Source organism: Porites lutea, chromosome 7, assembly GCF_958299795.1.
Source record: "Porites lutea chromosome 7, jaPorLute2.1, whole genome shotgun sequence".
Classification (NCBI taxonomy): Eukaryota; Metazoa; Cnidaria; class Anthozoa; order Scleractinia; family Poritidae; genus Porites; species Porites lutea.
In genome coordinates this window covers 21,981,507-22,116,817 of record NC_133207.1, presented here as the reverse complement: position 1 = coordinate 22,116,817, position 135,311 = coordinate 21,981,507, and the positions used below count along the sequence as shown (strand labels likewise).

The window sequence follows — 135,311 nt, the reverse complement described above, 5'->3', positions numbered from 1 at the left end:
ATCTGCAGAGACGAATGAAATTGATTGATCTGTGTAAAAAACTGCTACTTACTGCTATTAGATCCTGTCTAACGATTTTCATCATAAGTTTACCAGCTATGTTTGGGACAGGGTGGGGGATGGCAAAAGAGAAAAGATATTCTTGTGACGGAAATCTTTCTTTTGGTACATCAGCTTGGAAAAATGACAACAACTGATCTGTCTTATCTTTCTCAATAACTACTGAAGATAAGTTGTCTAAAAGGGACTAGGTCACGGTATTTTAAAGATCTGTAAATGCTCATATTCTTAAATTTTAAATCCATCAAAGAAACTCCCAACTGTTGTACCTTGATCTCACCCTGTCTTGGCCGCGCGAGAGCTGGGTTTGAGATTAAAAAATTCGCCTTTCTGGATAAAATCATCAACAGTTACCACTTTAAATTAATAGACCACTCCTTCAGCGTTTAAGTCGCTATAAAGATGATAGGTATTATAGTTTGCACATTCGCAACCGCTTCTTTCGTTTTGATCACCAACTTTTAACTTTACTGAATTTCTTTGTGTTGCACAATATTTTAGTACAATTATCGTAAATAATATGAACTATCGTAAAAACCGTACCGTATCGCTTGAAGGTATAGTAAGGAGTTGGCGAGAATAATGAGAGGGCCGCAGCCGTACTTTCAAAATGGAGATTGAGACAAAAGCTTTGTATTGGAGGAGTATTAAGGGGTATTCTTTTTCTTTCAATATTACTCGATCCACATACGCTTTGGTTTTCTTACGTTTTGATCATTCCTATTTATCAATACTTTATCTCTATGCTGCATGTTCTACAATTTCATGATTTTATTTTAGTATTATATCCTTTAGGAATCCTAGCTTGGTACGTCAAATAATTAAAACTCAAACAGATGGTTTTAGAAAAAGAACAACTAACAAATTAAACTGAAGAAAACAATTACAACGTACCAAAAAATGGCCATTAAACAACACAAAACAACAACAGCAAAAAAAAAATAAACAAACAAACAAAATAAAACAAAAAAACAAAACAAATATTAAAAAAAAGACAAAAAAAAAGAAACAAACAGAAAAAAAACACACACACAAAAAAACAAAAATATAAAGAAATAAAAAAAAAAAATAGAAAAAAAAAGGTTTAACTAGCTGTGGTTTTGACTTGTTGTATTGGCCAATATCAGTTAGGATGATATTCTCAAGTTGTAAAAACTCGCTTGGAAGATAAAGATGGACAAACACCCCATTCATCACTGAGTGTGTGCAGTGTCTACATGCTTCCTAATGAATAATTTAGTTCTATTAGACAATACAAAACGTTTGTCTCAATCACCGTTCTGAGTCCAGCTACGACCCCCGACAGTAACTCCTTTACGAAGTACATTACGGTTTTGTTTTCTTCCGTTTAAGTCATCCTTTTTTAGCTTTAATTACTGTATGTATGTCGCTGAAATAGTCAAAACTCTAGATTGACCTGTTGCTCAAATACTAAAGGCGCACGTAAATTTTCAACAAAAACAACTACAACGAGCAATAAAAAATCAATAAAAAAGAGCTATACGGTAAAAAAAACAAAACAAAACAAAACAAAACAAAAAAAACAAAAGCAAAAAGAAAATAAAGAAAAACAACGACACACATAAAAAATATAATAAAATGTGAACTGAAAACCAAAAAAAAACCAAAAGCAAAACAAAAAAAAAGAAAAAAAATCGTTGTAGAACAAATTCAAATACAGCAAACTTGTTTTTACTGTTTGTTTAGACTAAGGCCTTATCTCCACACATATTCGGATATTTTTCAAAGCGGAGATTTTTCCTCTCAGTTTTCCGAAAAACGGTACGCGTCCACACTTAGAAATGCGATCGAAAAACTTATTACAGGGCATGCACTGTACGATGACTGTATGAGATCATCGACAAAAACGATAAGCCTGCGTTTTCAAAAATCTCCGCTTTAGAGAGTGGCTTTGAAAAGATTCCTTTTTTTTGGTGACCGTGTACACCAGATACGTGCATGTGGACGGCAGAAAAGAAATCTCTGTTTTCGAAGAAAATCGGATATGTGTGACGAGGCTAATACTAGTTCGGACGATATTATCATGTTGTAAAAATTTGCCCATAGTATCGCAAGGAGTTTCGTTAGATTAAAAAGATGTTATGGAGTTTGAATTTGTGTTGTGTGTTTCTAGCTTTAAACAAACATTGCTTGGAGCGGGTGAGATGATAAGAGCTTCATTTCACTTTTGAAGTAGCAAAGTGTCTCAAATTGTCTCAACTGCTTTTGTCCCCGATTGAAACTCAAAAAAATGTCATCATTATCTGCGGCTGTTGTGATTGGTTTGCAGTCAGATGATAAGGCAACCATGTTGGTGGTCAATACAATAAACAATGTTTTGAAGAATTTACATGAAAACGGCTTTTAGTTCCCAGAGGAGATATTAAACAATTCTGTTCGTGATCACCAACATGACCGCTGTGACGTTACGTGTAAACCAGCAATGCAAGTCATTTGAATATGAGCAATGCCATATTCCTAATTGTTTTCAGTGGCCAAAACTTAACAACTCCCAACATTGTCGGTAGAATAATGTTGGGATTCGTTGTGTCCGTTTGCACGTGGCTAAAAGTTTGACCACTTTCAAAGCTAACAAGAAGACCGGTCATTTCTTAAGCTGAGAAAACACCAAACCAATTTGTCTTAAGACAGGACTGTTACCGAGCCAAAAAAATTGGTTAAGGCAGGTAAAAAACTCTAACTCAGACAACCTCATCTATATATACAGGGTGTTTCAAAAGTTCGTTCCGATTTTTTCTTCGCTCAAATTTCACTGATTTTTTAAAATACCTTTTGTAAAACTTTTGTTATTCAGTATTCATATAACATTGTATAACCGAAATATCGCTAACCAGAACGTCTTTCTTTGTGTTTTCTGACATGGTGAGGTATAGAATGTACGAGCTCTTAAAGTGTGTCTAAAGAAACACTTTTCCAAGTGAAGCATAGTCGCTGCCTTAGCTCGTCCAGTTATTTGGGGGGCTGGTTCTTTGTATGTTTTCTCGTCAACGATAATCCAGATGGTCTCCAGAGGGTTCACATCACGTGAGTTTCCTAGCCGGTCGCGCTTTGCAATAAAGTTTCCAAATCCTTCTGACACCATGTCTGCATGTGCGCCGCCTTTTTGTCTTCAAGGCTTTCCAATCTTTGCTCGAAACTTTGATATTGGGAAGTTAAAGTTTTTTTACCTTTCTGTCTTGTAGATTTATTACGCATATACTTACAGCTTTTTCGATAATATTTCTCACACATTTAAAAAAAGACGGCCATACACTCCTTGGTTTGTCTTCTAAAGTCTTTACTTTCGACCACTTGTTCACTTATATCATTCAGACTTTAGTCAACAGTTTAACAATTTCGTTGACTGAATGATCAGAGAACCCAAAAAATGCATGCCTCAGCTTTAGCGCAAACAGTGTAGGCCTTCATTTTCGTGACAGAGTGGTGAAAATTAAAGAAAACGGAAAAAAGACGAAAATTGAAAACCTACAAAATGGGCACGTGCACATTTGGGGCAAACTTTAAAAATATTATCATTTCTTCAAATTTTAGTTTGAAATTGCTTTGAACGGTTACTTAGATAAATTTCTTACCTGAATCAGTTTACATTTGCCTAAAGAAGCATTAAATGCTTTGTGCAAAATGCAATTTACAATCGGAACGAACTTTTGAAACACCCTGTACTTACCCGACAATGGTTTCTCTTGTTATTCCAAGCGTAGCGACTATAATCTTGTCGCGCGCGAAACGCGCACGCAGTCTGCTAACCGCGCAAGGTCTTAGCCAGCGGCGAAATTCGAGGCTTCATAAATAAATCTTTTCTTCTCTGAATATATGCTTGGTGTCCGCCAATGACGTCATGGAGCATTTTGCGTTTCCAGGCAACATAGACTTTTCCGCCGATGACCAAGGTGCATTTTGATGTGTTTATTCATCGTCTGTGATGACACACAAATGACACACAAGCACAACAAGTGGCTCCAAGTCCTCGCCCTGGAAGATTTTCCACCTAAACTCCTCTGGAGCGAGAACGCCGACTTCAAATTCAGCGTGAACAACGAAGGAGAAGACGTCAACAAGAAACCGCGGGGCGGAAGGAACATCGCTTAGCACAGCGAAGGCAACGCCGACAACAAGAGACAGAGGAACAGCAGATTGGAATCAGAGGCATTATGATCGTTCACTGTCGAAAACCCATCCCCGCCGATATATGTAGATCAATTAAGGCTGCAAAGTTTCAGCTCTGTATTACGGCCCGAAGAAAAATAATTTTCAGGCGAACTGCACCGGGCCATATTTGTTCTTTGTTTTTGTCTTTTTCTAAATCCGGACGCCGAAATAATGCTAGATCTGCTTTTCAATACACTGTTAACAATAACACCACATAATACGCAAAAAAGAAGAAGAAAAAAAGAAAGAACAACGCATGGACCTTTAAGACGATATTCGCGGTTGGTCACCCATCCAGTTCTTAGTATCATATTAATAGCATATTCTAGTATCTATATATTAATGAGTGGAGCAGGCCCGAGTTTTGTTCCTGCCCAGTAAATTATATTTGCTAAATGAGTCACCAACAATTCTTACCAGTTTGCACTTCGCCATAAAAATCATCAATGCTTATCGCCTCGTGTCGCGTTGCAGTTAGATTTAGTGAAACTCTCCTCGAGCAAAATAGCCCCGATACATGTTTGCATCAGACGAGTAAAGTTCACCACCAATTCTCATTTTCAGAATATAAAGTTGCGAAGTTTGAATTCGAACGGCAGTACAGAAGAATACCCACGCATAAAGAGTGCAAATGCGAAGAATTTTGCTTACACACGATGCATGCTTGGTGGTGAAATTTGCTCGTCCGACGTAATCAAACATGAGGGCTATTTCTCTCAGTTGGATAGCCCTACTAACTTTGTAACTTTAACTTTGTAACTTTATTTGATTTACCACAAAATACAAATAACGATAAAACAAGACAGTTACACAAAAGCAAATGAAAGTGGCGAGGAAGCCCAAAAAGAAACCATGAGGCTTATAGACATTGGGCTCCCTCAGAGTAAAAATAAAGTTAACAGTAACGGTAACCGTACTGCGATGGAAGGTAGACGCTTCTATTGAGTTGCACAATGTATTTGTACAACTATATCTACATTAAAAGGTATAATTTAGCAAAACCTACATAAATTTTTGAAGCTGTTCAAAACACTTATAGCACGTGTTTTTTTTTTAACTCTCGCGCTTCTCATTTACGCCGGCATGAATACTGCCACTAGCGATATACTTGGGCTGTATAGGTATGTGCCGCTATGAAGGATATGGTTTTCAAACAGTTTACTCCGGGATAAGGTATACAAATCAGGGAGTTTGGGTCTGGAATACACCGAATGCAAATATGGCGGACCTCTCGGCCGGCCCCGGTCTAGTTGCGCGAAAGCGAGGCTAGTGAGGCTTCAAGAGTTTTGTTTCGACTGCGCGCCTTAGCGATTGAGTGGATCGATATGGTTTGCTTCGAGTTGTTGCATGCCTGAGGGCCACGAAAAAGAAGATTTTACTCTAGCTGGAATAGCCTTTACTTTCCCTAGATTTTTTGACAAAGAAAGTTAAGGATTCATGTGATTCGGCGCGGCGATGGGAAGCACTTTACAGCGAAAGTGTGCTCGCTTCATTTGATTTAGATGAGAGGACTCACGAAAGTATTTGAATGAAATAATTTTCACAAGAGGTGGTGCTGTTCCAAGATGTTCGCATGGTCTGTTATTTATCCAACAAAAGGTAAACATTCTCGAGAACGGGAGCATCCGCTGTGGACTGTAAGATCTTTTAGATTTCACGCTGAAAACAGCTGCATTAAAATATTACAACAACAATAACAATCGCCTGTTAATCCTACAAGCGTGGCCTGTGAAACTATGTAAGACCCAGAAGAAAGCGACATATTTCAAAAACAGTCCTTGACCAAAGTGCACTGATTAGTCTAGTATAGGGTAGCAAGATTCAGCTGAACTAGCTCTGGTATAGGCTAAGGGTCCCAGGGGCACATCCCCGACCAAAAATTTCCTAACGTACCCCCCTCCAAGGCCACAAAGAGGCCCGAGAGACTACAGTTGTCGTAATGAAAAGTTCACTTTTAATCAACAATATCCCGCCAAATCAGTCAAATCCCAAACACCCATTACCCACGACCTCTACCCACGACCCACGACCCACGACATTTAGCTACACTCTAGTCATGCTGTTCAAAAAAGAAAACATAAAATAAAACAAAAAACTCGAGCTTAAGGTTTCATTCGTAGATTCAGCGCCTTGTTTTGAATGCGAACCACCTTAGATTTCGCAAGGGATTGCTGCAAATGGATGCTGCGAGTAGAAAGCTTTGCCAAACGGCTCAAAATTTTCAACTGCAGCAGAGCTTATCATAAGCATCATCTCATCTTCAAACAACCTTTAAATACAAGTAAAATTGACGAGTTCTGGGTATGAATACCCTCAACCGCTTTCACGCGCCTTTTTTGCCATCTTGTTGACCAGTCTTTTTCGTTTCGATCAAGGCGCGGCTACAAGGTTAATAGGCCATTTGCACTAAGAGGTCATGTGACATCGTTTTTATGAAAATGAAAGTTATCTGATTTTGCCTTCGAAAAATGATAAGTGGGTCATATCTTAAACAAAATAATAGTGATTTGGTTTTTCAAACCCGCATCGTTTTCTTAAAATGAGTAAGTTCGTAGCTGGTCACGTGACCAAAATATGATTTTTAAATTTTGAATTACCTCTTTCTGAACACAAATTCTGCACTTAAACTTCACGGAAAATCTTGAAAAGATGATGTGGTACCGTTTACAGCACACCTGGCGTAACTATCAAACGTTTGACGAGATATAAGCAAAAAGTAGGTTTGGCCGCCATGTTAGAGGGCAAGAGTATGCCCTCCAACATGGCGGCCAATACAAATGATACTAGTAACTTTGTTGAAAACTCAAAGTGGCATAAACTATCTTTCTTAAATGCGTTTCCTCTCAAGTTTCGGGTGTATGATAATTTTTATGTGCTCTGTCAATTTTTGGCATCAGCCAGATTCCAACTTATTGTTTAAGGGAGCACTGGTCACGTGACCTCTTAGTGCAAGTGGCCTATTCACAGACCTATCAGTCTATTATATTGTGCATTCTCCCTTGAGCAGGCTGAGAAAGCATTTTAGATATTCACAAAATTCATCTAAATTCAAGCATGCTAACGGTTACACTGTTATGACCTGATATTTTGGTAGCCTGCACGTAAAATGACGGTTGCGCGCGCAAATTTGTCACCATTTGAAATTTAAATGTGTTACGCGCGCTTGTGTATTTCTAACTGTATTCCAACTAAAAACACACACAAAAAGGATTAACTGGTTTATTTCTGACTATTGTATTGGTTGTGATGCTTGGAAGAGCTTTAGTTTGCTAGCACAGTTATTATTTTAGAGGATGTACCTTTTAAACTTCAAAGCCAGCACGACGCTGTTGTCAAGTAAGGTAACTAGAGCTATTTTTTTTGGTTGTCTGGGATTTAAAATTTTTCTCTATAACACTTTATATGGCGGCCTTTAAACTCCTGCTCAAGACTTTTTAAAGCGGTCTTTAAACTCTTACATGAGACTTTTTAAGGCACTCTTCAATCTCTAACTTAATGATAATCGTCAGCTCATGCATTTACCAGCATTTTATTTTCTCTAAAGGTGTAGAAATGAATCCATTCTGGGGATCGTTGCCTTTAATAGAACTGAAGGTAAGCCTGTGTCACTGACTGACAAAACAAAGTTCTCATAGACAGGGTGTGCCAAGACTTGTGGTTCGTTTTTTCAGGGCTTTCCCTTATCTATTTCTAAATTGATAAACGAGTTTACGTAGGAAATAGTCATAATTGGTACTTAGTAAATGGCGAGGGCATTATAAAATTTATCATTTTTTGATTTGTTTTGTTCTGGATTTTTATTTTACTTTCATGATTATGGCACACACCATCCAAGACTGTAACAACATTTAATTTTCACAAAAGAAGTTATAAGCGGGAAATGTTTGGAAAAAATCGAACGTGTTGATAGTAAACAGAGCATACCAGAACTAAGCCTGGATTTGCGACAATCGTGATATGTAAAACATTACAGGTAAAGATTGTGACCATAAAGCGGCTGCGAGCGCTAATTTTTCACAATGTTAATTACAGGGCCTGCGCAGGGGGAGGGGCTGGGGGTCGACCCTGCCCCTCCCCCACACTTTTTGAAAAAAAAAATATATATATAATACATTTTCAAATAAAAGCAATCTTTGATGGAATACGAATATTCGACTGGCGGATTCCACCGAAGCATCCAAATTGATCCGTTTCGATCAAGACAGAATGATCTAAGTCCTAGCTCATTCCCTCTTAGTTTCGATCCTATATCATAAGGTGAGGTACCTCCTTCTCTCTTGGTTGGTAAGCCTCAAAACGACTATCTTTACAAAACTGCGCTTAGTCGTAGAATTCTGCGTTTTCACCAGCCAGGTGATGTAGTATAATACGCACAAACAAGGGAGTCTTTTAAATCAAGGTTCTTAAATCTCCACGGAGCTACGATTTCTTAAAACAAATTGAACTCGATGACATGGTAGACAACATGAGGAAGTTTTAGGAATTTCCTCAGCAGAGTATGATATTGATAAGTGAAATTTTTTCCTGATCTGCAAGCTTCTGATGGTAAATCCTGCAACCATCGTCGCAGGAAAAGGCCCTTTTCGGCAGGTTAAAAACAAGCCTCCGTTCAACAATGACTAAAGAAAGGTTCTAAACAAAGCCGAAAGGAGAGAACGGGAAAACTTATGAAGTACGCGAAAATCATGATGCTGCTGTGCATGGTTACATTTTTTTTTTTACTAACTCCTTTCTCGTTTGTGAAACTATTTTACAAAAAAGATTGATGAGTTGCAACTGTGTTAAAAAATATTGAGTCGATACCAGGTCAACCATTTTTAAAGTCCACAACCCCACAACCTCCCTCCCCCCAAACACACTTCCAAAGAGGTGGATCGGTCTCCGCACTTTGAAAACTGCTCCGCTGGCCCTGTAATTCAATCGTGTCACGCACCCATGTTTATTACCAGATGTACTAAGAAATTATCGAGAAATACAATCGCATAAAACACAAAACTCATGAACCTGTTTCTTATAAATGTTACATTAGTTCTTAAAGTCCGATAGAAAATTTTTGTGATTATTTGAAACAGCACATAACAAGTTTAAAGCGCGCGCATTTTTGGAATAAGCCATATAAGGCTAGTCTTTTATAACGTCAAATAATTTACAATTGTGAATTTAATTAGAGTAGTAATTCGACTGAGTTTTTTGGAACGACTAAGTTGTGTTTACTTCGGAGCTATGATTTTTTGATTTTCCGTGAAGATATTCGTTCAAGCACGAACATGGCTGCTATCCGCGGGGAAGGTACTTAACTTCTTCTAAGTTACCGATTTTCTAGGCTTCATAATTTTTGGTAATACAAGTAAACGTCTTAAGTTGTTCAGCGACCGGGGTGCCATCTATATGGCCGGATGGTTATAATGCGGGGTCTGCGGGCATATTCCCCATGAAAAACCTGAAATTTATGTCTCCTGCGTATCAAACTTTTCCTATTGATTAGGTTGCATATTTGGTAGACAATAGTGCTTTTGTTTATCACATTCTTTTGTGTTTCGATTAGCGGGGTTCGACCTTTAATCGGGTATGATCGGTAAATTTTCGGTGTGACATTTTTTTACTTAGTAGTGGTCTAGTGGGGCAAAAATTTTAAGCGGGGCACAAAAACGATAAAACAGCCACGGCTTTTTGACCCCAAATAATATAATAATATAAAAGAAGGCTACTTACACCTTTATAGTGTCGAATAATTTGTGAACTTAGAGTAGTAATTCGACTGATTTTTTTGAACGTCTAAGTAGTGTTTACATTTGGAGCTGTGATTTTAAATTTTTTTATTTTTTTGTGGAGATATTCGTTAAGGCACGTACATGGCTGTTATCAGGGAAGATACTTTTAAGTACTTTTAAGTATCTTCCTTGAGAGTAGTCATTTTCGTGTCTTAAATTAAAACACCATGCAACACAGCAACCGATCGCTACAATACGCCATTTGCACATCTCCCACAATACACCACGACACAACAGAGAGCGTGGTCGCTCGCGTAACGAAGTAATTTGGATTTCATTTTCCGTGATTTTTTTTCTTGAAAGATGAGTTGGAGCTGCCGAGGGGTCAGCGCGTAGGAACTCGCAATCTGACGGTCCCGGGTTCAAGTTTCCCGCTGGCCACTTGCAACACTTGCTGGATTTGTTTTCGTTTGTTGGGAGTTCAAATCCTCTCAGCCACTCCCTGTAAAGCGCCTACAGGTTGCGCGCGCAAATTTGTCAACGCACATTTGAAATTTAACTGTGACATACGCGCGCATCTGTACTCCTAACTGTGTTCACCAAACTCTGTGAAAGAAACTTAAAATAGCCTGAAGTAATCCTTTCCATTTGTTAAATTGGTTTTAACCCTCGGTGACATTCATAAACGTTTTTGCCTTATAACAAGGAAAAGAAGACGAGAGAGCGCGCGCGCATTTTTGGAGTATGCCATACATGGTAATTCGAAGCCTTTATGACGTCGAGTAATTCGTGAGTGTAGTAACTCGACTGAGCCTTTTTGTACGACTGAGTTGTGTTTATATTCGGAGTCGTAATTTGCGATTTTTGAGGATATAAGTTTTACCCAAGACCGGAACAATGGCTTCTATAAGTGAAGGTATAAGTAGCTATAATATTTTATCCGTTGTTCTCGAATTATACAATTTTGATCGATAAACTCTTTCAAAATCTTTTCTTGTAAGTCTTGCTAGCAATAATGATTTTTTTCATTTACTAACATTTGTTTTTCTTTCCACAGCTTTTCATGTTCAACCTGAAGAGGTTAATTCATACTGGGAGCCACCTCCTTTACCAAAAGGTACGCTTTTTTGTTGGCTAAAAAATATATTTCTCTCAGCGAATTCCAAGTTTTTGTGCGAATTTGCTGGTCTAAAACTTTAGCTATCCTTAGGGGAACAATAAACATTTCTTACAAGAAAATTATGAATAGAGGAAATAAATAGTAAGAGCCTTAAATATAGTAACATATTTGGTGGTTGTTCTTTCGTCTTTTAAAATTGTTTTCACTCCTTGGATTTGAGGAGAAGTCTATCGCGCGGCGAAAAATAAATTCCTGATTTCCCGTAACAGCCTCGAGGTTGCGCGCGCAACGTTTTAATTAAATTCTTTTTCATTTGCCTTCTTGGCGTAATACCATCTTTCAAAGGCAAACTTTTCCAAAGATAAAGAACGGTTTCGCCAAGAGAGTCTGGAAAAATTGAATTTTTATGGCACTCTTTGTTCGTGAAATGCTGAGCTGAATTTATTCTGCCAGTATATTTATTAATAAGTGTAAATTTTTCCCCACATTTTTACATGTAGCTGATCAGGACGGTTGACGGTAAAGACTTAGGCTCCACTCATTATAACTTATTAACTATGTTAATTTTTTTGCCACAGCTCTTCAGAAAAAGATTGATGAAAAGAATCTCGCTAAGAAGCCGGATCATAAAGAAGGTAGTTTGAAGCAAGTTTTTATTTCTTAGTTTTTTCCTATGGATTCTCCATCTAGCGATTAATCTTGATAATTTGTATATCATCTATTAATCTGATTGCACTTTCCCCGCAAAGCTGTTCTGCGAGTTAGGCTTGGCAAAATCTGAAATTAAAAAGTTCTTTTTCAAAGTATTTTCTTTTTTGTGGGGAGGGGAGTGTTGTTGTTACTCTTGACTTAACTTTGTTTGCCCCCTTAAAGAATTCTGAGAATCCTTGCGATCGAACAAATCAACCATAAAATATATTTCCTACTAATCATGCCGGCTTGTTTCTCAATATCTTCCGTAGATTCTGAACTTAACATTTATGCTCAAATAACTCGACAACGGACCGACCTTATTAGACCAAAAGGTACTTACTGTCGACTTCCTTTTAATCCTTTGCTGCGTATAGATTTTTTGAATATATATTTTCTTCGAGTTTTGTTCAAGTAGTTATAGTTTTTATTGGTCTTAAAATTCAGCATTTGACCATAAAATATACTATAAACTCTTGCTGAAGCTTATGAGAGTAACCAAACACATTACAAATGAATCGGTAACCGTAACGTTATCAGTCCATACCAATCACATTATTAACAAGTATGAGTTGTGATCGCCAAGCTGTTTTATCTGCAACTTTTCGATTGTTTTTTATCAGTTACAATTTTATCTAAAATATTTTCCAATGATCCTTTAGATCTAGTACAGTATTTGATCACCACTGCATGTTCTCACTCTTGGTTAATTGATATTTGTATAACGGCATATATATTTTTTCTACAGCTATAAGGCTTAAACCCGGCGACAAAAATCCGTTGCTATGGGAAACGAACGGCGTTAAACCGCCAGGTAACGTGTCCTGAGTTTCTTCTGCAGCTGTTTTTTACTTTTCCTCTTTCAATTGTTTTCTTTGTGAAAAAAATAATTCCCACCGGAAAAAATTATTCACCTTAAGGCGTTTTGGTTTTATCTTCAGTTGATCACATTGAAAATGGTGGAAGAGATCCTTACTGGAACCCGCAAAGAGAAATCCCATTGCGTTACTATGGCGTTCAGGTAATTGATTATTTGTAAGGCGAAAACCCGGTCCGTTAACAATGAACTCTGTTCCAGGGTTCTCTCCTCTCCCTTATCACAGTGTGACCGAGCTTGGTTCGTAGAAAGTAAGTTGGGATAGCCTTTTAAATTTTGTTCCTTGCTCTGAGCTGAGGAAAGCCATTTCTTGGATCTTGAATCTTTTATTATTCTCTCAGTTAGTAGATACAGTCAAAGTGGTCTTTTTGTAAGCAAAATCGAGAAAATTACACTGAAATTTGACTGCAAACTTAGTTAAAAGGCAAAAGACCTTTCACTCCCTGCAAAATTATCAAACTTATTATTTTAAGAAGACATAAACTGAGACTATTACATGGCTGACAGTAGGGTATTATAAAAGTTAAATATTTTTTTTCCAGCCCGTTCCCGTTCAGTACCAACAGTTCCCGTATAATCCTGCAGTTCAGCAAGGTTGGGCTGGCGGAATTCAACTGCAGCCAGGTCATGCCCCATTTATGTAAGTTTTTACTTTTTACGCACCTATCCATAAGCCTTTTATGCAAAAATGACTTCCACGTTCTTCTGTTGTCAGGTAAACATTCATAGTAAATCTATGGCCCAGAAAGAAACAAATTGTTCACATAAGTAATGCTATCATCAGCTTTCACGTTAGCTCCAATTATTTTGTCCCACAGTCAGCCATACTGGACTACGACTGCAGCACAACAACAATATGCAGCTCAACAGCAATTTGCCACAATGCACGCTCAGCAATATGCAACACAGCATCAGCAAGTTGCGACACATCAGCAGCAAGTTGCGACACAGCATCAGCAAGTTGCGGCACAACAGCAGAACGATGCAACCCAGCAGTGGAAAGTTGCCACAAAACATCAGGAAAGTGCGAAAAAACAACAAGATGAAGAAAAGAAACAAGAAGAAAAGACCGGCACCACCAGGACTATTGAAAAACGTCTCGAGTAGGTTTTAGTTTGTAGCTTTTAATCATTTGTGCAATACTTGATAAGCATACATTTGATTGTAGGCTCCATTTCTGGCTATTTAAGAGGGCTTCATTTGATATCCGATCAAAGCAATTTCTTCTTTAGCATGCGTGGGATGGAACCGAACGCGTGCTCAAAAACGGTAACAATCTCGTCACCAATGCTCTCAGATCTTACGGCTACCTAGCATGTACACAGACACTCTATTTTCTCTTCAAAGTCCGTCGCGCGCGGGTTTTAAAATATAAACCGCAAGGGAATTTATTGACCGCCAGCGCAAGGGGTAGTGGTGTTTCTTTCTCCCGCTCTGCGCTCGTTTTCGCGCTTGCTCACCGAAATTTTGAGAAGAACGAAAAGAAAAAGAAAACAACGTCTGTGTACAGGCTAACGGCTGCCAGTGAGGTTAAGATTGTTCATGAGGCGGTAGATAGAGGGTCCCCAACAGAGTGTTTTCACTCACGTGGCCAGCATCTTTGCAAATTTATTGAAACAAAAGAAAACGTTTGCATAAGAAAGGAATTTAACTCCCACAGGCCGACTCGTTTGGGACACTAACATGGCCGCCGTTTCTTTGTTTTGGGACACCAATATGGCCGCCGTGACGTCATCATTGTGAAAACACTCTAAAGGTTTTTCGGGATCCGATAGTTCCCTTATTTGAAGCTCGGGATTCGAGATTTTGAAGTACAATCGGACATGATTCGGGATTTTAAGTATGCACGTGAGTTAGAATGCCCAAATGACCCGCGGGATTACGGGATTAAAGAACCCTACTGGGGATTTTCGTATATAATTAAGGCTAAAGTATTTGCTCTGCTTTTTACACAGAGAAATGAAACAAATTCTGGATAAAGAAAGAGAAGAATTCTCCCTGAAATTGAAACGACAATCAAGAAGAGTCAGTGATCTTGAAATCAAAGACAAACAACAACAAAATGAGGTAAGATAGGAGTCCAGGTCAGTTGCGATAAACCGAGAGAACCAACCAAAGTCTTGTGACAGGGCACCCTGAAAGAAGTAGATGATATTGCTGTTTTATGTCAATTATGTGATAAACTAAGGGATTTTTAACCATATTCATATAAAGCTCCTGTGTAGTTATGAAGAAGATATCAAACAAACAAACAAAAAAACTTCTGTTTGGAGGTTGAACTATATTTTCTTCTTTTACTGTAACTAATATAGACTTGAAAAAGAAGCCAAAATTAATAGGTAATCAGGTTCTCCTCAATGGGAAAACCTTGAGTAAGCAGCAGGCAGAAAGCAGTGCTCGGAAATACTTGTTTGCCGTTTGTTATGACTTTTCATGTACAAGGATAATAATTAGTTCAGTAATAACTAGATATATTTCGTATACAATTTACGCAGATCAAGGAACAGACAAAAGCAAGAGAGATTGCGGAGGACATGTAAGAACATTTTTAATGACGTACTACTATTTCGATTCAGTGGCCGGGGGCGGACCAAGGATACAGGAATTTTTAATTGGGAAATGGGTCGGGGGGGAGGGGGGAGTTTGGTTCAGAAAGGCCTGTTGCACTTTTTTGTGGCAAATTACTTCTCACAGAGACGACCACGTGTTTCTCAACCTGTGAACGCCGGTCGACATTGGCGCGGCAAGTACTGCTTTGCGAGCAGAAGCGAACAGATCATAGGAGGGTACACAAAAACAATTACATTTTTACATCCCTGTGGTTATGGTGCGTTCATAAAAAAACGGTGATATACGATTCTGTCGATGAAGAATTGCAGCTCTAAAAAAGCGTCAGGTCTGATGGGGGGGAGGGAGCGGTTTTGACCCCCAAAGCCCTCCCCCTGGATCCGCCACTGGTGGTGGAAAATATTTAATGTATGATCATGTCCAAGAATCTGCATGCTGACATCAGGGATATTTTTATTTTCGTTGTAAATTCAAGGTGGAAGAAAATTGAGGAGGAGAAGAATGCCTTGGATGCCATGAAGCAATCATTGGAGAAGGAAGGCGGCAAGATAAACCGGGTTCTCTTGGTATGACTTTTTTCTTATTCCTTAAAACGTTAACAAATTTGTAGTCTCCCTTGCAGCCGTTTTTACTGTCGTGACGCATGACGCTCCTCCCCCACAAACGACTACCAGCTATGAGGCTTCGATTGATTATACGAAAGTTTCAAGCTAATTTAAAGTTTATTCATTTCTTAGAAAACAGAACGTGACCTTTCGAAAGCACAGGAGAGGATCCTTAATTTGGAAGCTGATAATGAAGAGCAAAGAAGAAAGCTCGAGAAATTCACAGATGAATTATCTCAGGAATTTTCCGCACTTCGCGCCACTTATAACGAGGTAAGTGGAATTTAATATATAAACTATGTAAAATTATTTGTAGGAACTCCCTCCTTCATAAAAAGACGTTACCCATCCCCACTTCCCTATACTACATGGTATGCATAAATAAAAGCATGAGTTAAGATTTAACTTTAACCCGGGGACACCTCTCCAGAACACACGCCTAAAAGGCACCAAAAGTTTGTAAAGGACAGCTGTTGTATTTATTGGCTTGCACTGTATACATGTATTTCTGATTTTCTGTCTTTTGTTTTCTCTCTGCGATGCAAAGTTGCAAGAAAGGCTGCGAGTTGAAGAACTGTAAGTGCTTTATCTCTTTTGCTTTTAGAAATTGTAACAACTGAACAAATCTGAACAAATTGAACAAATTTTCAGAATTTCCTTCATTTTCTGTTGTGAAGCTGCAATGAAGGCTTTTATGAAACGACATAGAAAGAGGCCAATAAAAGTATTTAAAGAAAAAAAGGGAAAAATAGCAAAATTGATTCCACGAAAAACTAAAAATGTGTTGCATTCTACAGGGATCTAAAAATAAGTGACAACAAGGACCCGGGGAACATCTTTGATCTTGAGTAAATTACAACTCACATCCCATGTAGTTTATTGGCTTTTACAGTAAATAGATAACTACTCCCAGTAGGTACCTAAGCTTTAGAAAAGGCACCACAGTAAGTGATTATTTCTTTAAATTGTTCTATTTTAGCACCTCTTCACAGACCATACATGGACTGAAAGATGAGGTACTTAGTCTGTAGCTTGAACAAACTGAATATTGCTTCTTTTTTAACAAAAAATTGACGTGTTTTATAGGACAAGCCAAAATCAACAGATGCAGTTTTTTCTTCTTTGAACTGGTTTCTGTATTTTATGCAGAAGTTATTTTTGTAGTACTTGTCAACAAATTACTGTAGGGTACTCCACAATGAAAAGAACGAGTTTTGAAAGCATACATTAGCATAGTCAAAGCAGAAGAATTTGGAACCGCGGCAGGATTAGCTCAGCCGGTAAAGCGCTTGTTTGGAGAGCGAGATGTTGCCGGTCCCGGACCAATACTCAGGGTCGTACATTAACTAAGAAATGAAGGCTGGAACTTCGCATGGTCTGGATAACCACGGCGGCGGCGGTTCCGTCTCCAGTAGTAGACTTAAATAGTTGTCCCAGTTAGTAGTTTCGTGCTAAATACCTTTACACTCATGTAACGCGCATTTTTATTGTTATTCTTTTCGTCTTTAGTATGAAATGCTAACGAAAGTTTTTCAAACTTGCAGGTCGCTTATTTTAAATCGTCTTACCAGAAAACCACCGAAGAGTAAGTAAGACATTCTTAGGTAGAATAAATCCTCAAAGTTTTGTTTTCGGCATAACGCGGGCCATTGGCGCAAGAAATGTGCCTGCATGCGGAAAGTATTTCGATCTTGAAGTTGAGTTCAAATTTCTCGACAATGCAAGTTTGTAATAACAAAGATCCGTTTTTTTTCGATACTACACTGAATCTTCTCAGAATCATATGTTGCTTCGTCCGTTAAGCTTTGATTTATGTGGAGTCAGGAGTTTTTGGCATTGTCGTTTTAATCTCGTTGGCCGCTAAGCTGACCAAAAAAACAATAATATAAACAATAATGATATGATAATAGTATATCTATAGCAGGCTTTACCAGGTTAATTCGAGGTTCATATTATGTACATGGTACTCTATTTTACTGTCATTTGACGATCGCGTACTTATTGTATTTTTTGGTAACATTTTGTGACGATTCTTTTGTAACGGTTTTCATCCAGGATGAAGAAGACCCACTGTTGTATACGGTCGAAAAAAAGTTGTCCTGAAGATTATCGTTAGCATTTGTCAGTATATCATACGTCGTGCACGTTCTGTCTTTCTAAATAGTATTTAAATAATAATATGTTTTTTGTATGTTATTTCAGTTTAGGCATTGCTAATCAAGAGCAACGTTCCTTGGCCCAGCGGTGTGAGTTGTGGAAGAAAAGCTCTCAGGAAAAAGATTTGGTTTGTGAACGTGCAGAGAAAGACAAAGCTGTTCTGTCTGAGAAGATTCAGGTGAGAAGAATAATAATTACTTGATTTTTTTTTAAAGTGAAAAAGTATAGCTTACATTTATGACTGTAAGTACATCCCTCTTAACTACCTATGAAAGACTGGAAGCTAGTCAGCTTAGTTTGCTCAACTCAGTCGGAAGGCCTCGGTTCTAAGGCCTTTAAGAATTTTGAAGAGTTGACCGCACATAGATATACCATTTGAAATCTACGTTAACGAAGTTCTGGCAATCTTTGATGCGACAGCTTTTCTTTGAATTGTCAGAGATGAAGGATAAAAAGTACCCGGACAAAGTATGAATAGACTCAATCAGTTAACGTGACAATATTTGGTTAGAAGGACAAAGGTCAAAAGAGAATACTATTTTATTATTGTAAATGGATAATTGACCAATCAGAGCGAGCTTTACCTTATATTGAAATTAACTGACACTTATTAACAATTTTTCACACTTATTTAGTGAATACAAAAAAAAAAAGACAACAACAACAATGTTGTACGTTTTCCTTTTCTTTTTTTGATGGTATTGTGAATGTTTGTATGTTATTTGTGTTCTTTTTGTGGTTGTAATAAAAATATAGTGTACATGGCCGTCGAAATTGTTTGGATGTTTTGTGTTTTGTAGTGTTTTAAAATTTATTTGTTACGTTTTTATTTGTATTCACTATTTAAGTATGAAAAATTAATAAAAGCTGTTAAATTAATTGAAAATTACTTCTTCTTCGCATAGAGGGTACCAGCGATGTACAAACGGAGGATGACCTCTCCGTGAAATAAAGAACATTTAAAAAAGTTGATTTTTGACACGAACCTCGATTGTGATCCTAACTTAATCCCTTCTCTTTCGTTTTATACTTTAGTCTGAGAAGGCAGCAAAGATTGAATTGCAAGAGTAAGTAACTCCCTTGTTATCCTTGGCAGCCATTAAATACGGTCTACAACAACTTAAAAAAAATTTTTAATTTAGACCTTTACTCTGAGCTAAGTGTGCATGTTTTAAAAGAAAGTTATTGTCCTCTACTCCAAGTTACATCCAGGATGAAATAGGCCCCTTCTGGCTTTTTCTTAAACTTTTTGTGCAGCCTGTAGGTAATCGTTTTACGACGAAAATTTCAAAAGTGGCAGAACAACTTACTTGTTATTAAGCCAAAAAATAAAAATGACGATTCTAGTATTTCAGTCTAGCACTCGATAAAAAGGCTGAACCTTACCAGGGAAGGCCTGTGGGCGTCGTAATAACAAGGGCAGAGGTTTATGATGTTTAGTGAAACCAGCGTTTCGATCAACTTACAAGGCTGTCGATCACAATATAGTTGAAGTGAGTTTGTCGGATTGGTAATCAAAGGCGGAAGAGCTAAATCAATCACAATATATGGCAACAAAATTAATGGTAACCAATATTTTGCATGTATTGACTGATTTATTCTTCCGCTAGCTGAAAAATGCTCACATATACGGACGGACAAGGCAGAAGTTTTGATTTTTATAAAGAAATTGGCTTATATTTTCGCGAACATAACAGTCCGAAATTCCGAAATAGTTACATGTATTTTATTCGTACTTAAAATTAAAGGCCTTCGCTACCCAGATCTTACAGGTCTGTAAGTTTGACCGTTAGGGATGTGGGTGCAAGATGTTTCAAGACGAGTCCAAGTCTAAGGGTAACATGTAGGTAGGCATATTATTTATTTATTTATTCATTTATTTTTTTTTACTGTTTAACCTCTGTCGTTTTCAGAAATAACGAGACCCTCAGGGTAGAATTAGCTGCATTTAAGAAGCAAAACGTTCTGCTTATGCAAGAAGTTGAACTTCTCAAAGAACAGGTAGGTAAATAAAAAATTGGAATTTGTCTTTAATTGTTTTTTCGAAAGATTTTTTCCGGAGAATTTCCCCAGTTTAACATTATCTTATGATGTACGGGTTGAGTTGAGCAACCCCCCCCGCCCCCCCCAAAAAATAGGTTTTACAGACATAGTACGATACATTTAAAAATTATTTATTAAAGTTGTTCTCTCCTTTTCAGAATTACAATCTGCGATATTATGGTGGAGTCATTGGAAAATTCCGAAGGATGAAACGCTTCATCGTAAACACTTTTCGACGATTTTCATCATAACATGCTATATTTTGGATAGGGTGTAGGGGGGAGGGGGGAACTTACAAGCTATATTTTGGATAGGGTGTGGGGGGAGGGGGGAGTTACAGGCTATATTTTAGATAGGGTGTGGGGGTAGGGGGAAGGGAAAAAAAAAATTTTGTGACTGAAGCCTTAGTTAAATCTGCTTAGAAAAATGGAGATGACTGATTTGTTTAAAAAACTCGCATTTAGCAGTAACTTGTTTAAAAACTGCGCAACAACTGCTATCTTAAACTTACAACCTATATTTTAGATATGGTGGGGTGGGTTTTTTTTTTGGGGGGGGGGGAGCAAGAGGGTAACGATATTCTTGTGACTGAAAACGTACCCCAGATAAATCTGCAGAGATGAATGAAATTGATTGATCTGTGTAAAAAAACTGCTTTTTACTGCTATTAGATCCTGTCTAACGATTTTCATCATAAGTTTACCAGCTATGTTTGGGACAGGGTGGGGGATGGCAAAAGAGAAAAGGTATTCTTGAGACGGAAATCTTTCTTTTGATACATCTGCTGGGAAAAATGACAATAACTGATCTGTATTATCTTTCTCAATAACTACTGAAGATAAGTTGTCTAAAAGGGACTAGGTCACGGTATTTTAGAGATCTGTAAATGCTCATATTCTTAAATTTCAAATCCATCAAAGAAACTCCCAACTGTTGTACCTTGATCTCACCCTGTCTTGGCCGCGCGAGAGCTGGGTTTGAGATTAAGAAATTCGCCTTGCTGGATAAAATCATCATCAGATACCACTTGAAATAAATAGACCACTCCTTCAGCGTTTAAGTCGCTATAAAGATGATAGGTATTATCCGATGCACATTCGCAACAGTTTCTTTCGTTTTGATCACCAACTTTTAGCTTTACTGAATTTCTTCGTGTTGCACGATATTTTAGTACAATTATCGTAGATAATATGAACTATCGTAAAAACCGTACTTGCTTGAAGGTATAGTAGGTAGTTGGCGAGAATAATGACAGGGCCGTAGCTGTACTTTCAAAATGGAGATTGAGGCAAAAGCTTTGTATTGGAGAAGTATTAAGGGGTATTCTTTTTCTTTCAATATTACTCGATCCACATCCGCTTTGGTTTTTTTACGTTTTGTTCATTCCTGTTTATCAATACTTTATCTCTATGCTGCATGTTCTACAATTTCATGATTTTATTTTAGTATTATATCCTTTAGGAATCCTAGCTTGGTACTTCAAATAATTAGAACTCAAACAGATGGTTTTAGAAAAAGAACAACTAACAAATTAAACTGAAGAAAACAATTTCAACGTACCAAAAAATGGCCATTAAGCAACACAAAACAACAACAGCAAAAAAAAACAAACAAACAAACAAAATAAAACAAAAAAACAAATCAAATATTACAAAAAGACTACAACAAAAAAGAAACAAGCAGAAAAAAAAACACACACACACAAAACAAAAATATAAATAAAAAATAAACAAAATAGAAACAAAACAAGGTTTAACTAGCTGTGGTTTTGACTTGTTGTATTGGCCAATATCAGTTAGGGTGATATTCTCAAGTTGTAAAAACTCGCTTGGAAGATAAAGATGGACAAACACCCCATTCATCACTGAGTGTGTGCAGTGTCTACATGCTTCCTAATGAATAATTTAGTTCTATTAGACAATAAAAAACTTTTTTCTCAATCACCGTTCTGAGTCCAGCTACGACCCCTGACAGTAACTCCTTTACGAAGTACATTACGATTTTGTTTTCTTCCGTTTAAGTCATCCTTTTTTAGCTTTAATTACTGCATGTATTTCGCTGAAATAGTCAAAACTCTAGATTGACCTGTTCCTCAAATACTAAAGGCGCACGTAAATTTTCAACAAAAACAACTACAACGAACAATAAAAATCAATAAAAAAGAGCTATATGGTAAAAAAAAAAAAACAAAACAAAACAAAACACAAAAAACCAAAAAAAAAACAAAAACAAAACAAAAAACAAAAGCAAAAAGAAAATAAAGAAAAATAACGACACACATAAAATTAAAAAATATAATAAAATATGAACTGAAAACCAAAAAAAAAACTAAAAGCAAAACAAAAAACAAAAAAAAAATAAAAAAAAAGAAGACAAAAATCGTTGTAGAACAAAATCAAATACAGCAAACTTGTTTTTACTGTTTGTTTAGACTAAGGCCTTATCTCCACACATATCCGGATATTTTTCAAAGCGGAGATTTTTCCTCTCAGTTTTCCAAAAACAGTATGCGTCCACACTTAGAAATGCGATCAAAAAAACTTACAGGGCATGAACTATTATGACTGTATGAGATCATCGACAAAAAAGATGAGCCCTCGTTTTCAAAAATCTCCACTTTAGAGAGTGGTTTTGAAAAGATGCGTTTTTTCGGTGACCGTGTACACCAGATACGTGCATGTGGACGGCAGGCCAAACGGGAGAAAAGAAAGCTCTGTTTTCGAAGAAAATCGGATATGTGAGACGAGGCTAATACTAGTTCGGACGATATTATCACGTTGTAAAAATTTGCCCATAGTATCGCAAGGAGTTGTGTTAGATTAAAAAAATGTTATGGAGTTTGAATTGGTGTTGTGTTTTCTAGCTTTAAACAAACATTGCTTGGAGCGGGTGAGATGGTAAGAGCTTCATTTCCCTTTTAAAGTTTAAAGCAAAGTGTCTCAAGTTGTCTCAACTGTTTTTGTCCCCGCGGATTGAAACTCTCAAAAAAAAATGTCATCATTATCTGCGGCCGTTATGCTTGGTTTGCAGTCACATGACAAGGCAGCCATGTTGGTGGTCAATACAATAAACAATGTTTTGAAGAATTTATATGAAAACGGCTTTTAGTTCCCAGAGCAGATATTAAACAATTCTGTTCGTGATCACCAACATAGCCGCTGTGACGTTACGTGTAAACCAGCAATGCAAGTCATTTGAATATGAGCAATGCCATATTCCTAATTGTTTTCAGTGGCCAAAACTTAACAACTCCCAACTTTGTGGGTAGAATAATGTTGGGATTCGTTGCGTCCGTTTGCACGTGGCTAAAAGTTTGACCACTTTCAAAGCTAACAAGAAGACCGGTCATTTCTTAAGCTGAGAAAACACCAAACCAATTTGTCTTAAGACAGGACTGTTACGAAGCCAAAAAAATTGGTTAAGGCAGGTAAAAAACTCTAGCTCAGACCACCTCATCTATATATACAGGGTGTTTCAAAAGTTCGTTCCGATTTCTTCTTCGCTCAAATTTCACTGATTTTTTAAAATACCTATTGTAAAACTTAGTATGTTATTCATTATTCATATAACATTGTATAACCGAAATATCGCTAACCAGAACGTCTTTCTTTGTGTTTTCTGACATGGTGAGGTATAGAATGTACGAGCACTTAAAGTGTGTCTAAAGAAACACTTTTCCAAGCGAAGCATAGTCGCTGCCTTAGCTCGTCCAGTTATTTGGGGGCTGGTTCTTTGTTTTTTTTTTCTTCGTCAACGATAATCCAGATAGCCTCCAGAGGGTTCACATCATGTGAGTTTGCTAGCCGGTCGCGCTTTGCAATAAAGTTTCCAAATCCTTCTGACACCATGTCTGCATGTGCGCCGCCTTTTTGTCTTCAAGGCTTTCCAATCTTTGCCCGAAACTTTGATATTGGGAAGTTAAAGTTTTTTTACCTTTCTGTCTTGTAGATTTATTACGCATATACTTACAGCTTTTTCGATAACATTTCTCACACATTTAAAAAAAGACGGCCATACAATCCTTGGTTTGTCTTCTAAAGTCTTTACTTTCGACCACTTGTTCACTTATATCATTCAGACTTTAGTCAACAGTTTAACAATTTCTTTGACTGAATGGTCAGAGAACCAAAAATATAGATGCCTCAGCTTTAGGGCAAACAGTGTAGGCCTTCATTTTTGCGTCAGAGAGGTGAAAATTAAAGAAAACGGAAAAAAAGTCGAAAATAGAAAACCTACAAAATGGGCAGGAAAAATATGGCGCGAAAAAAGTCGCGTACGTGCACATTTGGAGCATACTTCAAAAATATTATTATTTCTTCAAATTTTAGTTTGAAATTGCTTTGAACGGTTACTTAGATAAATTTCTTACCTGATTCAGTTTACATTTGCCTAAAGAAGCATTAAATGCTTTACGCAAAATGCAATTTACAATCGGAACGAACTTTTGAAACACCCTGTACTTACCAGACAATGGTTTCTCTTGTTATTCCGAGCGTAGCGACTTTATAATCTTGTCGCGCGCGAAACGCGCACGCAGTCTGCTAATCACGCGTGGTCTAGCCAGCTGCGAAATTCGAGGCTTCATAAATAAATCTTTCTTTCTCTGAATATATGCTTGGTGTCCGCCAATGACATCATGCAGTATTTTGCGTTTCCAGGCAACATAGACTTCGCCGCCGATGACCAAGGTGCATTTTGATGTGTTTATTCATCGTCTGTGAATGAAAGTTTACCATGGGTGAATCACGAACAATTTCCCATGCAAATGACACACAAGCACAACAAAGTGGCTCCAAGTCCTCGCCCAGGAAGATTTTCCACCTAAAATCCTCTGGAGCGAGAACGCCGACTTCAAATTCAGCGTGAACAACGAAGGAGAAGACGTCAACAAGAAACCGCGGGGCAGAAGGAACATCGCTTAGCACAGCGAAGGCAACGCCGACAACAAGAGACAGAGGAACAGGAGATTGGAATCAGAGGCATTATGATCGTTCACTGTCGAAAACCCATCCCCGCCGATATATGTAGATCAAAGGCTGCAAAGTTTCAGCTCTGTATTACGGCCCGAAGAATAATTATTTTCAGGCGAACTGCACCGGGCCATATTTGTTCTTTTTTTTTTGTCTTTTTCTAAAACCGGACGCCGAAATAATGCTTAATCTGCTTTTCAATACACTGTTAACAATAACACCACATAATACGCAAAAAAGAAGAAGAAGAAAGGAAAGAAAAACGCATGGACCTTTAAGACAATATTCGCGGTTGGTCACCCATCCAGTTCTTAGTATCATATTAGTAGCATATTCTAGTATCTATATATTAATGAGTGGAGCAGGCCCGAGTTTTGTTCCTGCCCAGTAAATTATATTTGCTAAATGAGTCACCAACAATTCTTACCAGTTTGCACTTCGCCATAAAAATCATCAATGCTTATCGCGTCGTGTCGCGTTGCAGTAAGATTTAGTGAAACTCTCCTCGAGCAAAATAGCCCCGATACATGTTTGCATCAGACGAGTAAAGTTCACCACCAAGTCTCATTTTCAGAATATAAAGTTGCGAAGTTTTGAATTCCAACGGCAGTACAGAAGAATACCCACGCATAAAGAGTGCAAATGCGAAGAATTTTGCTTACACACGATGCATGCTTGGTGGTGAAATTTGCTCGTCCGACGCAATCAAACATGAGGGCTATTTCTCTCAGTTGGATAGCCGTACTGCGATGGAAGGTAGACGCTTATATTGAGTTGCACAATGTATTTGTACAACTATATCTGCATTAAAGGTATAATTTAGCAAAACCTACAGAAATTTTTAATTTTTAATTTTTAATTCTCGCGCTTCTCATTTACGCCGGCATGAATACTGCCACAAGCGATATACTTGGCCTGTATAGGTATGTGCCACTATGAAGGATATGGTTTTCAAACAGTTTACTCCGGGATAAGGTATACAAATCAGGGAGTTTGGGTCTGGAATAGGGTATAATTTTCCAAGAAACTGATCAATTGGTTGACAATTTTAGTCTAGACTTGTCTAGACTAGGAAAACCAGGAATTGCAAATAAAAATACAAAAGAATCAAATCAGCAAGTTTAAATTTACGCAACTCAGCCTAAAAGTTACTGTACGATTGGGGGAATTTGGGGTGTTTAGTCTAGTATAGGGTAGCAAAATTCAGCTGAACTAGCTCTGGTATAGGCTAAGGGTCCTACGGGCACATCCCTACCCAAAAATTTCCTAACGTACCCCCCTCCAAGCCACAAAGAGGTCCGAGAGACTACAGTTGTCGTAATGAGAAGTTCACGTTTAATCAAAAATATCCCGCCAAATCAGTCAAATCCTAAACACTCATTACCCACGACCTCTACCCACGACCCACGACCCACGACATTTAGCTACACTCTAGTCATGCTGCTCAAAAAGAAAACATAAAATAAAACAAAAAACTCGAGCTTAAGGTTTTATTCGTAGATTCGGCGCCTTGTTTTGAATGCGAACCACCTTAGATTTCGCGAGGGATTGCTGCAAATGGATGCTGCGAGTAGAAAGCTTTGCCAAACGGCAGCAGAGCTTATCATAAGCATCATCTCATCTTCAAACAACCTTTAAAAAAGAAGTAAAATTGACGAGTTCTGGGTATGAATACTCTCAACCGCTTTCACGCGCCTTTTTGGCCGTCTTTGGTGACCAGTCTTTTTCGTTTCGAACAAGGCGCGGCTACAAGGTTAATAGGCCATTTGCACTAAGAGGTCATGTGACATCGTTTTTATGAAAATGAAAGTTATCTGATTTTGCCTTCGAAAAATGGTAAGTGGATCATATCTTAAACAAAATAATAGTGATTTGGTTTTTCAAACCCGCATCATTTTCTTAAAATGAGTAAGTTCGTAGCTGGTCACGTGACCAAAATGTGATTTTTAAAATTTTGAATTACCTCTTTCTGAACACAAATTTTGCACTTAAACTTCACGGAAAATGTTGAAAAGATGATGTGGTACCGTTTACAGCACATCACGCGTAACTATCAAACGTTTGACAAGATATAAGCAAAAAGTAGGTTTGGCCGCCATGTTGGAGGGCAAGAGTATGCCCTCCAACATGGCGGCCAATACAAATGATACTAGTAACTTTGTTGAAAACTCAAAGTGGCATAAACTATCTTTCTTAAATGCGTTTCCTCTCAAGTTTCGGGTGTATGATAATTTTTATGTGCTCTGTCAATTTTTGGCATCAGCCAGATTCCAACTTATTGTTTAAGGGAGCATTGGTCACGTGACCTCTTAGTGCAAGTGGCCTATTCACAGACCTATCAGTCTATTATATCGTGCATTCTTTCTTGAGCAGGCTGAGAAAGCCTTTTAGATATTCACAAATTTCATCTAAATTCAAGCATGCCAACGGTTACACTGTTATGACCTGATATTTCGGTAACCTGCACGTAAAATGACGGTTGCGCGCCCAAATTGGTCACCATTTGAAATTTAAATGTGTCACGCGCGCTTGTGTATTTCTAACCGTATTCCAACCAAAAACACACACAAAAAGGATTAACTGGTTTATTTCCGACTATTGTACTGGTTGGAATGCATGGAAGAACTTTAGTTTGCTAGCACAGTTATTATTTTAGAGGATGTACCTTTTAAACCTCAAAGCCAGCACGACGCTGTTGTCAAGTAAGGTAACTAGAACTAATTTTTTTTGGTTGTCTGGGATTTAAAATTTTTCTCTATAACACTTTATATGGTGGCCTTCAAACTCCTGCTCAAGACTTTTTAAAGCGGTCTTTAAACTCTTACATGAGACGTTTTTAAGGCGCTCTTCAATCTCTAACTTAATGATAATCGTGAGTTCATGCGTTTACCAGCATTTTATTCTCTCTAAAGGTGTAGAAATGAGTCCATTCTGGGGATCGTTGCCTTTAATAGAACTGAAGGTAAGCCTGTGTCACTGACTGACAAAATATAAGTTCTCATAGACAGGGTGTCCCAAGACTTGTAGTTCGATTTTCAGGGCTTTCTTTCATCTATTTCTAAAGTGATAACCGAGTTTACGTAAGAAATAGTCATAATTGGTACTTAGTAAATGGCGAGGGCCTTAAAAAATTTATCATTTTTTGATTTGTTTTGTTTTGGATTTTTATTTTACTTTCATGATTATGGCACACACCATCCAAGACTGTGACAACATTTAATTTTTCACAAAAGAAGTTATAAGCGGGAAATGTCTGGAAAAAATCGAATGTGTTGATAGTAAACAGAGCATACCAGAACTAAGCCTGGATTTGCGACAATCGTGATACGTAAAACATTACAGGCAAAGATTGTGACCGTAAAGCGGCTGCGAGCGCTAATTTTTCACAATGTTAATTACAGGGCCTGCGCAGGGGGAGGGGCTGGTGGGGGGACCCTGCCCCCCCCACACTTTTTGAAAAAAAAAAACATTTTCAAATAAAAGCAATCTTTGATGGAATACGAATATTCGACTGGCGGACTCCACCGAAGCATCCAATCTGATCCGTTTCGATCAAGAGAGAATGATCTAAGTCCTTGCTCATTCTCTCTTAGCTTCGATCCTATATCATAAGGTGAGGTACCCCATTCTCTCTTGGTTGGTAAGCCTCAAAACGACTATCTTTACAAAACTGCGCTTAGTCGTAGACTTCTGCGTTTTCACCAGCCAGGTGATGTAGTATAATACGCACAAACAATGGAGTCTTTTTAATCAAGGTTCTTAAATCTCCACGGAGCTACGATTTCTTAAAACAAATTGAACTCGATGACATGGTAGACAACATGAGGAAGTTTTAAGAATTACCTCAGCAGAGTATGATATTGATAAATGAAATTTTTTCCTGATCTGCAAGCTTCTGATGGTAAATCGTGCAACCATCGCAGCAGGAAAATGCCCTTTTCGGCAGGTTAAAAACAAGGCTCCGTTCAACAATGACTAAAGAAAGGTTCTAAACAAAGCCGAAAGGAGAGAACGGGAAAACTTATGCAGTACGCGAAAATCATGATGCTGCTGTGCATGGTTACATTTTTTTTTTACTAACTCCTTTCTCGTTTGTGAAACTATTTTACAAAAAAGATTGATGAGTTGCAACTGTGTTAAAAATATTGAGTCGATACCAGGTCAACCATTTTTAAAGTCCACAACCCCACAACCTCCCTCCCCCCAAACACACTTCCAAAGAGGTGGATCGGTCTCCGCACTTTGAAAACTGCTCCGCTGGCCCTGTAATTCAATCGTGTCACGCACCCATGTTTATTACCAGATGTACTAAGAAATTATCGAGAAATACAATCGCATAAAACACAAAACTCATGAACCTGTTTCTTATAAATGTTACATTAGTTCTTAAAGTCCGATAGAAAATTTTTGTGATTATTTGAAACAGCACATAACAAGTTTAAAGCGCGCGCATTTTTGGAATAAGCCATATAAGGCTAGTCTTTTATAACGTCAAATAATTTACAATTGTGAATTTAATTAGAGTAGTAATTCGACTGAGTTTTTTGGAACGACTAAGTTGTGTTTACTTCGGAGCTATGATTTTTTGATTTTCCGTGGAGATATTCGTTCAAGCACGAACATGGCTGCTATCCGCGGGGAAGGTACTTAACTTCTTCTAAGTTACCGATTTTCAAGGCTTCATAATTTTTGGTAATACAAGTAAACGTCTTAAGTTGTTCAGCGACCGGGGTGCCATCTATATGGCCGGATGGTTATAATGCGGGGTCTGCGGGCATATTCCCCATGAAAAACCTGAAATTTATGTCTCCTGCGTATCAAACTTTTCCTATTGATTAGGTTGGATATTTGGTAGACAATAGTGCTTTTGTTTATCACATTCTTTTGTGTTTCGATTAGCGGGGTTCGACCTTTAATCGGGTATGATCGGTAAATTTTCGGTGTGACATTTTTTTACTTAGTAGTGGTCTAGTGGGGCAAAAATTTTAAGCGGGGCACAAAAACGATAAAACAGCCACGGCTTTTTGACCCCAAATAATATAATAATATAAAATAAGGCTACTTACACCTTTATAGTGTCGAATAATTTGTGAACTTAGAGTAGTAATTCGACTGATTTTTTTGAACGTCTAAGTAGTGTTTACATTTGGAGCTGTGATTTTTAATTTTTTTATTTTTTTGTGGAGATATTCGTTAAGGCATGTACATAGCTGTTATCAGGGAAGATACTTTTAAGTATCTTCCTTGAGAGTAGTCATTTTCGTGTCTTAAATTAAAACACCATGCAACACAGCAACCGATCGCTACAATACGCCATTTGCACATCTCCCACAATACACCACGACACAACAGAGAGCGTGGTCGCTCGCGTAACGAAGTAATTTGGATTTCATTTTCCGTGATTTTTTTTCTTGAAAGATGAGTTGGAGCTGCCGAGGGGTCAGCGCGTAGGAACTCGCAATCTGACGGTCCCGGGTTCAAGTTTCCCGCTGGCCACTTGCAACACTTGCTGGATTTGTTTTCGTTTGTTGGGAGTTCAAATCCTCTCAGCCACTCCCTGTAAAGCGCCTACAGGTTGCGCGCGCAAATTTGTCAACGTACATTTGAAATTTAACTGTGACATACGCGCGCATCTGTACTCCTAACTGTGTTCACCAAACTATGTGAAATACACTTAAAATAGCCTGAAGTAATCCTTTCCATTTGTTAAATTGGTTGTAACTCTCGGTGACATTCATAAACGTTTTTGCCTTATAACAAGGAAAAGAAGACGAGAGAGCGCGCGCGCATTTTTGGAGTATGCCATACATGGTAATTCGAAGCCTTTATGACGTCGAGTAATTCGTGAGTGTAGTAACTCGACTGAGCCTTTTTGTACGACTAAGTTGTGTTTATATTCGGAGTCGTAATTTGCGATTTTTGAGGATATAAGTTTTACCCAAAACCGGAACAATGGCTTCTATAAGTGAAGGTATAAGTAGCTATAATATTTTATCCGTTGTTCTCGAATTATACAATTTTGATCGATAAACTCTTTCAAAATCTTTTCTTGTAAGTCTTGCTAGCAATAATGATTTTTTTCATTTACTAACATTTGTTTTTCTTTCCACAGCTTTTCATGTTCAACCTGGAGAGGTTAATCCATACTGGGAGCCACCTCCTTTACCAAAAGGTACGCTTTTTTGTTGGCTAAAAAAATATCTTTCTCTCAGCGAATTCCAAGTTTTTGTGCGAATTTGCTGGTCTAAAACTTTAGCTATCCTTAGGGGAACAATAAACATTTCTTACAAGAAAATTATGAATAGAGGAAATAAATAGTAAGAGCCTTAAATATAGTAACATATTTGGTGGTTGTTCTTTCGTCTTTTAAAATTGTTTTCACTCCTTGGATTTGAGGAGAAGTCTATCGCGCGGCGAAAAATAAATTCCTGATTTCCCGTAACAGCCTCGAGGTTGCGCGCGCAACGTTTTAATTAAATTCTTTTTCATTTGCCTTCTTGGCGTAATACCATCTTTCAAAGGCAAACTTTTCCAAAGATAAAGAACGGTTTCGCCAAGAGAGTCTGGAAAAATTGAATTTTTATGGCACTCTTTGTTCGTAAAATGCTGAGCTGAATTTATTCTGCCAGTATATTTATTAATAAGTGTAAATCTTTCCCCACATTTTTACATGTAGCTGATCAGGACGGTTGACGGTAAAGACTTAGGCTCCACTCATTATAACTTATTAACTATGTTAATTTTTTTGCCACAGCTCTTCAGAAAAAGATTGATGAAAAGAATCTCGCTAAGAAGCCGGATCATAAAGAAGGTAGTTTGAAGCAAGTTTTTATTTCTTAGTTTTTTCCTATGGATTCTCCATCTAGCGATTAATCTTGATAATTTGTATATCATCTACTAATCTGATTGCACTTTCCCCGCAAAGCTGTTCTGCGAGTTAGGCTTGGCAAAATCTGAAATTAAAAAGTTCTTTTTCAAAGTATTTTCTTTTTTGTGAGGAGGGGAGCGTTGTTGTTACTCTTGACTTAACTTTGTTTGCCCCCTTAAAGAATTCTGAGAATCCTTGCGATCGAACAAATCAACCATAAAATATATTTCCTACTAATCATGCCGGCTTGTTTCTCAATATCTTCCGTATATTCTGAGCTTAACATTTATGCTCAAATAACTCGACAACGGACCGACCTTATTAGACCAAAAGGTACTTACTGTCGACTTCCTTTTAATCCTTTGCTGCGTATAGATTTTTTGAATATATATTTTCTTCGAGTTTTGTTCAAGTAGTTATAGTTTTTATTGGTCTTAAAATTCAGCATTTGACCATAAAATATACTATAAACTCTTGCTGAAGCTTATGAGAGTAACCAAACACATTACAAATGAATCGGTAACCGTAACGTTATCAGTCCATACCAATCACATTATTAACAAGTATGAGTTGTGATCGCCAAGCTGTTTTATCTGCAACTTTTCGATTGTTTTTTATCAGTTACAATTTTATCTAAAATATTTTCCAATGATCCTTTAGATCTAGTATAGTATTTGATCACCACTGCATGTTCTCACTCTTGGTTAATTGATATTTGTATAACGGCATATATATTTTTTCTACAGCTATAAGACTTAAACCCGGCGACAAAAATCCGTTGCTATGGGAAACGAACGGCGTTAAACCGCCAGGTAACGTGTCCTGAGTTTCTTCTGCAGCTGTTTTTTACTTTTCCTCTTTCAACTGTTTTCTTTGTAAAAAAAATATTTCCCACTGGAAAAAATTATTCACCTTAAGGTGTTTTGGTTTTATCTTCAGTTGATCACATTGAAAATGGTGGAAGAGATCCTTACTGGAACCCGCAAGGAGAAATCCCATTGCGTTACTATGGCGTTCAGGTAATTGATTAGTGACCTTACGAACCCACGACGACGGCGGCAACGGGAAGGTAAAAAACAATAGGTTTAATGAGCAAAATAACAACTCTGCACGTGCATCACGCTTTTTCGTGCAGTTCTTGCCTTCACTGCACAACTACCAAGTAAAATGACCAAATTTTAAGTTTACTTTGGAACGGCAAGGCGATAAATTCTACCATCTCTGTCCGAACTTGAGCGCGTTTCCCTCTCTTCAGCCAAAATGCCCTTCTTTTAAGTAACAGGGCGAATTGAGATAATCGCGAAAAAATTTAAAACAGTGATGCGAAGTCTGTTTTTTAGCGACGTTTTCATGGACTTCGCCGTTGTCGGATCGTATTAAGGTCCTTGTTATTTGTAAAGCGAAAACCCGGTCCGTTAACAATGAAATCTGTTTCCAGGGTTCTCTCCTCTCCCTTAGAACAGTGGGACCGAGCTTGGTTCGTAGAAAGTAAGTTGGGATAGCCTTTTAAATTTTGTTCCTTGCTCTGAGCTGAGGAAAGCCATTTCTTGGATCTTGAATCTTTTATTATTCTCTCAGTTAGTAGATAGAGTCAAAGTGGTCTTTTTGTAAGCAAAATCAAGAAAATTATACTGAAATTTGACTGTAAACTTAGTTCAAAGGCAAAAGACCTTTCACTCGCTGCAAAATTATCAAACTTATTATTTTAAGAAGACATAAACTGAGACTATTACATGGCTGACAGTAGGGTATTATAAAAGTTAAAATTTTTTTTTTTCCAGCCCGTTCCCGTTCAGTACCAACAGTTCCCGTATAATCCTGCAGTTCAGCAAGGTTGGGCTGGCGGAATTCAACTGCAGCCAGGTCATGCCCCATTTATGTAAGTTTTTACTTTTTACGCACCTATCCATAAGCCTTTTATGCAAAAATGACTTCCACGTTCTGCTGTTGTCAGGTAAACATTCATGGTAAATCTATGCAATTGGCTCAGACAGAAACAAATTGTTCACATAAATAATGCTATCATTACTTTTCGCGTTAGCTCCGTTTTATTTTGTCCCACAGTCAACCATACTGGACTACGACTGCAGCACAACAACAATATGCAGCTCAACAGCAATTTGCCGCAATGCACCCGCAGCAATATGCAACACAGCATCAGCAAGTTGCGACACAGCATCAGCAAGTTGCGACACCGCAGCAGCAAGTTGCGACACAACAGCAGAACGATGCAACACAGCAGTGGAAAGTTGCCACAAAACATCAGGAAAGTGTGAAACAACAACAAGATGAGGAAAAGAAACAAGAAGAAAAGACCGGCACCACCAAGACTATTCAAAAACGTCTCGAGTAGGTTTTAGTTTGTAGTTGACAGATCGTGCTAGCCAATTTATTTGTCTTATCGTTAGCGGCGTTTGAAGTGTCAATGGAGTTACATGTACATATTCTACCTCAGTTAACGTGGCAAAGATAACCGGCACCGCATTTTTATCAAACAAACCTCTCAGTTCTTTTAATCATTTGTGCAATACTTGATAAGCACACGTTTGATTGTAGGCTCCATTTCTGGCTATTTAAGAGGGCTTCATTTGATATCCGATCAAAGCAATTTCTACTTTATCATGCTTGGGATGAAACCAAACGCGTGCCCAAAAACGGTACCAATCTCGTCACCAATGCTCTCGGATCTTGCGGCTCCCTAGCCTGTACACAGACCCTCTATTTTCTCTTTAAAGTCCGTCGAGCGCGGGAAATGAAATATAAACCGAAGGAGATTTATTGACCGCCAGCGCAAGGGGGTAGTCGTGTCTTTTTCTCGCGCTCCGCGCTCGTTCTCGCGCGCTCGCTCGCCGATGTTTTCTGAGAAGAACAAAAAAAAAATAAAACAACGTCTGTGTGCAGGCTAACAGCTGCTAATGAGGTTAAGATTGATGATGAGGTGGTAGATAGAGGGTTCCCAATAAAGTGTTTTCATTCACGTGGCCAGCATCTATGCAAATGTATTGAAACAAAAGAAAGCGTTTGCATAAGAAAGGAATTTAACTCCCACAGGCCGACTCGTTTGGGACACCAACATGGCCGCCGTTTCATTGTTTTGGGACACCAATATGGCCGCCGTGACGTCATGATTGTGAAAACACTCTATAGGTTTTTCGGGATCCGATAGTTCCCTTATTTGAAGCTCGGGATTCGAGATTTTGAAGCACAATCGGACAAGATTCGGGATTTTATGTATGCACGTGAGTTAGAATGCCCAAATGGCCCGCGGGATTACGGGATTAAAGAACCCTACTGGGGACTTTCGTATATAATCAAGGCTAAAGTATTTGCTCTGTTTTTTACACAGAGAAATGAAACAAACTCTGGATAAAGAAAGAGAAGAATTCTCCCTGAAATTGAAACGACAATCAAGAAGAGTCAGTGATCTTGAAATCAAAGACAAACAACAACAAAATGAGGTAAGATAGGAGACAAGGGCAATTGTGATAAATAGAGAACCCAACAAAGTCTGACAGGGCGCCTTGAGAGAAGTAGATGATACTGCTGCTTTTATGTCAATTATGTGATAAACTAGGGGATTTTTAACCATATTCATATTCTCCTGTGGAGTTTTGAAGAAGATATAAAAAAAACAAACAAAAAAGTTCTGTTTGAAGGTTGAACTATTTTTTCTTCTATTACTGTAACGAATATAGACTTGAAAAAGAAGCCAAAATTAATGGGTAATCAGTTTCGCCTCAATGGGAAAACATTGAGTGAGCAACAGGCAGAAAACAGTGCTTGGAAATAATTGTTTGCTGTTTGTTTTGAATTTTCATGCACAACGATAATTAGTTAATAACCAGATATATTTCGTATACAATTTACGCAGATCAAGGAACAAACAAAAGCAAGAGAGATTGCCGAAGACATGTAAGAATATTTTTAATGCCTTACTACTATTTCGATTCAGTGGCCAGGGGCGGACCGTGGATCCAGGAATTTTTAATTGGGAAAGGGGGGAGGGGGGGGGGGGAGTTTGGTTCAGAAAGGCCTGTTGAACTTTTTGGTGACAAATTACTTCTCACAAAGACGACCACGTGTTTCTCAACCTGTGAACGCCGGTCGGCATTGGCGAGGCAAGTATTACTTTGCGAGCGAAGCAAACAGTTCATTAATCGGAGGTTACCCAAAACAATTACATTTTTAAATCCCTGTGGTTATGGCGCGTTCATAAAGAAAAACAGTGATATACGATTCTGTCGATGAAGAATTGCTGCTTCAAACAAGCGTCAGGTCTGATGGGAGGGGGGGGGGGTGGGGTGTTTCCGACCCCCCAGGTCCTCCCCCTGGATCCGCCACTGTTAGTGGAAGAATTTTCAATTAAGATCATGTCCAAGAATCGTCCATTCTGACATCAGGGATATTTTTATTTTCGTTGTAAATTCAAGGTGGAAGAAAATTGAGGAGGAGAAGAATGCCTTGGATGCCATGAAGCAATCATTGGAGAAGGAAGGCGGCAAGATAAACCGGGTTCTCTTGGTATGACTTTTTTCTTATTCCTTAAAACGTTAACAAATTTGTAGTCTCCCTTGCAGCCGTTTTTACTGTCGTGACGCATGACGCTCCTCCTGCACAAACGACTACCAGCTATGAGGCATCGATTGATTATGAGAAAGTTTCAAGCTAATTTAAGGTTTATTCATTTCTTAGAAAACAGAACGTGACCTTTCGATAGCACAGGAGAGGATCCTTAATTTGGAAGCTGATAATGAAGCACAAAGAAGGAAGCTCGAGGAATTCACAGATGAATTATCTCAGGAATTTTCCGCACTTCGCGCCACTTATAACGAGGTAAGTGGAATTTAATATATAAACTATGTAAAATTATTTGTAGGAACTCTCCCCTTAAAAAAAGAGACGTTACCTATCCCCACTTCCCTATACTACATGGTATGTATAAATAAAAGCATGAGTTAAGATTTAACTTTAACCCGGGGACACCTTTCCAGAACACACGCCTAAAAGGCACCAAAAGTTTGTAAAGGACAGCTCTTGTATTTATTGGCTTGCACTGTATACATGTATTTCTGATTTTGTGTCTTTTGTTTTCTCTCTGCGATGCAAAGTTGCAAGAAAGGCTGCGAGTTGAAGAACTGTAAGTGCTCTATCTCTTTTGCTTTTAGAAATTGTAACAACTGAACAAATCTGAACAAATTGAACAAATTTTCTGAATTACCTTCATTTTCTGTTGTGAAGCTGCAATGAAGGCTTTAATGAAACGACATAGAAAGAGGCCAATAAAAGTATTTAAAGAAAAAGGGGAAAAAATAGGAAAATTGATTCCAGGAAAAACTAAAAATGTGTTGCATTCTACAGGGATCTAAAAATAAGTGACAAGGACCCGGGGAACTTCTTTGATCTTGAGTAAATTACAACTCACATCCCATGTAGTTTATTGGCTTTTACAGTAGATAGATAACTACTCCCAGTCGGTACCTAAGCTTTAGCAAAGGCACCACAGTAAGTGATTATTTCTTTAAATTGTTTTATTTTAGCACCTCTTCACAGACCATACATGGACTGAAAGATGAGGTACTTTGTCTGTAGCTTGAACAAACTGAATATTGCTTCTTTTTTAACAAAAAATTGACGTGTTTTATAGGACAAGCCAAAATCAACAGATACAGTTTTTCTTCTTTGAACTGGTTTGTGTATTTTTTGCAGAAGTTATTTTTGTAGTACTTGTCAACAAATTACTGTAGGGTACTCCACAATGAAAAGAACGAGTTTCGAAAGCATACATTAGCATAGTCAAAGCAGAAGAATTTGGAACCGCGGCGGGATTAGCTCAGCCGGTAAAGCGCTTGTTTGCAGAGCAAGATGTTGCCGGTCCCGGACCAATACTCAGGGTCGTACATTAACTAAGAAATGAAGGCTGGAACTTCGCATGGTTTGGACAACCACGGCGGCGGCGGTTCCGTCTCCAGTAGTAGACTTCAATAGTTGTCCCAGTTAGTAGTTTCGTGCTAAATACATTTACACTCATGTAACGCGCATTTTTATTGATATTCTTTTCGTCTTTAGTATGAAATGCTAACGAAAGTTTTTTTTAAACTTGCAGGTCGCTTATATTAAATCGTCTTACCAGAAAACCACCGAAGAGTAAGTAAGACATTCTTAGGTAGAATAAATCCTCAAAGTTTTGTTTTCGGCATAACGCCGGCCATTGGCGAAAGAAATGTGCCTGCATGCGGAAAGTATTTCGATCTTGAAGATGAGTTCAAATTTCTCGACAATGCAAGTTTGTAATAACAAAGATCCGTTTATATAGTTTTGACGGTTGTTTTCGATACTACACTGAATCTTCTCAGAATCATATGTTGCTTCGTCCGTTAAGCTTTGATTTATGTGGAGTCAGGAGTTTTTGGCATTGCCGTTTTAATCTCGTTGGCCGCTAAGCTGACCAAAAAAACAATAATATAAACAATAATGATATGATAATAGTATATCTAGCAGGCTTTACCAGGTTAATTTGAGGTTCATATTATGTACATGGTACTCTATTTTACTGACATTTGACGATCGCGCACTTATTGTATTTTTGGTAACATTTTGTGACGATTCTTTTGTAACGGTTTTCATCCAGGATGAAGAAGACCCACTGTTGTATACGGTAGAAAAAAAGTTGTTCTGAAGATTATCGTTAGCATTTGTCAGTATATCATACGTCGTGCACGTTCTGTCTTTCTAAATAGTATTTAAATAATAATATGTTTTTTGTATGTTATTTCAGTTTAGGCATTGCTAATCAAGAGCAACGTTCCTTGGCCCAGCGGTGTGAGTTGTGGAAGAAAAGCTCTCAGGAAAAAGATTTGGTTTGTGAACGCGCAGAGAAAGACAAAGCTGTTCTGTCTGAGAAGATTGAGGTGAGAAGAATAATAATTACTTGATTTTTTTTTAAGTGAAAAAGTATAGCTTTCATTTATGGCTGTAAGTACATCCCTCTTAACTGGCTATGAAAGACTGGAAGCTAGTCAGATTAGTTTGCTCAACTCAGTCGGTTCTAAGGCCTTTAAAAATTTTGAAGAGTTGACCGCACATGGATATACCATTTGAAATCTACGATAACGAAGTTCTGGCAATCTTTGATGCGACAGCTTTTCTTTGAATTGTCAGAGATGAAGGATAAAAAGTACCCGGACAAAGTATGAATAGACTCAATCAGTTAACGTGACAATATTTGGTTAGAAGGACAAAGGTCAAAAGAGAATACTATTTTATTATTGTAAATGGATAATTGACCAATCAGAGCGCGCTTTACCTTATATTGAAATTAACTGACACTTACAATTTTTCACACTTATTTAGTGAATACCAAAAAAAAAAAAACAACAACAACAACAACAATGTTGTTCGTTTTCCTTTTCTTTTTTTGATGGCATTGTGAATGTTTGTATGTTATTTGTGTTCTTTTTGTGGTTGTAATAAAAATATAGTGTACATGGCCGTCGAAATTGTTTGGATGTTTTGTGTTTTGTAGTGTTTTAAAATTTATTTGTTACGTTTTTATTTGTATTCACTATTTAAGTATGAAAAATTAATAAAAGCTGTTAAATTAATTGAAAACTACTTCTTCTTCGCATAGAGGGTACCAGCGATGTACAAACGGAGGATGACCTCTCCGTGAAATAAAGAACATTTAAAAAAGTTGATTTTTGACACGAACCTCGATTGTGATCCTAACTTAATCCCTTCTCTTTTGTTTTATACTTTAGTCTGAGAAGGCAGCAAAGATTGAATTGCAAGAGTAAGTAACTCCCTTGTTATCCTTGGCAGCGATTAAATACGGTCTACAACAACTTAAAAAAAATTTTTAATTTAGACCTTTACTCTGAGCTAAGTGTGCATGTTTTAAAAGAAAGTTTTTGTCCTTTACTCCAAGTTACATCCAGGATGAAATAGGCCACACATGCACTTCTGGCTTTTTCTTAAACTTTTTATGCAGTAAGACAACCGTTTCACGATGAAAATTTCAAAAGCGGCAGAACAAGCTACTTGTTGTTAAGCTAAAAAATAAAAATGACGATTCTAGTATTTCTAGCACTCGATAAAAAGGCTGAACCTTACCAGCGAAGGCCTGTAGGAGTCGTAATTACAAGGCCAGAGGTTTATGGTGTTTAGTGAAACCAGCGTTTCGATCAACTTACAACGCTGTCGATCACAAAACAGTTGAAGTGAGTTTGTCGGATTGGTAATCAAAGGCGGAAGAGCTAAGTCAATCACAATACATGGCAACAAAATTAATGGTAACCAATATTTTGCATGTATTGACTGATTTATTCTTCCGCTAGCTGAGAAATGCTCACATATACGGACGGACAAGGTAGAAGTTTTGATTTTTATAAAGAAATTGGCTTATATTTTCGCGAACATAACAGTCCGAAATTCCGAAATAGTTACATGTATTTTATTCGTACTTAAAATCCAGATCTTACAGGTCTGTAAGTTTGACCGTTAGGGATCTGGGTGCGAGATGTTTCAAGACGAGTCCAAGTCTAAGGGTAACATGTAGGTAGGCATATTATTTATTTATTTATTCATTCATTTAGGTTTTTTTACTGTTTAACCTCTGTCGTTTTCAGAAATAACGAGACCCTCAGGGTAGAATTAGCTGCATTCAAGAAGCAAAACGTTCTGCTTATGCAAGAAGTTGAACTTCTCAAAGAACAGGTGGGTAAATAAAAAATTGGAATTGGTCTTTAATTGTTTTTTCGAAAGATTTTTTCCGGAGAATTTCCCCAGTTTAACATTATCTTATGATGTACGGGTTGAGTTGAGCAAACCAAAAAAAAAAAAAAGGTTTTACAGACATAGTACGATACATTTAAAAATTATTGATTAAAGTTGTTCTCTCCTTTTCAGAATTACAATCTGCGATATTATGGTGGAGTCATTGGAAAATTCCGAAGGATGAAACGCTTCATCGTAAATACTTTTCGACGATTTTCATCATAACATGCTACATTTTGCATAGGGTGTAGGGGGGAGGGGGGAACTTACAAGCTATATTTTGGATAGGGTGTGGGGGGAGGGGGGAGTTACAAGCTATATTTTACATAGGGTGTGGGGGGAGGGGGAAGGGAAAAAAATATTTTTGTGACTGAAACCTTAGTTAAATCTGCTTAGAAAAATGGGGATGACTGATTTGTTTAAAAAAACTCGCATTTAGCAGTAACTGGTTTAAAAACCGTGCAACAACTGCTATCGTAAACTTACAACCTATATTTTAGATATTGTGGGGTGGGGGGTGGGTTTTTTTTGATGGGGGGGGGGGGGGTGGGAGCAAGAGTGTAACGACATTCTTGTGACTGAAAACGTTCCACAGATAAATCTGCAGAGACGAATGAAATTGATTGATCTGTGTAAAAAACTGCTATTTACTGCTATTAGATCCTGTCTAACGATTTTCATCATAAGTTTACCAGCTATGTTTGGGACAGGGTGGGGGATGGCAAAAGAGAAAAGATATTCTTGTGACGGAAATCTTTCTTTTGATACATCTGCTGGGAAAAATGACAATAACTGATCTGTATTATCTTTCTCAATAACTACTGAAGATAAGTTGTCTAAAAGGGACTAGGTCACGGTATTTTAGAGATCTGTAAATGCTCATAATCTTAAATTTCAAATCCATCAAAGAAACTCCCAACTGTTGTACCTTGATCTCACCCTGTCTTGGCCGCGCGAGAGCAGGGTTTGAGATTAAGAAATTCGCCTTTCTGGATAAAATCATCATCAGATACCACTTGAAATAAATAGACCACTCCTTCAGCGTTTAAGTCGCTATAAAGATGATAGGTATTATCCGATGCACATTCGCAACAGTTTCTTTCGTTTTTGTCACCAACTTTTAGCTTTACTGAATTTCTTTGTGTTGCACAATATTTTGGTACAATTATCGTAAATAATATGAAATATCGTAAAAACCGTATTTGCTTGAAGGTGTAGTAAGGAGTTGGCGAGAATAACGACAGGGCCGTAGCTGTACTTTCAAAGTGGAGATTGAGGCAAAAGCTTTGTATTGGAGAAGTATTAAGGGGTATTCTTTTTCTTTCAATATTACTCGATCCACATCCGCTTTGGTTTTCTTACATTTGGATCATTCCTATTTATGTATACTTTATCTCTATGCTGCATGTTCTACAATTTCATGATTTTATTTTAGTATTATATCCTTTAGGAATCCTAGCTTGGTACGTCAAATAATTAAAACTCAAACAGATGGTTTTAGAAAAAGAACAACTAACAAATTAAACTGAAGAAAACAATTACAACGTACCAAAAAATGGCCATTAAACAACACAAAACAACAACAGCAAAAAAAACAAACAAACAAACAAACAAAATAAAACAACAACAAAAAAAATATTAAAAAAAGACAACAACAAAAAAAGAAACAAACAGAAAAAACACACACAAAAAAAAACAAAAATATAAAAAAAAATAAAAAATAATAGAAAAAAATAAGGTTTAACTAGCTGTGGTTTTGACTTGTTGTATTGGCCAATAACAGTTAGGGTGATATTCTCAAGTTGTAAAAACTCTCGTGGAAGATAAAGATGGACAAACACCCCATTCATCACTGAGTGTGTGCAGTGTCTACATGCTTCCTAATGAATAATTTAGTTCTATTAGACAATAAAAAAACGTTTGTCTCAATCACCGTTCTGAGTCCAGCTACGACCCCTGACAGTAACTCCTTTACGAAGTACATTACGATTTTGTTTTCTTCCGTTTTAATCATCCTTTCTTAGCTTTAATTACTGCATATATTTCGCTGCTGTATTTTCGCGCACGTAAATTTTCAACAAAAACAACTACAACGAACAATAAAAAGTCAATAAAAAAGAGCTATATGGTAAAAAAAAAAAACAAAATAAAACAAAACAAAACAAAAAACAAAAGCATAAAATAAAGAAAATAAAGAAAAATAACGACACACATAAAAAATATAATAAAATGTGAACTGAAAACCCCCCAAAAAAAAACTAAAAGCAAAACAAAAAACAAAGAAAAAATAAAAAAAAGAAGAAAAAAATCGTTGTAGAACAAAATCAAATACAGCAAACTTGTTTTTACTGTTTGTTTAGACTAATGCCTTATCTCCACACATATCCGCATATTTTTCAAAGCAGAGATTTTTTCCTCTCAGTTTTCCAAAAACAGTACGCGTCCACATGCGATCAAAAAACTTACAGGGCATGAACTGTACAATGACTGTATGAGATCATCGACAAAAACGATAAGCCCTCGTTTTCAAAAATCTCCACTTTAGAGAGTGGTTTTGAAAAGAAGCGTTTTTTCGGTGACCGTGTACACCAGATACGTGCATGTGGACGGCAGGCCAAACGGGAGAAAAGTAATCTCTGTTTTCGAAGAAAATCGGGTATGTGAGACGAGGCTAATACTAGTTCGGACGATATTATCACGTTGTAAAAATTTGCCCATGGTATCGCAAAGAGTTGTGTTAGATTAAAAAGATGTAATGGAGTTTGAATTGGTGTTGTGTTTTCTAGCTGTAAACAAACATTGCTTGGAGCGGGCGAGATGGTAAGATCTTCATTTCCCTTTTGAAGTTTAAAGTGTCTCAACTTGTCTTAACTGCTTTTGTCCCCTCGGATTGAAACTCCAAAAAAATGTCATCATTATGTGCGGCTGTTGTGCTTGATTTGCAGTCACATGACAAGGCGGCCGTATTGGTGGTCAATACAATAAACAATGTTTGAAAAATTTACATGAATATGGTTTTTAGTTCCCAGTGGAGACAAACAATTTTGTTCGTGATCACGAACATGGCCGTTGTGACGTCACGTGCAAACCAAGAATGCAATAGGTCACTTCAGAGTTCCAAGAACCCTCACTTTCAAGGAACTTTCGCAGGAACTTTGCAGAGCACGAAAGAGGCATAAGAGTTGCTCGGGGCGCAGCTGAGAGCGACTCTAGCCTTTTAGTGCTCTCCAAACTTACCAAGTGCTCAATATCTCGACATACGCACTGCTGAGGCATGACCTAATTGTTTTATATTATTATGAAAGCGATGAACGCAGCAGTTTACTTAAAATTTTATTACCGTAGGGCGCGCTCAAGGCAGTACGCTTCAATGTTTACGCTACGTAACTATATTTTATTTCCCTCACAGTTAAGCTTATCTTTTTATCCTGAAACGGAGAGAACGTGTAATCTAAAAAGATTGTCAAATCCACATTGAGGTACCTGAAAACTATTAATTCAACGAAAAATTATTTTTGAGACAAAAAACTTTACAAAGAATGATTTCACGCCATAGCCCGCACAGCTCGCGGGGATGACAACAACAACGTAACAACAACACTCACCTCTTTTTCCAGCTATCGGTTAACAAAGTCAAAAGTTTTCTCTTAAATTTCCCTATAAAACACATGGTAAACGCTTCATCATGTACTGCTGAGTTATGGATGCACTCAGGAGACGTCTTGGCAGGATTGCTAAGCTCACAACAACTAGAGGAATAGTTTATTGACGTCATCAGTGTGCTCAATGGGAATATGTAGCAGGTTCGCGCTATTGAATTTGATGAGGCGAATTTTGTAGCTATGTTTTAAAGAAAGCTTTTACATAAGAAAAGACTTCAACTCCCACAGGATTTTCTTGGTACACCATTATGGCCGCCGTTTCATTGTTTTGGAACACCAATATGGCGGATATTGTTGCCCCAACAACGTTGGGCGTTGTTGCGTCCGTTTGCACAAAGCTAAAAGTTTGACCATTTTCAAACCTAATCCGAAGACCGGTCATTTTTTAAACTGAGAAAACACGAAACCAATTCATCTGAAGTACAGGCGACCCAAGCTTGGTGCATAAATTACCGCGAGCTTCTATATTGCTTACGTACTTACTTGGGCCTGCTGTCGCTTTAAACTTTTTGTGTGTAACCTGGGCTCAATTCAGGACCATGCGGCTTGTTGTTTGTTCGGTGCTGTTTTCCTTCATAAGGAAGGAAGACAGGTGACTGTGTGCAGTCTTAACTTACAAATCTCTCCTGCGTCAAAGAACCGCGCACCAATTCACTATGTCTTTTTATCTTTTCTCATCGTCATGGGTATTGCGATGTGTTTTTAGTAGGAAAATGTTTTAAAAGTTTTTGGTTCTGAGCAATCTGAGCAATCGACTGACGTGCGCTCAGGAACCTCGTTAACTACGTGTTGCGCGGTGAACGCGAACATTTTATACCCTGCCTACGCGCATCCTTATTTGTTTGAAAACGCAAGTTTTTTTCTCCGTTTTCAAAAAAATTCGCGTCCACTCGTAGAGTTTTCGCATAGTTTACGCCCGTTCACATGTATACCATGAATCGATTTAAAAAAGAAAACTTACCCGACTACGCATGCTTGACGCTTACGTGTTCGCCATTATGAGCCATTATGAGTAATGTTCTTCAAAGTCGCAGGACAGTTTAAAATGTGAAAATCAGGGCACTAAAACAAAGTAAAACTAAAGGGAGATCCAACCTTCCGCATCTTTACACCGGTAGCTAAAGTAACCTGATAATGTTCTGCCGCCCCCTGGAATAATCAGCTTGAAGAATTAAATTTGAAAACAAGCAATTAGGTTAGAAATAAGCCCAAGTAAAAGCCCAAGTATGAAAGACAAGAAAGGGATGCGCTCGTCCGCCATCTTGAATAAGTTTCTAATATTGTGCGGAGTGGATTGGAACTGATAGTGTGTCCTCAGCGTTTTCGAAAAAGTTCCGTTTTCGTCTGTCCATACGTACACGTGAAAACAGCGAGAGCGAGAGAACTCGCCGATATCTTACAAGAAAAATTGGGTCCCCAAATCGAAGTTTGGATAAGTTAAAACTGCTCTAAATGTAAAGATACAATATCAGAATCTGCATTTGCGCAAAAAAAAAAAAAAAATGAAAAAGCCTTGCGAAAACAAACGTAACTGAATCGGCAACCAAAGGTTTACTGGAATTGTGCACTTCCTCCCACTGTTACAGTTTTTAATTTGTGTCCTCTAACTTATATTACCCCTTCAAGCCTTACTACTCATGTATGTTTCTATTCAATGCTGTTTTGCTTTTCTATAGCCGCGGTACAGCTAAATTTGCCTGAGGAAAAAAAAAAGAAGCTCGGAGCCACCTATATGTGTGTCACTAAAAACATTCGGTTGCGCGCGCAAATTTGTCAACATTTGAAATTTAATTGTGTCATACGCGCGCATCTGTACTCCTAACTGTATTCACCAAACTCTGTGAAATGCCGTTAGACTAGCCTGAAGTAATCCTTTCCATTTCTTAAATTGGTTGTAAGCTCGGTGAAATTCATAAACCTTTGCCTTACAATGAAAAGAAGGCGAAAGCGCGCGCGCGCATTTTGGAATATGCCATATATGTCAATTCAAAGCCTTTATGACGTCGAGTACTTCGTGAGTGTAGTAACTTGATTGAGCTTTTTTGTACGACTGAGTTGTGTTTATATTCGGAGTTGTAATTTGCGATTTTTGGGGATATAAGTTACACACAAAACGGATACAATGGCTTCTATCAGGGAAGGTATCAGTAGTTACATTATTTTATCGGTTGTCCTCGAATTATACAATTATCTGGTCGAAAAACTATTGACTATTTTCCCTTTCATTTGATCTTGTAAGTAAATATTGCCCATTGCAATAATTAATCCACTTAAGGGCATTTTGGTTTCTCAGCTGATCAGATAGAACCTGGTGAAGTATTTCCTTACTGGGACCCTCTTGAACCAGGAGAAATCCGGCGTTACTATGGAGTTCAGGTAATTGATTAATTGTAAAGCGAAACCCGGTTCGTTAAAAACGTTGTCCCCAGGGTTCTCTCCTCCCGGTCCCAATCTCGCTCCGCAGGGAGGGGTAGCAAAGGGAACGGGCTTAGTTCGTAAAAAGTAAGTAGAAATAGCGTTTTATATTTTCGTTGCTCTGAGCTGAGGAAAGCCATTTATTAGATCATGGATCCCTTATTATATTCTTAGTTAGCAGATTAAGCCAAAGAGGTCTTTTATTAAGCAACATCAAAGAAATCATAAATTTGAGCAAGTAGGAAACTTAACAAAGACGAAAGAAGATTATTGCATTGCTGACAGTGGGAATGTCAAAGTTTTCCGTCTGAAGTATTGACTTTTTTTTCTAGCCCGTTCCCGTTCAGTACCAACAGCTTCAGTATCCTGTTGTTGAACAAGCTTGGGCTGGAGGAATTCAACTGCAGCCTAGTCAGGGCACATTTATGTAAGTTTTTATCCTTTACTCACCTAACCATAAGCCTTTTATGCAAAATGTCCTCCATGGTCTGCTGTCGACAGGCAACACTCCTAGGAAATTTGCGGAATTGGTTCAAGCAGAAAAAAATTGTTTTCATAAGCGCCTGATTGCTGTTAGTTTTCACTTAAGCTAAAATATTATTTTGTCACACAGGCAACCATGCTGGACTACGACTGCAGCACAACAACAATATGCAGCTCAACAGCAATTTGCCACAACGCACGGGCAGCAGTATGCAACACAGCAGCAGTGTGCGACACAACATCAGCAAGTTGCGACGCAAAGGCAGCAAGTTGCGACAAAACAGCAGAAAGTTGCGCCAAAACAGCAGAAAGTTGCAACACGGCAGGAGAAAGTTACAAAACAACAGCAGAAAGCTGGGACACAGCAGCTAGAAGCGGAAAACCAAGAACAAGATGAAAACACCGGGACGACCAAGACTATTCAACAACGTCTTAAGTAGGTTTTACTCAGTTTCCCAACGGATTTGTAGTTAACACATTCCCGAAATTAATTTGTCACAGCGACGTCTAACGGCTTGAAGTTTTAATAAAATTTACACCTGAGTATGGCAAGATTACTTTTTTATCAAACAAGGATTTAAGTTTTCAATCCTTTGTGCAAAACGTGTTAAGTACACATTTGATTCTGGGCTCCATTTCCATGCAATTCCACATTTTAGCATGAATACGATGAAATCAAACTCGGGCGCACAAACGGTAATTAATTAAACCTAATGTATTTGATCTGCTATTGCTTTACACAGGGATACACAAGAAACTCTGCGCAAAGAAAGAAAGGAATTCTCTCTGAAATTGAAACGACAATCAAGAAGAGTGCGTGATCTTGAAATCAAAGACAATCATCAACAAAATGAGGTAAGATTTGCGCAGTGGTCAGTTACGAAACATGGAGAATCCAGGAAAGTCTTTTGACAGGGTGCTCACTGCCTTTCGTTCCAAGAGAAGTAAATGATATTGCTGTATTAAGTCAACTCTGTTATAAAGGCATTACTAAGTGCCTTTAGCCATACAAATATACGGCTGTGGAAGAACTTTTTTATCAAACAAAAAAACGCTCTTCTTGCAGGTTGAACTGTTTTTTTAATAGCGAATATGGACTTCAAAAAGAAACTAATATTAATATACATTTCACGCAGATCAAGGAACAGACAACAGCAAGAGAGATTGCCGAAGACATGTAAGACTTTTTATCAATGCCGTACTATTTCGATTTACCTGTATGAAAATTTTATGTGAGATTATGAATGAGAATCGTCTTTGCTGACAGCAGGTTTTTTTCTTTCCTCAATTCAAGGTGGAGAAAAACCGAGGAGGAGAAAAATGCTTTGGATGCCATGAAGCAATCGTTGGAGAAGGAAGGCGGCAAAATCAATCGAGTTCTCCTGGTAATTTTTTTCTTAAGCTGAGCATGGCTTTCTTAAAGGGGCTTTGTCACGAAGATGTTGTTTTAGGTCAATCCCGCGCTGAACTCATGACTTAGCGCTTTTACGCCTCCTACACAAAATGCTCCTTTGGAGTTATGATGAAGATATCAAACGAATTTCATAACGGGGCAGTTGTCTAACCATAATAATTTCTCGGTGATTTTTGCTGGCATTAGCATTATAACTTGTCGGAGAAAGTTGGCCCAACTTTTTCAAGTTTTAATCCATATGCTAATCCTTGCCATCCTTGCAAACAGACGACAGGAAACAGTTTCAATGCCTAAATAGAGTCTTACATAACAAAAAGGCACTCGATTGATGCGAAGACAAGTTTGAGCTTTTAAAGAGATCGTAAATTGTTTGACATACCCCCTTTAACGTTGACTCTAAGAAAGCTGTAACGTAATCTAAATTTCATCAATTTCTTAGAAAAAAGAATGCGAACTTTCGAAAGCACAGGAAAGGATCCTTAAATTGGAAGCTGATTATGACGCTCTAAGGAGCAAGCTCGTGAACACAGATGAATTATCTCAGGAAATTGCCTCGATTCGGGCCCTCTATAAAGAGGTGAGTAGACTGATCCGAAACTACTATGCTATGGTTTCCACAGGACGTGGTAAGTAAGTAAGTAAGTAAGTAGGTAGGTAGGTAGGTAGGTAGGTAGGTAGGTAGGTAGGTAGGTAGGTAGGTAGGTAGGTAGGTAGGTAGGTAGGTAAGTAAGTAAGTAAGTAAGTAAGTAAGTGATAAAAGCCTATATTTTAAGAGGGTAGCACTTAAAAGCCATAGGCTAATAAACTTGTGGCCCACACACACACACACACACAACACATTTAAGAACAAAAAGTACAATAGAGTAAAGTCTATTATTTGTAGCTATTTACCGTTAGCAAGTTCCTGACATTGCGAAAGGTTATGAAATAGAAACCAAGATATTCATTGATCCAAGAATAACTGGGAAACCTGTCAAAAACTGGTTAAACTACCTAAAATAGCACAGACATTATCTTAATGAGACTCCTCGGCATTTCATTCATGAGATAAAGACAACAGGTTATGAAGTCATCAGCGTTAATGTATTCCTCCGCTAGTTAATGAAATTCTCCCATAAAAAAGGTTTAACCGGTCCTTACTCTTCTACTCATATGCGTGTTAATAGCAGCCTGTTTAAATTTAAGAACTCGGGGAACGTGTCTAAAACACATGTCTAAAAAAGGCCGAGAGTGTTACCGTTGGCTTACCTGCTGATTTTGTTTATTTTTTCTTTTTGCGATGCAAAGTTGGAAGAACAGCTGCGAGTTAAAGAACTGTAAGTACTTTATCTTTTATCTTTCTTTTAGAAGTAGTAATTTTACCAATAATATTTAGTGAGGACCAAAATGAAGGCTTTTTGGAATACAGGGTAGAAAAAGGTCAAAAATCGTTAAGGGTCAAAGATAACTTTAGAATAAAATTAAAGGAAAAACATTAACAAAATTGAAACCAAGAAAATAAAGGACGGCACCCCTCTGAGTGAATTTATTATATCTCATGTATCTTATTGGCTTTAACTATTACCTGACTTACCTATTTAGCAATTAATGAATGAGGCTGAGTAGGATATGAAGAATTAAGCGATCAAGGAGGGTGTTTTCCACCGATGCCGAAGGCCGAGGTAGATAACACTCTCCGAGATCTGCTTAATTCTTCAAATTCTACGAAAGCCGAATTCATTAATTCCCTTTGTTATTCATTCAAAATAATTCTTAGTTTAAAAACATAGCTAAAACATGCTTACCTGCATCGACGTTAAGTTCATTTGCGATAGTGTACGTTTAGGTTTGTCCAGCTCCGCAAATATTCTGCAAATAGCAGATGTCGCCCTCCGAGTTGTCTGCTGTTTTTGCCATGTTTTTAGCTATTATTTCGCCTAGTTCCAGCTGTAGTTCTTACTCTTGAAACGAGTGAAATGTCAGAACCAAAACAACTCAACCTCGTCCCCAGGTCGTCTTCCAAATTTGGTCATCAGTAACTGGTTATGGTGAATTGTGCGTGTGCTTTTAGCCAGTCAGAATTGGGAAAATATTTTGAATGAATAATAAATACAAGATTTAATCCCTCCTCCCCAACGTCTCCTTAGCTCACTAAAAGGAACGGCAATAACTGATGATTTCTTTAAATTGCTTCATTTTAGCACTGCTTCAAAGACCATAAACGGATTAAAAGATAAGGTATCTTGTCTCTAGCTTGAACACTTTGAATATGGCTGAAACAAAAAAAAAAAAAAAGAATTGTCTTATAGGATAGGCCTCAATCAAAAGATACAGCTTTTCTTCTGTGAACTGGTTTCTTGTTCTTTTTTCAGACGTGATTTTTGTAGTACTTGTCATCTAAGTACTCCACAATAAAGAGAACAGTTTAATAACTGAGCTTTCGACCTCAACTGAGTCTTGTTCACGTCTGCGCCGGCAGGTGTCATGTCCAGCGCATAAAGTGCTACGATTGATGAATCTACACAAGTCTATTAGCTTGTTATAGTAAGGCAGAAGAATTATAGAAAATCATCTTTAGTATGAAATACTAACGAAAGTTGTTTTTTTAAAATTGCAGGTCGCCTTTTACAAGTCATCTTACCAGAAAACCAACAAAGAGTAAGTAAGACATTCTTACAACATGTGGTAGAAAAAAAAATCTTTAAAGCCTCTTTTCTTGTATAATTACGTTAACTTTTAAAGAAACTTCTTGGCATGAAAATCTGGCTGAATGGAAGGGCTTTATAGTTCGAGATAACGCGCCATAGGCACAAGAAACATCGGTCTGCATGCTGAACGTATTTCGATCTTGGAGGCTGGGTTAAAAGTTCTCATCGACAATGCAATTAATAATTAACAATTATTGGACAAGGTTGAGCAAAATATCGTGATCTTTCAGGGGCAAGCAGATCAATTATTTGCCGAAGCCGAAGGCTGAGGCAAGCAATTGGTCTGCGAGACACTAACAAATCACGATATTTTGCGATGACCGAATTCAATAATAATAATAATAATAATAATAATAATAATAATAATAATAATAATAATAATAATAGTAATAATAATAATAATAATAATAATAATAATAATAATAATAATAATAATAATAATAATAATGGCTTTATTAAGCATTTCTAGTAGGTGGCTCTTCATCATCTAACCCTAACCCTAACCTTCGCAGAATTACAGATTATTGATTTATTGCTCCCGTTAACGTTTGATTTGTGTAAATATCATGATGTTTTTTTTATTTTCTTTCAGTTTAGGCATTGCTAATCAAGAGAAACGTTCCTTGGCCCAACGTTGTGAGTTATGGAAGAACAAATTTAAGAAAAGCTCTCAGGAAAAAGATTTGGTTTTTGAAGTTGCAGAGAAAGACAAAGCCGTTCTTTCTAGGAAGATCAAGGCACTTAAAACCAAATACATTAACAGAAAAAGGATCATTCAGGTAAAAGAATGAAGGCTTGATATATTTAATTGAAAAAATATAGCTTCATTTGTGACTGCAAATGCAGCGGCCCTGTTAACGTAGCTATAAAAGACTGCAATTTAGTCGATTAGTTAGCTCTACTCAGTCGCGAGGCTGACAGTAAAGACTTTTTAAAAAGAGTTGACCACACATGGATAGCATTTGAAATCTACAACAAGAAAGTAAACATTTGACATTTGTGGCAATCTGTGAGGCAATCTTTGATGTGGTAACTTTTCTTTGAATTATCAGAGATGAAGGATAAACGTACTAGAGCAACCATGCTTTTTATTGTAAATGGGTAATTGACCAACCAGAGCGCTCGGCTTACCTTATGAAATTAATTGAAACTATTTGTCCTTTGCATGAGGGAAATAGCGATGTACAAACCTAAGATGACCTCACCATGAACTAGAGGAAATTAAAAGAAGCTTATTAATTTTTTTTAATCGAACCTCGCTCCTGATCTTAGCTCATCCCTTCTCTTATGTTTCATTCTTTAGACTGAGAAGGCAGCAAAGACTGAATTGCTAGAGTGAGTAACTCGGCTTGCCAACTTTTAGTTGTCACTATAAAATACGGTCTACAGCAATTACAGAAATTTTTATGACAAGAAGTGGGATAATTTAGACCTTAAATTTGAGCTAAGAGTGCATGTTTCATAAGAAAACTCTTGTGTTATAATCTAGAGGGCATCCACGCTACAAATCGGCCACTTCCGGCTTTTTCTAAAACGTTTTCTGCAATTATTAGATAATCAACGTTTAACGACTAAAATTCCAGAAGTGGGAGATCGATTATGATGATTGTAGTACTCTGCAGGCATATACCACACCGGTGACGACTGACTGTTGGAGTCGTAAATAGAAGGATATAGGATTTTACTGATGATCTATGGTGAAAACAGCCTTTCGATTCCACTTACAAAACCGTTGTAAGAAAAACGAAGATTGTTGATGTTTTTTTTAATAAATAGGCTAATTTTCGAGGACATAACTAGCTCTAAAATCCAAAATTCTTACATGTATTTTATTCGTACACAAAATTAAAGGTTGCCCGCAACTCAATTCCGTCAGGTATGTAAGTTTGACCGTTAGGGGTCTGGGTGCAAAATGTTTCAAGACTAGTCAAGTCCAAGGGTAACACATGGGAAATAATGTTATTTAGTTTTTTAATGTTTAACCTCTACCCTTTTTTAGAAATAATGCGAATCTCAGGAGAGAATTAGCGGCATTTAAGAAGCAAAACGTTCTCCTCATGCAAGAAGTTGAATTCTTCAAAGAACAGGTGGGTAAATAAAAATTTTATACTTGTTTTTAATTCTTTTTTCGAAAGATTTTCTTCCGGAGAATTTCCCAGTTTAACAATAGGGAGCTTCAGCAACGACGACGGCAACGGCAGCAAGAACGGCAAAAAAGCAATGGACCACGCTGTTTAGATTGGCAAAACAACAACTTTGCACGCTTATCACCCTTTTCTTTGTACATTTTTTTGCCGTCGTTGCACGACTACAACGTCAAAGTGCCTAAATCCGCGTTTTCTCGAGGACAGTAACACAAGACAACAATTTTTTTTTCTTTTCCTGAACTTTGATACAGTCCTTTAGAATTCAACTCCAAAGACTTTTGTCATCATTTGACGAGATTGAATAAGCGCGATAAAGTTTGAAGCAGCGCCAAGAAATGGTTGATTACGGTTTTTGAATTATTGATTGAAATTGTTCTTTATCTTTCAGAATTACAATCTGCGATACTATGGAGGAGTAGCTGGAAAATTCCGAAGAATGAAACGCTTTATCGTAAATACTTTTCAACGATTTTCATCATAAACTTACAAGCTATATTTTGGATAGGGTGTAGCTAGGAGGGAGGGAGGAGGGGGTGAAGAGGGAAAAATATTCTTGTGACTGAAACCTCAGTTAAATCTGCTGAGAAAAATGGCGATTACTGATCTGTTTAAAAAACTCCTATTTAACAATAACTGGATTAGATCCTGTGTAACGATTGTCATCATAACTTAGAAGCTCTGTTTGGGACAGGGTGGTGGAGAGCAATAGGGAAAAGATGCTCATGTGACGGAAAACTTTCTTTAGATACATCTGCGGGAATGAATGACAATAATTGATCTGTCTTATGTTTATCAATAACTTATGTAGATAAGTTGTCAAAAGGGACTAGGTCACGGTATTCTCGAGAACTGCACATGCGCACATTCTTAAACTTCAAATCCATAAATGAAACTCCCAACTGTTTTATCTTGATCTTCACCCTGTCTTGGCCGCGCGAGAGCTGGGTTTGAGATTAAGAAATTCTATTTCCGGATAAAATCGTCATCAGATACCTCTTGAAATACATTAACCACGCCTTCAGCGTTTAAGTCCCTATAGAGATGATGGGTATTATCTGATGCACATTCCCAATAACTTTCTTCCGTTTTGATCACCATTCTTTAGCTTTACTGCATTACTCTGGTGTTGTACAATAATGTAATACAGTTATCGTTATGGGGAGTGCTGAAATTGTCAGAAATAGCGTGACCTGGTCCCTTTAAATAGTACAAAAACAAAACAAAACAAAACAACAAACTGAAACAAAAAAAAAAATAAGAACAAACTACACAGTGAAAAAATAAAAACCAAAAAAACTCAAGAAAAAAATAAAAAAAGGACCAGAAAAATATGAAATAATATATATATTTTTATCACGCGTTTTGTAAAACTAATTCTATAGGGTATTCACAGAACGCGTGATATCATCACTTTGCAAAAACTTGTTTTTACGTATATAGTAAGGAGTTGGAGGGAGTACCGTCATGGCAGTAGCTGTACTTTCAAAATGGAGATTGAGACAAAAGCTTTGTATTGAAGAAGCCTTTAAAGTGCATTCTTTTTCTTTTAAATTATTACTCGATGCACATCCGTTTTGGTTTTCTTTCGTTTTGATCATCCTTATTTATCTTTACTTTACTTCTCTGGTGTTCTACAAAGTCATGATTTTATTTTAGTATTATCCTTTGGGAAGCCTAGCCTGGTACTTCAAATAATTAGTACTCGAAAATGTGGTTTTTGAAAAAGAGCAACTATCTAAGAAATAAAACTGAGGAAATCAATTAAATAGTACCAAAAAATATATAAAAAAATTACTACGAAACAAAACAAAACAACCACACCAAAAACACAAACAAACAACAAAATAAAACATAAAAAAATATTATTCAAAAAAACAAAACAGAAACAAATAAACACAAAACAAAACAAAAAGAATAAAAAATAAATAACAACAGAAAAAATTAAGTTTAACTAGCTGTGGTTTTGATTCATTGTATACGCCAATAACACTTCGGGTGACCATGATATAATCAAGTTGTAAAAACTCGCTTGAGAGACAAAAATGGACAAGCACCTCATTCATCACTGATTTTCTGCTTCCTATTGAACATTTAGTTCTAATTAGGCAATACAAAACGTTTGTCTCAATCACCGTTCTGAAAGTCCAGCTATGACCCCTGACATTATTTCCATCTAACTCCTTACGAAGTACATTACGCTTTTGTTTTCTTCCGTCTTAATCATCCTTTTTAGCTTTACTATATTTCGCCAAAACAGTCAAAACTCTAGATTTACCTGTTCCTCAGTACTAAAGGCCCAAGCAGATTTAAAAAAAAGACAACTACAACGAACAAGAAAAATTAAATAAAAAAAAGACCTTTATCTAAAAGACAACAACAACAAAAAAAAAAAACAAAAGAACATAAAGAAAAATAACGACACATAAAAGAACATAAAACGAAAACTGAAAACCAACAAAAAACAAAACAAAACAAAACGAAAGAAAAACAAAAGAAAAAAATAAAAACAAATCGTTGTAGAATAAAATCAAATATAACTTTTTTTTTTTTACTACTTGGATAGACTAAAGCCTCATCCATACATATCCGGATATTTTTCTTCGTTTGTAGAAAAAGTACGCGTCCACACGTAGCGTATTTTCATCGTTTTAACCCGTCCACAGAAAAACACTAAAACGAAAGAAATGCGATCAAAAAAGTTACAGGGCATGTCCTGTATAAGGTCTGTATGAGATCATCCACGAAAACGATAAGCCTGCGTTTTCAAATATGTCTACTTTAGAGAGCATTTTGAAAAGATGCGTTTTTTTCGGTGACCGTTTTTACTAGATACGTGCATGTGGACGTACGGTAGACCAAACCGGAGAAAAATAATCTCTGTCTTTAAAAAATAAACAAACAAACAAAACAAAAAATCGGAAATGTGCGGACGGGGCTAATACTAGTTCGGACGATATTATCACGTTGTAAAAATTTGCCCATAGTGTCATAAGGAGTTGTGTCAGATTAAAAAGATGTTATGGAGTATGGATTGGTGTTGTGTGTTTCTAGTTTTACCTCTTTTAATAAGACGATTGAACGTTCTCGTCAGTGTTGATCGTAAAAAGGCTGAACAACACTGTATATTATAACGATTTTCTCAAATATTTTTCCTACATTAGTTGTACAGCTGCTGCCTTAAACAGCTGGTTTCACTAACCGTTAAAGTACGTTTTAGTACTAAAAAATTGGACGTTAGAGTTAAATTCTTACTGTCAATTTTTTAGGACTAAAACTAACCTAAAATGACTATGGGTGGAAGGAGGATTGTAGTGGATGTCATGATAGGCTATTAAAATTTCACGAAACTGGAAAAAGGTCAAAAAGCCCTCTTCTGCAAATCAGTGCGTCAACATGTAGAGCACGAATGCTGTCAATCTTTTATAGCTCACTGATTTGCTATTACGAGATGTGCCTGAGGACTTCTTAAGGCTTCGTTTCCTATATAATTGTCCAGATCGTGCTCAACGAACAATCTGCGACAAAATTGATAATATGCTATCTTCAAATGTTTTCCAATGGCCATGGGGTACTTCGGAGAGCAATGCAAACTACACCCCTCGCTTTACCTTGGTGTTTTCTTCAGATTAACTCGCTCAAATAGCGGCACAACATTGCTTCGAGGGGTGGGACAGTAAGAGCTTCATTTTCCCTTTTAAGGTCAGCTAAAAACGACAGAAAAGTCCTTTAAAGCAAAGTGTCTCAGCTAATTTTGTCCCCGATTGAATCTTAAAATGTCATAATTATCTGCTGCTGTTTTGCTTGATTCGCAGCCACGTGACAAGGCCACCATGGTGGTGGTCAATACAATAAACAATGTTTTGAAGAATTTTCATGAAATCAATATTGCTTTTAGTTCCCAGAAGAGACAAACAATTCTGTTTGTGATATTCACCAACACGGCCGGCGTGACCTCACTTCAAACCAGCAATGCAATTTCGTTTGAATATTAGCTGTATCATAGTTCTTTTAAGAACTATGATGTAGCTACAATTTTTTCATTGCCCAAAACTTAAGCTACGTGCAAACAGACGAACGCACCTAACAATTTGACCAGTTTCAAAGCTAACCCGAAGACCGATCATTTTTTAAGCTGAGAAAACACCAAAGCAATTCATCTCAAGATGGCACTGTTACCTAGCCAAAAAATAAATTATAGGTACAAAACTCGAACTCAGATCGCCTCATCTACATACTTACCGGATATCAGTAGATCTCGTTGCTTCATCTATATGTAAATGAGTAGAGTAGGCCCGAGTGTTGTTCCTGCCCAATAAATTGGCTAAATAAGTAAAAAAAAAATTCTTTCCAATTTGCAATTCGCCGTAAAAATCATCAATGCTTATCGCGTCGTGTCGCAATGCAGTTAGATTTAGCGAAACTCTCCTCGAGCAAATTTCTTTCCTTTGATAGAGCCGTACTGCGTGGGAATCGACACTAAAGGTAGACGCTTATATTCAGTTGCACAATGTATTTGTAGAACTTTATTTGCATATAATGCATAATTTAGCAAGCCCAGTGAATTTTTGAAGCATAGCATGTGTTTTTTTTCACCAGTTAAAAATTCCCCCGCTTCACATTTGCGCCAGCACGAAAACCATGGAATGTGGGGTATTGATCTTTTAGGGAAGACAATTGACTGTCGTTTTTTTAGAATGGTAACTTCTGTTTGATATGATTATTTAAGTTACATGTTGATAAATTCAGTAATAAAATAAACATTTTTTTACTCACTATAAAAATAGATCGATCGTCGCAAAGGATAATATATAAAAGGAACAGAGAACCTGCGAAGTGTATTTGTTTGTCAGTCAGTAGACCCATGACACACTCAGAGCTCTTGGTGATTTAAGCAATTTCATTGGTTCGCTATCTCGGACTTTTTAACGATATTCATCTCCTAGCGAGTGAATAGTGTGAGAACAATCTTTTAAAAGTCGACAAAATCCTAGGGTTGACTTTTTTTAACGCAAGAAAAGACTTCGAAGAATTCAAAACGGCGTTTTTCCTTCTACTGTAGCGGCAGTTTTTGCTCGATGGATTGCTTACAACTCCAGTTTATGCACATAGTTTAGGCCGTTTCGTGAACTCAGCGTTTCCTAAGAAGAAAAATTTGGCCCATAAATCGAAGTCCATTTGTGACAAAGAAAACTGAAAGCAAATATTCGCAGAAATTCTACGTTTCAAGTAAATAGAACAAAGAATGCTTCAGGAAAACGACGCCTTACCTCTAGCAACCAAGCCGCTATGTAAGCACCTCATGCGAAGAACGACACGACAAACAATGCATTTTGGCCAGAAACTTGGCGAGTTAACAGAAAATAACAAAGCTCTACTTTTCCTTTCAGGTAAGGAAACAATTCAGTCTTTTAACGGTTCCATTAAAGCCGTTACGCTGTTGTTTGCGAAGTGATTAACTTGTGAATTGCCATATTTGCAAATTCTTCAAAGATCTAACTTTCGCATAATTTGATTCGTCAATCAAATCGTACTTTTTAATGGTTTCCTCTCTGATTTTGTCGAGATCTCTTCATGTGTATATACGAAAACAATTATTCTTTTCAATCTCGGTGAATACGTAGTGGCGTTAGAAATGTTTGCCCCTCCGCTTCGCCGCTCTGTAAATGTTGAGCCACTATTCACGAAAAAAGTACCTTATTTTAACTTTACCATTCTAATTGCTTCTTTCTCCGAGGGGTTGCAGAGCTACGTTACGTTACGCTCCGTCTTAGATCATGCTACGTTGAGCGAAGAGCAATAACCTTTATATTTATATTTCTCTTAATGTTCAAAACCTATAACAAACTCTGACGCACTGTTTCATGCGATATGCAGACGGTTAAAATATGCAGCAGTGCGCCTCTCGTTTTCTCGAACAGCTTTTCCGCGTCTGAATAACATCTTGGCTCTTATTTTTTGTTACACCAAGTCAGTGAACTTGAATTTAAAAGCTTTATGCTTAAACTACCTGATTTTATAGACCTCTTTCATAATGGTAGCCTATTTATATATTGTTTTATATGCATGATAATTAGCCTTTCTGACCTTGTTAGTATGTGCAAAATACAAAAGAATCCTTACTTTCAAACGAGGTCAGAAAGGCTTATTATCATCAATATGAAGAATTTATCGATCCGCCGCCATTATAAAAGAGGTCTATAAGTGCAGTCCCATTCGAAGATCACTTTTAGTGAGGGCTTGCAGAATACAAGCTTAGATACGAAATTTAAAAGAGCTTTCAATAACAATGAGGTCCATCTGAACGTACTGAGAGCAGCTATCGCCTTATTTATTCTTGAGTTAAAGTTCTTCTTCGGACGTCCATTTCTGAAGAAGTTCCAGCCAGTTAAAGGCCTTGCAGGCGAGTGTGTACAGCCATGTAATGTAACCCATCAACGCCACGGTCAGGATTTCAAGTAAGCCCTTTCTTGTTAGTGGCATTACCTTGGAAGCAGAGCAACATTGACAAGCAAGTCAACTTTCAAATTATTCTATTACGAACGAGGAAAAAGGGGTAGGCGACTTACCAATTATAGGTTAAAATCTGTGGTGAAATAAAATTAAGTATGATGAGTCATTAGTAACTTGTGACAATAGGAGAGCCGTATGTCTTTTCTTTTCAAGCTGCCGCCCAGCTCAGTTATAGCCTAGACTGATCAGTCTCAGTGTTTAAACCACGGGTTTAAAAACTGAGACAGTGTTTCATATGTTTTTAAAATCTTTACCAAAAACACCATCAAAGCTCCATGTGTATGGAAAGATTTGGTGACTCATTTCAAACAAGAATTCGAAAAAGCGACAAGTAATTGAAAGAATGGAATGGGATGGAATGGGTTAATGGGATGACTGAACTGAATGACATAGTAAAATATATGTAATCTCTATGGCTAGGACAAAGCAGTGTAATGCAAGTCAATGCCTTTTACATACCGCAGGTGGAATGGCTAGATGTTGCTTCCTGAAATTAAAGTGAAGATGTTTGAAGTAAAGAATGTCTTAGCGATTTTGTGTATTACTGACATCAACATGAACTTCTTTCACACTGGGTTGTAACAAAGCCAAAGAAACGTGATCGTGTGATGTACGTGACTGACTTAGGAATGTACGACAGGAAACAATTCAATTTGATTAGATGAACTGTTCTTGTTCATTATATTTTGTATCATGAAATGGCGCTGTTTTCAAAATATTACGAGACTGGTGATAGCTTTTCAGTTTTCCACAATCAAGGATAAATACAAGAAGTGTTCAAGTGAAATAGCTTGATTTCGTTTGTCATAGCTCTTGGAAGTTTGTCCATCTTCACTATCATGGTAATTTCTTACCTTGGCGTCTTGAAGATGGTTTTCGCGGTCTTTTCGCCAAATATCCTCCAGGTAACTTCCACTGGCAGAAAAATACGAAGAGTGCCTTTGGTTACTACCTATATCATATTCAAGCCATTGAGAGGCGCTTCTTTCGTTATGTGGCGCCGACTGATTACGCATATATTTTCTGTCAGTGTTAGATTGGAGGGATGTCAAGGACTGACGCATCTCTTTACCAATCCGCATAATGTCCTGTTTGAGGTGACCAAGTGACATGTTCTCAACGTTATCTACTATGCTCAGGGATGTAGCTTTTAATAAAGGATACCCTTCGCTTTCGTTATCAACTCCATCGTTGTCCTCTAAAGGTTCCAGCTTTGCTTCTTCCAGGTCACTGTCGTGCCTATTTTGTTCGTCTTTCTGAAAGAATCTTATCAAGCTACACACCATATATTCCACCAATTCTAAGGTATCATCCTTGAGCTTTTGTATCTTTTGACTGGCGTAGTCCATAATAAATTGTCCAAGTTCGGCATCAGCAAAGACCTCTCCCGGGTCAATGTTCTTGACTTCTTTATAGGAGTCATTCAAGATAGCAAGGAACATGTTCAAAAGAACCATCGCCATGGAAGACAGATAACCAAATAGGAACACCGGCGTGATGTATCTGCTCGTCGACTGCAGCTCTTGGAAAAGCATTTCACCTCCAAATAAAAGGAGCAACATGGCTCGTAGGGAGCTATAGAAGGAGCTGTAAGCTTTAACTTCTGACGAAAACACAACAAAACCAACTTGGGTGTAAGCTAGCATGATTATAAAAAAAACTGTCATGAAGGAGAAAACCTTCGTTGCTGCTCGTTGCATTGTCCCTATCACCTGACAAACGTGGCGGTTGAATTTAATGAGTCGAAGAAACTTGATCGTGACAATGAAAATCACGAAGGAGAGGAGATAGGTTTCTAAATCGGACATAAACTCAATGTTGTCGGTGCTTGAAGTCTTGAAGGGATTTTCCTGAATTTTTTTCACAAACTGGCTTGTTTGTGATTCCTTTAAGAAGAAAAAGACAAGAGCACAAATAGTGCTGGAAATTTGAAAAAGCTCTAACCAGTTCCAAAGCCCCGTGAAGTAGGAGCATTTCTCTCGACGAAGCTTTCCAAACTCGGCAAATATAAATACGATGAGAATAATCATCAACAGGAGCTGACAAATCTGGAAAAGTGATCTAGAGTTTGGATCTGGTGAAGCGTATAGTGAGAGGGTCTTGATATTTACTAATGCTTGTGATCCACCGGTAGGTGATCGCTCAAACAGAAGTTTTATCGCAGAAAAAAGTGAGCTTGACGGCTCAAAAACTGTGAACTCGACGAAAACGGCCGCTGTTCGGCTGTCTATCCATCTGTTCTCTTCTAATACTTTGATAACATTTATTGCTGAAAGGGAATTGTATCCAAGCTCGGCAACGTATCCTCTACCATCAAACATGGCCATGACACCCTTGAATGGTCTAATTTGAAGACTTTCCCTTGTTTGGTATCTCCAAGGCCTTGGACACTCACGTTCAAGCTCAAAGCTGGAGAAGAAGATGGTGGAGTTTTGAATTGTTTCCCACCCTGGTTTGTTATATGGTGATGTACTCTCCACTTCACTTGTATAAAACGGAAGACATTTGGGGAACTTCCTTGCTAAATCTGGTTCATTCTTTGCAATCGTGCAACTTTCTTCTGTGGATAGAAATAACGATAAAGGAGTTTAAGCGACGATGTATCTGACGTGTCTTTAGACACATCTACATCTACATTAATTTTCGTCGGTAAGATCGTTAGACATCACACCAACGTCACCATCACTTTTAAGTAAGCCCTCTCAAAAAGTCTTCTTTAGCCTTAATTTTGCATTGTCTTCCTTACTACTATGTCTTGTCTTTAAGCTGTTCACATTGTGGGTTGTTGTTCCCAGACTGTTGTACAGCTGGTGAGCGACTAATGAATCCGGAACCAACTGCTGAATTGCACACATTTTTGGCGCCCTATGGATGAACAGTTACAATATACAGATCTTTCCACCAACGACAATTTGAAAACTGTACCTAAGGAATTGCTGTCAATGTATGTTATGTCAGGCATTAATTTTCCTGCTTCAGGGCACTGAATATATGAAGAGAGAAATATCAATGCAGGTTGTACATATTCCTGCCGCCATAACCCCTTGTGACCTGTTTTAAAACCTTACGTTTCTTCCTAATTAGACCGTTCAAGGGCTTCAGTTGGTTGTCCCAAGATAAAATAAAACCAAGTGCGAAAAGAGAAATAGTGAAAGCTGAGGGCGAGAGAAACCGAGTAGCTCGTTACTTTTTCTTCCATTTTCTGTGCCGCCTTTACCACCACAGTTGGCATAACAGGCTAACCCGAACCCCATCAACTCCAATTATAACAATGACATGCGAAATCAGAAGAGACAAAAGCCTTGACTGAACTTCTTTCGTCACTATTTCTTCGGTCGAGACAAGTATGAAAATACCAAATTTAATGAAGCAAGAGCTACTTAATGGAGTGACGTCATTCACTTACCCGTTTTGATTCTTAACTGTCGTATTCTTGGCATTCCTACTAAGAACGCTGCCCGATTACTGAGAAACCCTTCCTCGTACTTGAATGCTTGACCATTGTACCAGTCAGCATCGTATAGTCTGGGTATCAGAATTTTCTTTGACCATTTCCAAAACGAAGAAATATTTTTCACCTACAAGGTAAAACAGACCTATTTGAAATATGTGGGAAAAAGTGGGAATCTAAGACGATTATTATTTGTAGACCAAAAAAAACAAGTGGTAATGACAGCCAACATGCCAGATCATGTTTATTGTATATTGTGACAGATGTGTATGTTGGCAAACCTTGTTTCATGAACAAAAAAGAGGAATTAGTTATAGTGCAGCTCTCTCGCTCGCAGTGGTGCAACAAGGGTCATAAAATTTGGTTATCTATGCATCCAAGAAATTTGGGCTCTGACAAAATGTCATATTTAATACTAGCTAAAAAGTCTAAGGCATATTCAAATTGTGTTTTACTTGATATTAGACGTCCATGCATCTTATGATCAATTGACAGCTGTCAAAACAGTGTATCGGCTGACCAGTATTAAGACTGTATTGCGGGCTCATGTTTACAACCCATTGACATTAGACATGGAGTGTTTTTAAAAGTTTCGCGCTGAATAGTTACGGAATGTTAGTGATCGCATGCTCAGAACACTTTACTCTCGACAGGTATTTCTTAAAAGCTTCCACGAGAGCTTTGCCTTTAGCCTTGGCTAAATCTATATATTAGACATATGGGAGGAAACAGAGAAGAAAGGCCCCAGGTAAACCTCGCGGTGGGTAGAACGGTGACTAGGAGTTTCGGAGCCCTTTCTTGCGCTTGAAATTTCCGATACCAGGTCATTAATAAGTCCAGAATTTGGGGTTACTTTTTTTTAAAATAAAAGACCGTGATGCAGCCTTGGTTGAGGGTTAATCATTGAGTAGCAAAAGTGTTGCCATTTTTATGTCAATTGTAGTAGTTTGTTTATTACAGGACTTTTTGGGCTGTTCGATTTTTCCTATGTCTGATTTTAACTCCTTGGGGATATAAGAATTTGGCCTCATTGACTCTCCCCATCACTGTTATAATGAATGCACCTCCAGGACTCCCATAGCAAGGTAAAAAATCTATCAGAAAAACGTTTGATTAACCAACCAATCAAATTTTGACTAACCCAGTTTTCTTTCTCAGACAGCTAGGGTATGTCCCACAAAGTCATAAAAATATCGGATTTTTCGAGTCAGTAGCAACCTAAAGAAATTAAAATCCAGTAGCTACAGAAAAACACTTTAAGTACATCTTACCTTTGTAAAAGAATGAAACAAATTGTCCATAGATTGGGTGAGTGTAAATCTTGCCACTCCTCGGTTGCTATAGCAAACCACCATCATGAGAAAAATAAATGAGCCAAAAAGTACAAATTCCACCACCTTGCGACCCAATTGAACAAGACTACTCCTAAATTTGCGAGCTCTCTCCCGCTCTTTTTGATCGAGAATCACGACACCTCCTGTTTGTTTCCCTGATATAGACTCCCCCAGGACTTTTTCCTGCTCCGGTGGTTTTTTGATTAATAAGGATAAGATTGAAGCTACCACAAGGACTTTCATTGGCTGCATCACAATCACGTCTTGGAAGAAGGACACCATAACAGAAACAAGCCATTCATTCGAGGTCTCTGCTCCCCACATCATACTGTAAAACACAATAAATGCTGCCGCGGTCAAAGAAGCCATAGTGCAGATAAACCAAGCAACAAACACAAACCAATGTGGCAAGCATCCCTTGCTTTTTATCCCTTCATCTTCCCGCGATTCTCGCGGTTTTAAGTTTCTGAAGATTGAAACAACCAAAACGTTAACCGGAATAGCGACTAGGCTGCTCTGGATTCCAATTTTTATTTGCGTCAGGCTGACCTTAAGCGGTCCTATCTGTACCGCGTCACCAGGTGGGGTTCCGAAATTGTAAAACATGGCATTGGTCACCATTGCTGCAAATAAGATTGAGACACAACATGCTAGTCTCTGAGCTCTTGTAAAAGGATTATGGGGTGGCCTAGTAAAAACTGACAACCAAAGATGGCGATCCCCTAGACTAGTTGCTGTTCTGGAGTAGAATAAGTTCTTAAATCCTGACAACTCCTTTTTGCCTGCTACTGGTAGCTCTAGTTCTAAGTTTCCGTCCTCCTTCTCTACTGCAATCCACCTAGAAGATAAGGAAAGGAAGACGGAGGATGTTAATGTTAATCTGGAGAAATTTTCAACCCTCCCAAACGGACAGTGTGCATTGACTTCGAAGGAGCAGTGTTACCGTTTTTTATGACACTTTTAACACACTGATCAGGAAGTATTCGTAACAGAGTACAACCAAGCAAAAGTAAGGAACTTGGTTGAAATGAGTCCAGTCAAGGCATGATTTAAAAGAGGAAGTTGTTGGGAAAATTCTACTTAATGTACATTGTAATCCCCAGCCCAATGACTTAATTCGTCCCGGCGAACAAACTAATTACCTTTTTATGCCTGCTACCTAGTTTCTTCTTTTCGATACTAAATAGCTCCAATTCATTTCACTTATTTTTTTCAAGCTGATTATGCCTGAAGACATCACGTACTTTTCTCAACCAAGATCAGTATAAAAAATAAAAAGGTTCTGGATGAGAGAACGTTCTTGGTGGGACGCCTTTGTTGAGCAATTGGGGCTCTGGAGATGTATAGAAAGATTTTTTTAAATGAGTCAAGGCTCTCTGTACCACACCTGTCTCAAACACGTACGGATACAATTCTTCAAAAACACCCACACCAATTGTACCATTGGTGCTTTAAGCGTTACGTTGGAGCAAGAGGCATCGCATGAATGTTTCTCATTCTATGAGCAGTTCGCCCAGAACAATAACGATCACAAAAAACGTCAAGACCAATTATATCACTGGTAGCAATGGGCAGATGAAATCCCCCCGTACCCATCCGAGAAACATGAGGAATTATACCAAGTGCCCTTAATGAGGAGCATTTCAAGAATACAATTAATGGATCCACATCCTTTTCTATTGGTACCAATTGCACCATTGGTGGCAATAGACCATTGGGACCACCAGTATCCAACCAATATAAACGAGGGTAAATATTTTCAATCCTGTCAATGAGATACATATCACATATACCCAATGGAATCACACGTATTTCTGTTGTACCCATACCAAATTGTTAATCTGTATCATCCTATCCCTATGCAGTTTGTTGAATGGCCACATTTCTATCAGCCACACAATGTGACGTCAGCCCTTCAAAGCTCGAGAATTAAACTAAAAGGCAGTATTCAGACGCTTCAGGATTCCCGATTCTTGACTACTGAATGACAAAATTATCTTGTGATCCGTGTAGAAGCAATTTTACATCAAATACCTGTTAGCAACAAAATGCGCCTTTTCACCTGTGGCGAGATCTGTGACGACAACCTGCATTGAGAAACCAAGACGGACGTCTTCCACTATTATCGTGCCAGATGCGAATCTTATTTAAACAGCCAATTGTCTCTCTTAGGCAGAGCGTGAAATTGTTGATGCTTCCTCGAGAAAAGAAGAATCGTTCAAGCTGAGGGTCGGTAAGAGGCACGTTACCTGTACTTCCATTATTACCACATATGGCTATGCCAACATTCGCCGTCGTTCCATTGCCTCGCCACATTCCCGTTTGAATTGAGAGATGATACCTGACGTCTCCTTCGCTCTCATTGAGATGAACGTCTGCAATAACCTAACCGATATAGAATAGGATAAGATAAATGTTATGTAATTAGGTAATGGTAGAGGCCTGTATGTCTGAGCGGAAAACGCCTCGAACCCCCGATCTGGAAGCCCGGGGTTCAAGCCTTGCCCAGCGAATTGTTTCCTAATACACAAAGAACTTTGCTCCACTTTGTCATCACTTAGGTGAACAAATGGATACAAAAACAAAAAAACAAACCTGCAACGTAACGTTTTGCAGAAAAAGGACATGCAGAATACCTCTTGCAAAAGGGAGGGGCGGGGGGGGGGGGTAGTTGGGTCAAGGACACCCCAAGAACCCAATAGCTACGCTAAACATATCAAATATTGGATTTACATTAATATTCTATCTACGTTGTGCATATTAGCATTTATTTACCCTTAACTCATCCTGTTTGTCTTCCCTTCGTGCAAAGACGAGGGCGATCGCGTACAATCCAAGGATGACACAAACTGTACACATTACTACAATGTTCCCTGATTCAGCTAAGTTTCCAAACGCTGCAAAAACCTTATCGAAATCAATGGGATTTGGAGCCACAAAGAAGTCGCCTCCAAAGGCAGATAGATGAGTGCACAGGCAGTGCAATTGTCTAGACGTCGTCTTTGGCCCAACCTGGGTAATTAAAGCATAATTATAACGCTGTCAGCATCCCGGAGATACCTGAAGGAGTCATTATTGACACGTATTGACTTTTTAACTGAAGGTCGATTTTAATTCTTTTAGCAGACGGCATAAAAGTAATTACAAGGAAGTATAAAGTATTTTGAATCCCAAAAGGCAACTAACGTGATGCATGCAGGTGCTCTTTACTACTCGGTTTTCTTATGTTATTTCTTTCTACTTTTATGTTATAAAATGAAACCACTACGCCGACGATACCCAACGTAAGTATCACACGCACTGATTTTGTCAGTTATTAAGAAAAAAAAAAGAGCAGTTCTACAAACAATGGAACGTTTTTGATTAAATGAATAAAATTATGTGTCAAAACTTATTTTTGTAAGAAAAAAAGGACAGAACATTTATAGTGACAAGATAAATTAGTCTCTCTTGATGGTGACCAAAAAATACATCACTTGTAGATACACATTCCTCATAAAATATTGCAAGTACAAAGATTCACGTATACAAACAGTCAATTACTTGAAATGCTAAAGGAAGAACTTCGCAAGCTTTTGCAAACGTTGACTTACCTGACATCCTTCACCCGTCCACATCTCTTTGGATTCTGACCAGTACAAACAACCGGTAACTGAAATGCTTAAGGTATAGTTTACGTCTGTTGAAAAGTTGTAGATTGGAACAATAATCCTTGGGGTTGGAGCAGGAGTTGTCGGGGCGTCCTTTACATCCACACAAGACCGTTTGCCTCTTCTATGAAATGGGTTGCAAGAACGTCTTACTCGACTCAAGCCCTTTTTGGTGTATCTTATTCCAAGGTAATGAATGCCTGTTTTATTAGATATCTGACTTGAAAACGTAAAAGTGTAGGGATCTGATGAGCAAGTACGGCTGTGCAAAAAATTGTGGGTAGCATTTGAGCAATATGAAAAATTGGGAATCGAAATGCTGAAGACATTGTCTTGAGGAGTTGGCTTTGTTTTGTAGTTCACGAACACATCTACCGTTTTTCCCTTCTCAGGTGTCAATTTTATTGTAACCAGCACATCTGAGGAGGACACAGCAAACCTATGGTAGCGAAAGTTGTTCTTTCCTTCGCTAGGTTTTAAAAACAAGTTCTGCGTGGAAATATTCTCCTTTTCAGTTTCTTTGCTCTTATCGGGAAGAGCTATGAAAATCTCCACTGGTTCTGGCAGCCGTGAAATGTTCATAGCTGTACCTCCACTTGCCTTTAATTTGAAGTCCACCACTGAAGAGTTGACTGCTTTAGCACTTTTATCCCACGTAAAAGGATTGGATTTAAATGAGAGCATCTATTTAAAATCAAACAAGCTTCAAAGCAAATTCCTTGTATGTGGTAAATAATCTACGTTAGTATATACACACTCAGTGATCTTGGTTATTTAAGCAATCTGATTGGCTCGCTATCTCGGACTATTTAACAATATTCACCTCTTAGCGAGTGGATAATGTGTGAGCTCGGTGTTTTTCCCATTTTCTTTGGGAACGATCTTTTAAAAGTCGACAAAGTCCTAGGGCTGACTTTTTTTAAGGCAAGAAAAGACTCGGAAGGATTCAAAACGGCGTTTTTCCATTTACTGTAGGTGAGTTTTGTGCTCGATGGATTGTTTACAACTCCCGTTCTACGTTTCAAGTAAATAGGAAAAAGAATGCTACAGGGAGACGACGTCTTACCTCGAGCAACCGAGCCGCCATTTTTGTCAGCACTTCATGCGAAGAACTACACAACAAACCGGTTTGGCTATAAACTTGGCGAGTCAACAGAAAACATCAAAGCTCTACTTTCCTTCTCAGTTAAGGAAACAATTCAAACTTTTAACGGTTCCAATTAAGCCATTACGCTAAGCTGTTGTTTGCGAAGTGATAAACTTGTGAATTGCCATGTTTGAAAATTCTACAAAGATCTATTTTCAAACTTTCGCGTGATTTGATCCATCAACTGGTTTCCTTGCTAAATGACGTCTGACAAACGAGCGCCACAAATTCCATACCGATGACGCGTCACGAACCAGATCTGGGTAGTGCTTATGATTGGTCGCGCCGCGTGGGAAATTTGATTCAACCAATCAGAAGCACTACCCAGATCTGGGTAATGACCCTTCATCAGTATGGAATTTCTGGGCTCGTTTCTTAGACGTCGTTTGGCGGGGAAACCAGTAGTAGCGTCGCCAAATGCCGGCTGTCTTCTCAGGCTAGATCCGTCAATGAAATCGTACTTTTCAATGGTTTCCTCTCTGATTTTGTTGAGATCATTTCGTTTGCAGATACTAAAACGATTATTCTTTTCAATCTCGGTGAGTAGTGGCTTTAGGAATATTTACCTCGATTTCAAAGAATAATTGTCAAATAACAGAAATTCTGGGATACTTGACTGCTATACGTCCAAAGTTTCCTATTTAATTTTGTCATCGGTTTTATTTTTAATCCAGGGAATAAAAATTTAGTTCTTTAGTTTGCAGCTACAGTCTTAGTTTTGTATAGACGTAAGGTGTTGAAGGGATAACGCTTAAGAATTTGAACGGTTATTATGAGGCTGTAGTTTACTGTGCCAAGGTCGATATGAATTGTAGGCTCAATATGCAAGGTGGTGTAGGCGCTCCATGAAATAGACTCTTGGAATACGCATGCAAATCTTGCATTTTTTTAAAGTGGCCATTAGATTTGTTTTGTGCAAGCTATTTACTGCTGTTTACCTGTGAATCAATATTTTCGGGTGGTTTGCCCCCGGAAAATAACGAGTCAGCGGAAGGTAAGGCCACCCCACTTGGTCCTTGCCCAAGCTTCTTGCCTCCCATGTTTGAGCTCTTTTGGCGATCCAACAGAACCTTCAGGGACTTGGTCTTGAACTCGGTGGGCTCTCCGCCAATATCTTTTGTAGACAGCAGACTACCAGCCACTCGAGACACCAGATTCAATGAGGATCGTGCTCTTTGCTTACTCTGTCGAAGAGAGAAAGTGGATTAGACCTTCTTAAAAACTTAGAGGAGCAAAATTATAAAATAAGACTTGTAAAGGAATTTGTTTTGCTTGTACTGTCCAAGTCTGTGCAACAGAGCCATGATCATCTATTCCATACAACCTTCACTATTCCAAAACTTAGCCTCAGGCTGGTTAGCTCAATGGATTTTGCACTAGATTCAGACCAACACTTTGTTTTAAATTCGCAATTTTTAGAGTCTATTTAGGTCACTTTTGCATAAGAAGGAGAAACCATACGCACTTTCTCGAAGGACTTCAACTGCCCGGACTTTTGTAGCATGTAAAAGAATCACCAGGACGAAGCAATCTCTTTCACTGACTACCCCATCCCTAGTGTGTAGCTCCTAGCAACACTTAAGTTGGAGCCCAGCCCTGTTGTGTTGGTAAACCTGGTAAGACCAACGCAACCAGTGTTCTATTCAATAAATCCCCTCACACAAAAAACATTTTCCATGGTCTATACTCTTATGGAACACGAGAAATGACGTCGTTAATTATTTATACAACAGTCGATTATCAATGATTTTGCATATAATTGATACTACAAAAATTGAAATTCAGTTCCACAGTTTTGTTGCATGGTCGTTAACTGAAGTCAGTGTGTTGATACTTAAAATGAAGGTTGTTTTGTAGCTTTGCCAGCCTTTCAGCAGACTAAATTTGTCATAAAAAACCGAATGTAAAATTTTCGAGAGGGTGAATTTTCCTTCTTACTTTTTCTTTCATCGCCACTTTCTCAGCTTCATTACTACCCTTTGGCTTTATTTCATCTCTCTCTACAGTGTCTGTCTGGGCTTCACTGGACGCAGCGTCTAGCACGTTACCGATACCACTGAATAGACTGGTACCTATACTCTCTATCAAGTCCGAGTCCACGGATCCACTTGAAAGTTCAGTGGAAATAAAGTTGGCAGCATTTCCTAACAAGCTCAAGGCATTGTCCTGTAATTGAGACATCAACACAAAACCACATGCATTTACCTTTTATAGTATTAATTTGTTCTTATACTGAATTAACCTGTATATGGAAAGAAATACAATACTATAGGAAAATTCATTACCAGAGCTGGGAATTCCGCGTTAAATTGCATGTGAAAACCGATGTCGCACGAGTCACGAAGCTCAAAGTCATCTCTGGGTTATGTTAAAGACAACGCATCTTTCCGGAAAGGTGCTTACTGACGGACTCCCAAGTGGAAGGAAATCAATAAGAAATTTCTTTAACTTGGCAAGATTTATGTAAAATACAGAATTGATGTTTGTCAGTGTTCATCACTTTTATTTACCGGCTTTCAATAACCCTCTGAAGAAACATGAGCACTAGATAACAATAAAGCATTACGGTATTGCGGAGTAACGCGTAACTAGAAATTTGGTGTATAACCGCGACTAAGAACCTGCTGGTCTTCATAGAACCTGTTAAGCTAAAATGTGCCAGTTAGGCCCCCTCTATACAAGAACCTGTTTAGCGTAAAATTTGAAACAGGGTCTTGTTTTCTAAATAATCTCTTTAACAATTCTGTGCACTTGGGCAAATAAGCAGATTCAACATTTAGGATTCTCTTTGGAGACATAGGTGCCTTATTACTCTAAATGCAATTGTAATGGCATACAGGTTTTGCCTAAGGAATGAGCTGAATACCACCAAATAATCTTAGCTACAATGTATTTTTTGCTTCAGAAAATAAGAACCTATTTAAGAACGTAAATAGCCTAAATTTGTGTTAATTACAATCTATGTAACAACCAGTGTTTAGGGTAACTTGGGGAAATGCAGGTTCTTAGGCGCGAGTTTTACCTGTATGTATTGAGGTAGTCTTTTTACGTAAAGCCGCAAAAACATCATACCTGAGAATCACTCGAAATCCCATTGTCGCTATCTGTAGCTAGAGCAACAACTCCCACAACCATTGTAGCTTGCGGGAGACTGCCTATTTTTACTGTCGTCATCTTTTGGAGTAAAGCGTTCTTAAACTTAACAGAGGAGAAAGCTACGTACAGTTACAAAAATAAATTTACACAGTTTCCAATAATTCGGGGCTGCAACATTACTGAAAGAAATTGAGTTTCTCACAGCTTACTAGGATTTGATATGCATGTTACGTTTCTTCTTTGTATTTTTCAATGGCCTGTGAGTTTCGACGATACTTCATGATACTTTTTTTCTTTTTTTTAGCTCTCTTTGGTAGCCAATATATTGGATTAGCTTGGATTTGACACGGTAAGTTTTTAACTCCCTTTATACGAATACATCTATGCTATCTGCCGATCGCTTTAAGATAGCGTCTCATTAAATGCAAATGTGCACACAGGTAAATAACCCATTCATAGCATGGAATATCATCCCCGCGTTCAACTAACGAAACCTATCACTGAAATAATCAATATTGCCTTATTAACGTTCCGAGGATCGTGTTAAATTACAACTTACCGAGTCGCCAGCAGCAGACAGAACAGAAAACGCTATTTGCATGGCCTTGTTGACATCGCCTGATTCTAGGAGATTATCCAACTTTCTCTGAGAATCTTCTACACTAGAAGCCTTTGGTGGCCAAACCTGTGAAAAGTTGAAGGTTAGCTTGCATGAAACCAATGCTAAAGTATGTGCAGTAAAGCGGAATTCAATTCTTGAATGGGCTTGAAAAAATGAAAAGTTGAAAGTGCTGTCGAAGCTAAACACGGGGGGATTCTGGAGGCATCAATTCCCACAGCTACCTACGGGTATGTACAAGTCTGAATGAGGTAAGGGGAGTCACAATATGCTGATACATTCTTAGCAGGGCCATTATAACGGGGATCAAGTGTTACGCGCGTCCTACGGGTATTTACCGTTATTTTGCGTAATAAATACCTGCGCAGTGATAAGCTCCAACGAAGAATCACCTAAGGAATCTATGATTTGTAACTTCAGATAAAGTGAATAGTTTGAAGCCTTGCTGCCTTCTGGTAACTCGGTTGTCACATTTGGCTGCCATCCTGTGTAAAATACTACGATGCCAAAATTCGTTTGATATGAAAACTGGTAACTTAGTGGTGTATCAGGATCCGACCAGTTCACACAACTGATTTTAAACTCAGTTTCGATGGCATTGCCTATCCTTGGCTCCATGAAACATCCAGAATTACTATCTCGCCTCGACGGCGGTGAATTGGTGCGAAAAATGTGCTCGTCTGTTCTAAAGCTATTGCCGTCTATCCACGCAATAATATGTATTTTGTAAGTCTTGTTTCCCATTAACAAAGACCTGTTTAAAGATGAATCCCCTCCATTGAAGATTAGATTTGGACCGTTCAATGATGTCAACGCTATTGTGTAGAGATTATTGATCTCTCCCCAAGACTTGTGAGAGCCATTTTCAAGACGAACATATAGAGACCAGCTGTAATTTTTTATAGCAGAACAAGAAATCCCTTCACATTGGGTGTCGAACATAAATTTTTTCCTGATGCTGACCTTTTGCCCACAGTTTGCGACACATCTGAGAAATAGAAAGGAAAAGTTAAATTAAGATGTACTGTACTTGTAAAAATTTTGGCTCCTATAACTAATGATTGAAAACGTCTTCGTCCTCTAACTATCTGCAATTAATTTGCCTCCATGAAATTGATGATCAAATTGATTCCACTGCTTCATTTTAACTTAACGTACAACAAAAGTCCATTGTCCAATGTGGTCAGAAGAGTGGTGAGTTTGTTTTTACTACCCGTCAGGTGTTGTTGAGATATTCTATTTTTGAGTGGCTCCATTTATTCTCTCTCAGACATGTTAAGGCATGGGTGACCTCGTAATTTGCATAATTTGGCGAAGTGGCATTTGAAACGGATTGTTTTGATCAGATGTCATGAAACTTGGCAAACAGTTTCAGCTCGGTAGCCTTAACAATATGTGACATATTCATTGGTGAAATATCCCTGCATGTATGCCTAAGTGGAGCAATGATTACGAAATAAAGAAAAACAGGTCACGTGACTTATAAAAGACTTTAAAAACTCTTAATAAAAATGCTTTAATCCACCCTGTAAGACTAACTGACAATCCAGACAGTTTGCCTGACCATTTGATGACAAGTATTTTTAGCTTGAAGTTGAACAGCCTTGCCCCGTTTGAGGAAACATGGTTTTGTGACTTCATGGTCCAGGGAATGTCACGTGATGCTTGAGATGAATTTTTTAAAAATATTTTAGTGAGATATATCTTATCATATCTTTGTGGAACCCTTAATTCGGATCCTTCTGTGTTATTGAAAAGATCGTTGCTTTCTCTGTGGGGGTCTTTTTAGCCTTTCAACCATGCCTTGAATTGCCTGAGCTTGGAAACGTTCCATAAATTTCTCACGTCCACTTGCACTATTGATATCACAAGAATATGCCAACCGATGACGAGTGGGGACAAGACATTCCTGTTTTGAAGCTTGAAAAAACGCATACCCTTTGGCACCTCACATGACTGGTTTATAAACCTATTAATCTGGCCCCAGTTGCTCAAAAGGTGGATAAAAGAGTTATCGACTGGATAAATCACTATCTTGCGTGGCAGGCGTTTGAAAGGGAAGGGAAAGGGAGTTTTGGGAAAGGGAGTTTTAGGCGCGAGAGAAACGCGAGGGGCGCGCGAGGAAGGAGGGAGGGAAACGCCTGCCAGGAAACCATTGTTTTTCTCGTTATTAACATTTACCAGGCGAATGTTAAAATCCTGATTAGTCAAAATTTGATAAGATCTAAATAGCGTGTTCTAATTAGTCACCTACATGTCATTCAGTTACTTGAGTGTTACCAATCACAACCAAACATATGTCGTTAGTGAAGCGTGTTGAGATTTCTCTACGGGAATTCATCATTAGAAGGCATCGATTTCAGCTTCAGAGGAGAGTAGAAAAAGCAGTTAAAGAACCGAATGAAGGAAAAGGCCTGTCAGCAGATGAGGTTTACTGACTGGTTCTGAAAAGTATTATCCCCCAACGGCTTGTCGGTTTTACTTGCCAGACGAAAGAAACGAAAAATCATGCTGCCTGTGTGCTTGTTATCTGTTGTTTGACCCACGTTATCAACGCAAGATAATTGAAGACGAAACGATGTATAACTTTTGGCGATTTTTGGTCGAGGAATTCTTCTTGCCTGTTATAAAACCGCCAGGAACTTACTTTAATAATAAATTGTTGCCTTCCTGCAGATCTTCGAAGTTCAGCTCTTCTTTCCTTGCCACCAGCGTTCTAGTGTGCTCGGCTGGATCCAGTTCGTCCTGATAGAAACTCAAAGAGTGCGTGACGGCAAAGTGTTTTAATTTTTCTTAGGCAAACATTGCAGTGAAAGTTGTGAGGAGCCGCTACATTTCTTATTAAACGGTTTTCCAGTCCGATTCCTTCAGCAACAACTTGAATAGATTTATGCTGGATTTTATGTAACTCGGCACGGGTCGTTGCAACTTTCAAGGAAGATTCCTTCGATGGACGACTGCGTTTGAACTTTTTTATAGTACTTTTACTTTAGATTGCTTTAGGAAAACAAAAGAAAAACAGTGCGAGAAATACGACTAGAATACGTGCATCGCGGCCAGACTTATTTGACAGCTAGTCATTCACAGTTGCGTTATTTTTGTTATTTTTTTAATTAGTAGGCGGGATGGCGAAAACAATGGCTTCCTTGCAGGCGTTCCACTCCTCCCTCCTCCCTCGCGCGTGGTCTCGCGCCCTAATTCCCGGCCCCTTCTCTTTCGAACGCCCGCCACGCAGGCTAATCACTATCCAGTGGATAACGCAATTGGTTTTCCTAGATGACTTAACAATAACGCTATCCAGCCTTTGAACAACCGGGGTCTAGTCTTAAGGGGGATATCTCCTTGGGCGCACATGCTTAAGTAAAATAAACTTTGTTGTGGATAATGTAATAAAAAGGGATCATTCCTTACTTTATGGCGAATGAAATGTTAGTGTCTGCACGAAGCTTGTGGGATGCAGTTGCAAATCTGCGTCCTTGAGACACCATAACTTGAAACACGTAAGTCCTCATTGAGAGCAACAAGTCAGCCTCAACAACTAGATTTTCATTTGAAGTATTCTTGATAAGATTGCCACCAACAAAGCACTCTGTGGTATTTTTGTGGTTCTCGCCGACTGAAGTAAATGGAAATAATAAATTGGGTGAAGTTGAATCTTCAACCCAACAAGTCCAGAAAAAGTTCCTTTTTTCAGCTTTAGCTCCAAAAGAGTCTCGCAGTATACCCTTGACATCTGAGAGTAATTGCACAGGCTGTCCACCTTTTATAATTAAATCTGGCCCACTAACCGTGACAGTAAGACGCGGTAAGATCTTGATAAACCCGTAGTCGTACGAAAAGGGTGTACTGAACCCTTTTCGCTTCACGGAAACCCGCACTAACGTGAGACTCTTATACATCTCCTCAGAGTTTATTACAATGTTCGTTTCATTGTTTAGTTTCAATTCGACAGCTGTATAGAATTGACCAGTTGCCTCATCAATGGTAAAAATCTCCCATTTAAAGTCGTATTTCTTGGAGGTGGAATTAACAAGTCCACTTTTCACAGATATCCGTGCCTCAACTCTGTAACGCTCCTCTGGTAGTATCTCATTTGCGGTCTGTAAATTTTTGCTTAGATTCAGCGAAACATTGGCAAGAAGGTCCACTTCATTGGCTGAAAATATTGAACAATTATTGAATGAGAATGAGTATCATATAATAAACTATTTGGAGTAAGCTGGAAATCGGTAGCTACCAAAGTAGCATGAAACGCACAGTAAGTTCCGGAAACTGTATTGAGACAGGTATGACACCACTTAAAATTAGTTACTTAAGTTGATAGGTACCATTTTTACCTGCGTATTGAATTGTGAAGAAATTTGTGTCAAATGAAGTGTCGTGTCGATAAGATATTTCATCGATTAACTTGTTAAGTATATTTGCCTGACCCTCTCGGAGACATTCTATCAAGACCTGAGCTTTTACCATTGCCCCATCCTTTTCTGATTCCTGTGGGCTGTAAAAAAGCGAAACCTTAGTTTGGAATAAAAAAGGTAAGAGAAACACAACGACAGCAAAAAGCCAAAAGACGAGGAAGGAAACAAATTCTACTGTTTTCTGACAATACTCCTGTTTGAGGAAATGGAGAAAGCAAGTTTATCCCGAGAGCATTACTCGCACGGGCCACTTAAGTAGCGTTTATCACAAACCGATTACAAGCGTGCCAAGTTAATCAAGTACTCAAATAAACGTACTCTTCGAAAGGTAAGAGGTATCACGATTGTCGTTGGCAGAAAAAGGGCGAACGACAAACAAAACCACGAATTTATAGCTCTCCTTGAGTGTGGTTCTCGATGCAGCTTGGACCACACAATACGATAAGGTCTCGCTGCAACAGTCATACTGTCAAACCCACAATCGCCCTAGGCAAGGAAGAGGCCATTCTTTTTAAGATAAAAGGAATAACAAAAAGAATAATACGATCAACAAAAACAGGTGTAAAAGCTAGATAAAACAAACAACATGTAGGGAGGGGACAAGAATAAGAAACAAAGGAATACAAATATGAATAAAATACAAAAAGCAGTGATAGAAATGCTAGCACTGGTTTATTTTACGATATACTTGAAGTCTCTCATGCTACACAACAGACATCTCTTAAGGTAACGGAAATGCTGATCGAATTATTATAATACATAGATTTAGCCAGAGCTAAAGTCGAAGCTCCCGTTTATTCATTTTAAATTTACTTCGGACAATGGACTTAATTGAAACCACTGCAAAGAAATCCACAAATCCACAAATCTATACTTAACTTTAGGGGAGAACCATATGACTGAAAAACATAAACCTTAGCTTGCGATCAATTAAAAGCTAACAACTGGTCGAAGGAAAACTTCAAAAAGAAAAAAAACACGTAACCTCGATGAGTTGGCACCTGAGCCGGCGATACGGTCATGTGACTCTCGTCAGCGGACACCCTGTTTTGAGAGCTGCCAATTGACCATAATATGGATATCTATTATCAAGTTAAACACATGTTACAGGCTCCCACACTAGCTAGAAAGTTTGACATTTCACATTGGTTGCTCAATGGTGCGGACGGACAGAATACGGTCACGAGATTACCAAAATTTCTCGGATGGATAGATTACCAAATTTTCTTAGGTATGGGGCCCGTTATTATACTTAATTTAGCATTATTTTATACTGAAAATCAGTAGCTCATAGTATGGGGGTTCTGATCACATGTATTAACTGTAAAAATGTTAATGAAATCCAGGCTACTTAAGTTGTAATTTAAGGAACACAATTTTATCACGATTACCTCGATCTATACGGATCTCGACCAAAATAGAAATACAGTGGAAGCTCTCGTAAGCGGAAACCCTCGGTACTCGAAAAAGGTGTTCGTAACTAGAGCTGGCCGCTTACAACAATGGTGTTCGTTTATATGCAGCTATTAGATGTGTAAGGGTTAAATGGTCGCCAAAGAGAGCTTGCCCGGCTACAAATAAATACTGGGAATGCAAAAAAAAAAAAAAACAACTGTTTCTCAGTGTTTGGCTATACGGTTGTTTTGACGACGTTGTAATTCAGGGACAAGGATAAAAATTACGGGGTGTGTTTCGAAGTGTAACCGAATGTGTATGTGAAAGAAACAAACTCTGAAACTGATATAAATTAATTGTGACGAGCAGCCAGCGATATGAAAAAGCTGCCCGCTCACAAGAGTGTCCGTTAAGTGAGCTTCCAATGTGTATTTAACAAAACCTGAAAAAGGCGGATCCAAGATAAAGCCATTGCTAATGTTGAAGATTATCAATGTGTTAGCCAAATGTTATCAGATACGTTTCTTTTGAACTGTTTTCGCCTAATGGAGAGGAAATGCTGAGGAAATATGGGTTCAGCCAATAATGTCATCAATATGAAGTCATGATGACACCCAATTACGTCATCGTTTTAATCAAGTTCTACATAGATGTTGACGTCGAGGCTGTAACATGGGCGGTTTTACAGTTATAGAGGGGAAGCCTCAGAAAGGCCTCCCTCCCAGTTAGCACAAACAAAAGCCCCATCAGTATAGGATTACCGGTAAGGAACAGAAAAGAGATGTGATGACGTCACAAAAAACAGATTTTTGAAATTATGGGATTGGTTGGCATATTTAGAAAGAGGAAGATGAAACTTGCCAAAAGTCAGCCTGTTGGAGCAAATTGGTGAAGAGATAGTAGCAACGTTATGCTCCGACGACTCCTTATGAAGCCTTCTGTGACAGGCGTGGATTGTTAACGGTACGATCTAAGCCAATTTTAGAAGGATTTGCAAGGAGTCATCTCAGCAAACCGGTACTTATATCTACCACCAATTTGCACTAACGGGCTGATTTTTGCCATGGGGGCTTTTTTCATCTTGTTCTTTCTGAGTATGCTAACCAATCTCATGATTTCACAAATTTGACTTTTTGCTTTGGACAGGGCACAAAGTCACAGGGTAGTAACATCAATTCAGTTTTCTCCTCTTACATGGTAAGCTTTGGATGTGTCATGTTGGTATGAAGGGTCCACCGCGACATATCTTTACACAAAAGGGGAGAAAGGCAATGTGGAGCTTAACTGTCTGCCTTTTTGTTTGTGATATTGGCTAGGAATCAAAGACTGACTCTTCCCTTGGAGTATCTTACGTATCGTCGTACTTTAATTCCTGATGCTAAACCAACAATATTTGACAAAGTCTCACCTAAAATGCAGCACTTGAGTACTCAAAAACCCGAGAATGTTTTTCAGCAGATTAGTGACCTAGAAAAGATTTTGGTAATGTTGAAAAGGTGAGTTAATTGTATATTCTGTAACAGCAACAACTGAAAACCAACTCAATTTTAATCCCATTCAGACCGCTCTCAAAAAAGTTGAATAAAGTCCAAACCGTCCAAGCTATGACCGCGAATTTTAATAAAATTTATCTGGAATAATTTTAAAGTCGCCTTCAAATGCACGTCAACAGTGACGTTATCATGGCAACCGATTGTTGACAGGCATGTTTTTCAAAATTTGCATTTTTCTGATAAAAAAGTTTTTTTCTTTTTTTACTTGTTGGGTTACTACATAACACTTAATTTAGCATTCTTTTATTGAATTAATTTGAAATGTCAATGTAATTCAATCTCTTTAGTGGCTAATTTGGGGAAAAAAGACATGAATTTAAAGTGACAAGGTAGAAGATGCTTGGTTAACTTCATAACTTGGAGATTTTTGTTTCCTAAGCATCCTTTTATACACAGATCAAATTATCTTTCGCTTTCTCTTTACCTTGATTTATACGGGTTTTAGGTAAAATGGAATACATTTAAGTAATTCAAAATGACAGATCCAAGAAGGCAGATCGTTCCAGTTTCTTCTTTAGGTAATTTATGACGTCATTATGACATCACTAATATGGTTAAAGATTATATATGTGTTAGTTAACTTGTTGGCTACATCAGACACTTTACTAGTTAAGGTTTTTTGCTTTATGGCTTCTTTGAGGGAAACTTTGGGTTGAAGAATATGAAATCATAATGACGTCACATTTTACGACATTATGTCAATCGAGTTATGTCTAGATTTTGGAAATGATGAGCACATTATTCTGTGTAACTTTGGTGGCCGTATTATGAGCGATTTGGAAGTTATAGAGGAGCGCTTCTGAAGTCCACTCCCTGGTCACAGGAAACAGAAAATGCCCAGTCTGAATAGGGTTAATAACACTTCATCTTTGTCTTAAATCATACCTCTTGTTCTACGCCAGCTGCAGTTGAGCGCGACTTACGATGGTCATCCCAAGATTCCAAGTACTCGATTGTGAAAGGTGAATTAGCTAGCATTAACCAGACCACGACGTAGTAATCTACAAACAAACATTCAAAATTGTTCGACGAAAAGGCCCAGTTCAACAATCTTTAAACGCGACCTATTATTTGCTGTATTGGTCACTTTAAGATTCCAGATAATCAGTTTTGTTTTAGACAAAGCATTAAGTAGAGTACCTACGTACTTGTCTAAACACAGGGCAGCATCTTATACTTCTGAGGCACCTTATGTATTACCACATTGTCAGTAGAATTAGAGGCTTGGTAACCAAAAGAGACTGTGCTCGATAAAAACGACCAGCACCAAAGCTTGTCTTTTTTTTGGAGGGGGGGGGGGGGTGGGGGGAGGGCAGCGAGGTGTACAGTCATTCAGTTAGTAAACTGAAAAGTCGGCATTTACGCATTTACGCAAACGTGTAACTGAGCGAGTGTTTGGCATTGAGAATTTTCAGTCACAAAAAGACGTTCACCCTATTCTGCTACGTACCGGCTATCTTATGGCAACAGCAAATAAACAAACAAAATGTTGTCTAACCTGAGTGACAGCCATACAGCTCCATTCTGACAGCGAAGTTGTTTGTCCAGCTGATGGGTCTTAACATGACACTTGAGGCTTTGGCTGGCAGAATTACGCGGTTTAGTTGTATTGTGTTACTGTCGTGATTACCCATAAACATCTGCGGGGAAAATATTGTTTTAAGTTCTTCAACTGAACGTCAAGCAAACATTTTTTCCTTCCTTTAGTTATGCACTGCTACCCGTGGTAATGATCGTTCACACTCTTTTAAAATTGTACAAAGGGTACTAATTGAATCGCTTGAAAATTACTCTGTTGTAATCCTAATATACTCACAAAAATGCAAAAGAATAAAATTGGGCAATGCAGGACTGGTTGAAAGTTGGAGACCATAGGCCCTCTAGTCTGTATAGGTAAGGTAATGTCGAATAATAAGTTTTTCAGAAACAGAAAAGAACAAAGCAAACAAGCAAAACAAAAGACTTCTAAGAGCGCGTTGCGGCTTCCAAATCATTAACTTGCGTTTTTTGAAGAGGAAGTTCTAAGTGTAGCAATTTAGGAATAGTTATTTAAATTTGAATGTCCATCTATTTCTCGCCAATCTTTTCGCCATGTTTTCTCTTTTGATTATGTTATAAAAGAAATGGCAAACGTTCCAGCTGTGCACTATCGAGTTATAGATGCATTTGGAAGGTTTGCTAAGCACTCAAGAAGTTAGAGTTGCTCTCGGCTACGCCTCGAGCAACTCTTACGCTTCTTTAGTGCTTAGCAACCTCCCACGTGCATCCATAACTCGATGGCTGCACGCTGCACGTTTACCATTTCTTAATTTTCAGTCAGTCAGAGGTAAGAAGTTGCTTGCAACACTTTTCCCGCGCTCGACGCCGATACATTTGCGGCAACTCGACAACTCGTGTGCTTTAGTTTTAAGAATGCAATATTCTGTCAGTAGAAACTCTGGTAGTACTTAGCATGGCACAGCTTTATGTCATGGACGTTTAGAGTTCTGACTCCGGTTGTTTAAAGAGTGAATAGAGCTATCCACTGAATAAATTTCAATCACTGAGTGGATAACACAATAGTTTCCCGTAAACCGTATTCACTGGAGAATGATTTACCCGGTGGATAGCAACTATCCAACGTTCGAATAACCGGGGCTAGCTGAGGATGGCCAAAAATACACAATACTCTAGAACATTCCTCGTTCGACAAACAAATTTTCAAAATAGCCCTTGGTTAAATTTATTTTCACCCTGAAAATAAATTTAACCAAAGGCTATTTTGAGAAGTTGTTTGTTTTGTTTTAGTTGTTTTTTTCCATTCTTAGATAGTGCCAATCCAGGTTATCCTACATTTTTAAAGCTATAGTCAAATCAATTTCTCTTTCTATAACCAGAGATATTTTTCCCAGCTTTGTAGTAAAATTAGGTAGTCTTGAAAGTACTTTGGAAAATCAGTTGAGATGTAACAGAACTGAACAGGACCCTCAGCTTCCTTTTTTTTATAATGGAGGAAAATTCTGTAAAAAAGTTTGTTGTGAAAAAAGTCGTCAGGTGGCCGCTAGGTGCCTATTTTCCCACATAATGTTTCGTCTTCAACCTTTGTTTACCACAACGATATTCTAGATACTACTTTTTTCGGCGCAAAAAAAAAAAACACATGGCATGGTATATTTACTAATTTTCAGAGCACGAATTTTATGTCCCATTGGATTGCATTCATAGGTTCGATTTTGTGAATCATGTAGAAGTCTGACTTTTTTGTGGTTAATATTCTTTGTTTAAAGGAAACTGAGGTTCTCCATGGGGTGCGAAAGTTTCTCTTTTCAGTGTTGTACACAATTTCGATTTCATTTTCAGTCATTTAACTCTCACGATGTTAATCAATAAGATAATTTTCAAAAGTATCTGATAATTATGAATGTTAAACATTAGGCCAATTGATAAACACTATATGAATCTGGAACAAAACACATTTGATAAAATTGCACCTGCTTGGTTGCACCAAACATTTAACAATTAAAGATAAAATGCAGTATTAAAAAAGATTACCAGAAGTTGTACTAAACTCTGACTCTTATGAGAGGCATGACGAGAGACGCAAAATGAGTTATTCGTTTCTTCTAATCTATATAAAGAGAATACTGATTCATTTAATTAAGTCTTTCTTTTAATGAAACTTTGTTATGAAAATTAATCAATGGCTGATTTCGCATCATCCGGTGATGCTAACTTCTTTAGCCTATAACTTTTTAGCTTGGTAATACAGTGAAATGCTGAATTTTATAACTCTCAAATTAACATCAATAAGGGCCACATAGTGTGGCCTTAAAGTTAACTGTGCATATTAAAGATTGAATTTTGTGATTTGAACAGGGATCACTTCTGATTTAAAGGACTTTTGCCAATCATGTTCTCGAAACGTATAAATAAGAGCTAGAGAAATGCTAAACCACAATTCGAAACCACAATCAATCAGTAAGTTTATATTGGGTCAAAGCATGGATAGGTAATTTGGGCTAAAACTGAGCAGATAGTTTTTCCAGGCACAAAATGTATATAAAATATCGTGTGAGCACGCCGAATAAAAGAGAGAAAATAAGTGGAGCGACGGAACTCGCACATTTTACTCACCTGTCCAGAAACCCGCTACATAAATTATTTGATTCAAGGAATCGTCCCGGACTTCTTATAAGGCAGAGTTCAACTGAAGCTGTTCTATAGTTAGACCTAATTATCTTTATTTGAATACACAAGATTTCGCCTCAGAAGCTGCAACCAAAACGTTATTCTGCAGAACACGCTCACGCCCTTTGAAGAGACTCTTAGAGTGGCTCATTAAGTTATTCCGGCTATACGCATGCACTGCAGCAAGTCGATTGGTCTGGCGTCGCCGGCGTAGTGTAGTGTCAACTGTTAGTGGCTAGAGTAATCTCTGCTTTTATATTTTACTTTAACATTTTGTATATTTCTTACTTGAAAACTGCGATCCTAATTGTACTCATCAAAAGCGAACAAAAAAGTTTGAAAAAGAATTATTTAGAGTGTCGGTTGCAGTAACAGGTTTAGTTAGTGAGAGTTAACACATTGTGATATAACAGACCGGTCGCATTAGATCCCTCGAGTCTGGATTAAAGTGGTCTGGAGTTAAAAATGTTGGCTAATTTCGCCTAAGGCAGAAAGGTTAGATAAACGTTATAAAAAAGTAACTCTTCTTACCTGGGCATTATTTCCATTTCTCTCCCGGAAGAAGGTGTAATCCTCCTTTCCTTGACTGTACAGTAGAATATACGCTGTCAGCCATTCATTCACTGACACATCACCATATCCTTGAGTTGCTATCCCTGTTATCACCATAATGCGCCCGATTTCTACCTTAAACCAGCTACTGCTTAACTGGTCAGTGGCCGATCGATATCCCTGCGGCCAGCTTGTGATGTTGAGCCTTGCTCTATGAGGGCCAAACGTATTAAAGTCATTATCAAACGCTGACGAAGCGTGAAGCTGGCTATTTTTGATTCTACCATCCGAGATTCCCAAGGGTTCGAAGCAGGTGGCTAAAATAGTAAGAAAACATGTTGAGCAAATATGTTTTCTTGTTTAAAAACATTAAAGCTTAGTCTAAATTCGTAATAGGAGCATCATTACCTGTAATTTCAGGTGTTTCTCTGTTGGGTTTTGCGTTGTAGCAATGAAGGAACCCGTACACGAAAATTACGATAAATGCTCCTAAAGATGCCATGCTTAGTCGGATTCCGAATGCGACATAGACAATAAACTACATAAATTATAGAAATAAATCACCAGAAGACGGCCGGCGCCAGCGAGTTCAGTTGTCGACTATCAAACATGCCGCGTTATTTTGGAACGCAGAAATGTTTTGCTGACGGTGCATATCCAATTTGACCTCAAACCACGGCATAAAGTCAATTGAGGCAAACGTAACAAAAGCCTTTAACTTTGTTACAACTTCCACGGATTGAAGGGAAAAAAAGAATCGTTAAGTTTATAAATAATCCGGTAGCCAGAACTAACTGTGTCTCACGCTGAATGTCCCTGGTTGTGCGCAAACACGTGAAATGATCTTTGTTATGAAATGTGGTGAATACAATGTTACGAGTGCTATGATTGGTCGTTGTCCATGATCTATTAAAAATAAGAGCACCGACAAAGACGACATCACCGGAAAATTGTTTCCTTTGTTTTGTCCAATCGACAATTTTAAACATCTCCACGAAATTTTTTCGAGGTTTGAAAGCCTCAGGAAAAGTTTAGAAGATGTTTATAAGAAGATCAATAATATAATTATATAAAAGAAAATGTCGAGACAAAAAGAAGCGCTGGTGACTTGGAAATCGCTGACCCTGGAACAAATTACCAACGTCATCATGACGTCAGACACATGTCAAAATGGAATCTTAAGGCCTTATTAAAAATGCCATAATGCTTTCCCCTCAAAATTTTGCATAAACATTGTTTTCAATTTGTCTTAAGACTAGCAATCGTCCCAAGAGAAACTGAAAACAATACTTATGCAAAATTTTAGAAGAAAACAATGGGTATTATGGTTTCGTTACACAGCGTGAAATACACTGTGAGACAAGAATTGCTACATGGTAGGGATTAATATTTAACACAAAGAAATTTGTTAAAGATAATTGAAGTATTCTTGACAAAAAAAAAGATATACACTACGAGTCTTTTCTTAATATTGAGACGATTCTGATGGCTGATTTGATCAATTTGAAAGCAAATAGAAGGTTTGTGATTGCAGGCACCCTTTTGTTTTCGCTCAGAGAGACTCGCGCTAGCTTGGCTTGATGTTCAGAGTTGTTTTTAAGCTTTCAAATCAATTATCCTCTGGGAATTGAAAACCTACTCCTAAAAACAACACAAACAACAACATCGACCTGTAATCTTTAATATTTGTTAACTTTCCATTCTTCTTAGTTTTAGTAAATGAAAAATTTATTCAAGTACAAGGAAAGCAATTCAAGGTTTAGGTATGAATGTTAGACTTGATAAATCAGGGGGGATGTGCGTTTTACTTCACGGACGAGTGGATTAACATCAGCGAAGTGAAGAGTGACTTAGGAGTAGATCAAGACTGACCAATATTGAAAAACTTATTAAAAAAATAGCTTAAAAGCAAGCGCAAGGCTGACAGCACAGCTGAAAAGGGAGGTTTAACAATTGGAAAATTTGACCGTCACTTGTACAAGCAAGTGACTATTAAAAAGCCCAAATCATGCAGCTATTAAAGGCTTCAGCTTTATTAGATTCCTTCCTACCGTCGATTTCATCCCAAGTCAAGGAGATGGTTAAATGGGAGTCAAGGGGAATCAAGTCGAAGATAATCTAGCATAGCTCAATCGGCCACTGAACCAGTATACTACATTATCTTCAACTTGACTCAACTCGAATAGTTAGTTCATTATAAATAGAGAGACTGTCGGTGAGTCCTTCGCAGTATACCTGTTCCAATTTTTAGGAAGAAAAGATTTTGATTTTAGCAGTGGTGGTTTTCAGCAGCAAGTGCTTAATCAAAACAGCAACAACTAAAAACAAAACAAATATCAGCGGCTGCTATTTTCTAATAGCATGAAATATAGAAACTGAAATATGAAAATTCACGGCAACTGCTAGTAGCCTAATCTTCCTCATGTTTGTGGTCGTCATGATGTTTCTTGCTCTTGCTTTTTGATTCTTCATCGCCGCAAGGGTACGTTCCACCACAGGAGGATGGCTGTACGGGATACGGAATTGGTTGGGGCATTGGCATCGGCATCGGCATAGGCACAGGCATTGGCATGGGAGCACCGGCTCCTCCCTGACACGGAGTTCCCCCTACCGGGGCACCGGTAGTGGCAGGTGGGAGAAGTGACGATAGGGCAGTCACCATCTGTTTAAGGCACACAGCTGCATCAACTTGCGCAACGCACGACTGGAAGCCAGCACAGACTTGATTCTGTGCACAAACAAGCAAATAAAGAAAATAATTGAATTTAATTCCAGTGTTAAGTAGTAAAATTATACAAAAAAGGAAATTTTGTTTATTTAGAACAGTAGATAAGGGGTACGTATTATTGTGTGAGGTAAAGTGAACCGCGTTGAATACAGTTGACTACCGATTTCTCGAACCCTCGTTAACTCACAAATCTCGCGTTAACTCGAACCAAAAACGATTTTTTTGTCCATACATTTATATAATTCTACCCTCGGTAACTCGAACCTCCCGCTTACTCTAAGTAATTTTTGTCTCCCTTTAGATCATTTCATATAATTTGACCCCGGATATCTCAAAACCATGTTTTGAGACAACAGTGTTCTGCCGTGGACCGGGTCCGAAACATTGAATTTATCTCAAAACAACCGTGTATGATTGGTCTTTTCTGCCAATCAACTTCTTTTTGTTCAGCCCTGTAAATGATCAATCTTTGTTACTTAATTCCTCTTTCAAATATCATTTATCTTTTGCTGGCTTTGAAGTGAAGTGTGTATGAAAATTGAACTCCGTCGCCATTCCATTTCATTATTTCCGGTTACATGCTTCGAACGCCTGTTAACTCGAACCCCTAATTAAACCTCGAACTTATTCCCTTGAAGAAGGATCGAGTTACCGGGATTCGACTGTCATTCAATACTTGGTTTATAGATGTTTAATGGAATTTCACGTTATTGTTCATGTAGAGAGTACACGAAAAAAGAAGATAAACTGTTGAAGAATTGTTGCATTGGGGTCAAAATACTTCTCTTGCATTCATTCCTTCTTTCTTCATTTTCTGCTTCTTGATGATGTTAATTTTGCCAATGTTATTATTTAAATAATAAAATGATATTAATATTATTCGTTATGCTTCATTGTCACATCACGAGTGTTATTGAATGCCTGAAAATTGTCTCTTACGATCAATATCAAGGCAAATCACAAATTTGGTAGACGAATTTAGCAGCATAAAAATGGTAAGTAGAGGTTTTGGCCTGTTCTGTTGGAAAACAAAAACATTATCTTCGAATTTACGACTACAAAATCCCTAATTGCATGTTAGAATTCTACACAGCTGTTTAATGCTCTCTTTGATTCGAAATGGTTTGGTTTTGAAATCGACAATTACCTTGGGGAGCTTGAAAAATGTGTCTATAACGTAAAATCGCTTTAATTGAGCCTGTGGGACGAAAACGATAAAAAAATCTATAGAACGCAAATGGTGCTTACAACTGCATCGCCAATCGGAATAGGAGTACCAGTGGCAGGTGGAGCAGGTGCAGGTTCTGTACCACTTCCGCTTCCGCTTCCACTGGCTCCGCTTTCTCCTCCTCCTGCTTCATCTGCCACTACAAAGCGAAGGTCAAAATAAGAACCTGTAACCAAGCCTTTTTAATATCGTCTAAACAGGCAATAAAGACCCAAGAGGAAATCTTACTAAACTCACGTTTGTCAAAAGGGTCTTCCGATAGATAACACATACTTGAAATCAGTCCGAGGAGAATGAAATTGTGGAATTGGTAAAAAGCATGTACCAAAGTTATTTAGATTGTGGCGAATGGGGAGACGAAGTGTCATGGCAGTATACTGGGCTACACATGTAAATTACACTTGTAAAAGTTTTATTGAGTTGACCCCAGGCGTCAAAGGAGTTATCTATGAGACCAACGCCAACAAAAATTTTTTGAAAAAAAAGTCTTTGCATCTTATAAAGCTCGTAAGAAAATAACATTGGAGTATAAGAGAAAGAGCTAGTAGGCTATGATTAATTTGATAGGTGATTATCTCTAGTATCGGTCAAATAGAGATTTTTTTACCAGTAAAGCTTAAGGCCTCTATTGGCCTACCTAGCTCGGCTTGGGTGTTTTCCTCCACGGCGTTCTCGTCTTTGCGCACCTCGCTGTCATCGTCCTGAGGGAACAATCGAAGTTAAAATTACAATTAACAATAGCTTGTTCACTTTCTTTCAAGACAGGTCTGACCTACTCATTTCAACACATTTGGCCTCTGCTTCAAAATGAGGCGATGTTCAACTTGCCATTACATACACTGTTAAAAAAAAAACAACAACAAACAAACAAAACAAAACAAAACTCAAGTTGGTCTGGAAGTTAAAAGGAAAATAAATGTTCTTGAAAAATTTTACATACCTACCAATGTAAGGACATTCTATAAATAAAGACCAAATGATGCAATTAAACTTAAGAGTGCCATTGAACGCTTATACGTTAATGACTTTATGGCACCCCTAATCAGGGAAGTGAATGGAACTAATTGCATTAATAAAATGTTCCAGCATTATATCTATAAGTTTTAACAAAAACATTTAAAATCTTCCATTCATGTATACAAAAAAGATTCAGTCTTTGTGGAATACAAATTAAGTATCTTATGCCTGAGCAAAAAATTGAATCAATGACCTCTTTTTGAAGTATATATATATAGATCTGACATTTTAATTACGAATGTTCGAAATCAAGGTCTCACTAAGGAGACTAACAGATTCCGGGGCAAAACGACACTGTCTCGAGGTCATTTTTCAGTTACTAGTAAATAGATGGTGAACGAGGTCTGAGTGTTTCGGAAGAAAGTTCATAATTACTCATGGAATAATAACTAGAAAACAAAAACATTGCAAAAGTTCGAGAAGTCAGATTTACAGTCTGCCTGTAATTTATATAATTTAGTTGTAAAATGTTATATCTGTCATTGTTGTATTCTTCCGTTACCTCGTTAGATGGCCAAGCACGTCCAACTATAAGGAAGACTGACAAGATGGAGATAATTAGTATTATTTGCTTGATTTCCATTTTTTCTACTGTTACAATTCTCTAATCGATGGCCGCCACAGAAACTCTCACAAAGCAACGCATGAAATAATTATGCCATCTTACAGGTAGCTAAGCAAAACAAAGCATTGTGCTTTTCTGGTAGTGGAATTTATAAATGAAATGTTTCAGGATAAATAAACCTTTGGTTCTCAAAATAAATACCTCTTCAATTTTTATTTTGTTTCAAAAAGTGTTCTTGTAGTGTTACTGTGATTCAAGCGTATGTAGCTACGTAGCTAGCGACCGTAGCGGAGCACTTGATGTAGTAACTCAGTTCCTCACAGCAGCTCACCCGTACGTTGGCGACAGGCTACGGTGGAATCCCTGGTGCTGAAACCAAGTACAAAGGGACTAGCTGCAACAACTGGATCGGTGAACGATTAAGTTTGCTCTTATTACAAAGGTAAATCATATCTTCTCTGACTCACATAAAATTCCACCCTCGTTATGGACTTCAAAGGCAGAACATTGATGATGCCTGAAAAATCTCTAACGGCCGGAATTCTTGAGAATTTTTATATCAATAGATTTGCAATTACAGTGGGCTTTTATTACATAAAGTTATTAACAAGTGTCTTTGAATGAGGACGAAAGTGCTGGTTTAAAGTTTTGAATTGGTCTGGCAGACGTTTTCATGTTCGACGTGAGCTATATAGTGAAAATGTCACCAATAAAATTTATTCCATTGGTTCCTTCAAAGTCCATCGCGAACATTCTAACTCGCTTAACTTCCCAGCTATAGGCAAAATTTTTTTGACTTGTATTGTCAGAGAACGAGCTGTAGTTCAGAATGAATTCAAAAGGAAAATAGAATATCGTCAAGAAGTGTTCACGTGTCTCATAAACATCGCATTGGGAGTTTTCACATCGTTGACAGACTAAGAGCATGTTTACATGAAGGTGGGGACCCCAGGTAGGTGTGGTAACCCGCTTAGGTGGGGTAAATAAACAAACCGCGTTTACACGCAATCTTACAACCCCGCCATCCCGGTGTGCACTTTCTCAAGATTGTTGAATGGTCGCTAAGCACGTAAACAAGAAAAATCTGGCAAACCACGTTTGCTTTGGCGATTCTTGCGCTTCTACTCTCACCTGCTGCTCTTGCTGCAACCTTCAGTGCTGTGGCTTTCTATTGTTACTTTAATGATGCAAAGCAACCGCAAAAGTAAACTTTGGGCGAATTTGATTTATCTCGAATTCGACTCCGGCTAGACGGGTTACACAACCTTGAAACGTTTACATGGCAAAATTTGAGCACGGCTGAGAAGGTTACCCGGTCTGGCAGACCGGGCTACCCGCCTTGGTGGGTCACCACACCTATCATGTAAACGCAATCAAATTAAAACAAGAAACTTTATGGAGAGGCGGATTACCCCATTCATTTTGGAGCGTGAATAAAGGCTGATCCATAACCCTCATTAGCACTTGTGTCCCGGGGTGACTCCCATTTAACAGTGACGGGGATGCTCGTCGGAAAATTCAAATTCAACCCTAAGGGAGACTAATGAACTAATGTGGGTGTTGCTCAAGCTTAAACTGATCCCTAATGGAGATTTCTGTGTGGTCAGTGTCAGGGCTTTTTTTGTAAATTTTCGTATGCACATTACTAAGTGATATCTGAATGGGCAAATATAGTGACTTTCCATCCCAAGACCGTAAGTGATACCAATTAAAATCTGCAATTTGCCGTCGAAAGTGAGACGACGAGCACTCCGCGAGCACTCAGCAAATTTCACGGCTTTACGCCAACTACGCTGAAAGCCTTTAACAGTTCTCTTAAAATGACTTCTGTTTTACGCCAAAGTATTCTAACTGTTTATTACTTGATGATTGCTAAAGATAAGGATTTATCTTGCTTTCAGATGATAACTGCAGGTCGCAGAGTCGATTATTTTCACTTATTAGACCCTCAGTGAACGAAGACCGATTCCCACTCAATACAACCGGCCTCTTTTAGACTAAATAGCATTTCTCCCCCAGCGTATTAAGTGAATGATCATTTTTATTAGTCTCATATTTATCTTTCTTTAGTAACAGAACATAAGTCCCACATAACATAATTCAGAAGACTGTTGATGAATTTACAATATAGCAAACACGCATACGTTGAGAACCGCGTGAGGTGTGGTCATCGCTTAAACTCGATCAGTCTATTCGACTATCTTTTTCAATGCAAAGTCATTACGGAATTGCATAGCTTCTAGGCATTTAACGCATAAACTAATCTTTCTTGGCTTTCTTGTCAAGCTTTTTCTCTTTCTTGTCATGGTGTTTCTTGCCTTTTGATCCTTTGTCTTTACATGGATAAGTTCCACCACAAGAGGCCGGTTCCATGATAACCTCAGGATACGGCATCGGCTGGGGCATGGGCATGGGCATGGGCATAGGTTGGGGCATCGGCATGGAGGCACCTCCTTGACAGGGGGCTGCCCCAACAGGTGCACCTCCAGCACCTCCACTTAATGATGATAGGGTCTGCAGCATTTGTTGAAGGCACATGTTGGGGTCTCCTTGAGCAGCGCATGCTTGGAAGGCAGCGCACGCTTGATTCTAGAGGGATTAAAGCAAAGCCAAGATCTACGTTTGTCACATAAAAGAAGTACACAAGTGATCATATATTCTCACAAGCCTTTCGTCAAAACTATGTTACTACTAACACTTGCCAGGTATCATGCCAAGGCCAAGTTCATGAACCTACTTTACGCGCACTTAACTATTACCGAAGTAACAAATATATATGAATCAACCCATACTAGACCTACAGGATGATGAATTGAATGAAATTAAAAGAAGATAGGATCATCACAGTTATAGACCAAACGTTTGCCAGCAGCCAGTTGGCCTGTTACACTCTGTAGATTACTTGGCGAGAGTGCTCCATCGTTATGGTATGGCAACAACATCGAACTTTATTTGCATGACCATACAAGCACATACAGTATGTGCAAAAGCTATGTTTAGGAATCAAAATTACAACACAGGGCAATTACGTTGCTTTGATAATAATTTGTCACGAACATCAAAACAAGCTGAAATATATTCATTGGTGAAAGGTTCAAATCCCGTACAAGCCTGATTTTTTAGGCTTTCGTCTCGCAACTGCAAAAGTTGCGAGCACAAAAACACAGAATGCAGGATTTCTCTCACCGAGACAAAGAATCTCACCATTTTGTGGTCTAAGAGCGAAAGGGTTCGAAAATCTGGCCGGGCTCCATGTCTGACCATATAATGTGCTACATAATGTGGATAAGACTTTAAAGCCACTTACAACAGCAGCGACAATTGGATTGGCACCGGCTGGGGGAGCTCCTCCGGGGGGTGGTGGTACTCCTGCGTTTGGCGGCGGTGTTCCCCCTGCAGGGGGTGGCGTGGTAGCACCAGCAGCTGGTGGGGCAGTGGTGGGCTCAGCAGCACTTCCACTCTCTCCTCCTGCCGCATCTGCAAGGCAATGATAATGATAATAATGATGAAGGTGGGTGGTGATGGTGATGATGATGTTGATAATGATGCTGGTAATAATAGTGATAACAATGTTGATAATGATGATGATAATAATAATGTAATGATGTTGATAATGATAATGATGTTGATAATGATGATGGAGACGACGGTAATGATTATGATGATGATGATGATGATGATGATGACAATGATAAAGATAATATTGACGATAATGACTGCAATTCAGGTTAACGATTTCGATAATTATAGTTCATTCATATACTTCTTCTTTCCTGATTGGCTTAAACCCCCAGGCTAATTTTTCCTAACTAGTAAGCGTTAACCAATTTGGAAGGGGTTTGCCTTGATGCCAGATGTAATGATAGTTGACAGAAAAGGGGACAGCAGAGGGCACGGTAGCTGAGCGGTTTTGCCAGACAATATTCGGGGAGGAAAAGGCAGACGTAAGACTCGATGGATGAAAAATGCTATCTGAAGAATATCTGCTACAATAAACATCCCTTAATACAGTCGAACCTCCCATAAGTGACCACCCAAAATGCAAAGAGGTGTTCGCTTGCAAGAATCGAACCGCAGGGTTCTCTTCCCAGAAGAGGTCTGGGAACATCTTCTTTATGGAAGATAATTTATGGTACGCCATGTGTAGTTCCACGTTGTTGGTAAAGTATATGTCGTTTATTCTAAGTAGCATAGCGCACAGAGCGAACATAGAATGCGTCAAATGGTCGCTAACAAGCGCTTAAAAACAATGGAAAATTGTTAAACTTTCAGGTCCAAAAAGTGGTCGCGGTCGCTTACAGGAGGTGGTCGTTTACCAGAGGGTCCAACTGTAAGGCTTTGACTGGGAAAATTTTGTTTTTTTGGATAGGCGGTCGCCTAGGGAGGTGGTCGCTTACGAGGGGTGGTCGCACATGAAGGTTCGACTGTATCTACAAACTGTCGAGGACCAGAGAATATTAAGAAGACGAGAACTTTACATAGATCGAGATAAGTAGATTTTTCTGCTACCGTATGATATAAAGAAATGACTTTCGAAATCAAGAACTATATTATCAAACAGGATCTTGATGGTAATAAGTATTCTTGCATCGTCACCTCTCCGTAGAGGTTTCCTGAACGCGCGATGTATTTATTCTGATCTCAATTATTCTAACTTTGTCCCTTGCAAATAGCCTACTCGCTTCGACGGTTCTCTAGACTTAAAAAAACAACAACAACAAAAAAAACATGCTACTGATTGCCTAAAAGGGTAACTCTTAACTAAGGCGAGTTAAACTGAACTTACCTTGTTCCCTGTCGTCATCGTCTTCACGCTTCTGGCGCTCATCCTGATGGGACGAGGGTAGAGATTATATTTAGACTGGGCCAGTTACTCAGGAGTTCGGAGGTTGTTTAACACATTACCGCGTTCTAAACAAAGTCTAAACCATTTTTTAATCAACCCTAATATCTATCCCTGATTGCTGTTCATTACAAAGAATTCTCACTGCTCGTGATAGAAAACCACTTATTATAATCATCACTACTTCTTCACAATAGTTTCCGAACATATTAGGGCTGTTTAAAGGTATGATCATGCACTACAGTTTGCTCTGTGATGTAACATGACCCTCTTAACCTCGTTCACAGGGCACTCCCCTTGAAAACTGTGAAGGAAAAGCCCTGGGAACTAGATGACCTCCTTTTTGAGTTACACTTGTATGTATCCTTCCCAGTGCTTTGGTGTCGTGAAAGCGAAGCTTAATGAGATAATTTGACAAAGCGAAATAACGAAAAAAAGACAGTCAATGAATTTGACAGAAACTTATTGCCAGAAATAAATCGTTTAATGGAGCGTGGAGATGAACCATTAAAACTTTGATTCAGAGAAGCAAGTCGTGTTTGTTTCGCAGAACGAGCACTAAAAGACCTAAAATATTAATAGAAATTGGCTGGTTAAGAAATTTCCTGAAGTAAGAAGTAAAAAAGCTAAGAGAATTTTTGATTTTCTCTGTTAAAAACAATATACTACACACTGGCTTTTAAGAACACTTTATCTAACTTTTTTGAGTTAATTGTGGAAGGAAAGGGTAAGTCTATCAAGCACGAACTTGCATGACTTTTCTCTCGCCGATATGAGATAACACAAGATAATTTTACCACCGTATATCACTGAATTTACGGTTACAACTTTGATTTGAGTTAAAGTTTTACCGACGTGATTTTAAACACCCCGATATTTCAGCTGTGAAACACGGAAAGATGAAAGAAATAAAAAGTAGCATAGCCCGAGCTGGTGCTAATTCCGCAGAATTTAGTAGGGATCGAAAAGTTTTTAAAACATGTTTCTTTTCGTTTCATATGTTATATAAACATCGTCTAGGATGCAGCAGGAAATTGAAGCCTGTTTTAAGGAGACCAAATGAGAGGCTTCAGGCCCAAACTCCAGGATGGCGAAAATCTTAAATAAGTTAACTAAAAAAAAGTTTCTTCTTTTACCTCTGAAGGTCGAGCATGGGTGAAAACGAGTAAAGCGGACAAGATAAGGAAGATCAAGATTCCTTTCAGCTCCATTGTTTCGTCTACTTCGAAAGTTACTAGTTGGTAAGTAAGAAAATTATGGCTAAAACGAAATAGACAAAGAACAGCATGAAATAATTATGTCATTTTGCAGGTTCAACTAGGACGAGAACCAGCCGAGCAAATAGCGTATTCGACAAACGTGCTCTACAGGTGGAGAGAACAAACCTGATCACGGGTGGCTTGCAAATGATTGAAAACCAAGCTTTGTTTCTTGTATTGCCCCCCATAATCTTAAAAACAAAAAGGGTCTGGAGAGTTACGATTTGTTAAAAACAAGATTCATCGGTGATTATTGCGTGTTATTATTAGGATTTGCACACAGCTAGTTTATGTCAACACGACTCTGCTCAAGTGTTAATGTTGTGATAAACACATTACGACCTTATGGGTTGATACGTAGGGCGACCTCATAGTGTCCGACCGTGAACGTTCTTTCTTGGACGGCCGTAAGTGAACGCCGGCATATCTACCTTAATTTGGATCACTGCATTTGCTCGGATTACTAAAGGAGAACTTTACTTAGATCGCAGAGGTTGACTTTAATTAATTCCTCAGCGTCCGCAGCGATTGACTGTTAGTTTTCTCTTGACGATTCCATTTTTTAAGTCCTGGTATAACTAAGCGGAAAAATTAAACTTTGAAAGGCAAAGGAATGTTGTTTCTTTTTCTAAGGAAGTACGCAGAAAAGGAGGGGGATCAAGAAGATATGAATTACCAGCTCTATAGATAACACCTATTATTGGTTTTGTAATTTCGAAATACACTTTTATGAAACCTTTTAAAAAGGCGATAAATCAGGACAATGTGTCAGTAGTGCAGGTGAAAGTTAGAGTATCTGTGCGTCGCCCCTTTCCCTCCCTCTCTCTGAATCAAATGGCAGATTTTTCTAGTGGTTTTTGCATATACAGGAACCAACCTGTGGCAAGGAAAACTTCTCAATAAATCATTCTCCTTTTTGTCCGCCACTCTTGGGTAGTTCACGAAAGCGCAAGTTATCACGCATGCGCACACCATTTTAGATATAACCAAAAGGTTAGTGGACTCTTATCAGAACATGGTTTAAAAGTTATCCAGTCTGTTCCAGTAGATCATTTTAAGTCAGTCTATTATTATAATATTGATTTAAAATAAAATCGATCGCCACAACACGGGACACGGGACAGGGGAACGTTCACTGAGTAAACTGTAGACCTTTTTACGGCGCGGTGTGGCGCCGGTCAAGGCATCCAATGTTAATTAAGGAAGAACATTACTAGAAAGCTTAGCAAAACTCGGCTCCTTTGAGAACGGATCGATGAGCGTTATTGCGAATAAATATACAAGCCATCATCAGCGCAGTGTTTTCATGGACCGTTCTCGAAATTATGCATGGCTTGTAATGATTCGTTTTATGCTTTTATAAAAGTCAAGCTTCGTGGTTATAATGGCTGTTGTCTGTTAGATGCAGTTTCTTTCATTGATTTGGCCTTGTTTGAACGTTAGGCCTATTCCGTGGTTTGAGGAACACATCGTAAAAAGGGGAGACACAGTAAGGCGTGTATAGATAAATGCATCCAAAGAATGGTTTTCAGTAACGATGGAGTGGATCAGAGATCCATTCGAAGTTATAAGAGCGCTTTGATCTTGTGAAAATGACACATCGGAGTCGCACCCGCTCCAGAACATGTAGCCTGCGTAGCAAGCGTTTCCATTTGGTTTCGCCTCTCCGCTCTTTTACTTGCGCCATTTTTCGCGCGGTCTTTGACTCGCGCTCCTCGTTCTTTGCTCCTAAACCGCACGGAAACGCTTGCTACGCAGGCTAGAGAACATGTAAGGAAAGCTTTCGTCGCTAAGATTTCTGGGATCGTTTGGGAGGGCAAGCGTTACTTAATTATTGTTAGTGGTTGCCTTGAATAGCATCGACGATTACTAACACTTGTCTACCCAAACAATCCAAAGAACTACACTTAAGCTTCTACCCATTCTCCCTAGAGTCAGAGACGCAAAGGTATCTTTGCAATTTACCTTTTCCTTCCGACTCCCTCTTGTGATTCCGTCGTTTCTAAACAGGGGCACCCAACAACGCGTACCTCCTAATAAATACATTGTAAACACTTTATAGGCTGTCCAGAGTACTTTTACATATCTAGGAATACAATCTAAGCAGCGCTATAAAGTTTTTTATCTGTTCGGTCATCAGGGGAACTTGAGCCTTCAAAATTACAAGGGCTACAGACAGTATTATCTTCCCAAAATTTTAGATGCAAATTAACGTTTTACGAAAGAGAAAATTGTTCTATTTACCTCTCTCCGTTACATTTTTGAATCGGATAATTTTAGGCGTCCTTTTTCTACGAAAAATAGCCCAACATTGGGACTGAAATATGAAAAAATAAAGTCCAGAAAATGGCAGAAAATTTGCTAGATACGCTTCGAAAAGTGTGCATAATGGAACGTGCATCTAGAAATTGTTAGCCGTCCTAAACCAAGAGAAAATTCAGTAGGCCACGTTTGCTCTTCCGAACGGATATTCTTTACGGAAAACAGGCGTTGGGTGCCCCTGTCTAAATCAGCGAAAATTATCTAGATTGTCGAAACCGGGCGTAGTAATCGGTTTGGAATTTTCTCTTCTTCTAGTTGCGACTCCCAAAATATGGTTTTCGCTAGATCATAGCACAAAGCTCTTAAATGAATAAATAGAAGGAATTAAAACCTTACTTCGGTGCTAAATGTATCAAGTTGTGCACAAATATACAGGTTCTAAAACAGACTAAAACAAATAAGTCAGCATTAATTATAAAATTAGTACTTTCCTCAAATTATCAGTAACAGTCTAAGGCCTAAGCCAAACATCGAACTCTTCATGAGACGAACCAAACATTAATTATAGTGAGTTAAATTGGAGTTTGTATGATAACGTATATTTACGCCTCGTTCGGGAGAAAATTTACCTTGGTGGGCTAAAATTACTTTTTGGTTTGATTCAGTTGGTTGGCTCGACCTGTCCTAAGTTCGAGGTCGACCCAAATTAGAGTTTAGTTCGTCTCATGAAAATTTAAAACACTGCTAATTTCAATATCATAACAAAATGATTCTGATATACCTTAAAATTACAACCAGCGTAGGTCACAACCGGTCTCTGTTGTTTTCTAAAATACGGAGGGAGATATTAGGCAATTTCTGTCAATACCGTTCTTGAAAGATTGAAGACTGCTATGGGTGATGCCTTTGTCTCTGTTTTCTCTAGTAGAGACCTAATCCAGTAGAAAAGAGGGGAAAGTTTACCATAGTCTTACAGAGCCAAATGTAGGCGAATTAAGGTGACTCGACCCAGTTATTTTTGGGGGGTACTACCCTACTTTGAAGCACTCTGGTTTCCCCACCTTTACTTTTATCGTAAGTCTAACACATAGAATGGATAACATATAGATCAATCTACAATGTAGCATAAAATTTTTGGCGATCGGAGTAAATGTCAAGTGGTTGTAGTGCCACGCCCTTTGAGGTCTGAGTCGAAATTCTGCTGTTGCGGGCATTTTTTCGTAAAAATCTCTCGGCTACACATAGTGCGCATTAATGCCTTCCGCTGAACAGAGTTTCACCAAAATCGCAAAGACCCAATGCGAGAAATTGAGTGGTTTCCAAATTTAGGTCATAATTTATGCGAAAATGATAAGCAAACTTTACACGATTATATCTAATAAACTGTGAGATTTATTCCTTTGTTTTGGGGATCTTTATAACAGATGGGTCCTTGCAAGTGAGCAAAAAGATTTAGGGCCTTGTAAATGCGCGCGATTTTGAGCAATGCAAACATATACAAACTATAGTTTTAGCTATTTGTTGACGTTTGTCAGCGTTTAAGAGTCCTTCTCACGCAAAAAGCATTTTCTTAAAAATTCGTATTTTTTTTCCTTCAAATTTTATCAGGGCCACAATTAATTAACGAACTACCCGGATTCTGAATTTCATGATCATTGAAAAACTTTGACATTATCTTCTATAAGCCCAAACTTGAGTTAACATTGAAGATTTTTAGCGTTTTGGCTAAGTTTGTGCTTTGGGAGTTTTCTGTTGTTTCTAGTCTGTCATGATACAACATTCTTGTTCAGCATGCGTGCAATGACCGCGCTTGGCTGACTTCCGACTTGACTTTCTATTCTCTTGGACACCAGAGTTGTGTAACAGAACCAAGTAACATTGTTTCTGTTAAAAAAAAATTCACAAATACCATAAAAATGGCTTCTCACCTCAGGACGTTTCGGGAATACCATAAAAATGGTTGAAGGACTTTTGCCAGTGATACTGCTTATGGTGCAGTTTGCAAGTAATTCTAATAAAAGAAATGAGTAAATATGCCCCCCCTTTGTGAGTGTAAATTTGGGGTTTGAACCAGCGGCCTCCAGCTCGCAAACCGTCGCTTATTCATCAATTATGGAAAGCTAACTGGGTGGCTGGGTGTTCCTGGTAGTTTTAGGAAGTTTTGAAACTTAGCACAGCTAAAATGTGACCTAGAAAAATACCTCAGTGAGGCTATGCAAGATGTTTTAGCTATGTACGGTAAAATGTGTTTTTCGTGTATGATTTTTTTGATGGTCTGACCTCGAAAAACCTCTGCCACAATATTGGCATATGAAAGGTTTTTCACCAGTGTGACATCGATAGTGGCGTTTTACTTCGTCAGAGCGACGGAACCGCTTTCCACAACACCGCCAAGGACATAAATATGGTCTTCCTGTGTTGCCCTCTTGGCGGCAGAACAAATACGACTCTTGAAAGAATTCATTCGAGCGCCGATTGGAGATGATACTGAATGGCATTGGGCTTATAGGAAACGTTTGCGGTGAATAATCTAAACTATGGCTTTCCGTGATTGGGGTTGTTGCTGCATCTTGCTTTTTTCTTTCCCAGATGTATAAATAATCGCCCTTTTGTTGCAAATTTGTGCTATTATCCATTGTTATCAAAGTGCTTTTTTTTGATGAATTTTTTATGTTGTAGCTATTGATCAGTATATGATTATCAGCGCCCTTTCTTTCAAAACCACTCGATTCTTGTTGCTCGCCATCTGGATCTGTGTAGCTTGCTTCAAGCCCTATTTTAAAGCGTTTTCCTTCAGGTTCTAAGTTAAGTTTTTGCCTTTTCGGTGTATGCGATTCCACAAGCAGCCTTGTTTGACCCGCCCTAAGAAGATGCATCTCGGGCTGCTGCCCAACGCCATTCTCTTCGTGTTGCTCGGCGTATGGGTAGATGTAGCTTAATGCCCGCCCTATTTTAAAGCTTCTTTCTCCAGGGTCGAAGCTAGATTTCTGTTTTTTGCTTGTGTGCGATTCCACACCCAGCTTTGTGTTCCCTGTCTTAAGAAGATGCTTCTCCGGCTGTTGCCTAACAACATTCACTTCGTGTTGCTCGACATCTGGGTAAATGTAGCTTGCTGCCAAACCTATTTTGAGGAGTCTCTCTTCAGGTTCCATGCTAAATTTTTGTTTTTTCTTTGTATGCGATTCCGAACTTAGTATTGTGTTCCCCGCCTTAAGGAGTTGCATCTCGGGCTGTTGTCCAGCGTCATTTACTTTCTTTGTATGTGATTCCGAACCCAGTCTTGTGCACGTGTTCTCCGTCTTAAGGAGTTGCATCTCGGGCTGTCGCACAGCGCCCCTTATTGGATAAATAAGAGACGTCCCTGTCATTCTTAAGGGCAGATCTTCAACATTGCTGTTATTACCCAAGAAATCAGAGTAATTTGATTCATTGGGTAATGCTCCTACAAATGAATATCCTTCATGTTGTTGATGAGTTCTGTTGGCTGGATACTCCCGCTGAGAACTGTTATTTGCTGTTTTTGCAGTAAAGGTTCCTACACCAGACAACTGTTTACCCTGCCTTCGATGACGCTTGCCAGGCTCCTTTAGATGGGATTCGTCGTGTGTTGTTTTCATGTTTTCAAGGTTGTCTAACTTCATTTCCAACAGGCTGCATGATTTAGATAACTGACAGCCATTCGTTTTGGAGGAATAATAAACATTTTGTACTAGGATGCAAGGTTCCCATTCTCCTGGAACGTTTGAACGAGTAAAATTTGAGGAAAGGATTGTTTCTGGAAAAGTGAGGCTTTTATACTCTTCGTTCACTACAGCTTTGAGAAAATTTTCTAATTCGGTTTCGCAGGACGAAGAACCCACGGTACTCTCTTTCCTTCTTCCCTGTAGTCCGCTAGCCATTTAGATAAAGGAAAGCTTGATTTCTAAAATAGTCAAGGCAAAAAACAAAGATTATTGATGCAAAGATCTCAAGAAATAAGAAATCCTCATCGGCCTTGTGGAGCTCATTGCAAGTCCTTTATGCAGGATGCGTCCACTAGGCTCCAAGGGGAAAGTTCATTTGCTTAATGAAGGCCACTTTTGTTTGCGCCATAGACGACGTCAAATTTGAAGGGAAGTCTTAATTTTCTTTCTTTAGTTAATCTCCACTAGCACTGGTTAGCAGGGGCAGATAAAGGGGTTAATGGGTTATGCTTTCAAAACTTTCATTGAAATGGGAATTGTTAGTGCTATATAATAAATTCCAAGTAATTTTTATGATTGTTGGGAATACAAAACATAACTGTAGACCGTTAACACTGTTTATGCAAAATCGTGATAGAGCGGTTTCTGGAACCAGCCCTCCGGCTACGAACAATACTTATCTACGGTCATCAAGTGATATATGTGTTAATTAAAACACTTCAGTCTGCTGATTTTGACTCATAATCAAGTTGATTAATCATACGGTGCTATGAATGGGGCTATCGCTATCTAAATAAGCGACCTAACGAAACTGCACAAAGTTCTCTCATTATTAAATACAAATAAACTGTTGCCTTATCATGCTTGAGCTGAAAATATTGCAATCACCTCCTCGAAAACGATTCTACAGGGAAAGGTTCCAGCTGAGTTGCTTGTTAGCCTAGTATGTATTAATAATAACTTTGTCGTTGTCGAGTTTCTCGCTCTGTTTTTAAGTAAAACCTTACTTAGCTTGTTTGTTAAACATACCTGCTTGTACTGTACGTTACCATGAAACTTCAAAGTAAAGGAAAGGACGGCTATCGTAAGATCAGTGCTTCTTCTTATTCAGACCGCAAGACAGTCTTCTTTACAGAACACCACTCTCTTCAAAGATACTCTAAAAGTGAACAGTATAGTGGGGTCCTTTCAAGCCAAAACAAATACTAGACTAATAAGGTTAGCTGCTTAACCAAGGGGCAGATCCTGTTTGTGTAACAATTTGCTAAATACGACCCTTAACGCCACCTCGGGTCCTTTTGAAACTTTATAATTTATTATTTTCTTTGATGTTCCGAACGCGACAAAGAAGAAAGGAGAAGTCTGCACGTAAGCTCGTTACGCGTCTTTGAAACACTGAGCATAGACGATGCTAGAATCTTTCATTACAAAAATAACTACATAAATAAGTAATAGCAAATAAAGTGAGTGATTTTGTGGTCAAGTTAGCCTTTTGATGCTACCCCTATTATTATTATTATTATTATTATTATTATTATTATTATTATTCGTTTTTATTAAAAGGATGGTTAGGACGTAGTTAGTAGTTCTATGGTTAGGATCACAAAATCAGGTTTCATTATCAGGGCGCCCTTGATTGGCCGCGTATTTGGAATAAGAATAAGCAGAAAGTTTGTTACAATTTACGTCTACCGTGATTGCTATTAGACCTCTGAAATGCTACAAGCATCTTAGAACGCACCTTTACAATTCTGTTCATCTCAACCACGATTTTTCGCTCAACTGATTTCATCAGCCGAATTGGGTGGCCACAACTGGACTCACGCGACATCAAAAGTAGCCGAAACCACCAAACAACAGTCTGGCGAATGTAAAGAGAAAAATCTACATTTTTGGCTCACTAGTCTTAGAATTAGCTTGGAATTGAAATAGAAGACGACTTTCTCTTCAATCTCTGGCGAAAAATAAGCTACACCTCAAAGGCAGGTAATTTACTTATTAATTAATTTTGTTTGGTATCAGAAGCTAGGAGCGAGTGCGGCAGTACATACATCTGTATACCCATTCAAAATGACTTCTTTGCTCAGTACGATCGATTGTATAGGAAGAAATTGAAACACTTGTATTGAACATGAGAGATTTTACTCTTTGTGGCTTGACAGTTTACGATACACTTGAGTGGACAGCTTTGCATACGTTAAGGTATCATCCAGAGTAAAAACATCATCATTTTTCGAAATTTTCAATTTTTACATGATAAAGTAGAGCTCATCAAGAGCTTTCTTTAAAAAAAAAATCCTAGGAAAAAAATGTTTTTTCTGTGCAAACTTATGGAACGCAAAAGTTTTTTCTATGATAATTATATTAATTGATCGTTGACAAGTCCTGTCATACTTGATACGCATGCCGCTTTTGAACCAAGCTAATCACTCAATTTGACAGAAATAGTGGTCTACAAGAATAGTGGTCACTGTTTTTCCCTGGGTTTTGGAAGTGAATGCCTCCAAAGAAGATAAAAGAGCTTGTCCGTTTTCGTCCTTGACTCCAAGACGAAAGAAGACGACAAAATCGTTTTGCAAAGTGTGGGCTTCGAAATTAGCAGAGACGGACAAGGGCTCCTACTACAATCAAGCAAAAAATGTCGAAAAGATGACAAAGCTTCTGAAAAACCCGTTGAAACTACCGCGAAATCGAATTTCACGAGTTTCTTAGCGAGCGGAGGGAGCTTTTTAGGCCGCGAAGCGCCCAAGCGAGCGAAAAATTCGCGACAGGTCCCGCGCCATATAAAAATCGGACGAAGGACTTTTTTGAAAGTCTATTGTAACGGGAGAGCAGCTTCAAGAAAAACTCCAGGAAGCGGTTTGTTGTCGATTTTTCCCGAAGTGTCGAACTTTTAGAAAATGTATCGAGTAAAAGTTGGCTGGCTCAAAATGAAAACTGCCCGTCGCAAATAACTAATGATGCTTTCTCGACAAAGAGCAGGGCGTTTGGGCCAGATGGAAAACAGGGATTGCACTCTGGACTGGACTGGACTCTCGACTGGACTGGACTCGGGGGTAATTTTTTTTTTTAGGGTGGGGGCGGGGGTTGTATTATTTTTTTCTAGTCTGCAAAAAATCACGTTTTCAACCTTTCCCCAACAGGCTATATTTTTTCCTTTTTTTGCGGGGGGGTGGGGTGGGGGGGGGGGTGGGAAAGGGGATAGTATTGTATAGACTTTACTCTTCTCTGTTGTTTGTTGGTTGTGTTTTATGTCTGTCATTTTTAGTCTTGGTGGGGGGCTTAGATTGGTCGCTCTGTTTGACTCACGGCCGTCACGTTTCACTTGAAAGTTGAAGAAAATAGCAGGAGTGGATGTTACGTAAATTAACAAAACTGATGACCTGTTTCTTGTGCGTACCAACCAACCCATATATGGCGTATTCACTATTTACATGTTTAGAATTCACAATCTCGGTTTCGCTGAATAACCAGGCCTTGGATTTTGTGTAATTAAATCGTAAAATAATACACCCCCCCCCCCCCCGCCCCCATAAAAAAAATTACCCCCGAGTCGAGTCCAGTCCAGTCCAGGTTTCCATCTGGCCGAGCCTTTGAAATAAATTGTTCATCTGTTGTCGGGTTTCGTTTGTAACCTTTTCCTGCTGTGTCACTATTGTTGTCCCTTTTCTGGTATGCTTCAACATTGACAGCTTTGGTGTTATAATCTGTTATAATCTCATCACGGGTAATAGGACGCCAAAAATCTTGAAAATGAAAATCAAGGGAAAATGAAAATCAGGGCAAGTTGAGGGTACGTTTTAAACTCCAAGTCGGCAACCCGTGAACCAATTTGGCTGAAATTTGGCCAACTTACTGCATATAAAAAGGTAGGCATTTCACGAGTTGAAGTATGCGAAGGGTAGACAAGGAAAGGTAGCTTTTTCGTCTAACGTGTTAATTAATAGGGTTAGAGAGTGGAACCTAGGTCAGGGCCCTCCGGCATGTGAGCTTTTAAAGGAACTGTGTCACGAAATTTATGAAGATTCAAGCGGTGTGGAAACTGCCATCAAATTGAGTAACACATTAATGTAACTGCTTACACAGCATGATACACCCAGGTGCACATAACGAAGGCTCTGCACATTGCATACATCGAAACCTCTCACTCGGAAAGTATTTACAATTTTCACACTTGGTAATTACAACCTTTTTGCCTGGAGGTAAGCTGAACCATTCAAAATACCTCTTGAGCCCTGTTATTGATTTAGAATCTCTGACCTCATTTTTTAATGAGATTTTATTTGAGAAGGACTTATGACAGATGAGCTTGTGGCGTGAAAACGTAAACGTAGACAAAATGTAAAAACAAGTATACAAAAGGGCTAGTCACCTTGGTGAAGGAAAATTGGACATACTTTTCTTCATAAAGGCACATGACTTGTAAACTTAGATTGAAATAATGATGCCAGCAATCAGTGATTTTCACGTTACAAGACAGAAGTTAAATGCATGTATTGATCTAGTTCTGGTGATATGCATAGAAGAGACCAAAATAGATTTGGTTGTAAATTTGGGGTAATTAAATTATTCATTCGGAGGTCATGCTGAAAAAATAATATTAAAATTGATAGGGATTATTATGCCTAGAAACAAGTCAGTAAAAACACAAAGGAAAATGCCGTTTGAAGAGGGGTAGAGAGATCGGGTGATAAGATCTTGGTAATGTTAGTAACACTGGAAAACCAAAATTAATTGCTCTGCTCTCTAGTGGGTAATCACAGAGAGAATGAGACCTGTTTCTGACTGATTACCTATCTAGTATTCTAGTTATATTTTTTATTACGAACTTGCCTTCCTCTAAAATATCGTTTCCGTTTCTATAGCTCTGTAATAGAGCCAAAATACTATAAGTTTGAACCACCTTGAAATAGAAAAAACAAAACTTGGCTTCTTCGCGGAAATCAATTCTCGGCATTGCTTTTTTCTTTTAAAATCGTTATCCAATGGATAGAAAACAGGGAAACCGATTACTTTTCCTACTTGATAGAGATTTATCAACTGGCACTAGCGCTTAATGCATTCCCGGGGAATAGTGTGGTGTATTCAGGACCGTATCATGCTCGGGGCTGTCCCTTTCGTCAGGACTCGCTCGAAGGACCACCTTCTCCTTTTACTTTCCGTTACTAACATTCTTATCTCCACGGATACTTTCTTCAAAACACTTGCCTTAGCTTCCTCTCAAAAGTTTTAGAGTATGAACGGATTTTTCTTCTCTTGAAAGTATTCCTCAAAAAGTCATCCCTCGACTAGCATTTGCATATAGTTGGTATCATCTTGTCGTCGCCTATCATTGAATTTTTCAGACATTTTCTTGATTTCTGCACTCAAGCCAAAATTATCTAAGCCACCGCGCCGCTGTGTTTCGTGACGCAAATGGGTGTATTGCAATATGCAATATACAATTATTGACGTCAGAGTAAATGACGTCAATGAACGTATAATTTACAAATCTTCCAAATTTGAAATATTCACCCGAAAAGATGACAAAATACTTACATCAGTTCAACAGTTTAAAGCACAAATACCTTTTGTCTCTATCATGAACAAACCAAACGGAATGGAATCCGAGAAAAGAAAGTGTACCGTTAGTAAAGATTCGACAGAATTGTGTTAATATATGAATCACCAACTTAATCTGGTCTCATGCTTTAAAGTAGGGTTAACGGCAACGTCTAAATCCAGCATCTGCAGCATCCCGGAGTAGAATGCCAGTTTTTAGCAAGGTGACTCCATGGTGCCCTCCATACACTAGAATGTAATGTGCAAAAAGCAGCTTGGCAAAAACACTCTTCTACGGAAACAGTGCAAAGGCGCAACATCGATTCATCTCCCTGGCGAAGATGAATCTGCCCTTCCCATCTTATAGGCAACACCCATGACATGATGTATATTCTTCAGATGACTTTTTTGATGATCTAGTCGTGCAAAATGTCTGCCGCAGTGTTCACATTTGTAAGGTTTTTCACCCGTGTGGCATCTATAATGACGTTTCCTTTCGTCGCGGCGCTTAAACTTTTTTCCACAGCCCTTCCAAGGGCAAAGATAAAACCTTGGTGGTTCTTGGTTTGAGTGATGTCTTAGATGAAGAAACAATTGGGCTAGTTTTGGAAACTCTTTGGAGCACCCAATAAGGTAGCACTTGTAGTTCTTTGCTTTTGAAATCGGTGAGATGTAAGTTTTTTTACTGTTGAGCCTTTTGGCAAATTCTAATGTGGATTCTGTAACATCCTTTGGTAAGAGTGAAATTGCCGTGGCGGAGTTATTGTCTTTAAACTGTTTCTCCTTTAAATTCTGATTTTCATTCTGCGTATCCAGGTCGGAATCAAGTGTACTGATGTTGGAGTCACTTAATTTAGACTGCTGATTTGACACTGTTTTAGATATGTAGAAACCATTTCCCTCAACTGGAGCTGCAAGTTCTGAAAAGCATCCGCTCGAGAAAGCATTTCCCAATTGACATCGTCGTTGCCTGCCGGAAGGATTTTGGTTTTGTTTCTTTCTTTCTGCTTTCTCGCGGATCGGGTAATTTTTGTGCACTTTAGAGGGCCCTGGCCTTGGGAAGACTGAGATTGACCTTGAATCAAACACAACGTTCCTGCAATCTGGGCTCACCTGGGCACTCTGTCCATCCTCGTTGGTGCCAATGCCATTCCTTCGGGAATATACGCGCTGTTCTCCTTTCTTTGAAGGTGTGTGTTTTTCCAATGTAATCAACGGGTTCAAGCCGATCGGCTCATCATCGAAACTTTCCCTCTTCTTTTTGAAGTTGCCACATTCTTGTTGCTTTTTATACGAATGTGAGCTATTGGAAGCAAATGTCGACCGGGAATGACTTTCTGGTAACTTTGGGGTATATTGCTCCATGGATTTAGAACACACAGGTGATTTTTCTGATGTGGTGAGGCTTGGGAGGAGATAATGAGTGGAAGCATGGATGAACTCATAAGAGGATCTGCGTCGAGACATTGGGAAACGTTGGTGGCTTTCATGGTTGCGGTTCAACTGAGAGGGACTGTTTTGTGGTACATAAGTGCTATCACAGAGCAACTGGTCCATTTTTTCTGCACCAAAACCACCAACCCTTTCTTCTACTAATGGATTTTCTAGCTGATTCTTAAAACCAGCCGAAGGCCACGCTGGAGATCTCGTGTAGGAAGTTCTAGCTTGCTTAAAACCTGGTTCTTGTAGTTTCCAGGTAGCTGAACAGTCCCGAACTAAAAACACGCCCGGTAGTCTTTGGAGGAAAGGACCCCTGCAACCTGCCAAAGAATCTGAATGTCCAGTTGAAACATTATTCATGTCACTCGGGTGGAATACGTTTGTTTCTTGGGTTATGGTTAGTTCCCCTGTAGTTTGAGTAGTACTTTGTGGACGTTCTGCCCCTCTGCTGAATTTTGATAAATTTGATCCACTCTCTTTTGCTGAATAATAAACACTTTTCAATACAATGCCCTTTTCTTTGTCTTTTTGCTGTCCTTGTTTTTTCCCGACGCTATGTATTCCAGCAGTATATGAGGTGATAAAGTTCGGGGTATCATTTGACATTGTAACGGAAAGACTTTTATTCTCTTCATCCACAACCGCTTTTGTAAAAGCATCTAATTCAGACTGACCAGCTGAAGACAACATAATCTCCTAATGTTTCTCAAGTGTCGTTGCCTGTAAAACAAAAAAACAAAAATCATGTAATATTCGTCTACTGCAATAACCTAATATCATCTGCCTTTCGTTTTTCGTTTCTTCAGTGAAATGGCTGCACTTTTAGCTTACACTTTTAGGAAACCTTTGAAGGCCTTAATCCTCCGGATCCTGGCCTATGATTTAAATTAGCTAATGGCAAAATGCAGATGATTCTTTTCAACCCTTATCTATAGCCGCCGGCCGGTTTGCTCAGTTGGGAGAGCACCAACCTGTTGAGTTGGAGGCCGAGGTTTATATTTATATCTCTTCATTGGGTGGTTACTCTCAAAAGCCGGTGCCTTTGTCTTCATGAAAAGGGAACGTAATCGAAATGGAAGGGTGAAGAGTACGGGGGAATTTTCCCCAATGGTGTGGTCTGATCTGCCTCTACAAATGTTAACAATTCGCTTATCACACATATCATACTGTAAACCCACCCCATAAATGGACCTTAACGCAGCTTCCAGTGGCACCTTCGTATTGTTATATCTGAGCTAACTACTCAAAATTATATAATGTATGGAGGATATGTGCTTTTATCCTCTGCTCTGCAGTACTAAATCACATTACATTCTACTCAGGAACCTTCTTTCTGATAGAGCGTTTTGTAAATATTGTTTCGTTCTGGATAATTCCCAAGGCAAATGTTTTGCCTCAAAATTGCCACTTATTTTCCCTAGGGCGTACAACCTGCACTGACCCACGAAGAAAGCGCAGTTAGTTGGGCTAGGAATAACTCAGTAAAACGTATCAGATATTAGGTTCGCAAAGTTGAACGCAAAGTATTCGTTCCATATGGCCAAGGGTTATCGGCAAAACGTAATAACTTGAAATGATGATTAAATTTTGGAAAAAGTGAAATTTATATCAGAGGGAACGGCTTTACAGGATTTAAGTTTTCTGCTGAGGACAGTGATACAGACAGAAATTACACCGAAAAATGGCGATGTGGGGGCTTAGAAAATAAAGTATCTTTTTTTTTTCAGCAAAACTGTCATACCTTCCAGGACAGCTCTATCTTGGAAGTCTATATTTTAATATTTTTAACAAATAATTTCATTGTCGAAGATAATAAATCAGTTTTTTACACTCTCCATGGTCAAATACATTTTATAATATTATAGTCGCGAACGATCAAAAGGTTAAAGAAAAAATTTCCCCGATTATTCATTTTTCTTTATGGTAAGCAAACTTTTTAAAGGGACACGTGCTGTGCTTGAATTAGAATAGAGTAAAAGTTAAATGGAAAAAAAGGAAGAGCGTGTCCTTATCTTTTTTTTTTCGCGATGATCTTATGCAGAATTGGAAGGAAAACTCAACTAGGCGGCTGCTATGTTTACAATTAAGAGCAGGGCGGATTAAATTTGACATGTTAGAGTGGTTCTGGCTGCCTTGCCTAAGGTCAGAGTAACATGAATAGCCTCAAATGCTGTGATACGAGGAATAAACTTCCGTGCTATGGAAACACAATTAGATTTGAGCAAATGATATAACAATAGAGTAAACGAAAAGAAAAACAATGCAGCCAGGTTTAGTTTTGTCTAATAAATTATGTGACCTTAATTAAATTTACAAATTTTACTTTTATGTCTGCCAAAAATGCTAAAAGGTTGTAACGTAGTTTGTCATTATACTTAAAACATGAACCTTAATAATAAAAGACTGTCCCTTCGAAGATCGATAGAGCATGCTCAATGAAGGATGAAAGTATATGTAGACAAATAACTAAGGCGAATAATTTTATTAAGCAGTGACAGTTATTTGGCGCAACGACTCGGTCGGTATAAAGTGCCAAAGTATCACAAATGACAATTTCAATTCAGTTGTATCTATATCTTCTTCTGACGACAATTTTCTTTTCCTTTTACGAATCGAATAAAAAAGCGACTTATCTATCACAATGGTCAGAGCAAGATGAGACACATATTTTCACGTGTACTGCTGGTCGGGCGCTGGCATGAGAGAGGCAGATGAAGTAACACCCAAATGGGCGTTTGCGCAATAGGGTGATTAAGTGGTTACTGGCAGTGAATTTTTGCACTTCGGATTACAAAAAAAGCTTCAAACTTCGCAATAATGGCGTGAACATTTTCATCGACGATAATCTCCTAATGGGTTAAGGGATAGAGAGGATCTCGACTCTAGAAATTGCTTTTGCTGTTCGGCCTTCGATTCATCAAGAAAGTAACCTAGAGTCCTCGAATTGCAGTACCCGCGTGGTATGCGTTGTCGTAAAAACGAACCTGCGTTCATAAGGAAAGGAAAGCAACATTCTTACAGCAAGAATTGATTTATTATCATGTTTAAAGGTGCGAAAAAAGGAAATTATATCAAATTTCCATACAATTAGTCCTGAATGTGATCACAACTTTAACAAAGGCCTTCTGAGGAAGATTTGCTCCAGCTCAGAAACAGTGATTTCAAGCTTTGTCATTTAAACTGAATATATATTAAATCCAAAGTAAGGGAATAGGGTTTTAATAGTATTCATCACAATAATAACTAGTTTGCGGTTTATGGTGAGCACAAAACCTCCAGAAAATTATTATGTAACGAGAGGTTTCCCTTAAGAAAGCGATGCATTTCTGAGCTGAATTTATTGAATTTGCACTCACCTTCCTATCCCTCATAGTTCTCCGATGACAATTACAATCGAAAACAATTACAAAATCATAACTTTTTCACCGACTTCGAGTGAGGCGGCATGCTACAACTGCTTTCCTGTGAAGCACGCATGCCAAGCTTTCCATCACTCAAATCCATTGCCACATGCGCGTACGAGGAATTTCATTATTTTTCTCAACAATCAGTCGCTATGCAACTATACTTGTCTTACTTAGCACTCAAAAAGCAGCCTCTGAACCTCCAACAGAGAACATGATGGTTTCGACAGATCTCCCACAAAAACGACCGCTTTACTGAACTTCAATGTAAGAGTCCCCCTTTTTATCTTATTTCCCCCGATTTATATTCTTTTATTATTATCATCTGAGAGTCAGTCCTTTTTGGCGCGTGAATGCATTTCTTAGATACCAAGAGTGTCGCTAAAAATGATATACCTTTGTTAAATTTAAGTGTAGATGAAAGCAATAATGCCAACAATAGTTAGCATGATTAATTCATCTTAAACTGATTATTATCTCTAAATTTTCAAGGAGGAAGTTGTCAGGGTGCGAAATAAGCAATAGTTTGATTCATGTTTACCTTATATGAATATTCCGTCACAACTTTCTAAACAGGAAGATGTGGTCTCTATAGCAGGTGCATTGACAAAACAGAGGGTCGAAAAAATTCAAGGGTGGAATTGTCATCTATTAACACAGTTCCTTCTTTTCTTTGAAAGTGCAATTTAGCCTAATAATTAAAGTGGAAGAAACCAAGCTTTCTTTCTCATATAGCCCAAAGGTCAGTTTTTCAGGGCGTTAAATGATCGGCTTCCAACAGTTTTTGTCGCCATTTCAGCGAAGCATTATATAACATGAACTTGACATCTGTTGCCGGTTAAGGTGAAACTGAGGCAGAAATTTGCTATTATTAAGTTTTGTTGTAACATTGAAAGTTTATGTTATCACCGCATGATCCACCAAGCGCCTAAAGGGTCTTACTAAAGATTGGAACAGATTAATAATCAGCAAGACATCTATAATCTCATATTGACAATTTCTTGAGGAAAATACTAGGCGTTAAATGAATTTCAATTAAAACACGGTACCGATAACGTTGTGAGAATTGTAATTTGATCGCCATGGTCATATCAGACGTTTAAATTGCATTGAGAGTTGACGTGTAGTAAGTCAGATAATGCAGTGATGTCGTTGGAATTGCCAGAGTACCTGAACTGGACAAAAATCAGTGCATATTGCTAGCAGCCCTCTATGCCGACATGACATTCGCCAGGGAAGCGTTCATTCCTTTTCAAAGCTCACCGAATTAAACTTGAAAAGTAGTTCCTTCAAAGCTGTCCAAGGAACTGGGCGTAGAAGGGGGTGCTTGAATCTCGAGTCACGGGTTAAATTTCCGTATATTCACGTATCACGTTACCTTTTGGGGTTATTTTTCTAATCACGTGATTAGGTGACGAACTGATCAAGTCTATCGATGATCTAAGTGGTTACTATATAAGAGTTGGTCTTAAACGACCCCTTGATGAGAAGGAAACGATAAATATGGCGATTCCTTTTCTTTTTGTTTGACGGCTACAAAGTTGACTGGCAATGAAAATTACCGCTGTAAAATCGAAGCTCTACAATTTTCCACTTTTACACAGTTTAACTTCGAGCCTTTGTTATGACGCTTGCACCTGCTTTATCGGTAGAAATCTCGATTCACGGACTACAATGTTAAAGGATCACGCGTCACAGTGAACATATATTTCACAAATCACAACTGTGTTTCATGAGTTTTTCCCGATATACGCTCTGTTTAGTGGCCAATTCACGTCTCACGCGAAACCCCTTCCGTGCCCTGAAGGAAGAACCTCGTAGTCCACTCGAAAACGTAACCCGACGGTTATGTTCCTCGGTCCTCTAACCCCAAAAATAATAAGGTAAACTTTATAGCAATTTCCCTCTGCTTGGCAAATCTTAAATTCTTTTAATGAAGGGCGGAGAATGTCCTCCTGAAGGCCAAAATCTTGAATCCGAGATTTTGGAAAGCTAAATTCCTGAAGTCAAGTTTTTGGAATGCAATATTCCTGAATCAAAAAAATAATGGAAAGCCAAAATCGTGAGTTCAAAATTTTCGTGTTACAAAATCCTTTATTCGATATTTCGAAAGGATAAAAACCTGAATTTAATTTTTTACAATGCCGAAATCACGCCTGAATTCAAGATTCTAGAAGGCCAAATTTCTAAATTCATTAGTTATTATTATTATAAAGGCCAACATAGTAGCGGTGTAGGGGCCGGCATCTCCGTTTTTTAAGGGGGAATCTCATTAACTTGCAGGACCTTGCAGGGGGTATATTAACGCCGATGACGGTCCAGGGGCGGATCCAGGATTTTTTTAGAAGGGGGTGCACTCGTCTCTTGCTCTACTTCAACACCAATAAACCACATAGTTCTTTTTTTTTTTTTTTTGCAGAATACCAGTTGTATTAGAAAACCGCAGGTCATCTCAGGGAGGGGTGCGCACCCCCTGCACCCTCCCCCTAGATCCGCCCCTGCTGACGACATAGCCTTTTTTCTTTATCTCATGAATACAATGTGAAGGAATCAGGTCATGTGCTTTTCTTGGCTGGTTCAACCGGTTTGACATAGATGATGTCATGGCTTTTTGTCTTTATCATGCGGAGAAATTTGCCTAGTCTCCTTGTACAGCGTTTTCCCATTCCCTCTCGGTCAATTCACTTCGGTGACTTATCCGAGGCTAATTTTCGCTTGGACCACGTGACCCGAGACGCTTTAGCCACTCGTAATAATAGAGACCTTTAGATTCTAGGACGAGAACGACTACGAGTACGAGATTTAACTAAAAGTTTTTTTCGCGCGTATTCTCAAATAATAGACACCCCGGATAGCTCATTGTACATCTTTTTGAATTAGCAGTGTTATCTTGATTGGAGGAGGTTAAGCTATCTGCCAGCCGCGAAATAATAAAACCTATAACACTATAACTTTTGTCCCATAACACAACATTGTCGCTAAAACTTGAAGTAGAATGACGACGACTATCCCGTTTTGCCGCCAAAATGACCCTGGTTCACGCGTGCGCACATGACTCAGTATTGAGAAAATCTTCGAGAAAATCCGCGCATACTCCTAGTCGTACTCGTCTTAGAATCTAAAGGTCTCTAATGAGGCCTAGGGACTATGTGCTTTTTTTAAGTGATTTAACCGGTCTGGCAGGTTTTCTAGGTACTTTAAGGTCGATCGATATCTTGGATTTCGATTGGTTGATTAGAAAATAGGAGAAGTTAATTCAAAGTGTCTAAGGAATAATCTCAAACTTGCATGTGAGTACCGAAAGAGGGAAAATAGGAACTTTCGGTTGTTATTTTTGGCCTCTGGGAAGCCAGCAAAGTTTTTCGGTTGTTACATGTAAGGGACCGTACGTTTATTACGTCCCAGGCTTGGCCGGGGTTTTTTTGGAGGGGGTGCAATTTTCTAAGAGGCTTGATTTTGGGGGTCAATTTTGAAAAGGAACAAAACGTGAGGGGGTCGAAACATTAAGACAAGGGGCTGGCCTTCTATGTAGAAGTTGTCAAACTACTGGTTCTTTATCAACAACAAAATGTTACCCGTACAAAGCTTGGCCCGGAAACCTATCAGCTAAATCTACTACCAGGAATGTAGCGTGAATGTAGGCACATATGCTGGAGGGGGGGGGGGGGGGGGGTACATTTTAAGGCTCTTGTTAATGTTGTTAGTACCTATTCAATTTTTTTTGGCGGGGGTTAGGGGAAAGGGGGTGGGGGTGGGTGCTTATTCTAAGCTGGGCGCTTATTAACTTTTTCTGCCTTTAGGATGGGCGCTAACTCGGGGATGGGCGCTCATTCGCATATTTCGCCCAGTCTTACCCAACTACACTTTTTGCGTGGTCACATAGCCGCAGTCCGGCCGGAACCAGGATCAATGAAAATCACAAGATGGTAAGTTGGCCAATTCCTATTTTATCGGGAAAATAGCTGCTTAAAAATCTAATTTGTAGTGAACGGGTTTTTCTTTGTCTTTGTTTGAGGTATATTGGCCACATTTGCCTTGTAAAAACGGCATTCGTCAGCGTATTTGTAGAAATATGCCTTGGCTAGTTCAAAGCAGCTCAACGCAGGCGTTCCCAAACTATGAAGTAAAATTATTGATTATTTCGATGTCAATCTTAGAATCGATTGTTATAGGAAAATTGATAATAAATAAGATTAAAAGCATTGATTTTAATCAGTTCTCAGATTGATAACTTTCGATTTTTATGGATGGTTGTGGTTTTAAAGATTAACCTTATGTTTTGCTTCCGCAGAAACCCTAAAGTGTTTTTTAATTAGACTGGAAGGATTTTTTTTGACAAGAAACAGTTTACATGTCTTTATCATAACATACCTTGAAGCCCAATACCTAGGGCCATTCCAGTTAATATTCCAAGGGTTTGAAAGTTGTTTCTAATGTGGGTGGCTGTGTCGCCACCTTTTATTTTTGGAATATTTTGAGGGGTATGAGAAAAAAACGAAATTAATGTGCTTTTTCTGCGGGGCGAGGGGGAAAGGGGGGGCTTGCTGAGTTGGTACTATTCAGGGCTGTCAATTCTCCCGGATAATCCGGGATACTCCAGATTTATGGACCGTGTCTCCTGGTCTCCAGATTAGAGTCTGAAATCTCACAAGGCTGATTGCTGAAGTTTGCCATTGACGGTAGGCTTGACTTTCCAACAAAAAATTTCAAATATCTTGCATTGTTTTAGCTACTGTTGGCATAAAACGTTTCCTCATAAACTCCGGTATGCTATTGTTATATAGGCAATAATGTGATTAGTGGGAAGTAAACCGATCTGGCCCAAGTTGTTCGAAAGCTGGATAGTGCTATCCACCGGATAAATCACCATCCAGTGGATAAGTATTAGGGAAACCAATTGCGCTATCCAGTGAATAGAGATTTATCCGGTGGATAGTGCTATCCACCTTTTGAACAACTAGGGCCAGGTCGAATGTTTCAATGCCAACAACATCTTTTTCGCACATTTGGTTTGGGATGAAACAGGTCAAACCGTTAATCCTATCCATAACATTTTTATCATTTTGTAAGTTACTGATCCAGCCTCGTCCAGGTTTCTAACTTGACGAAAGAGATCTCTGAACAGTGGACCTTCAGATAAGGAGGGGGCCCGGTTGTCCATACCCTGAGATAAAGGGGGGTTCGGTCTCCAAAAAAAATTTTTCGGCCCTTTGGGCCTCAGTATGGCGTAAAAATAAGGGGGGGGGGAGGTGGGCAGGGCTCCCCGGGCCCCTCCCCGGATCCGCCACTGCAGAAGAAAAGATTACATGGAGTTCCTGTTTGGCTGACTTTTCCAACCAAGATTTCTTTAGTATAAACATTTTGATAGCTGAAGGATATTATATATTTACCTGTCTTGCAACCGACATGTCACTTGCTTTGGGCATGCATGTATTTCTGTAGAGATTCGAAACTCTGCATGCAGACATCTTCCACCATAGTAAAAAGCATGCAAAGTCTGAGGTTCTTTGCAAAGGAAAAATAAGTTCGCTTCAACAATTTCAAAAGTTCATGGTCTGTGATTTATTGTGATTGGTTACTGGATTTCAATCCATTTGTGTGTTTCTGTCTTTCAATTTTCATATTTGCTTTTAATCTTAATTATAATTGACAGCAGGGAAAAACGTAATCTTGTTAGCTAGCTTTTAAAATTCAGAATTTATACGTTATTGAAAAGCACTGGAACAAACATACATCTTGTCAATTGCTCTTATAATGCTGCAGTTGTGACGGTGACTTCTGATTGCAATCTGTGGACAGGCACAAAGAAAACATTCCCAGATAGAATCTCAACAATATCTCTTACTACTCATTGTTTCATTGGACCTTTTCAAACAAAGCTCTAGTGAACACTGACTTTAAGACTTTTGTTTTTTCCTTCACCAGAGTGACGACTTAATCATTTGTGATGTTGACCCTGAAGTAATAGAGAAGGCAGGGAAACTCAGGTTTTGTAAAGAAAAAACTTCAGCTGCAATTATCAGTAAGTCTGTGGCATGCAAGAGGAAATTACAATAAGATCCAGGGGAGGGCTGGACAGGTGTAGACCTCCCTACATGTACGTTGTTCAAATCAGAGAATTGTCTAAAGTACAGTGTGCCATGAAAATGAAGCAATTACCACTGATTTTGCATGCAACTTTTGCTTTTAAGCCCTAGTGTCCGCACACAAATTCTCCAGACCAGACTAATCTTAATACATTTCTTGAGGAATTAGTGAAGAGAAGTTGTTTAAAGATCAAATCATTTTCGTTAGGTGATCATTATGAATTTGCATAAATTTTTCTTTTTATTATTTATTGATATTGTGGCCTTTCAGCCATAGGGCTTGTTCACATTGGTTTTATTTGTCAACAAAATCATTTTATCACTTGGCATATAACACAAGAGGCAACCAATGCTTCAGAGCTGAGTATTTCATGAGAGGAATGTCACATGTTTTATAGTACAACAAATGTTTAACAAAGGGGAACTGTAGGAAGAACTGACACAACAGTGTACACAAGCCGTTAATTGTTGTTGCATTAAGTGTCAGCCCTTCATCAAATTAAGTAAATACACTGTAGAATAATAATTAAATAATTATTGTACTCACAGGAAAAAAAAAACGGATTTCCAATTTTTGGATATTTTAGGGTATTTAAAGAATACCCACAAAAATCCCAATTAATTTGGAAGAGTGAGACAAGTCCCAATCAGGGAACTTGGTTGGGAATTCCCTGGCTGGGACTTGTCTCATTTTGCCAAATTTGGAATTTTTTTGGTTTTTCCTGTGACTTTTGTTTTTGATTCTGATAAAGGACTAACTGGTAGAAAAGATAGCTCCTTTGTTTTTATAAGGTCTATTTAATACTGAAACTGTTATGTCATACATGTAGATATTGCAATTTTTCTTAATTCTTTTCTAGTGAAGATTGATGTGGATAAGCAGCTTGTTATTTTGGATGAGGAACACGAGGTAAAGCAAGTTTTCCCTTATTTTAATTCATGATTGGCAGTGATTAGCAACATTGTCAAGGAAGCCTAGCCCAATTTTCAGTGTTATTGTTTTCCACCGTTAAGATCTTGGGTGATTTGTCCACAGAACACTCGATCACTTTAGGATCCACATAAGACCCCATTAAGCTGTGTCAGTGCTAAAATTGTCCAAAATTTAATATTATGATTGTGACATCATTTTGATTCCATCTTTACAACCCAGATAATTAATGTTCTGTAGAATTTTATTTTCTGACAACAGAAGGTCTTTATTCTGATAAAGATTGACTGCTGCAGCTACATCCTTCCTAGTGGAAGGATGTACAAGCAAGGGTTGGTAGTCTTATTATGACAAAGTTAAATTTCTTTGTGATATGAAGTTTGTCCATTTCTGTTTTCGTTTTATCTGTCCTATTTGTGTTCTGCAAGTGCATGTGTAGCCTTATTTTTGAAAGTGAAAATTAGAATCTGTATTTTGTGTAAAATTTCCTGGTCGGTGGTTTTTCTAGTCAGATACCCTGTCAACTCCCCCATTTTATTATTACATGTAACTGAATATGATGTGACCCCACAATTAAAAAAAAGACTTGAAACTTGGTGGGAAGGGCGTTAAGCTGACTTCAGAGAATGTTGAGTCAAGAGAAATCTTTAAACCTTGTTGTTGCTTATGTAATAATAATAATAATAATAATAATAATAATAATAATAATAATAATAACTTTATTAATCTCCTCAAAAAGGCTTTTCAGCTGAATTTACAATGTCAAGTATCTAAAACTTAGTTTTCCAAAAATACCCTTAAAAATGCTGTTTTATTTTTACTTTAAATACATCTAAATTAGTGATAGACTGAAACTCGTCTGGGAGACTATTCCACAGCTTTTGGCCTCTGAAGGTAATGCGCGCTGACCTGCAGCCGTCCTACAGAGTGGTATATGTAGGCAGTCCCTATTCCTAGTGTTGCAGTTGTGCACTTCCAATCTGGTTTTAAACTTCTGACAAAGATATGGAGGTGCAAGTCCATTTAAGCATTTGAATACCAGGGTAGCATCTCTAACCACAAGTTGTTTAATAATTTGGTAGCCATTGTAACTGCTTTATAAGCATAAGTGTAACATCAAATTTCCTCATTCCAGAAACTATCCAGGCTGCAAAATTTTGCGCTGTTTGTAATAGCTCGATGTTTTTCTTAGTGGTATTAGCCCATACTGATGAACAATACAATTTTAATTTACTGAATACGAGAGAATTAATTATAGTGATCAACATACGCTTATCAAACAGGTGTAGAGAAAAAGTACTTGATTTATGTGTAGGTGTAGAGAAAAAGTACTTGATTTATTGTGTCAGTTTTTGTTTTATTACAGGATATATCTGTGGACGATCTGAGAGAAGAGTTACCCGATCATCTACCACGGTATCCTTGTGTTATTCATTCTTGGTCTTAAGTAGTTTTCAAAGCGCCAGATAAGAGGTCATAACAACAATATTTAAATTACTATTCTTAATCTTTGTACTATACAGGTTTTTGACATCAACTTGTTGCCTCAACTAATAAAATGCATATGGTTGCCAGGCATAAAAATGTTAGGGGGAAAAAACTTTCACAATCAAATTTTGATCTGGCTATGACATCTGATCTTAAGGCCTACTTTTGCTGCTCTCTGCCAAATTTTATGTTTTTTGTACCATGATTTCCATTCTTGAAAAGTTCTTGAATTTTAGGGGAAGTCCTCAAAAAGACCTTAAATTCTATTTTTCCTTGAAAAGTCCTTAAATTTCTGGGCAAGTCCTTAAAAAGTCCTTGAATTTTCTTCAACTTTGAATTTAGTGGCATGGGAAGTGTTTTTTGATGATTTTTGGTTGTCCAAGACAGAATAATTATGAATCATAACCCAGAGAATTTAAAGGTTATTCACACAAAGTGCTCAATGTTTTATGCATCTGCACAATAAATTATTAACTATCAATTTAAGACAAGTGAACTAAAAAATGTAGAGAAGTTGGTGAAGCAAACAGTTCAAGCCCTAAAGCCTTATAAGAATAGACTGGGAATGTGCACTTTTGTATAATTTGTGAAAAATTTAATATATTCCTACACTGTAGTAGGTGGTCCCTGAAAATCTAATGCAACCCTTGAAAAGTCCTTGAAAAATGGTTACAATTTTTTTTGTGAACCCTGATACTTTTTTGATAATTCTTTCATGGCTATTGTACGATAAAACCAAGGTTTTGCTGTTCACTTTTCCATGATTTTATTGATTACAACCACTTTCAGTAAATTTAAGTCACCATAGTACCATATATATAGAGTCTCATTGAACACAAAGTGTGTCAGTATCAAAAGTATAGCTTTAAATTTGCTTTAAAGTGCTTACGAGGAGTGCTCCAAGCTAAACATTTTTCCAAGTCACCTTTTGACAACCTAATAAAATGGTCACCAGATATTAAAAATTTTGGTTGCCAGAGGGAAGAAAGTGTTCTTGACTGGTGTTAATAATATTATTTTATTGAGGGTTTGAAATAATGAACATGGCTTCCCTGAATTTAACGCGGTGGAATTTGGTGGTGCATGCGACATCTCAAGGCCTTATACATGAATTACTTTACCCAGACAAATAATTTGAATTTGTCTCTTTTGCTCAATTATTGAGCAAAAGAGACAAAATAAATTATATAAAAATTTCTTGCAAATGGTGAAGATGATGTGATATTAAGTTGCCATTTTTTTTTAGATATTTGCCATAGCAACCAAAATAAGGCAGCTTGAATTGTGAGTAGCAATACTTAGTTCCCAGTGTAGACTGTCAGCTTTAAGGGAGGGAGATGCAAAGCCCTTTTTCGGTTGGACATTTTTGGGATCCAAAGGACTTTCTAGGTTTAGAAATTTTTTCGGTGACTATAACTTGGGTAGGATTAAAATACACTGATTTTTTGAGTGGGTTGATCATGATGAACATAAGGCATAATCCAAGGTAACCTTCACTTTAATGTCAAATAACTCTAATCCATTTTATTTGATACAGATAGATCTAACCTTTACATGCAAATGCAGGCTGGGAGACTTAGCAATTTGTTCATAAAAGTTTTTTTCATGGACAGCAGAAGTTGTCAGGTTCTAGGCTGTTAAACGCTTTCTTCTTTTGGGGGGGTTGACAGTTTGGCCTCATTTCACTTTCCTAGTGCTATTGTTCCTAAATTCCGCTGCATGCAGAGTAAAACATGGCTTCAATTTTACCTCATGCAGTGTATAGTGTTTGTTTACACGTCTGTTTGATTCCTTAATCACCTTCTTCAGCTATGTATTGTACAGTTATGTTCTTAAGCATGATGATGGCAGAGTATCGTACCCACTGGCTTTCATTTTCATCAGCCCTCAGGGTAAGGACAGGTTACTGAGCTATGTTGAGCTGTGTTGATTAGACTAGTATAGGTAATCATACAACTTAAAGTTCAATTTGGATTTTTTTGGCACAAGTGTATTTTTCAAAAACTATTAAAATTATTTACATTCATTTGACATTTCTCACAATATCATACAAAGCTGTCTGAAAGATTGAATATTTTATAACAGTTTGTTGAGGTCAGCAGGTTCAGAACTCTCAATTCGCTGGAAAATTCCCTCTTCTTTTCAACATTATATTTATTATTGCCTAACATGTACTGATTTTTTTATAACATTATTACTTGTATGGGCCAATTTATGCCACTTTCCCATTGGTCAACTCAAGGTAGTATAAATATGCTCAGCCATGGGCTTGTTGAAAAGCATTTTCGTCATGCCTTGTTGCAGCGAATAGTTCCATGATTTATATATGCAGCCTTGTTTGATTTTAAGTGCCTAATAACAGTACATTGGGAATTATGTACATTTCTAAGTTTTATTGTGTGGCCTTGTCTACCCTCTGAAGTGAACTAGTCCACAGACATAGATGGAAGGTTTTATCTTTGTGAATTTCAGTTTATGATAAATGAGTCAATGTTTCAAATTTAGGGACTAAACCTGAACTGCAGATGATGTATGCTGGTTCAAAGACAAACCTTGTTAGAAAGCTAGGGGCAACAAAGGTAAGTATGAATGCTTTGTGTTTGTCCTGTACAATGTAAAATTTCATGCTGTGTGTATGTGTATCTGAAAGGGCACATTATATCAAACATCTAGAAAACAAGGACTCAAATCCACCCCCTCCTCTGGAGAAAAAAGCCCTAAATACATTTTAACCTCTTCTTCTCCTGCCCAATTTTTATGGAACCCAAAAGCCTTTGAGACGGAATCCATCCTAGGAAATTGAGTATTTTGGTTGTCAGTGGACAAAAACCTTGTGCAAGAATATTGTATTCTTTATTACACTTTTTGAGGGCTATAAATGTAATAAGTTGTGTGAAATTAAACTCCAAGGAAAAGTTCTTATGGGAGTACAAGAAAACAACCTTCAAAAGCTTCAAATTTCACAAAATATGAAATCTCATGCATGACAATTTACCAGTGTTTTATCAATTCCTTTGAAATTTGAAATTTATTTTCTCAGGCTCCTATAAGAACTTGTCTTTGGTGTTATTACAGATAACTGTTAAATTACATCTATAGCCCTTGAAAAGTGTAAAAAAGAAGGCAACAATTATTGGCTTAAAATATTCTGGTACACCTTGTACAGGTTTTTGTCAATTAAAATTACTCAATTTCAAGGTGGATTCTGTCTTAATATTTACGGGATGGCCCTTTTATTTCATGCTCCAGGAGATTTTGCTGAAAGATGCTATTTGAAGCTATCTAGTTGAAGTGATTTCTTGTCATCTTTGATCTTTGTTGTGCTTATTTTTTTGCAAAGTTTGGGACACTGAAAAAGGTGACCACCACCCCCTTCCTGCTTCTTGGGGAAACAGCAGTACCAAGCAATAATTATTGCTAATTTAATAATTTTTATATCATAGGTTTTTGAGTTGAGGTCTAAAGAGGAAATGTCCGAAGAATGGTTGATTCAAAAGCTGAAGTTTTTCCGCTAGCCTTAAAGTTTTTTTTACGTATGCAATAATGGTGTTAGTTGCCAAAGGTTTTCCTCCATTACGAAAGAAATGCTCCTCAAACAGTTGACTTGCTTTAAATCACAATAAGTGTATGTTTTGAGATATAATTGAATTATATTACATATTGATTTGGTAGTTATTACCAGATATTGTTAATATTCTGTACATGTAAGTTCGTACAGCCCACAAGGGAGGCACTCAAAGAAGAGTGGGGAAGGGATGAAAGTTTACTGGAAATGATGCAGATCAACCTGCGTCAACCCATAAGCCCTAATATCCATGTACAAATTCTCCACACTGATCTCAATACTTTTCTTTAAAGAATGTGGAGAGAATTCGATAAGAGATCTAGCGTTTGCTTTTTGGCAATAAGTTTTATCAGTTCTCTTTTAAACAAGACTGCGAGCAGTCCCTCAGGATGGTCATGCGAGCAAGGAAATCAAGTGAAGCGAGCGAAAGAAAAAAACAAGAAGCTGAGGGGAAGCTTGGCCATTTTGCTCTCTCCAGTCCTTCCGAACTTAGACTCGACTGACTGAAGAGGGGCTGCTCGCAGTCTACCTTTAAACCTTTTCTCTTGATGATGTATTGATATTGCTGGGCAAAAATTAATGTTGGTCACTCTGGAGACTAAAAGGGTTAAACCTAGTGTTGTTTCTAACATGCTCTTTGCAGTAGACTGCATTTGCAGATGTACTTCAACCTTGGCTAGTGAAGTTTGCAAAGAAACGTTGAGATCCTTGTTCTGGGCCCTAAAGGAGTCAATTATCGGAAGTGCATTTTGATTTTCTTTCTCCCTGATTGGCAAATCGATAAGGTCTTTTTTGACTGGCCAATCGTGGAATGTACTCAAATCCTGGTACACAGGTGGGTACCTAGAACAAGGATTTTGGCACTGTTTTGCAAAGGGGCTTAACCAGAGTTTAGTTTCATATGTGGTGCAATCCACCTTGCGGTCACCATAAATTAGTGACATCTTAAACTCCCTACTGCCAATCTTTAAACACTATCATCAGCATGTATATTTGCCACACTATTATACATGTTGTGGTTCTGATAAGAACTGAATAATTTTGTTTAACAATGAAGAACTTTTTTTTTTCACTTTGCACCCTCATTTTCCTTGTTTTTTCCCTCCCGTCCTTTATCTGTGTTTAATTAAGTGGTGTTATTATTTTTAGGAGAGAAAATACTCTGCTGATCACTCTTAATAATTATTTCTTACAATGAAACTTGATGTTTGTTAGTAAAGGTAGCATATTAATTATACTGTGTTGAGAAATTACAAAGGCATTTTCTTCGAGTTATACTTTGCGAATAAATTGGGATTTCTAATCCAAGCATACACTGTAGTCTAAAATAAAATGTGCCCTCAAATGCAGCAAGTTAAAATCATTTCTTTACTTGGGTATAATGAATATATTGCAGTTTGCTTCTAAGAACTTACCATTTTCTTAATATGATTCACTAATGTAATGAATAAAATATACTTACTGTGGAAATAAAGTCTTTTCATTTTAATTTCACTGTTTACTTGAAGAATAATACATAATATACTCGGTATATAGCCTCATTGGCATAAAATCGTCAGGAAACTTTTGGCTCTTTATCTACCCCCCCACCCCCCCCTTCAAATTTTTGGCCAGTAGAGAGTTTTGTTCACGTAAGTATTTTTTAAAAAGGCCCAATTTTGGAAAGCAAGGAAAATGGTCAATGTGTACAGTGACTTCCAGTTCCTGCTGACTGACTGTAGTGCAAAATGATGTACTTGGACTTTTTACAGCCAGTCTCTAGTCTCTGGGTAAGGGGCAAGGCTGTGCAGTTGGTACAGGTAGTTCTATTCCAAATATTACTGGAAATCAAATTTTAATTTTTTGACTTTAAGTTTTCTTTTCCCCTGTAGAGCTTTAATATTATTATGATGTGTTCAGCACAATGATTAATGGCACAGTATAGCTCAAAAGTACATATTAAATAAAGGTGGCAATTATATACATGTAGATGTTAACTACTCCTTTTTTTAATGCCACTTTCCTTGGAAATACACATGGTTTTGTGTTTGGCTTCATCAGTGCCAAGTACTATTTAAATTATGGCTTTATTTGCCATCTGATCTCTGTCCATACAAAAGCACAAACTCAAACATCCGACATGTACAGAAGCCTTTCAGGAGCTGCCAAAATGCATTTAGGTAGAACATTGATTTCATAAATTATTCATCAGCCATCAAAAAGTAGACAACTTCACACGTTTCGTCCTCTCTAAGAAGATTCACGGATGAACTACAATTAAACCTTAAATCCTGCTGTACCATACATTACAGTCCAGTTAGATAACAATAATGAAAATCTTGCAAAATGCTTTTTTTTGTTCTTTCTGCCATTGTAGCAGTACAACTGAAGTAGCTTCCAGAGACACTATCAGACTAACATGGCATACATCATCCTATAACAAAATGGGGCAAAAAAATATAAGCACATGCACCATACAAATTGAAGGGGTCCAAGCAAAAACATTTCCTCCAAAAAGGAAATAGGGGGCGGGGGGTGTTTTTGCATGGAGTTGTTCCATTATCATCAGTAGAGTGTCCAGGGTTGTCAAAAGTACCATGGTTAGTATCGGATGGCTACTGGCATTTCTTTACGGGTGGCGTTTTTAAAATAAAATATCCCTGGACTGGCCACAAACTTTGACGACTCGGCTGTCTACTTCTCAAACTCATTAATAATTCATAAAGAAAATTCAAAGGAAATTAATGTTTAATGAGTGTTTGGATATCGGATGAAAAACTGCTCATTTTTGCATCCTTAATTTCTCCTTCAAAAATGATTTTGTTTGAGAAGAAATATCAAACATTCGACACAGTGTTTCATCACCAGATGAAACAGCTCGAAGTTTGTCAAAAATACTCCGCTACGCGTCGTATTTTCAACTCTCTTCTCGGTGTTTCATCTGGTGATGAAACACTGCGTCTCATGTTTGATATATTACTTCAAAACTTTCTGACAACCCTGAGTGCCACACAGCAAGCAAATTTATTATTATCCTTCTTACACATGAATGCAGCAGTGTACCCTGGATTTTAGAGGACTAGACATTTTGGACCCCTGGCTATTAGAACAAGGGCCTGAATGAAGATAATTAGCTAACGAACAAATTAAAGGGGTGTGTGGAGCAAGGACCTTGGTAGTTAGGGCTGAAATGATTAGAAATTCACACTTACCTGTAGAGGTAATAAAAAAAGCTAAGGAGAAAGAATGCTAATTTAATCCATCCTTCCTTCTGGCAGCGAGACATTTCACTTGCGTTCATAACCTCTGTGGCATCATAAAGACCTGGAACACTCATTACTGGTCTGTTAACATACCTGAAATAAGGAAATAAACAATCAGGTGACTATTTTTTAAAAATCTTTTTTTTTTAGGTAATGAGATCTTCTGAGCCTCTGCATGGGTGTTTTTGACAAAACTGAAGTCTCGACTATTCCTGGCCCTATTAATACAGTGACAATCTTAAGGGTTGAAGAGATGATCGCATTGCCAATCAAGTTTGACAATGTTTTCCATGTAATAAATGCAAAGAAATCTGCCAAAAAGTGTGCTGCATGTGCAGAGTTTTTGTTCTGTTTATTAAACCTGTTGCTTTCTTTATTTTCTTGTTTCCTTCATCATTGTAGTTGTGCTGAGCTTGCTAATAGCACTGCCACACAAAATAATTCTTGATGTGATGATTTTGCCTGAAAAACTGATGATTTGATGGAAGACGGACGATGCGATCAACATCCGAAGGGACCCATAGAGAGGCTCTTCTGGTATAAAAGGTAACTGGCCCAGCTCGTCTCATCTTAAGTTGATTATTGTCTACTAAGGCAAAAAAGAACTGTAAAAACATGTACATTAATTTTTTTGGTTAATCAAGATTCAAATATTTTTGTTAACTGTTATGTTTAATAATTTTCTTTTGCTATATTTACCTGTGAACATTGTAGATTATTAAAGGAAGATTAAAAAGAAATGCAGTCCACTGTCCCCCAGCCAAGAGAAGTAAACTAATGAACAAGTGGATTCCATATTCTGGTAAAACAAGCTGTCAAACAAGATTGTTATAAACAATAAACTGTTGGTTCAACTTAATAGTTATAAACTGCTACATTGTGCTTGAAAAAAGCCTTATTATGATTGATTTTGTCCTAATTTACATAATTTTTCAAATATAAAACACATCGCAGGTGTTTTAACTTATATATAATAAATAAATGCACTATTTGCTATATAGTAAACTTAAGCTTTTACAGGTTCGTTGTAGCAAAAAATGTCTAACATCGAGTTTGTTTAGTGCCAATGACCCTCAATACATACATGTACCATAAAAAAACGAATCTTAAATATAATAATAACGCTGTTTCAAAAAAACTTTTAGCTTTGTAATGATATTGCGAGAAATATCAACTTAGATAAGCTTACATGTAAGTTTACGGCCCGGCCCAATTAACTAACAGAACACGTCTACATGCTTTAGTGAAGTATGACTCTCTATGATAGACGTTTCATGCATAAACCTGATGTACACAGTTTGTTACTAACCAATCAAAGATCGATGGAGATAAAAATAGCTATAAGTTCATAAACTCACCGGATTTAAACTGTTACAAAGGTCTACGGGGTTCTTGTAATCAGTCCTGAGGTCGTCAAAAGCTATTATCTACAGGGAAAGGAGAGACCAAGCATTGAGTTGGAAGCAAGAAAACACCAAGTTTTGGGCACATCCTTGTACTTACGTTCCATATTGCGAAAAATATCAAAGCAATGCTGATAATTATCCCTAAAATAAAAGCAAAAACTTCGAAGGACATGTTCGCTGGTTGACAAGATGTCACTGCGGCCCGGTCACTAAGCTGGTGTTAGCTCTCCATGTAAACCTCCATGTACTGTAATAAATTCAAGAAGATAAATTGGTTTGTTCTGGCTTTCGGTGTGGTTATTTTCCCGATCCGCTGCGATTTAGGCGATTTACCCTTTGATCACCTTCGTTCACCTCCTGATCTATCTTTATCCACCTTCATTCAGTTTTAATGATTCACGGGATTTCTCCTTAGCCTGTTCCAGGCGTTATTCTATGAGGGTATATCTATGACAAAATTCAGTAACCTAAAAGTGAAAACGGTTAGGTCAAATCTGAAATATACCGAGTCAAAGTTGGTAAAAAAAAAAAAACCACGTTAAGAAACACTAAAAAAGCCACTATCATATAGGTATCACGCAGAAAAAGGCATCACGCTAAAAGGCAACACGCAAAGAGGCATCACGCAAAGAGCCAACATGCAAAAAGGCATCACGCAAAGAGGCATAACGCAAAGAGGCAGCACGCAAAAAGGCATCACGAAAAAAGGCAACACGCAAAAAGGCAACACGCAAAAAAGCATAACGCAAAAAGGCAACACGCAAAAAGGCATCACAAAAAAGGCAATTTGCAAAAAGGGCATCACGTGAGAAGTTTACTTAGGATCCAGGCCTGGATCTTAAACAGTATTATTTAGTACATACTAGCGGTTCTTCGTGCAGCGTTACCAGTAGTGGAAAATCGGCGTCAATCTGAGGATGATCACACCATATGAGGGATCATGATCATCCTCAGATTTACGGCAATTTTGCTTGCAGTATGTACTAAATAATACTGTTTAAGATCCAAGCCTGGATCCTAAGTGAACTTATCACGTTCTCTTTTTTGCAAATTGCCATTTTTTGCAAACTGCCTTTTTTGCGATGCCTTTTTGCGTGTTGCCTTTTAGCGTTTATGTTTTTTTGCGTACTGCCTTTTTGCCTGTTGCCTCTTTGCGCACTGCCTTTTTGCGTTATGTTTTTTTGCGTGTTGCTTCTTTGCGTGATGCCTTTTTGCGTGTTGGCTCTTTTCGTGATGTCTCTTTGCATGTTGCCTTTTAGCGTGATGCCTTTTTCGCGTGATACCTCTGTGACAGTGGCTTTTTTAGTATTTCTTCCTTTTAACGTGGTCCTTTTTTTACCAACTTTGACTCGGTAAGTTTCAGATTTGACTTAACCCTTTTCACTTTTGGGTTATTGAATTTTGTCATAGATATACCCTCATATTATGCACCTTACTATACTTTTACTAGTGACCTTCATGTTCTTTTCTACTTTTATCCAGTAAATTCATCTCATTTATTTTCATTTACCTTTATTAACCACCTTGACTTACCTTCATTTAGTTTCTTTCAACTAAATTCACTTTAATTCTGCTTTATTTTTAGACTTTCATTTTCCTTTATTCACTTTTGTGCACCATTAATTTATTCATCTGCATTCGCCCTCAGTCACTTTTGTTCACCTTCATCTTTTACAGGAGACCTGCTTCACTCAGATACCAGTCTGTATCTTGCCAGACATTGAGGACATTTTACCCTGATTTTGCCTCGCTTTCCTGCCGGGTTTAACAACACAGCTGACAGGTGCAATGCTGGCTCAACCACGTGCTTTACTCTCCTCGCTTCTCACTGACTTCTCACGTAATTTTTTGTTTTTTAGTTTAGGACTTTTTTAATAATAATATAAAAAATGGGCTAGTCATGTCAGCAGCAGTTCCCTGCTTTTCAGTAGAGCCTTTTAAAAGAAAACAAAACAATGCTCCTAATTAACTAGCCTGCGTGACACTTTTTCTTGACCCACAATAAAGGAAATAGGAGACGTCCGCACTGGGCACGCTCTTTCGCCAAGGGAAAATTTCAATCCCTGATTTTATGAAATACAACTGGTCTTATTCGTCGGATTCTAGGTTTCGTACTGCAGCGGTATATGGCAGTCTTTGTAAGTACACAGCAAAATACTCGTGTAAAAACCTCTAAGAACCTGTCAGGCTAAAAGTCGCCAGTTAGGCCCCTTCTATATAAGAACCTGTTTAGCCTGAAATTTGAAACAGGTTCTTATTTTCTAAAATCTATAAAAATTTCTGTACACTTATGCAAATAAGATAAGTTACGATTGAGTATCCTCTCGGAAGACAGACAGGTGCCTTACATGTAATTCTACAGTGTAATGGATGCAGTTTTAAGGAATAAGCTAAATAGTTTTACGCTAAATACCACGTTATAAGCACACAATTTCAGTGTATAAATAAGCTAAATAGCCTATGTGCTAGTCACCCATTTATGAAAGAACCTGTTCAGCCTAACTTAGGAAAATGAAGGTTTACACACGCTTTTTTATTGTAGTCCTTGAGCTGACCATTCTTTACCAGCCGAGTCTTTGCCATGATTTGAATCGGTGAAAATGACGTAAATGATCCATTCAAGAGTGGGTGTTAATTATCTCTTAGACCCAATTTCCACATTTCGTCAACGAACACCAGAAATGAAATCAGTAAGACTGACGTCTTTCCTAGCATTTCATATATTATTCTAATTAGCCCAAGGCAAATATTTCCTTTGGTGGCCACATTTTTTCACGCCTGCCGAACTCCCTGAAAGAGAGATTAAGAGTTACTTTCACGTTGAACGAACCAAAATTTTTGGGTTAAAATTTGCAGGCAACCGTAAAAGTTAATGCAAGAAAAATCCTGTAATATCAGAGCTTTCTTCATGTGTTTTTCTTAATTCGGCGGTGAGATCCCAATTTTTTAATTGTCTTTGCTTGAAATGATTGTATGCAAAATGCATTTCATAATTTCAATGGATTCATTCATTTAAATGGGAACTTCGTTCGCGCTTTAATGTTAACGTTGTTTTGTTGCTGCTGCTAATTTATGAACTGACGGTTACGAAAACAACACTTAGCCGTAAGCCATTAGTAAAGTGATAGTTTGGTAAAGTGGACCCTCATGTAAACAAATAACAGAATTTCAAGAGTAGTTGAGAAGAACCTTATATTCATAAGATCTTGCAAATCGAAATTAAACTTTTCAAAAACCTTTCAACAGTTGCGAAGGTAGCCTGTTCCATGCTCCGAGGAGATAGTCGGGTCCGCGAAATTGTGAAGAGCGCGAACACGAAATTAAAACACCTTATCCCTGACTATCCGACAACAAGAACAATATCGCTAAGTTCAAAGGAGTAATTTATCTTCTCTGCCAAAATCACACGTTATGGGTCATGTACTGGTTAATGACCTGACGTTCGACGTGAACACATGATATTGATCAGTAAGCTCCTAATTTATTTAATGCCACGACTGACTTTATTTTTACCGTGACCAATTTTTCACCATGATATTGGTCCACCGGCACTGTAACAAAAGGTCTTGTCCTTGTAAATTAACCCCTACTGAGATACTATCGATTTCCTCTATGTTAATAACCTACGTGTTAGACGTCCAATGTTTTATTTGCTTCGTGCAATACACGCAAAGAGTTGTCGTTTTACCATTTTTATTGCTCGCGTTTTAGTCCTTGCGTCGAATTCGTTGACGTTAACGTTGCACTTGTTAATTTTTTTTCCTTCTATGGGGGTCGTCTTGAGTCTACATACTACCTTAAGCCTTATATTGAGGGTGTAAACCGTACGCGGTGTACATGTACACGTGTTGTACCAATTTCTCCTCTCTTCTTTCTTCTCGCAAATTCTTCCTTCCTTCCTTCCTTTTTTTTTCAACCATAATCTAGTTCTATGTTTTTAGTTACACAAACGGTTCATTCTGTATGTGAAATGACTGAAATAGTTCTGAGACGAAAAATTCTGTCCTTTTTAAGTAACTCTCCCAACTCTCTGGGATAAAATTATACATTTGGTGTAACTCAGTCTTTCAACTAAGAAATATCGTTACATAGTAAAACAACTATAACTTCAACAAATCGTGTTCATTACGCTCCGGGTAAAAGATTGCTCAATGTAGCATTCTTCAGTATAGTGGTAGCCTAATATAGGAATAGAATCTGTTTTATTGTTACGTTCTTCTTGCATCATAATCAATGTCGAAGTCAACAAAAAAATGCGAAACTATACATTGTTAGTAGTGATCCACGTCCCCAACTGGTTTTTAACTTAAGATATGACGCAAGGGTGGAAGTCCTTTAGTAGTCTACTATTTTGGAAGTTAGCCCCTTTTAGGACTTCCCTTGGACTTCCCGCATACTAATTTGGATTTTGGATTAAGTGCCTTCCTCCATAGTACGGAAGTGGATAGGTTTACTAATAAGCATCTCTCTACTACAACAGAAACAATAGGCTTGCCTTGGCTTGCCCCGTAAGTAACTTGAGCCCGGTTTTCGGACCGTCTAATAAAAATGTCTAATAAGGAATAAGAGAGGCGATCACCTAGCAACGCGAGAAACGGCTTCTTATATCTTATTTAGCGCTAAAACTCAGGTATATAAACAAAACACATAAAGAAAATGGAGTTGAAAAGTCTTTACAGTCGACTCCCGATAATTCGAACCTTCAAGGGAAACAGAAAAAAGTTCGAGTTATCGGGAGTTCTAGTTATCGAGGGTAGAATTATATAGAAAATGTTCTGAAGTAGCCTCCCCACAGACGTCCTTTAGGGTTCGTTCGTCACGCATTCATTTCTCCCCCACGGTCCGTGAGGGAGAAATGAATGCGTGAAGGGAAATGAAAATTGGTTCGAGTTAGCGGGAAGTTCGAGTTATAGAGGGTTCGAGTTTTGCGTTGGCGTAGCGTTAAATTTCAGTTCGTTTGGCAGAAACTGTGTTACAACATTCCCCTGGCCGGGCTGCTTTAAAAGCATGTTGGCTTACGTGATTCATCCTCAGAACAGGGGCGGATCTAGGGGAAGAGTGCAGGGGTGCGCACCCCCCCCCCCCCTCCTGAGATGACCCACGGTTTTCTAATACAACTGGTATTCTGCAAAAAAAAAAACTATGTGGTTTATTGGTGTTGAAGTAGAGCAAGAGACGAGTGCACCCCCTCCTAAAAAAAATCCTGGATCCGCTCCGGCAGAATACCAAAAATCCTTCGTGTGTTGGCTCAGGATGTTCCTTATGGTAGTATTACGAAGGCGTAGGTTTTATAGAAACGATGACTTGTCAAC

At 38.2% G+C, this 135,311-nt stretch overlaps 7 protein-coding genes, 1 long non-coding RNA gene and 1 pseudogene across 9 annotated transcripts; 4 read left to right on the top strand and 5 right to left on the bottom strand.

Moving 5' to 3' along the window:
- The first annotated feature begins 13,674 nt into the window (after positions 1 to 13,674).
- On the top strand, positions 13,675 to 20,273 carry LOC140944610 (uncharacterized). The gene is made up of 12 exons (XM_073393729.1): positions 13,675 to 13,731; positions 14,584 to 14,695; positions 15,124 to 15,164; positions 15,672 to 15,762; positions 15,934 to 16,074; positions 16,349 to 16,377; positions 16,781 to 16,817; positions 17,346 to 17,386; positions 18,004 to 18,136; positions 18,994 to 19,025; positions 19,872 to 19,959; positions 20,160 to 20,273. The coding sequence occupies exons 2-12, from the start codon at positions 14,588 to 14,590 to the stop codon at positions 20,250 to 20,252; spliced, it is 834 nt and encodes a 277-aa protein (XP_073249830.1). The 5' UTR covers positions 13,675 to 13,731; positions 14,584 to 14,587; the 3' UTR covers positions 20,253 to 20,273.
- Positions 20,274 to 30,923: 10,650 nt separating this feature from the next.
- LOC140944609 (uncharacterized) lies at positions 30,924 to 35,755 on the top strand. The gene is made up of 9 exons (XM_073393728.1): positions 30,924 to 30,942; positions 31,084 to 31,143; positions 31,726 to 31,782; positions 32,586 to 32,651; positions 32,779 to 32,858; positions 33,621 to 33,718; positions 33,904 to 34,188; positions 35,186 to 35,297; positions 35,711 to 35,755. The coding sequence occupies exons 1-9, from the start codon at positions 30,924 to 30,926 to the stop codon at positions 35,753 to 35,755; spliced, it is 822 nt and encodes a 273-aa protein (XP_073249829.1).
- A 1,327-nt stretch (positions 35,756 to 37,082) lies between these two features.
- LOC140944608 (uncharacterized) lies at positions 37,083 to 40,836 on the top strand. The gene is made up of 6 exons (XM_073393727.1): positions 37,083 to 37,124; positions 37,943 to 37,983; positions 38,615 to 38,747; positions 39,597 to 39,628; positions 40,464 to 40,551; positions 40,744 to 40,836. Exons 1-6 carry the CDS (start codon positions 37,083 to 37,085, stop codon positions 40,834 to 40,836), a joined length of 429 nt encoding a protein of 142 aa, XP_073249828.1.
- An 18,781-nt stretch (positions 40,837 to 59,617) lies between these two features.
- On the bottom strand, positions 59,618 to 85,813 carry LOC140944607 (polycystin-1-like protein 2; annotated as a pseudogene).
- Positions 85,814 to 87,688: 1,875 nt separating this feature from the next.
- LOC140943940 (uncharacterized) lies at positions 87,689 to 90,914 on the bottom strand. Of its 2 annotated transcripts, none has more exons than XM_073393049.1 (4): positions 90,787 to 90,914; positions 89,905 to 89,968; positions 89,288 to 89,406; positions 87,689 to 88,039 (listed from the first exon to the last, which is right to left on the bottom strand). In XM_073393049.1, the coding sequence occupies exons 1-4, from the start codon at positions 90,865 to 90,867 to the stop codon at positions 87,722 to 87,724; spliced, it is 582 nt and encodes a 193-aa protein (XP_073249150.1). In that variant the 5' UTR covers positions 90,868 to 90,914; the 3' UTR covers positions 87,689 to 87,721. The 2 variants fall into 2 exon arrangements, with proteins under 2 accessions (XP_073249150.1, XP_073249149.1); XM_073393048.1 differs by having other exon boundaries at positions 89,288 to 89,410; positions 89,906 to 89,968.
- Positions 90,915 to 92,839: 1,925 nt separating this feature from the next.
- On the bottom strand, positions 92,840 to 96,985 carry LOC140943612 (uncharacterized). The gene is made up of 4 exons (XM_073392729.1): positions 96,829 to 96,985; positions 95,636 to 95,678; positions 94,157 to 94,326; positions 92,840 to 93,438 (listed from the first exon to the last, which is right to left on the bottom strand). Exons 1-4 carry the CDS (start codon positions 96,901 to 96,903, stop codon positions 93,109 to 93,111), a joined length of 618 nt encoding a protein of 205 aa, XP_073248830.1. The 5' UTR covers positions 96,904 to 96,985; the 3' UTR covers positions 92,840 to 93,108.
- Positions 96,986 to 117,116: 20,131 nt separating this feature from the next.
- LOC140942806 (glia maturation factor beta-like) lies at positions 117,117 to 126,840 on the top strand. The gene is made up of 7 exons (XM_073391811.1): positions 117,117 to 117,207; positions 119,207 to 119,303; positions 120,228 to 120,277; positions 121,665 to 121,714; positions 123,596 to 123,678; positions 124,292 to 124,365; positions 125,230 to 126,840. The coding sequence occupies exons 1-7, from the start codon at positions 117,205 to 117,207 to the stop codon at positions 125,299 to 125,301; spliced, it is 429 nt and encodes a 142-aa protein (XP_073247912.1). The 5' UTR covers positions 117,117 to 117,204; the 3' UTR covers positions 125,302 to 126,840.
- A 475-nt stretch (positions 126,841 to 127,315) lies between these two features.
- Positions 127,316 to 130,231, bottom strand: LOC140942803 (protein cornichon homolog 1-like). The gene is made up of 5 exons (XM_073391810.1): positions 130,097 to 130,231; positions 129,952 to 130,020; positions 129,293 to 129,405; positions 128,543 to 128,686; positions 127,316 to 127,764 (listed from the first exon to the last, which is right to left on the bottom strand). The coding sequence occupies exons 1-5, from the start codon at positions 130,169 to 130,171 to the stop codon at positions 127,740 to 127,742; spliced, it is 426 nt and encodes a 141-aa protein (XP_073247911.1). The 5' UTR covers positions 130,172 to 130,231; the 3' UTR covers positions 127,316 to 127,739.
- LOC140942804 (uncharacterized) lies at positions 128,061 to 128,319 on the bottom strand. Its single transcript, XR_012166570.1, has 2 exons — positions 128,287 to 128,319; positions 128,061 to 128,207 (listed from the first exon to the last, which is right to left on the bottom strand). It is a non-coding gene; the product is annotated as an uncharacterized lncRNA (long non-coding RNA).
- Positions 130,232 to 135,311: the final 5,080 nt, after the last annotated feature.

Coding starts and splice junctions, on each gene's coding strand:
- LOC140944610 (XM_073393729.1), top strand. CDS start 14,588: ATGAAACAAATTCTGGATAAAGAAAGAGAAGAATTCTCCCTGAAATTG. Junction 15,165..15,671: donor AGAGAGATTGCGGAGGACAT/GTAAGAACATTT, acceptor TGTAAATTCAAG/GTGGAAGAAAATTGAGGAGG. Junction 16,075..16,348: donor TTCGCGCCACTTATAACGAG/GTAAGTGGAATT, acceptor TGCGATGCAAAG/TTGCAAGAAAGGCTGCGAGT.
- LOC140944609 (XM_073393728.1), top strand. Junction 33,719..33,903: donor CCAGGTCATGCCCCATTTAT/GTAAGTTTTTAC, acceptor TTTGTCCCACAG/TCAACCATACTGGACTACGA. Junction 34,189..35,185: donor ACTATTCAAAAACGTCTCGA/GTAGGTTTTAGT, acceptor TTTTTTACACAG/AGAAATGAAACAAACTCTGG.
- LOC140944608 (XM_073393727.1), top strand. CDS start 37,083: ATGAAGGCTTTAATGAAACGACATAGAAAGAGGCCAATAAAA. Junction 38,748..39,596: donor TTCTGTCTGAGAAGATTGAG/GTGAGAAGAATA, acceptor TTTATACTTTAG/TCTGAGAAGGCAGCAAAGAT. Junction 39,629..40,463: donor GCAAAGATTGAATTGCAAGA/GTAAGTAACTCC, acceptor TGTCGTTTTCAG/AAATAACGAGACCCTCAGGG.
- LOC140943940 (XM_073393048.1), bottom strand. CDS start 90,867: ATGGAAATCAAGCAAATAATACTAATTATCTCCATCTTGTCAGTCTTC. Junction 89,969..90,786: donor GTGCTTGGCCATCTAACGAG/GTAACGGAAGAA, acceptor TTGTTCCCTCAG/GACGATGACAGCGAGGTGCG. Junction 89,411..89,905: donor AAAACACCCAAGCCGAGCTA/GGTAGGCCAATA, acceptor GACCTTCGCTTT/GTAGTGGCAGATGAAGCAGG.
- LOC140943612 (XM_073392729.1), bottom strand. CDS start 96,903: ATGGAGCTGAAAGGAATCTTGATCTTCCTTATCTTGTCCGCTTTACTC. Junction 95,679..96,828: donor CCCATGCTCGACCTTCAGAG/GTAAAAGAAGAA, acceptor TCGTCCCATCAG/GATGAGCGCCAGAAGCGTGA. Junction 94,327..95,635: donor CGATGACGACAGGGAACAAG/GTAAGTTCAGTT, acceptor ATTGCCTTGCAG/ATGCGGCAGGAGGAGAGAGT.
- LOC140942806 (XM_073391811.1), top strand. Junction 121,715..123,595: donor TTACCCGATCATCTACCACG/GTATCCTTGTGT, acceptor CACCTTCTTCAG/CTATGTATTGTACAGTTATG. Junction 123,679..124,291: donor CATTTTCATCAGCCCTCAGG/GTAAGGACAGGT, acceptor TTTCAAATTTAG/GGACTAAACCTGAACTGCAG.
- LOC140942803 (XM_073391810.1), bottom strand. CDS start 130,171: ATGTCCTTCGAAGTTTTTGCTTTTATTTTAGGGATAATTATCAGCATT. Junction 130,021..130,096: donor TATTTTTCGCAATATGGAAC/GTAAGTACAAGG, acceptor CTTTCCCTGTAG/ATAATAGCTTTTGACGACCT. Junction 129,406..129,951: donor TTTGTAACAGTTTAAATCCG/GTGAGTTTATGA, acceptor CTTGTTTGACAG/CTTGTTTTACCAGAATATGG.